Source organism: Delphinus delphis, chromosome 20 (genome assembly GCF_949987515.2).
Source record: "Delphinus delphis chromosome 20, mDelDel1.2, whole genome shotgun sequence".
Lineage (NCBI taxonomy): Eukaryota > Metazoa > Chordata > Mammalia > Artiodactyla > Delphinidae > Delphinus > Delphinus delphis.
Genome location: NC_082702.1, coordinates 24,121,913 through 24,249,137, shown reverse-complemented (window position 1 = coordinate 24,249,137; position 127,225 = coordinate 24,121,913). Strand labels below are relative to the sequence as shown.

General features: G+C 39.5%; 1 protein-coding gene across 1 annotated transcript; it reads right to left on the bottom strand.

Moving 5' to 3' along the window:
- Nucleotides 1-6,358: 6,358 nt before the first annotated feature.
- Nucleotides 6,359-102,050, bottom strand: LONP2 (lon peptidase 2, peroxisomal). Its single transcript, XM_059999832.1, has 15 exons — nt 101,694-102,050; nt 94,164-94,398; nt 90,814-90,945; nt 89,026-89,148; nt 86,248-86,411; nt 83,256-83,350; nt 78,174-78,432; nt 69,018-69,159; nt 43,035-43,185; nt 41,059-41,185; nt 36,988-37,121; nt 19,231-19,373; nt 10,808-11,015; nt 10,211-10,401; nt 6,359-6,781 (listed from the first exon to the last, which is right to left on the bottom strand). The coding sequence occupies exons 1-15, from the start codon at nt 101,924-101,926 to the stop codon at nt 6,560-6,562; spliced, it is 2,559 nt and encodes an 852-aa protein (XP_059855815.1). The 5' UTR covers nt 101,927-102,050; the 3' UTR covers nt 6,359-6,559.
- Between the last annotated feature and the right edge of the window lie 25,175 nt (nt 102,051-127,225).

The window sequence follows — 127,225 nt, the reverse complement described above, 5'->3', positions numbered from 1 at the left end:
TTGTGGTTAAGAGCCTGGCTTCTACAGCCAGACTTCAGGGGCTACATGCCTATGCTAGCTGTAACTCTCACTAATCAGCTGTGTGATCTTGGGTTCCAGTTTACTAGTGTAAACTGAAATGAGGTTAATTATGGTAGCTACATCCAAGGGTTAAATGGGATGGATACAAGTTACCTAGGACCGTGCTCTGTACCCCAACATGTTAGCTGCTATTAGTATACCTGTAACTAGCACCATATAGTTAACTGATGTGAGTTAGCCTGAAGCACCTAGCAAGATTCTGAAATTGCCTTCTGATTGGCCATAGATCATTTTATTTTGTGTGGTTTTTATGGGTACCTTAAACATAGGAAGTCAGTTAAAAATAATTTGGACTTCCCCTTAACCCCCCCCCACCACTGCCCCAATTCTGGATAACAAAATTTACTTCTGTTAACCATTTTCAGGAAAGAAGGTTGTGTAGGGGCCCTGGTGGTGCAGTGGTTGAGAGTCTGCCTGCTGATGCAGGGGACACGGGTTCGTGCCCCGGTCTGGGAAGATCCCACATGCCGCGGAGCGGCTGGGCCCATGAGCCATGGCCACTGAGCCTGCACTTCTGGAGCCTGTGCTCCACAACGGGAGAGGCCACAACTGAGAGGCCCGCGTACGGCAAAAAAAAAAAAAAAAAAAAGGTGGTTGTGTAGTTTCTTTCCTACATAGGCATTATTTTTTGAATTGGTTATAACTTGTGCTTGTGTGTAGCCATTTTTGTGGCGAAAGGGAACAGGGCACCACCAATGTATATCCAGGTCTATTCCTATTAGCATGTGTGTTTAGAAAAGCAGTTTTTCCTCCTTATTTAGTATATTGAATATTTTTGTGGAGTTATATCATTTGTATTTAAAATATTTTAAAATGTTTCTTTGATTATAAAACATTTCTTTGATATATGTGTTCAATATATAGACTTTGGCACACACAGTAGAGTCTGTAGTCTTATCCATTCAGACGACTACAAACATTTTTGTTTTTCTAGTTCTTTGTGTATTTACATGTGTTTACACACATTTATTTTGAAATCATGTAATTTGGGATTGTGTAACTATGTAACTCCCTCGCACCCCTACACATAACATGATCATCTAAGCATTTAATAATCTTGGAAAAACATCATTTGGGGTAATTTTTGTGAAGATTGACTGTAGTTTTAGCCAGGTCCCCAGTGTTGGATATTTGCTTTGCCCAGTTTTTCCAGGTAAATTTTTTCGGCTAATTATAAATAGCCTGTGAACATTTCTATGTTATCTGGTTATATTCTTGGGGTTTTTTATTTTCTTTAAAGGTCTTGATACTTTTTTCATTGCTTTCTGGAGAGGTTTCAGTGGAAACTTATGGTAGCAGTGTGAAGGATTTTGCCTTTCATTGTAACCTCATGTTTTGCCAATTTATGCTTAAGATAGTAAATTTTGTGTGTTTGATAGGTAATAAGGTTGATATTTTAATATTTGTTAACTATATTTATTTGTCTTCATATTTTTGGCCTATAGGGATGATGTGACCTAGAGCCGTATTTCTTGGTCCATTTGAGATTTATGAGATCTAACTCTTGTTCTTAAATCATCTATATTTATAATCAATATTCTACTTTTTCCTATTGATGCCCCCACCCCTTCTGGTGTCTTGGTGTTTTCTTTCAGGGGATTATATAGGGTAGGGGTAGGGGATATTTTTTGTTCTTTTACATTCTTAAACTTGAATTCATCCTGTTGAACTGAATCATGAACCAGTTTAATATGCTAACGATTGTTGGGGAATTTTTTCTTTTGCTTTGAGTGATTTTTATTATAATATGTATAACTTTCTAATTTAAAAGGCCCACAATTTTACAAACTTTAAACTTAAGCGAAGCAAATGGCTATAGATGTTTTTGGCTCACCAAAAAATCTTAGTCATGTTCCCTGCTCGCCCCCCCCAAGCTCAAGAGCTCTATATGCAGGAACATCTGCAATGATTCTACTAATGGAATTTTATTTCACTCAGGTTCCTGAGTGGAAAAATTGGTAAGTAACCCAAACTGAAAAGCAAAACACTGCATCAGACTTAAACATACCTGGGGGCCAGGCCAGGCTGTGACTGGTGCATTAGACTGGAGTAAGATTAGAACACACAGGGTGAATTGAGTGTATGACCTACCAACTAGTACTGTAGTCATTTATGTAAGTTAAATAAGAAAGGTACAGATGGAACGTTTTGAAAATCTATAGATTGAATGCACTGCTAGAACCTTAAGTCATTCCCTTCCCCACCTACCTATTGTGCATGTTCCAAACATAAGGATGATTTGGTGGCTTACTGCGTATGATCTTAAGCAAGTTGAGTCATTTACCAAAAGAAACTCACATTTTCCTAAAAACAGCATCATCCACCAAATTCAAGCATCTCCTAAAATGTAAAGTGTGGGCTGTAGGTTCTAACTGCCTGGGTTTGAATTCTGACCCTTTACCTACTAACTTTGACTTAACTTTGCTCGAAGTTCCTTCTCTGTAAAGGGTGTAGTTGTGTCTACCTCATAAGGGAATGAGGATGGCTAAGTGTGCTGTAAAGTGCTTATCCTTATGCCTGGCACTATAGCCTCATTGCTTGCCGAACCATTTTCCTTAACTTTATACAGCCTTAAGAATTTTCTTTGAAAATAATTTATTTTTCTTAGGCCTTTCTAAATTCTGAAAAGTAGAAACAATGGTTTGAAGGAATACTTGGTTTTATAATAAAGTCACATTTTGACAAGCTTGCACTGTCACGTCAAGATTAGGATTTAGCCTAAAGGGTTTTAGTTCCTATTGCCTAGAAATGTACTGACAATATGTCAGAGCTGAACTTAATTAAAAAATTTTTAATATGAAAGATTTTTTATGAGGTCCAAGAATGTTAAATACATTCTTTAGCTCATTGATAGTACCTACCATATAAGTGAATTTTCATAGCAAATAAAGCTTTTCCTACATTAAAAAAGAAACTTGATACAGCTGTTTAAAGACTTTTCAATAGCCATTCAGTGCACTTGCCTATTGTTTCCCTTCAGATCCTTTTAGTATTTCCTTCCTGTTCTGGTGCTTTAAAAATTTTTTTAGTAACTAATTTTCATTGCAGTATCCACTAAATGTTATTAAAACAAAAAAGCATAGCATTGGATCATAAATCATCAAACTGGATAATGACTGTACTTTTGTAGTCTTGACTTTTTAAGCTGCTGGATAAAGTTTTCATGAAGATGGGCACTCAAATACAGCGCATTTTAGCCAAAATAATGTGAGCTTGAACATGTTACACTTAATTAAAAAAACAAAAGTTCTTGATGTTTACATCTAATAAATAGTCCCAGACAAAATAAACTTTGGATTTGGAAGAATTGGCAAAATTAACATTCTTTGTGGCTTAGTGTCAAGTCCCCTTAATTATAGGAAGGTTTTTCTCATTTCAGTGGTCAATAAAAGGAAAATGCAAAGTCAGCCCACTCTGCCCTCAGCAGCTGGTTACCTCACAACATGGTAGACTTTGGTAAGGTTTAAATGTGGACCGGTCACCGAGTGCCGGGAGCTCCTCTTGGTAGACATGACTAGTCACTGTGTTCAGATGATGGGAATCAGAAACCTCTGCATTTCAAGCAGCCTCTGCAACTCAGATGGCACTGGAAATGGAAATGAATTTGCAACCCCGCTCTTCTTATGAAGAGGATCTGTGCTATGACCAGAATGCAAATCTTGACTGATGTCCCGGGAAGAAAAGGAGAGAAGGAAATTTTGTGTGTTTCACTCAGCACATAAATTTTACCTCCCCTTATTTAGAAAAATTCAGGTATGTTTAGTACACTTTAAATCCACTCATTTAGTCAGGAGACCTTAACAATGGTCCAAGATTTGTAGGCTGATGTTAAATAGGGTCACTCAACTCCGATGGCATCTTCCACTGTATACAGGTGATTAACAGCAGTAAATCTCTGACATGGTTTACAGTAAGGTTCAAACAGAAGGGGCAGAGCCAAGTGAAAACCACTGAAGGGGCAGAGCTAAGTAAACGTGTGCCTCAAGCAGTGTAAAATTTCTTGATTACCAAGGCACTTAAAGCTTTTCATAGTTTTAATACTTGAAGAGTTTTAAAAGCCCACATTAAAAGTGTGGAGAGCACTGGTTAAATACACAGATTCCCAAGCCCTCACCTATAGGCCTGCTGAATTGGAATTTTAAGTTAGTTAGCAGTTCCAAAAAACCTAGCTGACTGATAGATGAGGGGTCTTTGGGAAACACTTTTACGAACAGTGCTAGAAAAAGATACTCAACCATTAGTCATCAGGGAAATGTAAGTCAAAACCATGAGTTGCTTCTTTAATGGCCTTTTTAGGATGGCCATTATCAATAATGAAAATAAGTGTTGGCAAGAATGTGGAGAAATTGGAACCTTTGTGTATTGCTGGTGGGAATGTCAAATGGTGTAGCTGTGTGGTGGGAAACATGGGTGGTTCCTCAAGTGTATTTCCAAAAGAATGAAAAACAGACTCAAAGAGATGATAGTCGTACGCTCATGTTCACAGCACAACAGCCTAGAGGTAGAAACAACAGATAAATGAATATGTGGCATGTGCAGCAGTGGAATATTACTCAGTCTTAAAGAAAGGAAATTCTGATACATGCTGCAACATGGATAAATGATGACATGCTAAGTGAAACATGCCAGACACAGAAGGGCAGATATTCCACTTACATAAGGTACTTAGAATAGGCAAATTCATAGAGACAAGGTAAAATAGTGGCTACCAGGGTCTGGGGGATGGAGGAATGGGGAGTTACTTTTTATTGGATACAGAGTTTCAGTTTAAGATGATGAAAAGGTTTTGGATATAGCTAGTGGTGATGGTGGTACATTAGTGTAATTAACGACCCTGAATTACACACTTCTAAGTTAAAATGGTAAATTATTTTGCCACAAACTTAAAAAAACCAAAAAACAATGCTAGAGAAATGAAGGTCATACTGCTAATTTCATATATGTATGGGTTTTCTCAGTCAGCTCCTTTAGTAAGGAAAGGCATGCTCAAAGCCAGAGGGCCCAGAAGATGCCCTACTACTGTTCAGAGACCAGTACAAAACTGCATACTCAGGACTCTTGAGGAAGAATACAGGTAACTCCCACTCTTCAAATGTGTGCTATGTTGCCACTGCTGGGTGGGACACGGCAGAGCAAGGTGGGTATGGATTAACTCCCTCTGGTTGCTGAAAACAAATTAACATCATAGTTTCTTCTACCTTGTAAGACAATCGTGCAGAAATGATAAAATCACAGTAGTGATAAGATAGTCAATGAAATGTTTTCCAAGCTCCCGGTGCTTGCTCTCTCCCACTGGCCACGGCCCTAGGTCTGCACTTGTCCTCCCAGAACACATTCAGATTTTTACCACCAGGTCTGAGCACAGTATTAGGGTAATTTGTATATCTCATTCTTATCCAAGAAATTCCGAAGTATCTTTACATATCTGTTGTTATATTTTGTAATATAAGATTCTGAAGTCCATTACTGGCTGGAATAATGATTAGAAAATGTTCCGTGTTATTTTATGTTGCATTCTAACTGTATCTTCACAGTAACACTGATGAGTACAATTATTTGCACTTTAAAGGTAAGGAAAACTAAGATACAGAAAGTTCAAATGCTAGTAAATAGAAGAGCGTAACTTCATAGTTATCCATATCCTGGACTGAGTCACAGGAGAAGAGAGGCATGGAGAAAGGCTACCAGAACTGGGGATTGGCACAGGCAAACAAGCAACACAAGGGGAGGTGGCAGGAATCAGGATACCAAGTGTAGGGACCATCCCAGGATGGATGGCTGCCTCCCTCCGGGGACTGGACTTTTTTCTAAGATGACAGGCATTCAGGGCCAGTATGTTTCTGTCATGTAGGCCAACACATGCCACTCTGCTGCTTCCCTCAGCAAAGGAAGGGTAGGATGTGTAGACCTCATCACAGAGTTTGCTTCACTTGAATATTTTCCGTAAAGACTAATAGTTGGCTATTATTTTCACCTTTGCCCAGTTCCCCTTCTGATTGCTTTCAGGGGCCAATAAAATCTACAGGTGAATCTGCTAAGGTAATGGTCTATACCAATGGTTCCTGACCTTGACTACACATCAGAATCATCTGGGTGGCTTAGTAAAGCAGATTGGGTCCCACCCCCAGAGTCTGATTCAGAAGGTCTGCTGGTGGGTTTTGAGAATTTACATGTCTAATAAGTTCTCAGGTAATACAGATGCTTCTGTTTGGAACCACAGGAGAACCACTGTTCCATAACTTTCCAGGGACAGTAATGAGCCCATTCAAGACAAGAATTCAATTCCGATTTAATCAATTTATTAAATTAACATTTCTGTAATAAACACTAGCCACCACTTGAGTCAGGTTTGTTACTGTTGAGATTAGACTCGCAAATTAGGGACATTTTGCTTACCCCTGCTGGTGTGAATAAAATCATCCTGTCAGTACCTCTCGGCACTTTATAACTTAAAATTCTAAGAAGCTGAGATGTGGGCTTACAGTTTGCTATTTAAGAGGCCAGGTCTGGTGCTGACAGTAAAGCCACCATCAAAAGCTGCGTTAAGAACTTCATCCAGGCAGGTTGCTGTGACAAAAGTCAAATCCTGCCGGACATTGCCTGGGATTTCTTCAAGGTCTTTCTCATTCCTCTGAGGAATAATGACACGCTTCAGTCCCGCTCTGTGTGCTGCCAGCACTTTGTCTTTAATTCCACCTACCTGTAAGGAGAGAGGAACGTTATTAAGGTTTATGATCATCCTCAGGCTGTGGAAGAAACCCTGACCCACCTTTCTTTCACGCTATTTTAAAACATCCAAATCATCTTCCATTTTGCTAGAGCATGAGCTAGGAAAGCCACTAAAAAGGTTAACAGTAAATTCTTTACATTTCAATTAGTATTATATTAAATCCTTTTAATGGAAGATTCTAAATTTTTGACAGGTATGAGCACCTCTTCTGTCCGTGATTCTCTTTTATATTGTCAAGGTTAACATTTATATTCCTTTCTGTACTCACAACAATCTTGTTTATAGGCTGATTCTGAAAAAGTATTACATTATTTTGACCATAAATACCATTCCTACAGAGCTTAGTTGCATGCCAGGATTATTTTCTTCTGTACAGGTTTAAAGCAATGACCTCTGTGCCGTGTGATGAAGAAAACATCTAGGCTCTTGTGGTGGTTTTAAAATATGTCTGAAATGGTCCCTTCAGAAGGTGGAGTCTAATTCCCCTCCCTTGAATGTGTGCCAGGCTTAGCGATTTACTTGTAAGAGTGCGGTGGAAGTGATGCTGTGTGACTTTCAAGGTTAAGTCACAAAAAATAAGAGCTTCTGCCTGGATCTCTCTTGGATCTCTTGCCCTGCAGGTAGCTCAGGTAGCCCAGGTGTCTGAGGTCACCCCAGCAGTCCGGCCAACCAGGACCAATCTGCAGTCACGTGAGTGAACCACAACAGAAGCAGATGCCCCGCCCCAGTCAGCCTTCAGATGACTGACTGCATCCAGGCTGGTATATGACTACATGATGAGAGACCCTGGGCCACAAGAGCCCAGCTAAGCCTCTCTTGAGTTCCTGCCCCACAGAAACTAAGAATAATAACTGCCGTTTTGGGGTGGTGTGTATGAGTAATAGATAACAGACACAAGTCTCAGTCACACCACCCGGAACACGTGACCCCTGGAGACAGCCCTCAGAAGCCTGCTCCCACCTGTGGCACCAGACTGGCTGGGCTCTAGGCCTTTCTGCACAGCGGCCATCCTACCACACTGTCACTCTCTTGCCAGGCTTTTCCTTTATGCTGCTGAACTACACTTTCAATGTAACTTCTTCAGAAAGAGTGTGAGATAAACGGATTCCCTGCACGTATGGAAATGTCTATCTTGCATTCACATTTGGTTGACGGTAAGGCTGTGTAAACAAGACGATTTAAACCCATTTTCCCTCAGAGTCTTGAAGGTGCTGTGTATCTAGGGTCACGGATGAGAAAGCTTTTTCCTCCGTGATCTGAAAAGTCATGAGGATGCAATCCTTTTTCCTAGTTGGTACAGGCCCTTTCAATCTGAACATAGCCTTAAATTCTAGGAAATGCTCCATTATTTCCTTGACAATTTGTTCTCTTCCATTTTCTCTGTTTAGTTAGATGTTGGATTTGTCAGACTGTTTTTTCTATTATTTTTTTCTGAATAGTTCGTTGACCAATTCCTAAAACCGTTCTTTTAAATTCAAGAGCTCTGTCTTATCCTCTGTTCTTGAATTATGTTTTCTCCAGACTTAGCAGGTCTTTCTCTTAAATGCTGCTTTTCTCCATGTCTCCCATAATAGTTTAAAACTGAAGGCTTACTCAGAGCTGCTGTGGCTTCGCCTCTGCTGGGGGTAGGGAAGCCTTTTCCTGCGTGCAATTTGCACTGAGTGCAGGGGACCTAGTGGAAGAACCATTTGTTCTATGGAGATTTCAACGAATCCCCTGGTTTTCATTTCCCACCCCCTTCCTTTTCTAATGGTCTGAACCTTCTGGCTCTGAGCCAGTGCTTTTCAACAGATTCCTGCTGGGAAGACTGTCTCTACCTCCAATTCTGTTACATCAGCTGGGGACACTTCTATCTTCTAGAAGTTGGCTGAACTATCAGCTGATGGCTCCCCACTCATTTTTTTTTTAACATCTTTATTGGAGTGTAATTGCTTTACAATGGTGTGTCCCCCCTCATTTTTTTAAAAAATATTTTTCATTTATTTATTTTTGGCTGCGTTGGGTCTTCGTTGCTGTGCGCGGGCTTTGTCTAGTTGCAGCGAGCGGGGGCTGCTCTTCGTTGCGGTGCGCAGGCTTCTCATTGCAGTGGCTTCTCTTGTTGTGGAGCACGGGCTGTAGGTGTGCGGGCTTCAGTAGTTGTGGCATGCAGGCTCAGTAGTTGTGGCTCGCGGGCTCTAGAGCACAGGCTCAGTAGTTGTGGTGCACAGGCTTAGTTGCTCTGCGGCATGTGGGATCTTCCCAGACCAGGACTCAAACCCGTGTCCCCGTGCGTTGGCAGGCGGATTCCTAACCACTGCGCCACAGGGGAAGTCCTTCCCCCCTCATTTTTGACTGTTATAATTTATTCCCTTTATTCCTTGCTTAGCTTACCATTTTGAACTAGGAAACTAAAGAGTTTATGGTCAGTAAAGCACTTGCTCATTTCCTTTTAGCAGTACAGCTAGTATCAACCACTACTGTCACTAGAAATGCAGTAGTTCTGGGGTAAGGTAAAGAAAAGAGATCGACATTCCTATTGAGTATAGATATACCGTTATATCATAGTAAATAAGGTTTAGAATATGACTTTCTGGTTGAATTAAATTTAAAAAATCAGGGAACTGAGAGCATTTTTTGTGATCCTAATTGGTGATTCTATGACCTACTTTCACCATTACCTCATAAAATAAAGGCATTCTCATAATAAAGAACATTCCTTTTTTTTCTCATTTTGCTATTGAACCCACCAAAACTTTATTGTAGTCTGGTACTGCTAACTAATGACTTAAACCTCTAAATGATCTCTCAAGTTCTATGCATTTTTCAGTGTTTTTATAAGTAGTTATGATATAGGCTGGAGCCCTAAAGCCTCATATGTACAGAACTTTTTCAAAATTTAGCAATGAGGCATCGTTAGTCTTTACTACAATTTCCATTTTATACTACTTCTTTTCTATATATTTTTTTTATCAGTCTATCAATTACAGTAATCTAAGTTATCTATAGGCGGATAGGAGGTCTCACAGGAATTCCAAAAGGTGAGAATTGGGCTTAAAGTTTAAAAATAGCTACCATCCTATTTTACACACATGCCATATATTTAACAATTCATTAACTAGAATAAAGCCTCAAATCTTCACCTGAACAGCTGATATTTCTGGTGACCAGACTGATATTTTTTACTGTAAGCAAGTCTTCTTTTTTAGTAGAAGGGAAAACATGGGGAAAATTGTCAGTTTTTCCTTTATTTGATCAAAATTTAAAAATCTGAATTACAGATATAAAAATTTAATATGTTTAAAACTAAGCTATTCATAGGAAGAAGGCAAACCACTATTAATTTAGATTTTAAAATACTATTAATAAAAATTTTAAATTAAAAAATTTAAAAACCATATAAATAGGTTTCTTCATACATACTGGAAGAACAAGACCTCGCAGTGTGATTTCACCAGTCATGGCTACATCTGAACACACCAGCCGCCCACTAAAAAGTGAGGCGAGACAGGTTGCTATGGTAACTCCAGCAGATGGTCCATCTTTTGTGACAGCTCCAGCTGGGAAGTGCAGATGGATGTCTGTGTTCTCAAGAAGATCAAAACTTCCAGAAGCTTTAAAAAAGGAAAAAAGGATTTTGATGTAGAAAAATTAAACCTGTTTTTTCTCCGAAAAAAGAAAATCAAACAGATAAAAATGAATGTTTCGGGTAAACAGATCCTTCAAAATATTAACGGGCAGTATAAGTAAAGTGGGGGTCTGGAAGAACAGCTTCATTCTATTCCAAGTAGCAGTAAAAACAAAACAAACCCTTGGAGTCAGTTTCCAGCTCAGGTTCCAGTCAAACAGTCCTCAACTGGGAACTAGAATTTCCACGGGAATTCAAAAGCAAAGGTCTGTGCTTTAAGGGGTAACTGGATCTGTCTCTGAACTGTGGGATGCCTCCTGGGTCAGGATCCCAAGGCTCTCCTTTGCTGCAGCTGCACCCCCCGCCCCTACTCCCTGGGGTGGGTCGCTCACCATTGGTCAGATGGTATTTCTTGGCGTTGCTGCGGAGCCAGCTGATAGCCAGGTGGGCAGACTCCTTCATGACATCCCCCAACTGGCCGGTCAGAGTTAACTGGCCTTCGCCATCCATCCGACTCGCCTCCACAAACATGATTTCCCCACCTAAGGGAGTCCAAGCCAAACCGATCGCCACTCCTGGTTGACTGAGACGCTCAGACACCTTGAGAGAAAGAAGGAAAATGATCGGTAAGGCCAAAAAGAGCCGAATTCTTTTCAGGCTGACCTAATCACAAGCGCTGGCTCTTCCTCAGAGGGCTTAAGCTTAAGCTGCACCTCAAAGTACTTACTACTGCACATGACTTGGAGTCACATAGGGCTTTTTTGCCAAGACAGACTTTGGCATTTATCAGAAACAATTTTACCTTAAAGTATGTGTGAGCGACTTTTGATACTTAAGCACCACACCTAGTTACACATGCCCTAATTTTCAGGAACAAACGCAATCGTTTTATCTATCTCAATGCTTTTATTAGGCTGCATATTTAAAAACACTACAGCACCGAACTTCATTTTAGGCAATCATGAATTTGCTTCTGGAAGTAGAAACGCTCTTTTCAACGTACTTTTGAGAAGTGTTAGCTCCAGAGGCCAAGGTATATATTAAAACCCCTGGATCTTACTTCCCTGCCACTCATCTTTATTGCCGCAGAGACACTGTAAAATGCTACTTCACTATGTCCTGGATCCTTTCTGTGTGCTCGGAGGCCCACTGTGCTGCCTCACTTCCATATTAAACTGATTGTGTCACTCACTGGTGATTACAAGCCAAATAGGTTAACACATCCAGGTTATGAAAACATATCAAACGTAACAGCTGAAAAACAGTTATGTTAACTTTTATCGCACATTCTGAGCCTCCAAATTTCTTATCGTAATAGAAGTTATCCATGTTAGAGGAACTGGGCACAATATGTCAACCCAGCACTAATGCAATCATGAGATTTTTCCACCAAGAGGTAACTTTCTCACTACAGAGCAGTAGAGTCTATAGCCTGAGTTTCTGGTTAAAGGGCTGCGTGGCTGATGCTTACTTTTCCAAGGGGCTTAGATGCTGAAAATCCTGATTTTAAATGGATGTGTGACATCCATTGAAGCTACTGGGCACTTATTTTTAGTAGTAAACATAAAAGCCTATTTTAAAGTTGGTTTTATATTTAAAATTTTAATTTTATATTTAATGATGTTAGAGACTGGGAAGGCCAGGTTGCATCGCTGGCTGAGCTGACACTGTGCACCACGGATTTCACCTTCCCTCAGCTTTGCATCTGCCCTGTTTTGTATCTATTTGAGGAAAAAGACACAAAAGATCAATATGCAAAAGATCAGTACTATTTAAGGAAAACACAGAAACAACTATTTATAAAAGTGTTCACAAGGCTTGTTCTTGCTAATATAAAATCAATTCTCTATACCTGAACGACATCTACTTTGGGTGGGAACTTGTCAGGGGTTCCTGTTTTTACTGCATGGCTCTTTTCTAGGACTGACTGAACCAGTCCTAAAGAATTATCCTCAATATACTGAATCCTGTGCTAATTTAACAGAAAAAGCCATATAGCACAACTTCATTAGCTATAATGAGAACAATCCCTTTTAACAGCTAAATCCTCAAAACTCATTTTGTCAGAATAATACCAAACATGTCCCCAAAGAATCAGAAGTAGGATTCATGTTGATTACCACATTGCTTCAAAAAACCAAGCCAGTTTCCAACACTCTCCATCTGCCAGTGCTCTGGGTAAAAGTAACTGGTCCATTGTTCATTGAAAGGACAGGGGGTAGATAAGTACACGTGACCAAACCAAAACCATCCAGGCTCGTAACCACTTTATTCTAACTTGACGGTAAGTGCTGAAATATTAACCTGAAGATGGGACCAGTGACAAATCTGTGTAACTCAACAACAAAATACACGGGTGGGAGAACTGAGGGCAGGAGTTACTATCAAACCTAGAGTCTCATGATGAGGCTAATAGCAGTTATCTAAGAAGTAACGAATCTGTAATTCTTAGACTTGGAGTCATATTCTTCAAAGCCATGTGTTCTGAAATTGTAACAATTCTCTTAACAACCAAGCATCCAGTTTCTATGTATTTTTCCCTCGGAAATAATGAGTGCAAGTAAATATGAGTTTAAAAGATAAGATATATGCTCTTTCTTGCTCCCGCATGCAGTTTCCCAGCCATCTTAAACCCTTTACACAGAACAATTTGTATTTTATAGACTTCCCTAACAAGTGATTCAATACAATAATTTCAAAACTATGTGTATCTACTGGTACTTTTCTACCAGTTTCTAATTCCATTACTGGTTTGTGGAATCATCAATTGTATTAGCCAAGACAGGCCTAGGCTTGATGCTTAGAACGTTTTTCCCTCTAAATGTCAAAGTGGAGCAGGAGTTTCTCAAGTTCACTTCTGTCATTCAATTTCCCTTGAAACTGGTGCTTCAAGTTTCCTTTGTCTGTTAACTAAATCTTGTTCAAAGAAATGGTCATTTTCTTCTGTAATAATTCTATCAATCATGTAAATATGTAGACTGAGGAAGTGTTTAAAATATTTAATGAAAAACCTAATTAATAACAGGATATGTCTTATAAAGTATGACTGCATTCTGAACACTTCAATGATAGCAGTGCTTAAGGAGCATTTGAGCATCTAATCATTGCCTATTTCACACTGTTCTTTCCTCTCGATTAACTTAAAATAGTGATATTTAGTGATATTTGACTGAAATAGTAAATACGTACACTCTTTGTGACCCTTCCAAACCTAGATGAACACTTACAGTTTTAATACCTTGTTGTTTACTGCTGCAGCCATCAGAGGGACTAAGAGTTTTACCTTCATCCAATGGTGCTTTACTGGCACCGGGAGCCTGGCCCCATCATGGATCACAGGGATGTCAAGTGAAAACCTCAGAGCGGTGACAGACTACCTACCTAACCGCATCAGATAAGGGGCCGCTTACCCCCCAGCACGGGGAGTGCAACAAGACCATCTAGTCAGTGCCTGTATCTACAGAGAGCCCTGCAGAGGCAAGGGTCCATGTCTGCGGAGTTGGGACAGGTGTCACAGGAGAGACTGAGTGGTCTTAAAATCTGCTGGGCAGAAAAAGGCCAGGAAGCCTTTTCACAGCAGAGAGGCCAGCAGGTGCCAAGGACTCAAGACAGGAATAATATTGTGGGCCTTCTCGCCAGGGGCAGGCACAGTGCCTCGCAAAACCTGAGCTGTCAGATGGCTGCGGTATGTGTGCAGGTTCGTGCCTCAGTAACGCTTACACCACACGTTGGTTTGTTTTCTATAGCTTGCACAGCATTTTTTATGCTCCCGCCAGGGTTGCCACCACGGCGGCTCTCCATCTGCCAACTTCTTTAAAGTCTCTGTAGGAATATTTGATTTTTCCAGTTGTGAACTTGTTTGCTTTGGAGGAGTGCCGCGGTCAGCCACCGTCACCTCTGGAAGCTGCGCGACACGGCCCCGGTCTGGCGCAGCACCGGCGCCGCTGAGAGCCAGCTGCTTGCAGGCCCTTCCAGTAAGGCCTTTCCTTGGTACAACTCGCTGGTGGTGGGCCAGGCTGAGTGCAGCATCGCTGCTGTCCTAACAGGGGCGTGGGGCACAGCAGGTCTGAATGGAGAGGGACGAAGAAGGAATTTACTACCATGACTCTTTGGGCATTTCGTTAGTGTTTATACACTTTGCTCATTTCTAGCACCTGCTTTTATCTGTCTGCAAGGCAAGCACACTGATGGAATCTCCTGGAATTCACCGGTGGATGCATTCTATTCAGGACGTTCTTTAAAACCTGCATGTCTAGTCTCTTCTTCCCTTTATTACTATTTTTTCTAAGGGCAGTGACCTTCGCATAAGAACTTTTTGTCCACCACTGAGGCTTTCATACAAACTATGAATAGTGTCAGGAATACTCAGATGACACATTCTCAGGATTAGCAGACGACAAAACAGACGCTCGTGGCTTGGATGACTGGTTTTCTGAGGCTGAAAATCAAATTTATCCTGGAAAGACTAGTGTTTATGTGTTTTTCTGATTGTGTCACCACATTTGTAGTCTATGAGATTGATTGTTACCCTTTTTTTGGGGGGGTGTCAACTGCAGGATTGTATTATATTTATATAATGTATCTAATTATGTATATATATCTAATATGCAGATAATATATATGTGTGTGTGTATATATGTATCTCATAATGTGGAGGCTTCTCTTGGCTTCACTAGGATGAAAATGAAAATTATAAGATTCTCATCTCCCCCCAAAGAGGTTCATGTAATCAGTAAAAGTAACTGCAACCAAGTTTACCATTATTAATGGCAATCTCATAACTGACCAGATCAAATGAGACTCAATAGCTGCGTCCTTCCTAAGCCCTCCATGCCGGGACCCGGGCCTGCCTCTGAGGAGGTGTTCTGAGAAGCAGTCAGGGAGAATGAAGTCTCGGCTGCCCCAGACACCGGCACCTACCCCACCCTCTCCCACTCTCTCTCTCATAATGCAGGGAGATCTGTTATTTTTTAAAAGTGGGTGTTTAACTGATCTTGCTTCTTTAGGAAACTTTATTGTATTTGAAAAGGTGACTTATGATACTATTCCTAAATATGAAATCTAGACAAAGTTTCAGGAACTCATTTTTCAACCTGTTGAGAGAATTCTAAACGGATATAACACCAGTAAAAGTGTGCCTTCTTATCTTTCTTCCTGTTAGTTTGCTAGGTCAGTAACATTTTTGGTACTAATGTATTTTTGCAGACTCATCTTCAATGAAAATAAAGCACAGTAAGGGGTGGTATAGGTTATTAAAGCAAATATAAAATTAGGGTTATAATAAAAATAATAGGGACTTTTACTTTTGTGACTGGGCATAGGTCTATTTGTTTTAAGGGTGTATGGTGGCTGCAGGAACCAGTATTTGTTTTTTAGCATGTACCGGGCACTATGGTGGGTGCCTTATATACATTCACTCACCAAATTCTAAAAACTATCTAAACCCTATATATAATCCCCCCATGCATCGGATGACGCCAGCACGGCCGAGGAGGCGGGGTTCATCACGCTGAGTGGCGTGCCTCTTCCTCCTAACCCCTGCTTATGGCAGCCGGCTTCCCATCTTCATTCTCTGCTCACTGCCTTCTATAGTCAAACCCACTCTCTCCTTCCTGATCACCCTGAGTCCCTCCATCATCCTGGGTTTCTTCAGGGAGTACCTGAGACCCGTGCAAGCTGGCTTCTCTGTCTCTAAGCACACCCTTAACTCCAAAACCACGCTTCTCACCCTCACCCAGCCACCCTTTTCCCGGTCCTTATTGCCAACAGAAGCCATACGACCTTTGAAATCTGAATTTAACCACCCCCTTCCCTGACCGCCACTTTTTCATCCTTCTAGCTCACTTGTACTCAAGACCATCAACTCTACCTCCTTCACATTATACACCAGCTCTGTCCCAGCTTTACTGCTCTCCTTGTGTACGAATACTCCTCTGTTCCAGCGTTATCATCTTTTCCGTGTAATTACTCAACACTCTCAGCCCCCTTTCTCCATCATACCCGCCACAGGGGACCCTCATCACAGACCAGCTCTTCCTTCACACCAGGGACCCCACCGCGCCGCACTACCCCAAAGACTCTGCTCCTGTGGTACCACCTCTCTCTCCAGCAACCTCAGTCTGACTCTCTCTACTGCACTATTCTGACCAGCAAACAGGCTGCCATTTGTAGCCACTCTCCCTTTGACCTCCATCCTCCCTTCTAGCCACCTCACTTCTCTGCAGTCGTTCACAGCCAAGCTTCTGAAAGAGCTGCCTACAAACTACTTCTACTTCCCCACCTTCCACTCCCTCTTCAACACACTCCCATCACTCCTTGTGAACCCACTCTGTCAAGGTCACCTACAACCTCCATGCCGTAGAATCCGGTACACAGACAGCAAACACATCTGCATGTTCCCCCTTCTTGAGACAGTCTCTGCCTTTGTTTTCATGGCGGCACAACATCCTTGTTTTGCTCTTACCTGACTGCCTGTTTCTTCTTAGTTTCTCTCTGTCTGTTTTGAGGGCTCCTCTTCCCCACGTGACCCTAACTGTTCAGGGCCTGCTCCTAGGCTCCCTGCTCTTTACTCCGTATCCTTTTCCTTTGGTGATCTCAACATTCCCAGGACTTTAAAAATCCTCTGTTTTCTAACAACTCTATAATTTATATCTCCCATTCCAAAACAGAGTACTATAGTTGGTAAGAATGAAATCTGAGGTAGAGCAGGTATGCCTTTTTGTTAAACTGCTGTACTTCAAGCAATTCTCTTTTAGCAGGAAAGGGCAGGAATTAGCTTGGCTGCAGGGTACTATAGGAGAGTGGAAAGAATACCGGACTTGAGTTGGCTGATCTGAGTTTAAAGATTGGCCTCACTAATTGCAACTTATGTGAATTTGCATGATTCATTTAATTTCCTTAAGCTCTTTCCCTGTGTGTAAAATGGACGACCCCTGGCACAGTGATGGACCTTGTGGACAACAAAGAAATGTTCCATAAATCTTAATTTCATGGATGCAAAAAGCTGTGGTTATATAATTTGGGGCTGATGGTCATTAGACCACTAAAGGTAGAGAAAGGAACCCCTGGCTCCAGGGTAAAGTCTCTCAACTGTGGAAAATGTGAACAAAATGTTCCAAACTCCCAGATACCAGACCTTCTATTCTAAGATGCTATTTATAGAAGGGAAAATGGCTACTGGATTCATACTGGTCAAAGTGTTCATATGTAATAGCTCAGATGCTACAAAGAAAATAAAATAGTTTTTGCAGTGATATCAAACAGAGCTATTAAGCAGTGTTTATAAAATTTCTCTTTTCTGTCCTTGGGCTCTTTCTCTGCCAAAGCTCCAAGAATGTCAGCAATGCTTCCAAACCTAACAGGAGCAGTCATGGCCGGGAGTGAAGGGTCTACGCAACAGCAACACGCATCCATCTTTTGTTTTTATCAACTGCCCTGGTGTAAATTCCCAAAGAATGGCTGGCATGTACTGTTCTGGAAAGCCAAGAGAAAAGAGCCCGCCGGACATGCAGGAGCAGAACCTGTTTCTACTGTCACTCACAGAATCACTGGGTTCACTCGGAACAGGAAAGCAGCTTTGGCCTGCGTTCTCAACCAAAACAAGTTTTGCTCCACTTCTTTCAACACTTCAAAATTTAAATCCATCCACAGTATCTTAAGAATTCAAATAACCAAAATAATGTTTCTGATTCTATCGTTCAGGACCAGGTTTACTGCCAACAGTAAACGCGTTCTATTCTTGTAGCTGAGAGCTTTGCAGAATTAAATGACTAGCTCAGAGTTTAGGAAAATAAACAAGATGGGTTTGGGGGCTACTTCTCTTCTTCTTAGTTTTAAGACTTGAGGAAAATCATGTTTACTGGTAGTGATTTCAAATGCTGGATAGAGAGATTATCTTCTGCATAATTCACCAGATATTATCTTCTGAAAACCTTTTTTCCTTTACACAGACAAGGTGATAGTAAAGCTTGTGAAGAAAGATGCTAATAAGTTCAGTAGTAAAATACATACTCTTTCTAGTAAATGCCCCAGGAAAGCTCATATAAGCATCCTATAAAATATATCACAATACCTCAGCAGTCACAGCTTCCCTTGGTGATCTCAACATTCCCAGGACTTTAAAAATCCTCTATTTTCTAACAACCCTATAATTTATATCTCCCATTCCAAAACAGAGTACTATAGTTGGTAAGAATAGACCAACACCTATTTCTATCCAGCTCCCTTGACTCGGTCCTGCTCCCAAGGCCTTTATGGCTCCGCGTTCCGCTATGAGGGAGAATTACGGGAGAGAGATGGAAATAGGGCTGGGCTTGCATGTCGGTTTAACTCGAAAGGCACTAGTAATAACAATGAAAGAACAAATCCTGAAAGATGCCATCTGGTCTGCACTAGAGCAGCATGAAGCTAAAGCCAGGCTCATGTCTTCAGGTATTCTGTACTGGGTTGTTTCCCTCCCTCCTCCAAGTCTTTGATAGCACAAAGAAATACTTAATTAAAGCACATACAATAGGAATATATAGTTTCTAAGGAGGAAAGTCAGAGAAAGTCAGAGACACTGTTCTTAAAATGAAACTGGATGCAAAGAACAAGATCAGACTGGGTTTCCAAAAGAGGATCTGGCCAGGGTCTCTGGTGCTCTGCAAAAGCCACATTATCACATTAAGCACCCAAATTTAATACCATAGAGAACACAAGTTTCCAATCTAAGACAAAATTCAGCCTCCCCAAATACCCAAGTCTACTTCTCCCCCAATCTATTAGGGAACCAACAGAGTAAACTGGTGGGTATCAACAAAGGAACGAGAATGATCACCTCCATTTCATACATCGGGGGCCCAAGGATATCTTTCAGAGCGTGGAAGTCAATCAAAATTGGCATTTCAGGTGGTAGGGCCAAGTCGGTAGTGTCATTGATAGATTCGGGTTTTGTATCTTCTACAATGTGTTCTCTGTAACCTAAGAGAGAAAATTTTATTTAAGAATTCTCAGAGATTTGCAGGTATGAAAATTCATTAGCAGTAAATATCAAACAGAAGCTCAGTGGACTTCCAACCGTTCAGTCACCTTTATACCTTTATTAAGGCACAAAAATTCACCTTGTGTACCTGTGGTACGCAACAGAAGAATTAGTCTTTCAAGAGCCCCCGAGGGGTGACACAATGCATTGCCCTGTTCATTTACTTTCACTTGTTTGTCCTCCATCTTCCCCCATTAAAGTGTAAGCCCCAGGAGGGCAGCAACCTTGCCTGTCTTCTTTTCAACCATTATATTAAGCCAAGAGCAATGCCTGGCACTGTTCAACTGATGGCCTTTAGAGGCCAGATACTCAAGTGTCAGATGCAATAGATTACCTTGTACAATTCTCTGTGGAATCAACACAACTCAAACTGTTCAATTCCCTCCTCAGAGGAGTTGCATCAGGTGTCCCATTTCCTGACAGCCAACGTGAACTTGGAAATGACAGAACCCCTAGAAGCAATGCCTCTTGTGTAAACATATAGCTCAACTCCAAGGTTATTATTTTCCAATAAAAACGAATATAATTGTCATCACCAGGGTAAGATAATATGAAGCCTGGCTTGAAATCCCTATAATAATGGACTATTTTCTTTACCTGCCTAAGAGCCCTGGCTGCTGACATCTTGTCGAAGGACTGACTCATTCTGGTTGAGATCAGACAACCAGGGAGCAGGAACCAACTGCCCTAGGACCACCGTTTCTACTGGTCTTTGTAATTCCAATCTGAGTAAAGAAAAATGTTACTTCAGTCTATAGCCAGAAACCTAAAATAAGCAGAGGTTTAAAAATGTAAGAAAGGGCTTCCCTGATGGCTGAGTGGTTGAGAGTACGCCTGCCGATGCAGGGGACGCGGGTTCATGCCCCGGTCCGGGAAGATCCCACATGCCGCGGAGCGGCTGGGCCCGTGAGCCATGGCCGCTGAGCCTGCGCGTCCAGAGCCTGTGCTCCGCAATGGGAGAGGCCACAACAGTGAGAGGCCCGCGTACCGCAAAATAAATAAATAAATGTAGGAAATATCTGGCTCTATTCATCTTCATTCCCTGCTTTCCTTTTCTTTTTGTTTTACCATAATTCTTCTAGTTCTTGTACTACCTCACAAAGTGCTTTAAAATATTTTTCTTTTATTGCTTTCTTTCCATACACCCTTCCTTCTGGAAATGATTACTGTATATATTAATATACAACACATAATAATTACAAAGTCACCTAAACATTGTATATCCATCTATATTTATTCTAGCTTTGCTATGATTCTTCTATTCTGATATCATGAAGTTAAAGGAATTGCTTTTCACTAACTCCTTTCTTTTCCAAAGTGATTACTGAATATGTTAAATCATATTAGACCTTAATTTTAGATTCCAATGATAACTGGACACATCCTGGGGTGTCCCCAAATGATCCCCGTGTCTCACGGCCTTGCTGTGACCTTCAGGGAAAGGGCTCTCTTGGCCTACTCTCTTGCTGGGCCTTACAGGGCTCCTCTTCAAGACTGAATCACAAGTGAAAACAGACAACAGTTCAGACTTTTTGCCACTTGCTGGCTATTTGACTTTATGCAAAACATTAAACCTCTCACTACCTATCTCTGCAGGATTCTTGTGAGAATTAAAGAGAAAACCCTTTGCAGACTGCAAAGTGTAATACACACACTGTATCCTAAGTGTGGGTCTTGAGTTATACATAATCTCATAGTCATACCTCTGTAATGTCACTTGATCTTTCAAAGTTTGGCTCAACCAGATTCTAGGAAGTCTTCCCTGATCTCTGCAACTTCTTACAGCACTTACTTATCTGTTTCACTAAACTGAGCAATTCCTGGGTTACTCAGTCTGCAGCAATGTCAGTGACCAACGGCGGGGAGGCACTTAAACCATCAGTTTAGCTACACGTAGATCTCAGAGCGGAACAGAAAGTGACATTGCTTAATTAAAATTAATGCACAGAGAAAAAGCGCACTACTGTCTACGGTTACCGTACACTAAAAATGAAGGGCTCTGAAACTCTAGCCAATGCATAGAAGAGGCTGTGACTTTCTTTAGCCTGTTGTGTTTTGTGATGGGCTTTTCTGAGATCTAATTACTGTTGCCAGCCTGGAATTCACTATCACAGGAGGAAGTAAAGCTGGATGGGTGAGAGCCAATCCACAATTATGTAACCACTGTTTTGGGATATCCCATCCCTTTCCAAGTGGAGGAGTGAATTCAGTGCTTTGAGTACTGAGGGGCTGGGGGTGTGGAGAGCTACTTCTAATGCATCTAGACCTTACAATGCAAAAGATGGCCATTCACTCCAGGCTCTAGGCACAGCAGCTGGGTGATGAAAACTGCAATAAACTTAGAACTAATCTGTGCTTCAAAATGTTCCATCGTGGAGCACAAGCCTAGAGAACTAAAGCTCATGTCAAGAAAATGGTGCCAGCTAATCAGGAAAGACAGGCTGGCACTGGATTTTAAGAACCATCCACTGCACCTTGGGTAACACAAAGCGAGAGCAAGAGAATGCTGGATTTTCAGAGAATACACGCTCTGATTCCTCATTAAACATCATCTCGCCAACATGCCATTCAAGGAATGAGGCCCAGGTTAGAGCTGAACCCTGAGGCCTCACACAAGCTTTCAGTACTCAGCTCTAGTGCCACGTTCTCCGTAGTCAGAAGGGATTGGCACCAAGAGAAGATAGTGGCAGAATCTCTGGGCCTCATTACGGGCCTTGCCCCAGATCATAACATTCACGCCAGGTGGACTTTTTAAGGCAAGGCAAACAAAAACAATTAAAAAAAGTTCAACCTCCCTATAGGACATAGACCCTGTCCCACAAATCCTTCCTGTTGGAACTGTACAGTTAACATTCTTCTTCTATGCCCTTATCTTGGGCTAAAACAGTGGTTCTTAACAAATGGGTAATAGTCACATGAAAAAATGATTATTTCACTAAGAAGCAAAGAAGTTTAAATTATAAAAACAAGATACATTTTCTGGTTACAAAATTAAAGTAACCAGTAAAGAAGTTTTAAGAAATGACAAAGTACAATGGAAAAGAGAGTGGAGAGATCTTCTCAAATACTATTGCTTATGAAAATATAAATTGATTCAATCTTTCTGGAAAGCCATTTGTCAACATACTGAAAGCCTCCTAAACAGTCATAATCTCACACCCAGTGATTCTATTGGGTTGGCCAAAAAGTTCCTTCGGCTTTTAAGTAAAAATAAAAGACACATTTTTCATTTTCACCAAGAATTTTATTAAACGACGTATTCACCATTTTGTTCCACTACCTTCTGCCATTTTTCAGGCAACATCATAATTCCATCTTCCCAAAACATTTTATCTTTTTGAGCAAAGAACTGTTCCAGGTGCCTTTTACAGTCTTCCAGGGAACTGAAGTTTTTTCCATTACGAGGATTTTGTACAGACTGAAATAAATGGAAATCCGAAGGTGTTATGTCTGGTGAATATGGTGGATGAATCAGAACTTCCCAGCCAAGCAGTAACAGTTTTTGCCTGGTCATGAAAGAAACATGTGGTCTTGCGTTATCCTGATGGAAGATTATGCATTTTCTGTTGACTAAGTCCAGACACTTTTCTTCAAGTGCTGCTTTCAGTTGGTCTAACTGGGAGCAGTACTTGTTGGAATTAATCTTTTGGTTTTCTGGAAGGAGCTCATAATAGAGGACTCCCTTCCAATCCCACCATATACACAGCATCACCTTCTTTGAAGACCAGTCTTGGTGTGGTTGGTGGTGGCTCATTTCATTTGCCCCACGATCTCTTCCGTTCCACATTATTGTACAGTATCCACTTTTCATCACCCATCACAATTTGTTTTAAAAATGGAACTTTTCATTACATTTAAGTAGAGAATCGCATGAGGAAATACGGTCGAGAAGGTTTTTTTCGCTTAACTTACATGGAACCCAGACATCAAAGCAATTAACATAACCAAGCTGGTGCAATTGATTTTCAACACCTGATTTGGATATTTTGAGTATACTAGCTACCTCCCACGTGGTATAACATTGACTGCTCTCAATTAATGTCTTGATTTCATCACTATCAACTTGGTCTACCCGACCATGGAGCATCATCCAGTGAGAAATCTCCAGCACGGAACTTCACAAACCTCTTTTGATACGTTTGATCAGTCACAGCACCTTCTCCATACACTGCACAAATCTTTTTTTGCATTTCAGTTGTGTTTTTACCTTTCTTGAAATAATAAAGCATAATGTGCCAACACTGTTGCTTTTCTTCTTCCATTTTCAATATTAAAGTGGCTACACAAAAATTCACCAGTTTTGATAAGCTTTTTTTAAAAATGCACGCTGATATGACAGTTGTCACAATACAGTCTAACAAAATTGCTTTGAATGAAGTTAAAGACAACTCAGCGCTACTAGAAGCATCTTACAGAAAATACCAAATGAACTTTTTGGCCAATCCAATATTTTGAAGGAACCTATCCTTAAGGGCATAACCAAAAGTTTAGACAAATGTTTAGACCACAAATATACTCACTGAAGCACTATCTGTAACAGCAAAAATTAGATCCATTGTAAATACGCAACATTAGGCACATGATTATGTAAACTGTGGTACAGCCACACACCTAATAAAATACTACACAGTCACTAAAGCTGTTTCCTAAGTGTTTTTTAAGTGATGCGAGAAAATCCTTTTGAAACAAGATCAAACGGAGGAAAGGGGGGGAGTATAAAATTTCATGTGCCATGATTTTTACTAATATGATATAAATGTATATGAGAATGAATGAAATGATATAGTCTAAAATTTTAACACAAGCTATTCCCTGAGTTTATGAGGTTAAGATCAAACGATGAGATAGTCAATAGATAATAGTCTCCAATCCTGGCTCTGGCTTCCTGATTGGCCTTGAAAAAAGTTACTTTACCTCTTTGTATCTGGTTTGCCAATCAGTAAAATCGTAATAATTATAGTAACCCTCAGAGTTGCTGGGAGAATTTGATAATGCTGAAAGCCTTACTATGCATAAATGAGGAAATGAATTATGTAGTTAGAGTAGTATTTAACACAGACTTCTAAGACTCACATGTCTTACTCCATAGCCCCTTTCACTAGAAGAAAACAAAATGCCCTCTGCACCCCAATCCCACCCAGGGCTCCACAGACAGAGCTTTGACCACAAACACACAACTGCTGGGAATCACATAAATTAAACATATTTAAGAAAAAGAAAAAGATACCAAGACTCAAGACTCTGCCCCATGTTTCTCAATGGTATTATCAGCCCGTTCTGAGTCTAATTCAGGACACAGCCAGGGTGGTCAGGGCATAGCCAAGGATCTTAATGGCATGAAGGTAGCAGATAAGCAAATAGCACCAGAGGCAGAACCTGCAAGGCACTCGCTCTGCCAGCATGACAAATGTGGACCTTGGCAAAGCAGGGATGAAACTCCGGGGGTACTCCCCAAGGGCCAAACCAGGCTCTATAGCTGATGTTGCCATGACAAAAGCTATGACAAAAGGATATTCTATAGCTACAAACTCCTCAGGGGAAGGGTCTGGCTTTCCCAAAGCAGCTGTCATGAGGACATGATCACGTGATCTTTTCCAGCCACTTTTCCTCTGTCAGAAGAACATGATTTACATGAAAGCAGGCCCAAGAGCCAAAGAATCACTGTGGGAAGCCGGGAGAAAGGAAGATCCTAAGAAGGGAGGACAGGAGGAAGAACAGAGGGGTGTAATACCTCAGGAAACTCCAGTAGCTTTCTTGTTTAAAAAGAACATTTCTTACCGTTTGAACAAATCTTGCAGCAAATGGTGTCTTTGGGCAGGTGATCCAACCAAGGGAAAGTAGCAGAGGCCAGGAACAGGGTACTGACACCAAACATCTATTCCGCAGAATGTGGCAGAAACAAAAATCTCCCCAACCACGAACAGCCCCAGGTTATCTATAATCATCTTCACTCAGGACAGAACTTTTTAGGTATCACTTATTATTCTCTATATTCTACTTGACTTGAAACATATGCTACACTCTCTAGACCACTCTCATGAGCTCAAAAGCTACATTTCGTGGTACTGCCATAAAAGGAACCCCTTCTTCTAGATTATTAAAGACGTGTACATCTTCACGAATAACAGTTTCTTTTTTAACTCCTTCGGGGTAGGTTTGGAGGAGAGGATAGGGTGTACAATACTGTTAACTGCAGCCAGCAATCGAATAACAGGGCCCAGAAACAGGGGGTTAATTCTCCAAAGGAACAAATATAAATACTACCTGCCCCTCTCATACTAATACAATGTCCCTGAGAACGTCTCAGATCTCATTCTGAGGCTTTAGCAGAATTCAGGTAGCATCAGAAATTCAAGAATAGGATGGAACCATGATATATAAAAATATAAGAGCTAGGCAGAAAGTAAGAAATCTGGTCCAACCTTTCATTATTTCAATACTCAAGGAAACTTGAGACCCAGGAAGGTGAAGTGAATCGCCTGATGTCCACAGCAAATTACAGACAGTCTCAGGGTTCTGGACATCTGGCTAAGGGGACATTTTGTCCCACCTAAAGTCCAGTCTAGAAAAGCTGCCGGTAGCTCAGAAGTTCCTTGACAAGGCAGCCAGGTGGTAAATTTAGGGATTAGATTATTTTTTTCCTGACTGAAAATAATCAACACATCTGGCATTACATACACGGATTCCCTTCTATGACTGCTGTCAGAGAAAACTGTGCAAGACTTGGAAATGAGCAAAACATAGATTACTGGGTATTGCCCTTCCAGGCTGTCTGTGTCTCAGTGCCTTTCAGCTATTTTCCTGTAAGCTGTAGGAAACTAATAGTAATACAAGTGATTCTTGTCCATAGAAATGAAAATGAATTTTGTCCTCTCCCTTTCCCAAGAAGCTGGTTTTGCAAATTAATTTCAGCATTCCTCATTGCCTATATAGATGTCTGCTTTCTGAATTCTCCGTGGAACCAGATCTTACTGGTTCTCTCATTAATTAATGAGTTCATTAAAATCTTTAACACATGTTCATTTTATACCTGTATAGTAGTGATGATTTTGCCATTAAAAATTATTATCCTTTAATACTGAACAAAAACACTGTTTCTAAAAAGTGACAAATTCTCCCAGTAGCCAACTCTTAACCACTAAGAGTAGCTGAAATGTTTAGATTAAAAAGCTTTAGGGCCTCAGACAGATATCCAAATTGCTTTAGATACAAAAGCATGAAACTTCCCATTTTCAGTATTCCTGATTTTGGGTAGATCCTCAGAAATATCCAGGTGAGGTACAACTGATGCTCCTTATTTCCAAGAGGCCTTGGAGTCAGATGGCCTGGGTTTGTGGTCCATTTCTTACAAGCTTGTATGATTTGGGGAAATTTCCTTAACCTCTTTTTTTTGGTAACTCTTTTTATTATGGTAAATATTGATCATTTTAGCCGTTTGAATTGTACAATTCCGTGGCATTAAATACATTCACAATGTTGTTGTAACCTTCACCGCTATCTATACCCAAAACTTTTTTTTTTTTTTTTTGCGGTACGCGTGCCTCTCACTGTTGTGGCCTCTCCCGCTGTGGAGCACAGGCTCCGGACGCACAGGCTCAGTGGCCATGGCTCACGGACCCAGCCGCTCCGCGGCATGTGGGATCTTCCCGGACCGGGGCACGAACCCGTGTCCCCTGCATCAGCAGGCGGACTCTCAACCACTGTGCCACCAGGGAAGCCCTTGCATTCTTAAATCTTAATAACATCTATGGACAAATGACAAATCACCAAAACACTTAATCATTACTTTGATTTGCCAAGAAACTATCAGGTCTTTAATACTGGCTTTGTCAAGTAAATATAAAGATTTTTAATAAATGAAAATTAAGTATGTGACAAAATTATTACCGAATGATTAAAATTTTTTCTTGCAGGTTGAATCCAATCACACTGGGCTCCTGCATCTTGAAGAAGCAGCAAAATGAAACTTACAGATTGGTTGAACTATATTTGTGTGCAGGGCGTAGGACGTGTATTACTAGGTATATTAACAGGTAGTTGGCAGAGAGGTCGTGTATGAACCAATGAATGGGAATACTGTTTACATCTCAATTCCTCAGCATACATGGGTATGTAAACATGGATCCAGACCCCATTTAGGCATGAAGAGAGATTTGTATGGCTGCAGTTATAAAACTACTTTTTTTAAAAAAAAAAACCAAGTCTACTTTACAAATTTAGATGCGATGCTGAGATTATAAGTGGCTTTGTTATTTCTTACAAGATAATAGAAGTATGTGGCTCAAAGCTAAATTGACTATAGATAAAAAGCATTTGAGAGCCTTCTCTCAGGAAGGCAGAAAGGGGAAAACAAAATATCTAAAAACAAATCAGAGAAACCTGAATATTTTCAACTATATAATTTGTCTGTCAGTTTCAGGTTAATCTTTTCCAAAAAACCATCTTCCCAGCCAGAGGAAGTGTGCTACACGCAACTGAGATTCAAGTTACTGACCCTGGCTGCCAAAGCATTTGTGCCTGCATATTTTCAATCTGTTTTTCTTTCTTTCTTTCTTTCTTTTTTTTTTAAATGAACTAGTTGTAATGGGGAAATCTGTGGATCAAATGCCCAGAAAAACCTTCATGCTAGCAATAAAATATTTTAAGTCCTTTCTGTCAATATTTTCTTTAATATTTTGGGGACGATAATACAACCTTAACATTACCAAATACATTTTCTTTCAAGTTTTACCTACTAAACATTTCTATATAACAACTGTTGAGATACAGATGGACATTAGGATTGTGAACCATTTCTCAATTTTAGTAATAGTTATCTATTCATAAAAATAAAGAACATCAAAAAAGGTATCTGGAAAACATTTGTTTTTCCATCTATTTACCTATTCAAATCAATTCTGAGATGTAAATAAATGACCATTTTATCTCGATTTACTAAAAGCAACTTTTAAAAGCTACAATATTTATAACAAATAAAATGAAGCTTTCAATGATCAAGTCAATGCCTCTACAGCACTTTAAAAACCATCATTTATCCCACATCTAAAAATTATTTGTTTATATATCTATCTCCCCCCGTGGACTACATACTTGTTAGAAGTTCTCTTTCATCTCCTTCCCAGAATCCAATCTAGAACCCGGCATACCATAAGTATTCAGTGACTGTTAGCTGACTCACTTACTGAATAAATTAGTATTATACAAAGGTCCAAGACATAGGACCCTAACTTTATACCAGACAAGAGAGCTTGTACCGTCTCCCACGGGTTTTTTTTGCATTAATAAATCTCATTTCCTGTGTTAGAGATTCAGAAAATAGTCTTGGAGAATTACTTGGATTAGCAGTTAAGATGCAGACACCATCTGTAGTGTTGTTTTTTTTGTAGTATTTTTTAAAAGTATTGTTTTATCATCTTGTAACTTAAGGCTGGTTTTGATAATATATGTCAATGACACCCAAAGGCCACTGTATCTTCCTATATGATTCATTAAATGGAACAATGACTTTTTAGTTTTTAGACAATATTTGATTTTCCTGTTTCCAAATAGAGTTTAAATAACAAACGTTTGTCTCCTATCTTACGTAAGTAGGATTTTTCCTTTATTACAGCTTCCTTCCAGTCTACATAGGCAAACAAATCTCTTAAACCAGGCCAGTATTGAAGAGGGAACAAACAGTAAATCAGCATAAATGTAAGAACAGAATATCTTCATGATACCGGCAGTAGATACCAATATAACACTTTCATCTCAAACTTGAACACCACTTGATTTTAGATGTATGGACACAACATGCTGCCTAATATCCCTACAAATGCAAAGGATTTAGCATAGAAAGTCTTAAGCTAAATTTAATTAGATCTTGGTTTGCAAAATCCAATTAGCTGTAACAGAACCCTACAAACCCCCAAAGCTTTAGAATCAGCAAGCCAGGTAGGTGCCCTGGTACTAAAACTCTCTCTGAAGTCCATATTCCTTAACAGTTAACCTTAGTTGTTCCTTTGACTATTAGAAAATTTTATTTGTCCCGAGTCACTAATACAATCAAAGGAAAGATAAGCATGAACAGATGAAGCAAGACTTTAAATACTAAAAATGCAAAATGAATCAAAACTTGTTAGCCCTATCTGTGCAACCTGGGTCTTTAATAAGAACTCAGCTTAAGTTTGATGGATGGATACTCAACAGCACAAACTTAAATGCTGGCTTAGAAAAATCCTTCTGATAATAAAGCGTCTTAGATTGTGATGACTACTGAACTGCTACAAGCCTTTTAAATCAGTAAATTCTGTAAGGATGTGCAGAAATTCTCAAAGTTGCTGCTTAAAGATTAGGAAAATGTAGGCCAATTTAAATTCGGCCCCCATAACAACACTAAAACTGTGGCTCGTCACACTGTATTCAAAGACCTCTTAACATCAGACGTAGGCGTATCTTCAGAAACTAAAAATCTGACTTCTGAGTATTATTATAACAATTTAAAATAAACAGCCCAAGCATCTGGTCTGTGGTTTCTGGGTTCAGAGGCAAACATACAAATTACTCTCTCTTTTTTGTTCTAACTCTAGCCAGAAAGGAAGATATGGGATTTGGGTTAAAATGTTTGAGGATTTTTATATGTAACTGGAGCCAAGTAATAAGAAACGACTCAATTATCCTCACTTTATTAAAAACAGCTAACAAAGTTTTTATGTCCTCAAACAAAACAAAACAAGAACAATATCAACAAAATCCACATTAAAAGCTGACAAGTAAAGGTTGCTTCCATTGTTACTGAAGAATCATTCATTTGCTTGGGGGTCTTATTAAGCTTTTCTCCCCTGAAGGTCCAGCCAACAGAGTTATACAACTATTCTTAACTGTTCCTGCAGCACAGAAATTTCCACTCTCTGTTAACAACCCAAACCACAGGTCTTCTTTAAAACTCTAAACAAACTATTTCAATCTTCAGGAATGGGGGTTGTATTAATAGAAACGAAATGTATAATAACCTTCTTTAAAATAAGTAAAAAAAAAAAAATCTGTGAGAGCCAGCCTTCAAGATGGTCCCCAATGATCCCTGCTCCCATGGAGTGCCATCTCTCACAGGGTTGGTCTGTATGACGAACGGAATGTGGCAGAAGTGAGGATTATAAAAGCCTGCAGCTTCTGTCTTGGGCTCTCTGTTTCTCCCTTTTGCACAGCACACTCTCTGGGGAAGCCAACAGCCGTGTCCTGAGCCTAGGAAGAGGCCTAAGTGGAGAGAACCTCAACATCTGGCCAACAGTCAGCAAGGAACCTAGGTTGCTATGAGATATTGTGATTTTAAGAAGTGTTTCTCATCTGTATCTGCCCATCATCCAGGCTCACAGTTCCCAAAGCCTTTAGAGTATCCTAAGTGTTGACAGTGATAAAGCTGTCTTTTGTTATGTGAATGAGGTGACTTTTAGGGGCACCTAGGATGGGTGCTGGTTGCCAGGAGATTAGAGGGTTGAAACTTTCTGTCCCACCCACTGGTATCTGGGGAGGGGGGAAGGGTCTGAGGTTGAAGCAGTCGCCACTGGCCAACAATCTAGTCAATCATGACTAAGTAACAAAGCCTCCATAAAACCCCCAAAGGACAGCTTTTTGGTCCATTTTTGGAGAGCTTCCCTGTGCCAGGGTGCCAGGCCCCAGGCTCCACGACGATGTGGTCTCCTTTGTTCCGAACCTCACCCTATGAAGCTGATTCGTATCCTTTAATATCCTTTTATAATAAATTGGTAATCTAGTGGGTAAAAGGGGGCATCTCCTGAGTTTGGTGACACGTTCTAGCAAATTAAGCCCAAGGAGGGGATCGTGGGAAACTCCAATTTGAGCCAGTCAGTCCGAAGTACAGGGAATGACCCTGGTGTATGACCTGCCTCTAGCGGAGGGCAGTCTTGTGAGACTGAGTCCTTTGCCTGTGGAATCGGATGCTGTCTCTAGGTAGGTAAGTGTCAGAATTGAGTTGAATTCTTAGACACCCAGCTGGCATCCCAGAATTGCTTGCTGGTGTGGGGAAGCCTCCACATACACAGTGGAATTGGGTGGGTCTCGGAACCTTTTCAGCTAACAGCCATATCAGTGAGCCTGGAGGCAGATCCGCCCTGAGCTGAACCTCCAGTTGGCTGACAGCTTGACCAGAACCTCACAACTACCCAGCTAAACTGCTCCTGGATCCCTGACCCACAGACACAGTGAGATGATAAACGCTTGCTAACTGATTTACTAAGTTTTGGGGTAATCTGTTACACAGCATTGAATAATGTAAAATCCAATAGATAAAGGGAAGATCCTGCAACAGTTAGAAGACTGCTCCAAGAAGTCAAAGACAAAAGAATTTAGCAAAAAGTTACACAAAGCTCAGAGGTTACTTCCTGAAAACATTATATATAGTATTTTCCATTAAAATAAGAAATTCATGACATTAGACAAGAGAATGGATATGCTTCAGATTTGGCGATGACTAGTAGGAAAAAAAAAAAGAGCTGAAAGGATCAAAACCACTTGTTTCTCCTGCAGGAACAGCTTCCTGTTTTGGTTACAAAGGATTCATGCTTAAAATAACCATCGTAAAGCATGCTGAGGGTCTGAGAAGTCAATGGCAGGAAGCCACAACAAAGAGCCCTGAATGCAGCCCGACAGAAGATGATTCCTCCGGAGAAAGGACCCAAGAAAGGCTAAGGAAAAAGCTACCCTAGCAAATGAGTGGCATGTAAAGTGAGGAAGGCCCATCAGAATGCGGCTCTCCTCTCAGCATCTGCCCCCCGCCCCACTCCAGCAATGAGCAGACTTGCTAAAGTGGCAGGCAGGATACCTCTCCTCCAGCCGGCATACTCTTGCTGACAGCCAAGAGTGTGGTGACCCAGGAAAATTAAGCTAATGAAGGAGGAGAATAGTGCTGTAAACTTTGAATATTTTATTTTGATGCATTTTTAACTGTGAAGTCTGGAAAGGATACACCAAAAATTAAGGATATTATATCTGCCTGTTTCCACTATATTAGGTTGATTTCACTGTCCTACATAAGGCAAACATATCAGAGAAACAATACATGTTGAAATGCAATTCAGTCAAACTGGGACCCAGACTGAACTAGAGAAACTCCTAGAGTTAGATTTGTGGTCTAGCCAGCCCAATGTTTTGTGGCCAGTGGGGGCCCAGGGCATCTATCATGAGAGGATAGGCATGTTTTCACTGACATCAAATCCTAATGCTTGTGATTCATACCACCCAACCACTTAGCCCTTTTTCCAATCTACAGCTTCTATTTTCTTATGGACTGGGAAGTAGACAGCTAAGTTTATAAAGATGTGTCTGTTAACAGAGTCAAATAGGCAAGGCTTAGTGTTTATTGGGGAATTCTGTGAAGGGACTTATGAATCAAATCAGGGTCAAACCAGACAGCTGCTGAGAATCCTACTCAAGTAAGATTTTATAATAATCAAGTCACCCAAAGGTACGAAACAAAGGCTATAGAGACTGGTAATTCTTCACAGGCATTTTTTCTACCTCCTTTGTCTGTCGTCACTATTTCTATTCAACATCTTCCTGGAGGTCCCTGCTAGTTCATTAGGAAAGAACCGAAATAAAAGGTATAATGATCAGAAAGGAAAAAGTAAAAACTGACATTATTTGCATTTGTGATAACTGATGGTATGTGTAGAAAATCCAGAAGAGTCTACAGTAAGAATTAATAAGTCAATTTGGCAAGTTTGCTGGATACAAGTCAATGTAGTATTCCCATATACTAGCAACCAAAAAAACTAGAAAATTAAAAATACTATTTATAATGATACACACACATAACACACACATACAAGGATCAATTAACTAGGAATATATTCAATATCGAAAGAAAAATATGCAAAAGCTCACCACTGAAAACTATTAAAACACTTAAAAACATTTATTAAGACAAATAAATGAAGCTAGTCATGAACTTGAAGACTTGATAATATCAAATTGTCAATTCTCCCCAAACTAATTTACAGATTCAACGCAATCACAATCAAAATATCAGAAGGTGTTATTTATTTATTTACTTATTTATTGGTAGAGATTGACAAGCTGATTCTAAAATTAACACAGATATTTGACGGACCTACAATAGCCAAGGCAATCCTGGAGAAAAACAAACCTGGAGGATTTACACTATCAGGTATCAAGACTAAATGAGATGCAGTCGTTCTTGAAACCGTGTTTGATGCTGCCACTGGAAATTTCATCCAAAGTACCCACCCCCACTTACCATAAGTCAGCTAGTTTAATTCATTTTTCCTTTAAGTGTTTATCTAAGATCTCCATAACATAACCACATACATATTGCTTTAAGTGACATTTAAAAAGCTTATTCAAAATAACATCTAACACACTTCATGAATAACTGCTAAACCCGTTAATTTTGTCTCTTTCTTTCCTAAGCAATTTTTCAGGTGACTTCGATGACAACAGTTAAGAAACTAACATCTTGAGGTACATTAAGTTTAATGTAGCTTCTCCAATGAACACCGTATTTTTCAAAAATAATTGAGAGTGCTCCATATTCTAAGAAACTTTATAAAGATTGGTTATAAAGTGAATCTTTCTTTGCTGAGGATAATTTTTGATGAAAAAATCTCATTAGATATTAACTGGACATATATGGTACATGAGTGACTGAACAAATGGACATATGCCTAACGCTTTAGAGAGAAACATCCAAATCTGCAAAACTGAATACATGGAACATGTGTGTCCTTGGCTAAAGGCAGGCAAAAGCAGAATAAAACTTTAGCCGCAAACTTTTATCTTTCAACCTAATATCCCAGAAAGGAAAAGGGCAATTCAGAACACACTAATAACATACAGAAAAACATAGGCAGTGCTGCTTTTATGAAATAATTCCCATACTTTATAGGGAAGTGACTGAAACCATAAATATTCCTCCTCTAACACAAATCAATTGGAAATCTCACCCGCCTTCTAAACTCTGTTATTTGTTCTGACAGTTAAGACCCCACAAACACAAAGACAACTGTTCACAGACCAGTATTTCTGGGCCTACTCCAGAAAGTTTGTTCGATATGCTGAGGTTTCTGCCTGTCTTTAAAGCTTATGGCCTGAAATTACTTTTCTTCCTGGCAGCAACTCTAGGTCCAGCAATACTTTTAACATTAAAAATAGCTCCCTCACTGCACTACTTGAAATTTCTAAAACAACTTCTATTTTAGACTCTAATTTTATGTAATTCATTTCTTAATGAGCAACTTTCAGTTACTAAGCTAGCTGCATTTGAACTTTGTGGCATGAGAACCCAATAGAGACTTTTTTTTGGTAGAAATTTTCCTTTTGGCTTGGTTGAGGTCATAAACATCAATTCAGGATACCTTATAATTATTTTACTAAAATCTGGAAGAGAGTCACCTACATACTCCAGGGTATCTTACAATGTAAGACCCAGCTTGGAGTCCATGTATCTCTAATAAGAACTACAATCAAAATCATCCTCTCAAGAGACAAGTACTTGTCCTAATTAGTTATTCATATGGGTGTCCTAGGTAATATCTTAACCACCCAAGTCTGCTTAACTATGTTATCTTTTACGATTTGTTCTGTGAATCATGGATTTAAAAAAAAAAAAACAAATAAATGTTACCATGAAACACTGGATGTTCTCACACGGTTCACAAGCTGACCAAGTTCTTGAGTATTTCTGGGTTACCTTTAAATAGCTAATGTGGTCACAGACATTATTAGAAATATGCTAATGGATGTATATAAGCACTGTATAACTATGGAACGCTTCTCTTAACATCAAATCCCTCTGTATGTGTTATTATAAATTCCAAAATAAACTGTCTAAATCCTAAACACAATTTTCAAAATGTGTTAACCAGATAAACTCATTTCACTCTCTGCCTTTCTATTATATCACAGACAAGAACAAAAGGACACAGGCTCGGGTGCCAGAGGCCACAGCACGAAGGGAGGGTTCTAAGAATAAAAAGGGGAAACTCATGAGGATCTAGCCCTTATATTAGAAAGGGAAAAAAGATTAAAAAAACATTAGTTCTACACTGTCACTGTCAGCTACACCGAGTGACACAATTCTTAATAGGCTATCACTCACCTAGGGTACTTTTTAAAAATTCAGATTTCTGAAAATGGTGGTCTGAACATGTGTTTATCTTTAAACTTCCTCTCCAAATCCTATTAAAATGACAAGAAACAAACAAACAAAAAGAATAAACCCACAAGAACAAAAAGAGTAAGAAAGAAGAAAAGAGATGCTAACAACATTTTGGATAAGTGCAAGTAGATGGGCAAGAAGTAATAAACACTTAGCAGGCTAGAAAATGTGGAAACTTTAATGTCTGTGAGGGTGGGGGTGCAGTGGTTATCCACAAAGAATCAGGAATTTGAGGTACTCCTGAAAAGATGGGTGAGAAGTGGGACTAAAGACAACAAGTTTTTTCAGTCTCTGTAAGAAATAATTATGGGTTTAAGATCCCTCTCCTACTCCACATAACAAGGGCCCCCCCCCGCCCATTCAACAGAAGGTGGGAGGTTCACTCTCTGGAGAAATGAACCAGTGAGGTTCTAGGCACAGTGCGAGCAGGAGTGCAACACATGTGAGGAAGAGGAGGATTTGGGAAAGTCTACTCTTTGGATGATACTGTGGTTGAATGTACTGCGCTTAGCAATAGAAGGAGAAGCAGGGAAGATGTTTCACTGCATCTGTTCTACTGAGCTTACCACAAACTATATGGTTTGTGATTTGGTTCTTCAGCCATATTCATCAAAGTCCTTTCTAGAAAGACCTATGGAAATGGTAGAACATCTAATAAGTCTCTTTACTATGAAAGAGTAAAGAGATTCTCTACTGCTCAAGTCATGTGTGTGAAAGCAAATTTTGGCAACTACGCAGCAGCATGGCCTGGGGCAAGAAGTTAAGACATTTTAACTGGGCACCGAAGGAAATGTCCACATGTCATTAACTCGAGGAATAGACTCCTTCCCTTTTTTTCCTTGTCACCACCTCCACAATTCTTTTTCAAAGAAAAAATAGTTTAAATTACATCTTAAATGTGTATCTATCAAAGAAAATGTGTGAGAAAAATATTACACATGAAGCTATTCCAGAGAACAAAGATCTGCCCCTGCAGTACTTGGACAGCTTGGATTTTTTTTTTTCTCTTTTCTTTTTACTGTTGTAGCAACTTTCTATGCTATAAATATTGAATGACTTAACAATCTGGATCAGAAGGAAAAATGAGAACGCCAGAACCCAAACATAAAGTGTACCATCATTACAAAGCTGGAGAAAAAATATCCCTAAAGCATTAACACTAAGTATTATTCCTGCTCAAACTCTGTATTATTTGTAGAAAAGAATCCTCTTGATAAAATACATCAACCATTAAGTTTTACTTACTCACTGGATGCACTTACCAGTTGAGAAACATGTGCCATTGCTCCAAGGACCACCCCACACTATCCCTCCACATCCAACTTTTTTTGCCATTTACCCCTAGCCACCAAGCCTGTAGGCACCAGATCAAAGTCACAGACCTTCTCCCTCAGCCACATCAGGACGGTCCAATCTGGCCTCTCTGTGCTGTCCCTCTGCCACCTTCACAGCAACAGCTCGGCAAATGGCCCCCAGCTTCCTGTCCAGAGAGCGAACCCCTGCCTCTCTGGTGTACCTGTCATCAAAGAAAAATATTTTATTTTTGGCTAAACACCACCTGTAAAAATAGAAGTCATGTGATTAACAACTACCCTAAAGGAAGTGTACGTTTAAAAGTTTATTACAGTTTCTTGAGTACTAACTGCCTCACCTTTAAAAATTCCTCTGTATTCTTATTTCTTAAATATTCAGAGTATTTCCAGCTACAACTTTTCCTTTTATATAGAATATCTTGGACCATTACACTATACTTAAAAGTGAATTACTGGTTCTTCAATTTATAGCGCCAAAGTAAATTTAGCAGCACATAAAACATGATCTACTCCTTGATGATATGTGTAAGTGCTTTCTTAAAATCTGTCGATTTAAGAAAATTCTGATAAATTTATTATACATGAAACATTGCTGAAAGAATCAGAAAAATAATTTTTTTCCAAACTAAAGCAAAAATAATTGGAGACAGAAATCTAGTCTTTACCTGGAACTGTGCTAATTACCTCTATTTAGTGTCTTTTCATTGTAGAGACTTCTAAAGAAAGAAATATGCTAATGATGCAAGCATTGTGATATAGTGGAAAAGGTTCTAAATGTGGTTAAGCAGAGCTGTCTTAAAAAACATACACGTTAGACTCAAATTCCATAAGCCACTTCATCATCCTTTATACAGTACAACCATTTTTGGCCACCCAGCTCTGGATGAGTTTGAATGGACAGCATCAGCTAGAGAATGCAGTTTTATCTGAAAAACTGGATTTGATTAGGCAGTCAGACATATATTCAAGACTCTGGGGAAGCAGATTTTTTAAGTTCTGAGAAAAGACAAATAAAATTCTTGGCTAAACACTCTAAAGTAAAAAACTAATTTCAATCAAAGGAATAGGAAGATAAAGGAATAAAGTCCATATTATACAAATGCATGTAATTTCACTAAGAAAGAAAATAGGGAGGCACGTTAAAAATAAACAAACCAACATGTAAAAACAAAAACAAAAACCCAATGTAGCTTCCTAGACAACTATTTGATGAGCTCAGATGAAAGGGTTTGGACAAAAGATGAAAGAGAAGGTCCTGAAGATGCTTACAGAGCGATGGTCTGAACATGCAGAAATGGTACCAGGAAGTTCAGAATGAACTGGAGCTTGCCAAAAATAATAAGGACGTCAACAACAACAACAAAAAACTTTTTTTAGGTTTGGAACAATCATGGGCTAGGAACTAATGCAGACAGTATAATATTAACAGCGACTGGAGGAACGTAGACACAACTGCTGGTTTGGTTTAGTAATTTTAAACCAAAAAAGGAAGAATCACCAGTGTCAAATAAGAATTGGTTAATGTTTCCTAACCATGACTAGATGATCATGAAGACACTAATTTTCAGAGGACATAAAACTAACGTACTGGATGATAATCAAGATTAAAAAAAATCAATTTGCTGCAATGGTAGCTGAAACTAAAATGTATATTAAAATATACATAATTATAAACGTCTACATCTGGGCTTTAAAAAATTCAACCCTATAAAGATGGAATGAGATAGACCAAGTGCAGCAGAAATTCAAAGAACTAAAGGTGTTGGGTAACTATATGTGCAACAGGCAAGAGGATAACCTAAAAAAGCTAAGAATCTCGGGCTTCCCTGGTGGCACAGTGGTTGAGAGTCCGCCTGCCAATGCAGGGCACACGGGTTCGTGCCCCGGTCCGGGAAGATCCCACATGCCGCGGAGCGGCTGGGCCCGTAAGCCATGGCCGCTGAGCCTGCGCGTCTGGAGCCTGTGCTCCGCAACGGGAGAGGCCACAACAGTGAGAGGCCCACGTACCGCAAAAAAAAAAAAAAAAAAAAAAAAAAAACCAAAACCAACCAAAAAAAAGCTAAGAATCTTGAGACAGTCATAAAATAATACAGTCAGAATAAGAAAATCAGTGGTCTTCTTAACACCGTGAACTATTTAGGCTATGTCTGAAACACTGAGTTCTGCTCTGGGTGTTTATTTTAAAAGAGACATTGACATCACAGAAATCTTTCAGGAGAAGACTAATCAGGAAGGTGAAAAGTCTTGAAAGTGGGTCAAGAGGAATGGTAAAGAGAATAGGACAGGAGATCAGCTCAGTGCTTTGTGACCGCCTGGAGGGGTGGGATAGGGAGGGTGGGAGGGAGGGAGACACAAGAGGGAAGAGATATGGGAACATATGTATATGTATAACTGATTCACTTTGTTATAAAGCAGAAACTAACACACCATTGTAAAGCAATTATACCCCAATAAAGATGTAAAAAAAATTAAAAAAAAAAAGAGTAGGGATATTTAGCCTGAAGAAGAGAACATTTATGGGATGTGGACCTGACAGCATTTTTTTTTAATACCAGAAAGGCTGTACAAGGGAGGAATTAGATTCTAGGTGTACATATAGGGCAGAATGAGAAAACTATAGGGAGGTGAATACAAAAACTCTTTCATAACAATTATATTTACTCACCAAGGAGTGGTTTGCAGTAAGCACTGTAATTCAAGCAGTCTAGTTACCCTGGGAGGTAAGGAGGACTAGATGACTTCTAAGACTTCCTCCCCTCCTCCCAAACACTATGGGTCCATGACTACGACACAGGAAAAGATGAAAAACACACGAAAGATGAAAATCTATGTCCTAAGTTGGGTAACTCACTATATACCCAAAACTTGCCTGGAGTAGCAAATACCTGTGCTGTTTTTATAAAAATTAAAACTGCTCAGAGAAATTTCCTAATGTTCACAGCTTTTAATAGCTGATGTTTTGAGCTAACAAGTATATAAAAAAGAAATAATTCTCCAGGCAACAACTGGGAAATACAAATAGTGATTATTCTTTAAGTCATTAGTATTTAGCTCCAGATAAGCTATGAATGGATATTTTTCTCTATCACTCATATTTTACAGATGGGGAAGCTATCAAAAAGGTTAAGTGACTTGTTGAAAGTTACCCAAAGACATGAGAGGTATTATCTGGAATAATGATATTTTTGGAAGACTCTGGTGCAGAAATCACCTACTTTATTTCTCCTGGCATTATCCACACAATAAATCACAAGTTAAGAAAAGGAACTCCTAGGTCAGATTGAGTCTTACTTGTTTCATAAGTAAATTTAAACAGACTTCCAAACAGACTTCCTTAAGAAGGCTGGCTTAGATCAAAAAGCAGCCTGACTGGCCAAACTCTAAGTCAAAGTTCAAAACAGAGGGAGACTTCACTTCTTTTGAAAAAACAGTGGTTACTGGGAACGGGCTGCATGAGGAGTTCTGGCAGCCCGACACAATTTGCCAGATGATGCAACAGACCTGCAATACTGAGCCAGGAAAACTGTGAGAGGCTATTGTAGATAGAAGTTCTCAACAGGATATATTTTCCATTCAAACATGCAATCTATAAATCAGACTCAGCAATACTCAACTCAGATAATTTATGTGCTGCTTGCCATGGGCTTAACCACTTGGTAGCTAACTCAGGAAAATACCTTCTCTGTTGTTCTGGTGTTAATTCTGAAGATGAAAACACTAAGGATATTTTTAAAATCTCTCAAAGAGAAGAAAAGAAAATCTGAATAACTTAAAACTGATGTCTGAAAGTACCATCTCACTCTCAGGAGAATTCAAGTTTCAAGATCCTGGGACATAAAAGGTGTCTCAATATTTTCCATGTTTTTGGTTGTTAAATTTATCAAATTAATCCCTTATACTGCAACAGTGGAAAAGTTGAAATTCTGGCTCAACTGAAGTCCTTAGTTATCTATGAAGATACTCTAAATGCCTTCCCTGTGAATTTCTGCCTAATACAGAGCCCTGTGTAAATCAATAGTTATGGAAATGCTTGCTGGGAATCTGCTGGAGAGAGAAAAATGGATGCTGTGAGTTGCCAGTGAAATAGGAATCTCATTTTCAGATCTGAACATTATTGAAGCCTCAGGACGGCTGACTAACCTGGTGATGATGTCGAGAGTAGTAACCTGAGGGATCTGAATCTGCTGAGGAGTCAGCCCATGCTGTTCCAGTTGCTTTGGGATCAAGTGCCTGTGGGCAATCTCTATCTTTTCCTCTTGTGTATACCCTGGAAAAGAAGCGATTTTGCTTTGTGATTATTCACATTGCTTCCACAGTGCCATGCTTCATTAATAAATCCAACACAGATGCAATGGATCTTGGATTTAGAATGAATTTAAGTATGACTTCAACTAAGATTATAATCAGAATAAAGAAATTTAATCTCCAATCAATAATTGTTAAAATTTCCAACTTTTTCACAAACAAAATAAGCACTTACTAAGTAAGCACAGTGTTTGAAAAGTCTTCTGATTAATGATGTATCTCTCAAAGAAGAGAAAAAAATCTCAGTTTCATTAACTTAGAGATAATTACCTCCTTAACTCAAATGTGAGCTTTTATTATTTAATAGGAAAATAATACATCCCTTTTCTTTAGCATAATTTGACACATAATTGAAAAAACTGACAGCAGCAACAACAGAGACCTCAATTAAGACTTCAAGGGAAGAGCTGCAAAGGAGCTATTTCCTGAACTCCGACTATAAACTTTAGCAACAAACAAAACAGAAACTAAGACTTCCCTATAAAAGTTTTATTCCTTACATGTTGGAATTATACATATAATTTATATATTTAAAAGACTTCGTGGTCTTAGCTACTTAAAAGCCTCAACGAGTATAAATTTACTTTGTCTTTAAAACAAATGTCCCCCACAATAATTGCCCCTTTCCATTTAACAAGCAAAAATTAAAAAGATGAATTGACAAGGCATCTTTTGAGTAGAAAAAGGAAATTAAAAACATCAGAAATGCTAGAAGACAGGATAACCAAAACTGCAGAAGAAGGTGGCATCATATGTCCACCTCTGCAGCAGCTGCCCTGATTATTTCACTTCACGTTAGTAAATCTTATGGATTTTGATTTGGAGTTTCCAGGCAACTGGATCTCATTACTTATTTTAGTGTTATAAATAGGCACAAAGCAAGTTTAAAATTCTCCACCATATTTTAAAATTAAATACAGAGACCTGCAGGGTTCGCAAATAACTAAGAAATCCAATTATCATTTAGTGGAGGGTGAAAATATATTTCAGTTTAATATGAAATATATATTTAGATTATACTCTATTTTTATTTTAAAAAATACCCACTGACATTTGATCTCTTCTAGGGAAAAATAATTCTGAGCAATTTAAATAAGGTGAAAACACTGGGATTTATTTAGTGTTAGTAACTAAAGGACTTTTTTTTACACACTCCAGTGAAGGAGAAGACATGGTTAAAAAAAAAAAAAAAGTATATAACTACTTGGCAGATTCAACTATAAAGAAGAAGAATTTAAAAGCACCCTGTACTTTTATATAAAAATGAGGCCAGCTGTAATAAAGAGAAAGTTTTAGGACGTATTTCTTAACAAGAATAAATGATTACTTTCCAAGAGATGGTAAAAACTTCAAAATCTGATAGACAGGAAGCTACACTGGGTATGTAAAGACCTATTTTTGTGTTTTAGACACTGACTTTAAAAAAAAGAAATTATTTTTATCTGTAATTTTAGAAATTGCTTCAAAGAAGAATATCTTGTTTTGCATAAAAATGATCACTCTTTTATGCTAAGTTAAAACCGAAAGTATTATGCTGTATACAATGTACATACACTCTTGTCTGTCATGGTTAAAACAAACAAAATTTTGTAGACTTTGAATCTACAATATATAAAAGCTGGTTTATATGCCAGATTCAGAACTTTTGAAGATCATACACTGGCAAATCAACTTTTTATTCAAAACTTCACAGCTTGACCAGTTTTAAAGAGTGATGCTCAGAAAAGCAAGAAATAGCTTTTTATTGATCAAAATCATTATTTAACAATCATTATTTAACAAAATAATGATTTTGTTTACAAATCAAGTACCTGGCACCTGAATGATCTCCATTCTGTCCAACAAAGCAGGTGGAATAGTAGCAGTGGTGTTGGCAGTAGCTATAAAAAGAACTTGGGAAAGGTCAAAGGCCACATTTAGATAATGATCTGTGAAGTTATGGTTTTGTTCAGGATCCAACACCTGTGGGAGAACAATAAACATTTAAACAGATTCAGTAGTTCCAAAAGAAAGCTGTATAAATTAAAACATGATATTTCTGCTCAATACAGTTAGTTTGGGAAATATGGGGCTAACACTAAAACTAAAATTTTTTGAACATATGTAAGCACAAAGAAGCAAAAATTAGCCATTCAAGCTGTTCTCAAATCTACTAATGACTCACTGTGTGGCCATAAATAAGTTATCAATCCTGCAGAACAAGTTTCCCTCTTGGTAACACACCCTCTCTTACCTGCTATGGGAATATTAAGTAAATCTGTACAGCATCTTGAAATTCTTAGGTAACTGGTAAAATAATAATTAGTATATTCCTCCTCAAACATTATCAGAAAGTCTTTAACAGGTTTTTTTTTTCTTTTGGTTGCATCATGGCACGTGGGATCTTAAGTTTCCTGACCAGGGATCAAACCCACGCCCCCTGAAGTGAAAGCGCGGAGTCCTAACCACTGGACCGCCAGGAAATTCCCCTAACAGTTTTTAAAAAAGTAAAACCTTTCTGTTTATAATGAGCAAAATATTACTATCTCTTAAAAATATTTTAGTTGGATAAATGAGATAATTTACCAATTAGGTTCTTAAAATGTTGAACAATTGTATGTTAAGGAGAATATATCTTCTTAGATTACTGTTCAAATGCTCCAAGTCATAGGCACTCGCAGTGAAGAGGCCTACACTGGACTTAAAAGAAGGCAATGAGTGGCTTCCACATGTTCTAACCTTCAATATATTACCACTTTCACTTAGACTAGGTTAGTATAGATATAAATAGGGTTGACATGCACAAGCAAGAAGGAAGCAAAATGACTAAAATACTTACCACTCACAATTTTATTATATAACTATCTTTTCCTTGCTTCTGATTCCCTTTCTAAAGTTTTACTTGTTTTTAAATATATCCACAAGTTAATTCGAAGCCCTTTACTCTTGAATGTTTAACTTTTGTTAAACATTCATCGTTATTGGCAACTCAGTGTGTATCTAGAATACAATTCCTAGAAAGTTCTACTATTCATATTTTCACAAGACTTAATAATGTTTAATGTTATAAAAATGTTACTTTCAAGTCATCGAAGACAATTCTAATCATGTTCAGCATAAACTGGTTAAGTGTAATATTACTGTCTACCAACTACCTGAAAACTGTTTATCTATGTATGGCAATCTTAGTTAAACCCACTGTCTAGTTAAATAAAAATCTATCATTTAATGGCTATAATTAAATTTAATACATACATGTTGGATATGTTACTGTTCAAGTGAAGTAATTTTTTTTTTCCCTTAAAATTTTAAGACACTGAGGTTTTGGGACATCCCTGGTGGTGCAGTACTTAAGAATCTGCCTGCCAATGCAGGGGACACAGGTTCAAGCCCTGGTCCAGGAAGATCCCACAGGCCGTGGAGCAACTAAGCCCAGGGGCCACAACTACCAAGTGTGCGCTCTAGAGCCCGTGAGCCACAACTACTGAGCCTGCATGCCACAACTACTGAAGCCTGTGCACCTAGAGACTGTGCCCCGCAACAAAAGAAGCCACCTCAATAAGAAGCCCACGCACCGCAACGAAGAGTAGACCCCGCTCGCCACAGCTAGAGAAAGCTTGTGCACAGCAACAAAGACCCAACGCAGCCAAAAGTAAATAAATAAAAAATAAATGAATTCATTAAAAAAAGACACTGAGGTTTTAAAAAGTAGAAAAATTAATAAAGCAAGGTTCCTGAGTTATGACTGAGGTCTTTTAAAGTGTATTACAGGATACCTAGGTTATGAGGACAGAAAATCAGTGATGCTCAATTTGCCTACCTCCATCTTTTGTTTAGGAAAATACAAAAAGATACGTAGAGTTTAAACAACATCAGAAATACTAATCATTAGTCTGCCAGATAAAAAGCATTTCTAGGAACCACTACTCAGATGAAACCTTAAGGTAAACTGGTGAGTTCATGGAGGGACAAGAATTACAGTCAGAACCTTCTAGCCATCAAACCTCCACTTTTCCCCCAAACTTCAGAGTCAGGGCTTCCATGGCCTTCCAACTCACCCACATAAAAGAGCAGATTCCAAGAACGACCAGAGCTGTTTTTTCTCTTCTCCTGATTAAAAGGTATTTCTACATAAACCTGAAACTATAATTCCTACCTACGGAGTATGACTAGGAACGGAAACAGCTGTGATATGACATTTTATTCTTAGGGACGTGAAGTCAGAGGTGGGATAAACTCTGGGAAGAGGTGTACGCTGAGAATTTTTCTTCAGTAAGTTTCTGGCAAAAGAAGAACTACAGATGTTTGTAGGCAATCCAGGAATATACTCCACTTATTACACATGACGTGGCAACTGTCATCTTTAAGTATGATAGTATGGTGATACTTTTTAAAAGTCTATATCTTTTAGGGATAGATGCTAAAATATTTATGAAAAGATATGATGTCTGGAATTTGATTCAAAATAAATAGGAGTGGGATGAGGGAGAATGGGTAGGAATAGATGAAATAAGATTGGTCATGAGATGGTAATTGTTAAAGGTAGGTTATAAGTTTTATGGTTCATTATCCTATTTTATCAACTTTTGTTATGGTTGATATTTTCCACAACAAAAAGTAAAAATAAATAAATAAAGTAAAATAAAGTAACTAAAATCAACTCTGGAAGCCACATACAAATACTATAGAAATTAAATCAGTGATGATGACAAAGTTGAGAAAAATGTCCAGAGCATAGCAGAAAAAGGCAGTAAAGCTATGTAGGGGAAATATATGGAAAAAATAAAGATATCTAATTCACAGATAATTGATATAACTAAAGAAGAGGTCTCAGCAAGTGTAAAATCAGATATAATTAAAGAAATAACCAAGAAAATATTCTAGAAGACTCAACACTACAGATTGAAAAGCCTTAGACTCCTCGTGTGCAATAATAAATGACAGAATGTTAGGATAACAGCTACAGAATTTTCAAGCAAACTTATGACTACCTTAAAATGCTTTAAAAATATTTTATTACACAGAATACATGCCACAACACATAAGTTACAAAGGATAACAAAGTGAACATCTGTGAACCAACTACCCAATTGTGACTACATCTGTATTTTGTGTTTAGATCAGTGGTCACCAAAGTGGAATGTTTAGAATAACCCACCAAAGTGCAAGTAGAAAATATGAGTACATATATTCATCTTTATGTAACTATAAATACTAGAAAGAAATTGGTTTTTAAAATATTTAATATACAAAATGAAGTAATGCCCTTACTTGGAATACATGTTATACACATGAGATATTCATAGAGAAGAGTAGAAATCCTATAACATACCAGGCTGATGTGGGGCCCTCACTCATCTGCTTTAAATGTAATTATAGCACAACTGCAGTCCATGTGTGCCTGATTAACTGTTTTTACAGAATATAAATGGATGGATGAAGTGTTTAAAAAAATTCCTGCAAAGTATCATTAAAGATGTGAACAACAAGAAAATGATAAGAGTTGACACTTTTACTTCTGGAATAAGCTTTGATAGCCACATTATAAAGTAAAAACAATTATCTAATTAGAATACATTGTTTTCACTAAAAATAATTACTTTACTTTAAAAAATTTATTCTGTGTGTGTTGTACATATAAATATCTAACATTAGTACAATGGTACATTTATGTTATGTTTATATTACATATTTATCCTTTGTTATGGATTGAACTATGTCCCCTCAATGTGACTATATTTGGAAATAGGGCCTTTAAGGAGGTAATCAAGGTTAAAAGAGGCCATAAAGGTGGGGCCCTTGTCCAATATGACTGGTGTCCTTATAAGAAGAAAGAGAGAGACCAGGGATGCATAAGCACAGAGAAAAGGTCATGCGAGGACACACTGAGAAGGCAGCCATCTGCAAGCCAAGGAGGAGACCTCAGGAGAAATCAAACCTGCCAACAACTTGATCTTGGACTTCTAGCTTTCAGAACAGTGAGAAAATACATTTGTTTGTTTTTTTAAGCCACCCAGTCTGTGGTATTTTTGTTATGGCAGCCTTAGCATTCTAATACACCCTTATTATATATGTATTTATATCATAGAGAGAGATATTTTCAAAAATTTTAACTGATGGAATATGTGAACAAAACATATGGGGATTACTGGTGCAGACAACAAAGAGACATTAGCAAATATGAAGGGCCTCAAAACATAACCTATAAACAAATCCTTAAAAAAAAGTAACCTGAAGATATATTCCATCTGAACAACAAATATATCAAAATAAAAGGAACAGAAGCAATGAAATCATTTAAGCCCAGAATTCAAACTAAATGTATGAGTACGCACTTTTAGAACGAGGGACTAAGGAAGTCTGAAAATCTGCTCCTCCATAAAAGCAATGAGAACTGGCAAATGTTGTCAAAATCAACTTTTTCAGTATTCTAGAAATTAACTTGCAACAAGCTGTTTATTCAGACTGTGCCCCGCAACAAAAGAAACCACCTCAATAAGAAGCCCATGCACCGCAACGTTTTCTTATTCAAGAAAAACAACTGAATCTCAGTAAATATAACAAGCTTTATGGTCTATTAACTTGCTTTACTCCCTCCTCTTCTCCCAAGTTCATGGTAGCCTTGAAAACTAATAGCCTCACAACCACAATAGCTGTGAAAACCAGTTGCCTAGCAACCCCTATAAGGGGCAGAATAAGATTAGAGCTCCCCAGAAGCCACATCCCCAGAGAATGTCACCCACCTGTCTGAAAGTTCCTTGGAAAGGCTCAATTCTCAGGATTTATCTTTATTTGACCTGACTCAGAGAACACTCTGTGTGAACAGCCCTACACTCAGGGCATTTGTCAAAAACAACCGATAGCAATTGTTTAACACTGCAGCTGCCTGAGGCACCGCTACCAGTTGGGACTAACAAGAGGCTGATCAAAAAACTTAAAGAAAAAAATCTGGGTGATGAGATATTCATAGAGGCTTTTGAAAAGCTCTGAAATATTCCTAGGAATCTAGGTTATATATATGTATAGGACTCTAAGTATGATCAGGAAAAATCTGAGAAAGGCTTCAAAGTTCACCTCTGGCAGACACTGAAGCTGTATAAAAGCAGGAAGCAAAGGCTAAGGTAGAGTTATAAACTCTGCCCAAAAGTGAAGCACAGAGCCCCTTGGAAAAGAGTGGGAGACCTATTGATTCAGGCACTTAAGGAAATCTCTGTCCTACCATTAGCTGACCACTAAACAAGCAGCAACTTCAGTGGCCACCCATGACAAAGAATACAGACTTTACAGAAAGAGACCAGGAAAAACACTGAAACAAACCAAATAACAACAACAACAAACCAACAAATCCTTGAGGGAGGGGGAAATCTAATTATATATTTAAAAATTATAACATTATATATGTTCGGTTTCAACAAAGAAATTATGAGACACATGAAGAAATACAAAACTATGGCCTAGGGGCTTCCCTGGTGGCACAGTGGTTGGGAGTCCACCTGCCGATGCAGGGGACACGGGTTCATGCCCTGGTCCGGAAGGATCCCACATGCCGCGGAGTGGCTGGGCCCGTGCGCCATGGCCGCTGGGCCTGCGCGTCTGGAGCCTGTGCCCCGCAACGGGAGAGGCCACAACGGTGAGAGGCCCGCGTACCGCAAAAAAAACCCAAAAAACAAAACAAAATAAAACTATGGCCTAAAATCAGTAAAAGAAAAAAAAATAGTGAACAGAAATTGTCCCTGAAGAAGCCCAGATGTCAAACTTCTTAGACAAAGATTTAAAACCAGCTATTATATATATGTTCAAAAAAACTAATGCCACAACACGGATGAACTTTGAAGATATTATGCGAAGTGAAATAAACCAGTTACAAAAAGACAAGTACTGTATGATTCCACTTATATTAGATGAATAGATTAGTCAAACTTATAAAAACAGAAAGGAAAATGATAGTTGCCAGGCACTGAGGAAGGAAGAAATGGAGAGTTGCTGTTTCATGAGTATAGAGTTTTGTAAGACAGAAAAGTTCTAGAGATTGGTTACATAAAAATGTGAATAGGGCTTCCCTGGTGGCGCAGTGGTTGAGAGTCTGCCTGCCAATGCAGGGGACACGGGTTCGTGCCCCGGTCCGGGAGGATCCCACATGCCGTGGAGCGGCTAGGCTAGGCCCGTGAGCCATGGTCGCTGAGCCTGCGCTTCCAGAGCCTGTGCTCCGCAATGGGAGAGGCCACAGCAGTGAGAGGCCCGCGTAACGCAAAAAAAAAAAAAAATGTGAATATACCTAACACCACTGAACTGTACACTTAAAATTGGTTAAGAGGACAAATTTTATGTTAAGTGTATTTTACTACAATTAAAAAATAAAACTAAAGGAAACCACATCTGAAGAACTACAAGAAACTATGAAAACAATGTTCTAACAGATAGAAAATATCAATAAAGAGACAGGAATCATAAAAAAAGCAAATAGAAATTTTAATATTGAAAAATATAGTAACTTAAATGAAAAATTCACTAGATGGGCTAACTAGCAATTTTAGCTGGCAGAAGAAAGAATCAATGAACTTGAAGATAGGTCAATTGAGATTAATCAATCTGAGGAACAGAAAGGAAAAAGCAAAGAAATGAACAGTGCCACAGGGACCTACTGGACATTAGAAAACATTAATTGACACATCTAATAAGCTCAACAAACCCTAAGTAAACTCAGAGATTCATACCTACACTCATCATAGTCAAACTGTCAAAAGACAAAGACAAAGAATCTTAAAAGCAACAAGAGAAAATACTGTTTTCATTAAGTGCAAGGGACCCTCCATAAGATTAAGAACTGACTTTGCATTAGAAACCATGAGGATGGAAAGCAGTAAGAGGACATACTGAAAGAAAAAAAGACTCAACCAAGAACTGTATATCCAACAAAGCTATCTTTCAAAGATGAAGGAGAAATTAAGACATTCCCAGATTTAAAAAAAAGAAAAAACACTGAAACAATTTGTAGCTAGCAGACCACACTATAAGACATATTAAAAGCTGAAGTGAAAGGTCACTAAACTGTATCCAAATACACACAAAAAGAACACTAATGAAAGTAATTACATCAGTAAATATAAAAAACAGTATATGGGAAGGGGGAAGGGATAAATTGGGAGCTTGGGATTAACATACATACACTACTATATATAAAATAGATAACCAACAAGGACCTACTGTATAGCACAGGGAACCATATTCAATATTCTGCAATAACCTATATGGGAAAAGAATCTGAAAAAGAATGAATACATATACATGTATAATTGAATCACTATGCTGCACACCTGAAACACAACATTGTAAATCAACTATACCCCAATAAAATTTTTTAAAAAGACAATATAATGCATTTTTGTTTGTGACTTTTATGTTCTCTTATCTGATTCAAAAAACTTCATTAAACGATAATTACTGCTGACCCTCATTATTCATGGATTTTATATTTGCAAATTCACCTACTTGCTAGAATTTATTTGTAACTCCAAAATTAATACTTGTAGTGCTTCTGCAGTCGTTTGCAGACATGGTATAGCACATCACCCAAGGTGCATATTTCCAGCTGAGGTCAAACATGATGCTCTGCCTTATTTTAATTCTCATATTCTAAGCAAGGATCCTCCTTGCAGTCTATTTAGTTCCAGGTTTTCATTTTTGTGTTTTTTGTTAGTTATTCTGCTCTTTAAAAAGCCCGAAAGGCAGTGCTGAAGTGCTGTCTAGTGTTCCTGTGAGCAAGAAGGCCATGATGTGCCTTACGGAGAAAATACGTGTGTTAGATAGCTTCATTCAGGCGTGAGTTATAGGGTTATGGTCATGAGTTTAATGTTAATGAATCAACAATATATATTAAATATATAAATAAGGCAACTTTAAACAGAAACACAAATAAAACAAGGTTATGTACTGATTGATGACAAACTGGCTTGCAGGAAGCTAACCCTGTATTTCTTCAAGGAGCAATAATTCAGTATTTGCTACTTCAGTGTTTGCTGTAACTTTATAGAACATAACTACTGCAAATAATGAGAATCAACTATATACTACTGTGTTGATAAGCTTACAGTGTATAGAGATGTATTTTCTATGAGAAAAATGGTACAAAAGAGGGCTGAGGGAAGGAGGGCTTGTTGAAACTAAGTTTTTACATACTATTTGCAATCATTAATTTCATGTGTCAACTTGGAGAGTGTTTTGGATGAAATTAATATTTACATCAGTGAACCTTGGGTAAGTTTGCCTCCATAATGTGGGTGGGCTTCATCCAAACAGCTGAAGGTCTGAAGAGAACAAAAAGACTGGCCTCCTTGAGCAAGAGGAAATTCTCCAGCAAACTGCCTTCAAACTTCGTCTACACTATCAGCTCTCCTTGGGTCTCAAGCCTGCTGGCCCACACTACAGATTCTGGACTTCCCAGCCTCCATAACTACATGAGTTAATTCCTTACAATAAATCTCTTTACATGAGTATATCTAGATATCTATTATATCTATAGATATACATGGATAGAGATAATCTATATATTATAAATAAATATATCTATATGTTCAGTAACAGGTAAAACTGGGAAAAGATCAGCAAGGACATAGAAGACCTGAATAGTACTATCAACCAACTAGACATAACAAACACCTAGAGAGCAATCCATCCAACAGCAGCAGCAGTATACATATTCTTCACGAGTGCACATGCAAACATTCTCCAGGGTAGACCATAAGCAAGCCATTAAACAAATATCTATATTTCAAAAGCCTGAAATCATACAAAGTATAATCTTTGACCACCATGCAATAAAATTAGAAATGAATAATTTTTAAAAATTTGGAAATTCACAAAAATATGAAATTAACCCCTAAATTACAAGGGAAATCAAAACGAAATCACAAGGGAAATTGGAAAACATTCCGAGATGAATAAAAACAAAAATATAAGTTACTAAAACTTATGAGAGGCAGCTAAAGTAGTGCATATAAAGATATTGATAGCTGTAAATGCATATACTAAAGAAAATTCCAAATCAATAAACTAACCTTCCATCTTTAGAAAGTAGAAAAAGAACAAACTGAATACAAAGCAAGCAGAAGGAAGGATTAGAGAATAATCCTTAAATAAATGAAACTGTGACAAGAAAAACAATTGAGAAAAATCAACAAAAGAAAAGTTGGTTCTTTGAATAGTTCAATAAAATTGACAAACATTTAGCCATACTGAGTAAGGAAAACAAGGACATTCAACTTACTAAATCAGGAATGACACAGGTCACATTACTATCAACCTTACAGAAATAAAAAAGAAATAAGAGTATACTATAAACAAACTTGTATGCCAACAAATTTGATAATCTAAATGAAATGGGAAAATTTCTAGAAAGATATAAACTATTGAAAGTAATCTGTCAAAAAGTAATAGAAAATCTGAATAGATCTTGCCATTCCTATCCATCATTGTACTGGAGGTTCTAGCCAGGGCAATTGGGGGTCGGGGGGGAAGGCATCCAGACTGGAAAAAAGTAAAAGTATCTCTATTTGCATATGACATGATCTTGTACATGGGAAAACTCTAAGGAATCTACTAAAAAAACCATTAGAACTAATAAACAAGTTCTGAAAGGTTGCAGGATACAAGACTGATATACAAAAATCAATTTGTATTTCTTTACATAAGCAATGAACAATTTGAAAAAGAATTGAAGAAAATAATTCAATTTATTTTCTTCAATAGTATCAAAAAGAATAAAACACATTTAACAAAAGAATTGCAAGACATATACTCAAAAACCAAGTTGAAAGAAATTAAAGAAGATCTAAATAACAGAAGGACCCCCCGTTCATGGATTCAAAGAATTAATATTATTAATATGGCAATATTCCCCAAAGTGATCTACAGATTCAACAGAATCCCTATCAAAATTCTATTTAGCTTTTTTGTAGAAAGTGACAAAGCTGATCTTAAAACTTGTATGGAAGTAAAAAGGACCCAGAAGGGCTAGGCAATCTTGCAAAAGAAGAACAAATCAGGAGGATTCACACTTCCCAATTTCAATAATTTTTACAAAATTACAGTAATCAAGATTGTGTGGTACTGGCATAAGGATAGAAATATGGATCAGTGGTAGAGTTGGAAGTCCAGAAATAAACCCTTACACTTATAGTCAACTGATTTTCCACAAGGGCAACATTACATGGAAAAAGAAGTCAACAAATGGTGCTTGTGACAACTGGATATCCACAAGTGAAAGAATGAGGCGGATCCTGACATCTCACACCACATACAGACATTAATTCAAAATGGATTATAGATCTAAATATAAGAACTAAAACTGTGAAACTCTTATAAGAGAATGTAGGAGTAATCCTCATGACCTTGGATTAGGCAATGACTTCTTAGATATGACATTAAAACCAAAATAACAAAAGAAAAATACATATAAATTAGACTTTATCAAAATTAAAACCATTTTGTGCCTCAAAGAACACCATCAAAAAAGTGAAAAGAAAGCCCACAAAACTGGTGAAAACATTTGCAAATGATGTATCTCACAAGGGATTTACATCCAGAATATATAAGGAACTCAACAAGAAAAAGACAAATACCCAATTAAAAATGTGCAAATCATTTAAATAGATATTTCTATAAAGAAGATATACAAATAGCCAATAAACACATGAAACGATGCTCAACATTATTAGCAATTAGGGAAATGAAAATCAAACCACAATGAGCTATCACTTCACACATACTAAATCAAATGGATGGCTAAAATAAAAAAGACAGACAACAACAAGTGTTGATGAGGATGCGGAGAAACTGGAACCCTCATACACTGTTAGTGAGATAGTAAAATAGTGTAGCCGCTTTGGAAAATAGTTTGTAAGTTTCTCAAAATGTTAAATACAGAATTTTCATATGATCCAGCAATTCTACTCCTAGTCATACACTGAGAACTGAAAACCTATGTTTACACAGAAACTTGTACATGCATGATCACAGCAACATTATTCAGAATAACCAAAAGGTGGGAACCATCCGAACACCCATCAACCGCTCAATGATAAACAAAATATGGTATATATATTCATATAAGAGAATACTATTTAGCCATGAAAAGGAATGAAGTTCTGATGCACACAACATGGAGGAATCATGAAAACATTATGATAAGGGAAACAAGCTAGTCTCAAGAGGCCACATATTGTATGATTCTATTTATATGAAATATCCAAAACAGGCAAATCCACTGAGACAGAAAGATGAGTGGTTTCCAGGGGCTTCTGGTGGTGGTGGGGTATGGAGAGTGGCTGCTAATGGTACATGGGCAAAGACAATGTTCCAAAGTTAGATAATGTTCATGGCTGTACAACCTGTCAATATACTGAAAACCAGAGAATTGCGCATTTAAAGGGGTGAATCTTACGGTTTGTGAATTATATGTCAATAAATTTATTTAAAAAATAAAGGTGGGAAATATGTTTACAAAAAAGAATACAGAAACAAAACACTCTACACACTTATTAAAATGGCCAAAATCCAAAACACTGACAACACCAAATGGTGGTGAGGATGTGGAGAAACAAGAACTCTCATTCATTGCTGGTGGGAATGCAAAATGGTACAGACAACTTGGAAGACAGTTTGACAGTTTTTCACAAAACTAAACATGCTTTTACCTTATGACCCCAGCAATTGCACTCCCTAGTATTTACTCAAGTGAGCTGAAAACTTACGTCCACACAAAAACCTGCACACAAATGTTTACAGAGCTTTATTCATAATTGTCAAAACCTAGAAATAACTAAGATGTCCTTCAATAAAAGGATAAACAAACTGTTGTACATCCATACAGTAGAATGTTATTCAGTGATAAAAAGAAATGAACTATCAAGCCAGAAAAAGACATGGAAGAATCTTAAATGAATACTACTAAGTGAAAGAAGCCAACCTAAAAAGGCTATATACTGTGTAATTCCAACTATATGACATTCCTGGAACAGAAAAAAATATGGAGACAGATCAGTGATTGCCAGGGACTTGGCGAGAGGGAGGGAGGAATGAGTAAGTGGGGCACATGGGATTTTTAGGGCTATGAAACTATACTCTCTGATACTGTAATGGTGGATACATATCATTTACACAGTCATCAAAACCCATACAATGTACAACACAAAGTGAACCCGATGTAAAGTATGGACTTAAGTTAAAATAATGTATTAATACCGACTCATCAATTTTAAGGGGAAACTGGGGGAGGGAGGGTGAGAGGTTATATGGGACTCTGTACTTTCCACTCAAATTGTACTGTAAACCTAAAACTGCTTTTTTTTAAAAAAGCTATTAATTTAAAAAAAAGAAAGAATATAAAAGTTAAAAATAGTTTCTGATAAAGATTCATAATGTAAAAAAATTAAATCCTCTAAAGTAACTAGGTAGTGAGATGAGGAAGGGCTGATTACTGTGTATTAATTATTTCATTTTATACAAGGGAGGGACAATATATTTCATTTATGATGTTGATACTTAGAGAAACAGAGATGTGTGATTTGTAACTGAAAGGTATCACAAGTAGTATTAAAAAAACAGAATACATGCCTTCTGATCTAACAAACTGTCCATACAGTTAATGACATAATTCAAAGGAAAAATACTAGGACCCTTTTTTAAAAAGGGAACAGAAAACAACCAAACCACAGATGTCAAAAGTCCCAACATACCAGTTAGTACAATATTTGAAAAGCCTATTGAACATCCAGACTTCCAGGCAGAGTCAAAAGTAATCTAAAAACTGATTATATGAAATACTAATAAAACATAATGAAACAAGAAGGTTAAAAATTCAAAAAAAGCTGTACCTGGTATACGCTAATAAAAAGGAAGGATGAACTGCAAAAGTATTACCAGCCTAAGGAGAAACCAAGGTAAGAATGGAACAAAGAAAATGGCTGTACTAGATAGCAGGAAATGGACACAATGATGACATAACAAATAAATACTATTAAAATGTAATTAAAAAATTAGAAATTATAAAGTGAAACTGACAGAAAAAAACTGTCATGGCAAGTTTAATGCACTTCTGTATATCACAACATGCAGAAAAAATAAAGTTATAAACCTAGAGAATAGCAATCTCATAACACACATATATACTCTTGTTAAAATATTGCTGTATTCAGATATATATGTATACACACACACACAAACTATGTTTCCTAGAATCTATGAAATATGTATAAAAATGTTCCTCACTAAACTCCAAAATTAAGAAATTATTTAAATTACATACTTAGACAATACATAAGTGGTAGACAGTACATTAGAAATTATTTAAGTTATATACTTAAATACATAATAAACATCAAAATTATAATATAATTATTATAATACAAAAACAGTGAAAGTGGAAGTCAAAATTTTAACTACAGGCAGCTTAGAATAGTAGGTTTACAATACAGACTGCCCGACACCCTCTACCAGACGATACCACAGGACCCTTCTTTGAAAATAGCAACTGGTCTAAGAGATAAGATTTACAGATCCTGAAATTTGGGGAACCCCACCCCCAACTTATCATTATCTGATGAAGCCCACCAGGTATCAAGCCTCACACGTGCACACAAAATGTTCGATAATCTTAATGTCACACCTTATATATATATAAAGAGACATTGAAGAATCACCAAAGATTGGAGGAAAGCCCTAACATAAAACACAGGGGCCAAAACAAACAAAAAAGGTAGAGAGACAAGGTGATTAAAATTAATGAGTTTACTAGCAAAGTTGTAGGATACGAGGTTAATATACAAAATACAAATTGTACTCTTTCTTTATATTAGCAATTATCAAAAATTGAAATAAAAAATAGCATCAAGAAATAGGAAATAATTTGGGATAAATTTGACAGAGTGCAAGATCTGTATGCTGAGAGCGAAAAAACATTGCTGAGAAAGTTAGGAAGACCTAAAAAAACCCCAGAGATATATCTGTTCACAGATGAGAAGAAACAATATTTTTGAGAAGAAACAATATTTTTAAGATGACAATTCTCCCCAAATGATCTACAGGTTCAAATGAAATGCCAATTAAAATCCGAGCAGAATCCCAGCAGGCTGCTTTGGAGCAATTGACAAACAGATTCTAAAATTTTTATGGAAATGCGAAGAACCTAGAATAGCTGAAAAATTTTTAGACAAGAAAAGCAAAGCTGGACAACTAACACTAAATGATTTCAAGACCTATTATAAAGCAACGTGATCAACTCAGTGTGGTATTGGCATAAACATAAATTAATGGAACAGTATAGGGAACTCAGAAATATAAAACCCACATTTGACAAAGATGTCTATGGCAATTCAATGGAGAAAAGATACTTTTTTTGACAAATAGTATTGGAACAATTAAATATCTATATGCAAAAAGAAAAGGAACCTTGATCCCTTACTATGCATCATATACAAAAATTCACTCAGCATGAATCATAGACTCAAATGTTAGAGCTAAAACTATGAAACTTGTAGAAGAAAACATAGGAGAAAATCCATGTGACCTTGGTTTAGTAAAGATTTCTTAATTACAACTCAAAAGAAACCATTAACAAAACTTTTTAAATTGGACTTTATAAAAAAACAAAAACTTTTGCTCTTCAACAAACACTGTCAATAAAATATTTGAAGAAAATATCTGAAAAATATGTACCTGACAAAGGAAATCTACGTAGAACACATAAGGAATTCTTACAACTCAACAATGAAAAGACAGCTCAATTAAAAGCGAAAAGTAAAATTGGAATTTCACCAAAAGACACAAAGGATGGCCAATAATCACATGCAGAGATGCTCAACAAGTCATTAATTATTAGGGAAATGCAAACTAAAACCACAATGAGATGATACAACACACCCACCAGAATGACTAAAATTACAAAAACTTACCACATATCAATTATTGGCAATGATGTGGAGCAACTGGGACTCTTACACACTACTAGTAGAAATGGAAAACAGCATAACCATTTTGGAAAACAATCTGACAGTTCCTTAAAAAGTTAAATCTATACCTACCACTTTGCCCAAGCCATTCCACTCCTAGGTATTTATTTATCAAAAAGAAATAAAACTATATGTCCATACAAAGACTTGTATTAATACATGTGTATTCATAGCAGCTTTATTTGTAACAGCCAAAACTTGAAAAATCCAAACATCCATCAAAATATGAATGGATACACCATCTCTTGTTGCTTCCAAAGGTTTTTGTCTTTCAGCATTTTTACTACATTATGTATCTACAGATTTGTGTTTATCGTACATGAAATTCATTGAGCTTCCTGGTTGTGTAGATTTATGTTTTTCATCAAATTTGGGAAGTTTTCAACCATTATTTCTTTGAAAATTTTTTCTGCTCCCATCTCCCTCTCCTGTCCTCTTCTGCACATACTGGTGTGCTTCACAGTATCCCACATTTCCCCGATGCTCTGTTCATTTTATTCATTTTTTAAATCTGTTCTTCAGATTGTATAATCTCTATCAATCTATCTTCAAATTCACTGGTTCTTTCTTCTATGAGTTCAAGACGACTGCTGATTCTATGAATTTTTCATTTCAGAAGTGGAATCACTATGTTCACCATCTTGATTATTTGTATGGCTTCATAATTTATACATATGTCACAGTTTATCAAATTGTGCATTTTAAATATACTCACTTTACTATATGTCAATTATACCACACCCTAGAGCTGTAAAAAAATTAATCAATAAAATATCTTTAAATAACAATTTGTTAAAAGGGTGAGCTGCTTCGGTTTAATGAGTGGCAATCAGCTGACATCTCAATCTGAAAGCCCATCTCCATTTGTGAATTAAACTGCCCAAGGCTAAGCATACATTTTGTAGAACATTCAAATGTTTTCATTTATTTCTGGCAAAACAGAATCATTAATATAAAGGAGATTCCTATATAATTTTTAAATACTGTCTATTCCTTGTGTAAAAAATAGGAATACATAACTTGCTAAATACTGGTAAAATATTTCCCTAAATGGACAGGATATTTTGAAAAGTGCTTGCTCCTGGAAACCTGGGATGTAGACACTAAACCCAATGCATTATTTCTCAATTCATTAGTCAAATTTCTATTTCTCAACTTATTTTTTCTCAATTTACCATTTACTGTCTACTTCTCTCAAGTTTCTTTTTTTTTATTTTCCTTTTTTACTAGTGAATCCAGTGGGGGGGGGGGTCCTTGTAGAGAAAGATGACAAGAGCCAGGACTTGGGCCACACGTTGGTCTGCTGATTCCCTGATATAGCATCCCTGAGATTGGCAGCAGAGGAAAAGAAACGCTTGGAGACTATCCAGTCACAAATTCATACCAATAATTATCCCAACTCATTCAAGATTAGTTTTCATGTAAATTTAATCATGCAATCCAATCACCACCAAAGTCTAATACCAGGAATTTTAAATAGGATGGAAATGAGAAATAATAATTTTGGTTCAGAATATAGCTAAGGGCTGGAGGGCAGTGGATAGTCTGGTGGCAGCTGGTGCATGTATATGTGGGGGGTACGGTGGGTGGGTAATACAGGAAAGACAGAAAATGGAAGTGGGTATAAAAAGAAAAGAAAAAGGCTAACAAAGACATTAAGATATTTTTGTGTAATCTGCAACTATGCCTTGGGCACTGGTAAAAATGGTTGCTAGCATTGAAAAGTAACGATTAACAAGTCTTAAGCTTCCCTAATTTAGCTTAGTTCATCTTTCATTGCAGTCTTTCCCCTAATTAGAGACGGCAGAGAGAAAAAGAAAGCAGAAAAATGGGTATGGGTCTTCACCTACTCTTCTCTCATAACATCAGTATTTAAGGCATTTTTTACTCTGCTAGAGTTTCAGAATTTAAATTGTAAACATAGCATGTGATGAGATGAAAAATTAATATCATATCCTGGACTTCAAGTTTTTCATTTATAAAAGTTTAGAGCTGGATTTTCCTAAGTCTCTTTGACATTCTTTGACGATAGTTGTACATCTTAGAAGATAATATGTCTGTGGTATCTAAGTAGTAAATATACTACTTGATTTAATTACTAATTGGATCTAGTTTTTTTTTTTTAAACATTTTTATTGGAGTACAATTGCTTTACAATGATGTGTTAGTTTCTGCTTTATAACAAAGTGAATCAGCTATACATATATCCCCATATCTCCTCCCTCTTGCATCTCCCCCCCACCCTCACTATCCCACCCCTTTAAGTGGTCACAAAGCACCGAGCTGATCTCCCTGTGCTATGCAGCTGCTTCCCACTAGCTATCTATTACATTTGGTAGTGTATATATGTCCATGCCACTCTCTCACCCCCTCCCCATGTCCTCAAGTCCATTCTCTACATCTGCGTCTTTATTCCTGTCCTGCCCCTAGGTTCTTCAGAACTTTTTCTTTTTCTTTTAGATTCCATATATATGTGTTAGCGTAAGGTATTTGTTTTTCTGACTTACTTCACTCTGCATGACAGACTCTAGGTCCATCCACCTCACTACAAATAACTCAATTTCGTTTCATTTTATGGCTGAGTTAACATTCCCATATAAGTGCCACAGGTTCTTTACCCATTTATCTGTCGATGGACACTTAGGTTGCTTCCATGTCCTGGCTATTGTAAATAGAGCTGCAATGAACATTGTGGTACGTGACTCTTTTTGAATTATGGTTTTCTCAGGGTATATGCCCAGCAGTGGGACTGCTGGGTCATATGGTAGTTCTATTTTTAGTTTTTTAAGAAACCTCCATACTGTTTTCCATAGTGGCTGTATCAATTTACTCTCCGACCAACAGTACAAGAGGGTTCCCTTTTCTCCACACCCTTTCCGGCATTTATTGTTGTAGATTTTTTGATGATGGCCATTCTGACCGGTGTGAGATAATACCTCGTAGTTTTGGTTTGCATTTCTCTAATGATTAGTGATATTGAGCATTCTTTCATGTGTTTGTTAGCAATCTGTATATCTTCTTTGGAGAAATGTCTATTTAGGTCTTCTGCCCATTTTGGGGTTGGGTTGCTTGTTTTTTTGATATTGAGCTGTATGAACTGCTTGTAAATTTTGGAGATTAATCCTTTGTCAGTTGCTTCATTTGCAAATATTTTCTCCCATTCTGAGGGTTGTCTTTTCATCTGGTTTATGTTTTCCTTTGCTGTGCAAAAGCTTTTAAGTTTCATTAGGTCCCATTTTTTTTTTTTTTAATTCCATTTCTCTAGGAGGTGAGTCAAAAACAGAGTGTTCTGCCTATGTTTTCCTCTAAGAGTTTTATAGTGTCTGACCTTACATTTAGGTCTTTAATCCATTTTGAGATTATTTTTGTGTATGGTGTTAGGCAGTGTTCTAATTTCTTTTGTTCTTTTACATGTAGCTGTCCAGTTTTCCCAGCACCACTTATTGAAGAGGCTGTCTTTTCTCCATTGTATATTCTTGCCTCCTTTATCAAACATAGGTGACCATATGTGCGTGGGTTTATCTCTGGGTTTTCTATTCTGTTCCATTGATCTATATTTCTGTTTCTGTGCCAGTACCATACTGTCTTGATTACTGTAGCTTTGTAGTATAGTCTGAAGTCTGGGAGCTTGATTCCTCCAGCTCCATTTTTCTTTCCCAAGATTGCTTTGGCTATTTGGGGTCTTTTGTGTTTCCATACAAATTGTGAAATTTTTAGTTCTAGTTCTATTTTTTGCTCTAGTTTGTTTGGTCTGGTGGGTTTTTACCTTGCTCCTTCATCTGTGTGTTTTTCTGTCTTCTCATTTTGCTTAACTTACTATGTTTGGGGTCTTCTTTTCGCAGTTTGCAGGTTCATCGTTCCTGTTGTTTTTGGCGTCTGCCCCCAGTGGCTAAGGTTGGTTCAGTGGGTTGTGTAGGCTTCCTGGTGGAGGGGACTGTTGTCTGTGTTCTTGTGGATGAGGCTGTGTCTTTCTGGTGGGCAGGTCCACGTCAGGTGGTGTGTTTTGGGGTGTCTGTGGACTTATTATGATTTTAGGCAGCCTCTCTGCTAATGGGTGGGGTTGTGTTCCTGTCTTGCTAGTTGTTTGGCATAGGGTGTCCAGCACTGGAGCTTGCTGGTCGTTGAGTGGAGCTGGGTCTTAGCATTGAGATGGAGATCTCTGGGAGAGCTTTCACTGTTTTATATTACATGGAGCCGGGAGGTCTCTGGTGGACCAATGTCCTGAACTCAGCTCTCCCACCTCAGAAGCACAGGCCTGACACCCGGCCAGAGGATGAAGACCCTGTCAGCCACGCGGCTCAGAAGAAAGGGAGAAAGAAAGAAAGAAAAGAAAAGAAAAGAAAAGAAAAGAAAAGAAAAGAAAGGAAAAGAAAAGAAAAGGAAAGAAAAGAAAGAAAAGGAAAGAAAGTAAGAAAGGAAGGAAGGAAGGAAGGAAGGAAGGAAGGAAGGAAGGAAGAAAGAAAGAAAATAAAGTTTTTAAAATAAATTATTAAAATTAAAAAGTAATTAAAAAAAAGAAAGAAGAGAGCAACCAAACCCAACCCAAAAACAAAGCCACCAGTGATAACAACTAAAAACTATACTAATAAAAAAAAAGACAGAACCCTAGGACAAATGGTAAAAGCAAAGCTATACAGACAAAATCACACAAAGAAGCATACACACCCACAAAAAGAGAAAAGGGAAAAAATATATATATATCGATATATTAGAAAAAAAGAAGAGAGCAACCAAATCAATAAACAAATCTACCAATGATACTAAACTCTAAATACTAAGCTAAGATAAACATGAGACCAAAAACAAATTAGATGCAGAAAGCAAACCCCAAGTCTACAGTTGCTCCACAGTCCACCACCTCAATTTTGGGATGATTCGTTGTCTATTCATGTATTCCACAAATGCTGGGTACATCAAGTTGATTGTGGAGATTTAATCCGCTGCTCCTGAGGCTGCTGGGAGAGATTTCCCTTTCTCTTCTTTGTTCGCACAGCTCCTGGGGTTCAGCTTTGGATTTGGCCCCGCCTCTGCATGTAGGTCGCCTGAGGGTGTCTGTTTTTCACTCAGAGAGGACGGGGTTAAAGTAGCAGCTGATTCGTGGGTTCTGGTTCATTCAGGCAGGGGGAGGGAGGGGTAGGGAATGCGGGGCGAGGCCAGTGCAATGTTGCAACAGCCTGAGGCGTGCTGTGTGTTTGCCCGGGGACGTTGTCCCTGGATCACGGGACCCTGACAGTGGTGGGCCACAAGTGACCTGTGTTTTCACATGGGCTTCTTGGTGGCCGCAGCAGCAGCCTTAGTGTCTCATGCCCGTCTCTGGTGTCTGCGCTGATAGCCGCGGCTCGCGCCCGTCTCTGGAGCTCATTTAGGTGGTGCTCTGAATCCCCTCTCCTCACGCACCCTGAAACAATGTCCTCTTGCCTCTTAGACAGTTCCAGACTTTTTCCCGGACTCCCTCCTGGCTAGCTGTGGCGCACCAGACCCCTTCAGGCTGTGTTCACACAGCCAACCCCAGGCCTCTCCCTGGTATCTGACCTCCAAAGCCCGAGCCTCAGCTCCCAGCCTCGGCCCACCCCGGCAGGTGAGCAGACAAGCCTCTTGGGCTGGTTAGTGCTGGTTGGTACCGATCCTCTGTGTGGGAATCTCTCCGCTTTGCCCTCTGCACCCCTGTTGCTGCGCTCTCCTCCGTGGTTCCGAAGCTTCCCTGCCTCCACCCCCCATCTCCACCAGTGAAGAGGCTTCCTAGTGTGTGGAAACTTTTCCTCCTTCACAGCTCCCTCCCAGAGGTGTAGGTCCTGTCCCTATTCTTTTGTCTCTGTTTATTCTTTTTTCTTTTGCCCTACCCAGGTACGTGGGGAGTTTCTTGCCTTTTGGGAGGTCTGAGGTCTTCTGCCAGTGCTCAGTAAGTGTTCTGTAGGAGTTGTTCCACATGTAGATGTACTTCTGATGTATTTGTGGGGAGGAAGGTGAACTCCACACCTTACTCCTCCACCATCTTGAAGGACTCAACTGGATCTAATTCTAATTAAGAACTTCAGTTGTTTTTTTTCGTTTTTTAATAAATTTTATTTATTTATGGCTGCATTGGGTCATTGTTGCTGCATGTGTGCTTTCTGTAATTGCCACGAGCGGGGGCTACTCTTTGTTGCAGTGCGCGGGCTTCTCATCGCGGTGGCTTCTCTTGTTGCGGAGCACAGGCTCTAGGCACGCAGGCTTCAGTAGTTCTGGTGCATGGGCTCAGCAGTTGTGGCTCGCAATCTCTAGAGTGCAGGCTCAGTAGTTGTGGCACACGGGCTTAGCTGCTCCGCGCCATGTGGGATCTTCCTGAACCAGGGCTCGAACCCGTGTCCCCTGCATTGGCAGGTGGATTCCCAACCAGTGCGCCACCAGGGAAGTCCCCAACAACTTCAGTTTTAAATAAAGAAGTTTGGACTTCCCTGGTGGCTCAGTTCTAATATTAGAACTGTAATATTATTGCCTATATAGAAAATTTGGTGTAGTATCCATGTATTTTATTTGCCCATTCACACAAAAGTGTATTTCAGAAATGCACTTATATTTAACGAACAGTCTGAATCTTGAATTAATTATAAATATGATAATAATTTAGCTGATAAAACTTCCATAATTTTGAGTCTAATAATTACATAAAAGGACTTTCCTTGCATCTAATATTTTAACACTATTCAACAACAGACTTGCCTGAATTCTACTACCAACATTTGTTTATCAAGTAGTTAGATCTAGTTTTATATTCTTCCAATAAATTTTCAAAAGAGGTATCTAGGGGCTTCCCTCGTGGCGCAGTGGTTGACAGTCCGCCTGCCGATGCAGGGGACACGGGTTCGTGCCCCGGTCCGGGAAGATCCCACGTGCCGCAGAGCGGCTAGGCCTGTGAGCCATGGCCGCTGACCCTGCGTGTCCAGAACCTGTGCGTCCAGAGCCTGTGTTCCGCAACGGGAGAGGCCACAACAGTGAGAGGCCTGCGAACCGCGCCCCCCCGCCCCCAAAAAAAGAGGTATCTAAATTTTAAGGAAATATTTCTATGCTGACAACAGTATGCTGGAAATACATTCTGTTTTATATAAGCAACAATTCCATGGAAGCTCAAGGAAATCAGCATATTCTTCATGAGTAACATGAAGGCAAGAAGAATCTACAGGCAGAACAAGTTTATTTTCTAATTTATTCAGAGTAACCACTCTATATCTACTATTATGTTCTTCATATCCAGTACATATTCTCTTAATACAAGTTAGCTGTAAAATAAAAATAATCTTGTATGAGTAAATTTTATAAATAATGCCTAAACGTCAATTTTGAAAAAGTAGGTTTTCTATATGGAAAGATAAAAAACACATGCTCTTGAATATTCCAGACTCTCAGTAATATTCTACTTTAAATACAAGGTGTTGAGTAATTGAATTTATTCATTTTTTTCATTCAGGGGGATCTACTGGTATTGGAAAATTTGAAGTGGCTTTCAAAACAAACACAAAAGAAATGTCAGTGGATATTAAATTAAAATATTATCTGTAGAGTGATTTACAGTTTACAGAGTGCTTTTATATATATATTCTTATTTGCTTCAATAACCTGTGAGGTATGAGAGGTTTTTACCCAGGATTTGGGCAGGCAGGGAGAAGGAGGAGGTCAGGGACCAAGACACTCGGTTCTTCCAAATCTGCGTCTTGCTTCACAGATACCACAGTCTATAAGGAACTGATGCCATTCGTCACTAAACATCAGAGATAAGCATGTGGCCCAGGGTGGCATTTACTTTGAGGTATCATTTGAGGCTTTTGTACTTTTAGTTTGGAAATTGCCAGAAGAGTGAATACCAAGTTCTACGGCAGGTAAGAAAATATCAATATATCAGCTGCTTGTTATCAAAGATCAATTTAATTCAACAAATATTACTGAATCACCACAAAGCACTAGGTGAACATTTGAAATATACAGTCAAACAAACATACAGGGGGCTTAATCATCTTCTCCTACTACTTGTGAAGCTGTCTTTGGTGGACTTGTTTCAGGACTCCTACATATAGTCTGTTGGGAAATCTAACTATCAGGAAATTATTCTTCAGTTCTTTTCAACAGGGTAACAGTAAGTGTCTAACGGGAGAATCTGTCAGATTATCTGAAAAGTGCCCCAATTAAACTAAACTGCATGTCCAAAGTTAACAACTAAGAAACCACTAAAATCTTAAATAATGTTCACTATTTTATCATTCAGAGTACTGATTAGTAAACCAGTTACTGAGCCAGAAGAGAACTGTCTTCAAATAAAAACAAGCAAAACCAAACCAAATCGAACTCTTATCTCCAAGCCCTGGGGCTTTTAAAGTAGGGTAACTGTACTTTTTATTGTCCGAAGAGGACCCACTTCTAAGACTAAAAGAGAGTGCAATTAATAATTAGGCATAAACTGGGACTGTCCATGCAAAACAGAATGTATGGTCTCCCTATTCATAAGACACATGTCCCAGTCCATCCTGTTCTAAGAAGATTACAAAAACAGAAAAACAGGAAGCCAGAGGGAACTCAAAGCAAGGAAATAAACAAGAAAAAACCTTTTACAAAGCAAGTTTTCCCTCGGTTTTACAAATCAATTTGAATATTAATAATATTTTACTTAAACCAGGGTAAAGAGTGGGGGCAGAGGTGGCAAAATAAGGAGGACTGGTTAAAGTAAATTTATGAAGCAGTCAGGCACACCAGATCCCTTCCCCTATCCCAGCAAAGTACTGGGATTTTCTTAAGAACATAAAGCAGTGGTTCCCTGTGCAGGTGACACTGGGCACAGCTGAGTAGAGTACATACTATACTGAAAACAACAGTTCAGGTGAATGCATATATCCAGGATGCTGAATGCTTGGTTCCTAGAATGTTGGCAGCCAGGCCTTCATTCTCAAGCCAAGAGACTTGTAAAGAGTCTTCTCTGAGAAATCTGACCAGTCTCAACAGAAAGACCTAAAGTTATTGACACAGAAGGTTCCTCAATGAAATGTATTAGTCAGATAACCCTACTGTGAAAATTGTAATCAATAAGCCCCCTCTCATATGTTCATAGCTTCCAATCAGCTTTTTCATGTCTCACTATTAAATATGAACACACAAAAACTGCCAGACATCTAATGAAAGACTCTAATATAAAAGACAGAGGCCAGAAAAAATATATAACGAATAGATAAATGCAGTTTTGGAGCAAAGAAAGGAAAAAGAATTTTTTTTAATCTATTAGTATTTTTCTCACAGAGACAAAAGAACATTTTACAACTATGTAACAAGAGCAAGGTAGTATAAAAAGAACATGCAGAGAAGTTAAAAAAAAGGGGTTCTTTGAAATGACAAACTCATAGAAGGATTAAAAGATAAAGCTGAGGAACTCTTCACAGAAAGTAGAACAAAAAATAAAAAAGATGAGTAATAGGAGAGATAAGAAAATTAAAGATCTAACATCAAATTAATAGGAGTTCCCCAAAAATGGTGAAGAAATCATCAACAAAAGGATTCAAGAAAATTTTACAGAAATAAAAGGAGAGGATTTTCCAATACAAAGAACCTTCAAAGCATCAGCAAAAATGTAAAAAGACCCATGCCAGGGCAGATTATTGTAAATTTTCAGAACACTGGGATAAACAGGAGATCTGAAAAGTTTTCAGAGAGTAAAACAAGTCACAAAAGACTTAGTCTCATCAATAGCAACACTGAAAGCTGGAAAACAATGGAGAAATGTCTTTAAAATTTTGCAGGAAAATTATTTCCACCTGGAATTCTATACCCAGTCAAGCTACCAATCAAGTATGAGAGAAACATAAAGACATTTTCAGATATGCAAAGTTGAAGAACGTTTACATGCAAGCTTTCTCAGGAAGCTACTGGGAGACTAATACCAGGAAAATGAGAGAATAAACCAAGAAAGAGGAAGACGCGGAATACGGAAAACAGGAAACCCAATGTGGGGGGAGGTGAAGGGAGATCCTCAGACCACAGCTCTGTGCCTAGTGTGGGAACAACCAGTTCAGATTAGAGGCTTAGAGAAGACAAAACCAATAAAACACAAAGGGTCTGGAAGTCTCCCAATGAAAATTAGACAGTTGGTGAAAGTGAACAAAAGAAACAAGATGATTATTAACTCTAAAAACATGTTTAAAAACACAGAAAAACAAAAAGGACAGAAAAAGCAAAGTGATCATAGTTCACCACATGGCTCAGCTGTGAAAAGCACTTATATAACTATAATAGTATAAATACTCAACAATGACTTAACAAAATCAGGATAAAATTTATATTGGGAGATTGGGGATATAAAAATGATATAGTAGGGGTAGAAGGAAGCAAGCAAGCAAAATCATCTCCTATAGATAGGAATCTATAATGCCAAAAACTCTAAAATCAAGAAAGCAGTACAGCCATGATCTCTAGAAAATGGACTAATCAACTAAAAGCCAGAGGATCAAAGTGCAGAAGAGGAAATAAGGCACCCCAGGGAGGAGACGTGCTTGCTGTTTTTTGTAACAATCTTATAGAACAACTGGTCTCTAAACAATAAATATGCATAAAATTTTTCTTAAACTACTTGATAAAAACAAAGAAAGAAATGAGGGGAATTATTAGAAAAAGAAAAAAGAAAATCTCTATGACATTTTAATTTAAATATCAAATGGCTTCAGGTTTCAGTTTGTATCAAAGTGTTTTTCCCATGGTTAAACCCACATCAATGTATATGTTCCCTAAATATGACTATCTACTCTCACCCACCCATACTCTTCCAGTGTGATTACAGACAGGGAATTTCCTAAATCTTACCTCAAGCAGAGCTGCTGCAGGATCACCCTGTAGACTTTTTCCTAGTTTGTCCACCTCATCTAACAGGAACACTGGATTGTTCACCCCAACAGTCTTCAAGCCATTGATTATCCGGCCAGGCATGCTGCCAACATAGGTGCGTCTGCAGAAGGCGAATAGTAGATTAGCAACAGGGAGATGGCAGAGCAGTATCACTTAGAAATCGAAACTCTGGACTGGGAAACAGTCATTTAGTTATCACAGGAATATAGCAAAGAGATACTGTAAATTTTAAAAGCCCTGTGATATATCAAAGAGTTACGAGATTCAATTCTTATCTTATTTTCTATTGAATTCTGGCTGTAAATTACCCATGATATTAGAAACACTGTATCTAATTTTTGCCACTTAGTGAAACTGAAAAAAATTATCCTTAAATCACATAGTTATGATTCTTACTCTTTGAGATTCTAAAACTTCCAAAGAGTCCTATGAATTTAATTCCCACATTTTTCTTAGTTTTTCTGGGCACCTCCCTGGCACTTACCAAACCCCAACATAACTACCTTCTTACAAACTGAAATGGCTGACTCAGAACTGGCTAAAACATCATCACCATCTTCATAAAGGAAATCAGAATTGGTTCAAAGGACCACTCAAAATGTAGGCCTCTCCCCAAAAAAAGAAAGAAAAATTCCAACTTTTTTATATTCAGAAGGAATAATTTGTTATTCACTGTAGTAAGAGGACCTGGGGCCAACAGTATTTATATCAGAATTCCATTAATTCTGGCCTTTTGAATAAAACTGTGTTCACCCTATATACACTGATTGGCATAACCAAGCTCAGCCAGACATTAGGTCATGCATTCAAATGTTAGAGGCTGCTTTAACATATCTCAACAAGAATCATCTACATAATTGACAAATGCACAACGTGACATGAAATAAAAATATGCTTGTCAAACTGAAAAAAGTGCCTTTTCTACAAAGCCAGCAAAACTTTATTTTAAGCAGCAGTTTACTAATTTTAGTTACAACCTTGCTGCCTAAGCCATGAGCAAATCAAATGCTGTTTGTGAACAGGCATAAAAGGGTGAATGCCTGCAAGAAACAAACCAAGGGCAAGTGGAACAGCGGCCGTATCTCATGATCTGCACAAAGCCAGCTCACGGAGCAGTTCTGCCACATGACTGGTATAAAGTAGGACAGAGTAAACAGTGACCTTTGAAAAGACAAGAAAGCCTTAAAAATATCGTGGGAATGCCTTTCATCTTGGGGAGTGATCAAGGCCCTGGAACCAGATACAGTAAATACTGTCAACTTATAATAAGGAGTTAGCACACTTCAAGATTTCAGAACAGGATATAGGAACGACAAGACTCACGATTAATAAATTCTCTGAAATTCTCTCTCTAGAGAACTTACAGATTTGTCAGCCTTCTGTGAATAAGTAGGGAAGGGAAATTAAAAACAAAACAAAAAAACCTCAACGCCTCTAAGGGTCATTCCTTAAAAGAAAGGGCATTAATTTATTTTCCCTTACTGCTTTTGATAGGCAGATTTCAAAAACAGGTACTTGCAATTCTAGACCTAAAGTCATGGAGAGAAAATAATATTCTAGGCAGCTGCCCTTTCTAAAGAAGAAGCGGAAATCTAGGTACTAGTCACAGTATACAAACAACTCCTCCTAAACTTTCTACTGCTTCCCAGAATCTAGAGAATAAGGTCCAAATTCCTTTGTCTGGAATTCAAGGCTCTTCACAATCCAGTCCCCACCAGCTTTCCTAACTTGCTGCCCTTATGCTCTTGCTTCATCCACAATAAAGGTCCTATTAATAGCCCTTACGCTTTTTTATCTTTGTTAATATGGTGCCTTCCTGCCCTTAATACTCTCCCCACCTAGGTAAATCCCAGAAATTCTACCAAACTTTTCCTGACCACCCCTCACAAAGTGATCTTTCCAATACTGTAATGTCTGCAACATTTACTGGCCCTACAATTTGCCTGATTCATACTTACAACCTAGGTTTTATCCATGGGTACCAAGCATATTGCCTCCACTAAAGAGTCAGTGAGCATTCTGAGGACAGAAAGTAGGTCTAAATACAGATTAGATGCTACATATAGAGTTGTAAGATTGTTCCCCAAACAAAAGTTTGTTTCTCCTATTTGTTTAAGGACAACAGATCAACAATGATAGCACCCAAAGTATCTTTCTATCACCATTGTTAAGGTCATATAAGTCTCTGAGTACTGCTTTGCATAAATAACATGACCCAAGCCTCAGTTTCCTCATCTGCTAAAATGGGGATAGTAACAGTGCCAACCTGATGGATTATATGAGATCACGAGAGAACATAATAGGTAAAGCACAAAGCACAGTATGTGGCACATGGTAAGCTTTCAAAAGATGTTAATTATAATTGTTATTAGTAATAGCTACTTAAAGTCAACTTCTAATTTCCTAGAAAAAATACAAAAGCAGAAATCAATACACCTAAATTTGGATCCCATTTCAATCTCTGTCTCATGGAAGCAACTCTTTTTTTTTCAATTAATTTTTTTTTTTTTTTTGGCTGCGTTGGATCTTTGTTGCTGTGCGCCCGGCATTGCGGTGCGTGGGCTTCTCATTTTGCGGAGGATGGGCCCTAGGCACGCGGGCTTCAGTAGCTCAGTAGTTGTGGTGCACGGGCTTAGTTGCTCTGCTATGCATGTGGTATCTTCCCAGACCAGGGCTCGAACCCATGTCCCCTGCATTGGCAGACAGATTCTTAACTACTGCGCCACCAGGTAAGTTCCAGAAGCAACTCTTATAAATGTCTTTTCATAGTGAAACCAAGCCCCCCAAACCAAGTTCTCTTACCGAGTTTATGATTAATCTCTCTATCCAAAACTTTACTCCTTTTCTTATCCCCTCTGACCTCAATCCTGCCAACACTGGTCAACCAGAGTCGGATGACTGAAATTGCTGTTGTCAATAACATTGTTAATGTACTGAAATCACTGTTATAGATCTTATCATTAACATACAAACTCAGGTTATTTCTCCAGGGCAAGATGAGCCAGGGACTACCTGGCCAGAGAATTGTAAACCAGAGACATCCTGACTCCTGAAACTATGATTAGGAAATGTCACAAGATGATAATTAACCCCAGCCTTTTTGTTCTTTGCCTTTTAAAAAAACCCTCAGTCAAAGATCAACTGGAATTGGATCTGGGGTTTGTCTCCCATGCGTTTGCTTGGCGCCCTGCAATAAACCCTTCCTTTGCTACAAACCCACTGTCAGAGCTCAGCTTTCTGTGCTGTGAGCAAACGAGCCCTTTGCTCAGTTACAACAGCAACAAGTGTGCTCAATGCCTCCAGAGTTCCTTAATCACAGGTGACATCCTCAAATGTGTACCACTAGTCTAGATGTCAAACCAAGACAACTATTATCAGAGCCTGTAAGCTACTGAAAATATCTATAATGTGCTTGTCTTTTGCCACAAAGTATGCGTAACAGGCAATTCACTAACTGAAGTTACAGAATAAACTTTGAATAAATCTTTGGAATATGAATCCGACGGTGAAAAATGTAGCAACACACAAATGAAAATGTTCTCTTTCAACATCACTCAACAAACACAAACATTTAAAAGAACAAATTAGCATACCAAAATATCCTACTGAGAAACTACATTAAGTAGGAAATAAATGAAACTAGTATTCTTTTACAAACTATAACTTTTTTGAGGGCAAAATACTGTCTTTTCTATGTTCTTCCTTGTGATACAACATCTAGAAAGCAATGTAGCACAATATAGGAAAGTCTGCAAAGAATGTATCATTTTAATTACTTATTATTCAGCCTGAATACGTAATTACCTAGGAGTTTTTCTTAAAGTACACAAGTGAACTAAATAACATATGGATTCATAAGTATAATTATTACAGGCAGTTCACAGGTTTATCAGGACAATTCAACTAGTGTATAAGATACACAAAAACAAAAGTGTCTATACAGTTCAAAATTTTAATTTACAAGATCAGCATTTTTAATTTTCCAAAAAGTAGTCTGTGTTATACTTCAAAAAACAACTACACAAAATTACAATATCATCTATTTACAGCTCTATGGTAACCAACTATTTTACTACTCTGCATCATCCCTAGATATATTCAAATCTAATGTAATCCAAGAAGCTGGTCATTCTGTCACTGCCAAGGATATCAGGATAAATGTCAGGAATAAGGGGTGTTTTACTCACCTCTTTTCCAGCATGTAGAGAGGGAGAAAAGCAGGCATTTACCATCAATTTTTTCATGCCTATCCAATTAAGGAGCTCTTATGGGCTATAACACAAACTATTAAAGTGATATTTACAAACAATTTGTAATATAAAAAGTTTATGTTACAATGCTAAGTGGAAAGGGTAGGATAATTCTGTTGCTTTAAAAAAAATGGCAAAAGCTGCCCAATGAAAAGTTGGGCAGGAAATAAAATGTTAAAGGTGATTACCTTTGTATGGTAGAAAAACATGAGAATTTTTTTCCTTTTATTTTTCTAATTTTCTACCAAGGGTGTACATATATACCTCTCAAGTTGGCAAAAGCAATAAACCTAAAAGAGATCCTAATGATTTCTTTTTAAAAAAGAAAGTCTTTAAGGAACTAAAAATAGTCTTTAATATAGCATGTCTAAACAAATCAAATTGTTCTTACAGCAGTCATTCCTAAATCATTTGCATGGATGTGCTCATCTAAAGGACTGCATGACTTCCAACACGTTTTAATCCTACTTGAACTCACGCAGCACTTAGAGAGCACTTACCACGTTTGGCACTGTGCTTGGCAGCACAGACTGATACAGAGGAGTATAAGACATGTGAAAACGCCTACCCTACAGAGCTCCTACTTTTAATATATCTATGTTTTACCTCTATAGGAATATATTAGAAATGCCAGAGGCCTGTATTATTTGATCACTGAAGAGCACAATAGACAGTACGTAGTCAGTTCAGAGGAGAATAGGATCATCACTGACTGCACTTATCTTAATGGAGGAAGCCTTGGGCTGGGGCCTCAAGATAACCTGAAAGTTTTTCGGAGGCAAAGAAGAGCTGCAGGGCTTCCCTGGTGGCGCAGTGGTTGAGAGTCCGCCTGCCGATGCAGGGCACGCAGGTTCGTGCCCCGGTCCGGGAAGATCCCACATGCCGCGGAGCGGCTGGGCCCATGAGCCATGGCAGCTGAGCCTGCGCGTCCGGAGCCTGTGCTCCGCAACGGGAGAGGTCACGGCAGTGAGAGGCCCGCGTACCGCAAAAAAAAAAAAAAAGAAGAGCTGCATACAAATATAGGTTATAAAGGAGGCTAGTGAGCAAACCGTAACATGTCTGGCATACCATGCTAAAAATATTTTAAAGGCTTGCTGCTTCAGGTATTTTTCCCTAATAATGAAACAGCAAATTTATTTAAAACATCATTATTTCAGGTTACATATGAAAATTTATCAGTGTGGAAAGAAAAGTTCATTTTTCTTCTCATCTTGTTTAAGAATTGAGCCAAGAATTTCTTACAATGATAGAACTTTATCATCTGAACAAACAGCTGGTCAGTGACTTCCAGTTACTCTCAACAATAACTTGAGAAATATCGCAACAGTAGTATATTTCACTGAGGAACAGCTAATGAAAAAAGATCGTTATAGAAACATGATTTCAAAAAACTTCATCCTAAAAGAAGTCACTTTATACTTAATGTCTATGAACTGATTTAAATTATTTAAATATAATATTTAAATATAAAAATGTAAGTCATAAAAACTGATAGATGGGAAGAGAGATTCTATGGCTTATAAAAGTAGACAGAAAAATCCCAATGGAGATAATGAGAAACGTTAAATTGAAAAAAATGCATTAGTTAATATGGAGCATAAACATGACTATTCTTCCTCTAATCCACTTAAAATAATATGAACCAAAACAATGGGCCAATATTTAGTCAGATCACTATATTTTCCCAGTTTAAGATTTAAATGTAAACCAAGTCTTTTTTTTTCTTCCCCATCTTTCACCTCATTATCGTTTTAACTCTAAAAGACATATCTTAGGTTGTTTTAAAAATAAATTCCTAACTTATTAGCACCTTACTCCACATAAACAGGTACTTCTACCAAAAGGCTGGAGCTCCATGCATGGGAAAATGGGGAAAGTGAGTGACAGAATCGAGAATAAGCAAGGAAGATAACAGAACGCAGCTCTGTTTTTCCTTGGCTATTTTAAGGCTGCAGAACAGTGGTGCCTACTCACAAGCTGGGGAAAAACAAAACTCTGCATGAACTCTACTTGTGGGCATGTGACCGGTACTTAAATGCCAAGACCTGGGTGTTCCCAAATGCCCACACACTCCACCCCGTGGCTGTGCTATAATCCTCTGCCGTTCTCTCCCCTCCTATCACCTCCTCCAACCCACAACTCTGACACAAGCGCATACTCTGCTCTCAACCCCCTCCCCTAAACCACCACACCCCACGCTCCACCTGCTTCCAAACAGGTTTTCAAACAGAAATTTTCACCAGGCTTTGATAATTTAGTGGGTAGCTGGGTAGTAAGTCCCCAGTAGCACAAGGGCAGATGGCTCTAGTGTTTAGTGAAACATCTGGTACAGGGATGGCTAGTGAGTACATGCTTACCAGCAAGGTGTATCAAAAATCAGGCTTAGTAGAATGAGTCATAGACAAACCCACAAACCTTTTATTTGGCAACAATCATAACCTCAATTCGCACCACACATTTCTTTTTTTTTTTTTTTTTTGCGGTACGCGGGTCCCTCACTGTTGTGGCCTCTCCCGTTGCAGACCACAGGCTCCGGACGCGCAGGCTCAGCGGCTATGGCTCACGGGCCTAGTTGCTCCGTGTCATGTGGGATCTTCCTGGACCGGGGCATGAACCCGTGTCCCCTGCATCGGCAGGCGGACTCTCAACCACTGCGCCACCAGGGAAGCCCCACACATTTCTAAAAAGCTTATATTTACACATATTTTAGGAAAATACACAAGTTCCTTTCACAAAAGACTCATAAAGAAAATAAATTCTCATTTTCTTTAGGTTCAATCCTCTTAACAATAGTCACACACAGGAAAGGATACTCACTTGAAAAAAAGAGAACAAATTTTAGGTCTATCAGTTTCAGTAAAGATTGAAAACAGAGATCTGTTTAAACCCAACAATGCTCATAAGAAGTGGTGGGGATTATGACATTACATACTGCCTACCAGCAGGCATCATAAAAAAACATTTTCCACAATTCTGCCACATAAATTAAATAATAATGCCCAAAACAGGATATTTTAGGTACAATTTAAGAATCAGATTGAATTTTATAAAAAGTCATATTGAAGCTTATAAATCTAAACTTGTCCTCCTGAGAACTGAGAATTAAAATAATAATGAAAGCTAATTTTTATTGAATGCTCAGGGTGTGCTGGGCACTAAGCGCTCTCCAAGCCTTACTGAATAACCAATACCAATGTAGGAAGAAATAAGGACAAATACCTACATGTCATGTGCCCATGACATTAATTTCACATGACAGTAACTCCACAAACTCACTCTCTAAATTCCATCAAATATCACACAATACTGTGCCACAGATAATAAAAGGAAGAAATAAACTAAGACAACTCTGAGTGCAGGAATCAAGTCTCTTGCATGCAGAACACCTCCCTAAAGCTCTGTAGCATAAATCAGAAGATTTAGGTCCTAGATCTAGCTTCTCCAGGATGGGTCCACGATGCCAATTTCTTTACAAAAGCAAACTACAGCCTCTAGTGGCACATGTGAGAATAAGAAAGTCTAGGCAACAAAAACATGATTTGAAATTGCCAGAAAAACTGACCCAAATCAATTCCCTGACCTAATTTGCAGTCCTCATTGCTTATTTACTAAAATCTTGGAATGCTTTTTCTTCAATGCGTAAGAATTGTAAATAAGCAAATAAAAGAGAATAAAAAGAACCATTTTTCATGAAAAAGTTTCTGAAATAGTTTCCCATCCCTGCCTAAGGATTCCACGAATAAGGCAAATGGAAAATCAGATGTTATAAAAGCATCGTATTCTTTTCTTTTCCCCACAATCCAAGTTTAATCCATATTCACCAAACTGTAAATATGCATTTAAATTACCCTTGGCCACTGGCAGTTGTTCACTGCTTGCACTGGCCTGCCTGCCAAAGCCCCCACTTATAACCTGCAATGCTTTTACAACTTTAAGACTGAGTTTATGATCTTGAGGTTAGAAGTTTTATCTTCAGTTTAATTACTTTCTACTCAAAGTTACATGCCTTCTTTTAAAAAAATTGTTTTAACTGAGATATAACTGACATATTACATTATATTAGTCTCAGGTATACAACATCATATTCTTTTAATCAGTTCATAATTTCTACATTTTTAAATGTTCTACATTTTTAAATGTTCCTTAACACATAAGCTATAGGTATGTTTTCTCACAACTTGCAACTATGAAACAGAGGTTCATGCTTTCCCAAAGCATCTTCCGATATGAGCCACTGAGAACAAAACAACGAACATAACATGCAAATCTCATTCTAATAATGTCAGATTAATCAGAGACACAGTTCTTACAGTTTAATGTATTTTTATAGAAAGGGTATCAAAAATGCAAAGCCTTTATTATCTTTTCTCCTTATTATTCATACTCACACTGCAACCCAGCCTCCTTGAAAGAAAGTTTAAAATGCAAACATAATAAATTTGTTATCAAAGATTTCTTACCTCCTCCTACTTGCCTGCTATTGCACTTATTCCTTAAACTCTATGGGTCATTATTTATGAAATGCTATTGGGCCAAAATAAATATAAAAATATAATATTTAATTATAACTAATTTATAATTGCATTCAAATGAGATTCCAGGAAAGCTGAGGCACAGACACCACCCCAGCCCCACATCCACCGTCACACAGACATCAAAGTTAGTTTGGGTATACCCTGACGGTAGAGGCTTTAGACTAGCAGGTAAGTACCATAAATGTCCTTTCCATTCAAGGTAACACAAAGAGGCCTTTAAGAAAAAGATATACATTATGCCTTGGCTTTTGGTGGTGCTGGGGAGGCGGGGGTGGCTCTAGACAAATGAAAAGGAAGGAAATCAGAGATTAAACCGAGAAGTATTCTACCTATGTCCTCGAATGTCAGACTGATCACACACGCCTCCAAGTGCGATCCTGTGGAACTCTCGGCCCAGAGTCTTGGCCACTGATCTTCCCACGCTTGTTTTACCAACGCCAGGAGGGCCTACAAAGCACAGAATGGGGCCCTTCAGGTTGTTTTTCAGCTGTCTGACAGCCAAGTATTCCAGCACTCTTTTCTTCAATTTTTCCATGGCATAATGGTCATTATCCAGAAGAATCCGAGCTGCTCGAATGTCCAGACGGTCTGTCAAGCAACCCAACAGAAACAATCTGAGCATGTGGAATTTTTCAATGGGAGAACTCCTTTCCAGGCTGGTAAGAGTCAAAATAGTTTTTTGAAAAAAGATGTGACAAGAACAGGCTTGGTTTCTTCTAAATGAGTCTTCAGGGAGACCCGGACTTGGTTTTCTTGCTTAAAAAGATTTAGTACTTACAGAAATAGTAGACACTACATAATTAAAAACTCAAGGAGTTAATACTCATTTCATTTGGAATGATTTTCTAGATACACATTTCTATGGAGACATAATTTCTACATATTCTATTTGTGCTGGCATTTGTTCTTTTTTTTTAAGTGTTTTTTTCTTATTACAATTAGTTATATATGCTCATTCCAGAAAACCCTATGACACTAATAAAAGGAGAAGGAAATAGTCACCCATAATTTCATTTCTCCCCTAGAGAACATCACTACCTTCACTTCAGTACGTATTATTCCAGATTCTGTGTGTGAGGGGGTGAGTGTGTGTGTGGATGCGTGCACACACGCTTACATACCTATTTTTCAAACTAAGATTATATGGGTCTTCAAGTTTTGTAAAATGTTTTTTCACTTATTACAGACATCTTTCAGTGTCAAATGTATTGTTCAGTAACAGTTTAGTGGGTACATATTATTCCATTACTTAATTATCCACACTCATTTAACTAATTCCCTATTGCTGAGCATTTAGGTTATCCACAAATCTTTACAGTTATAAAGCATGCTTCACTGTGCATCCCTGTAACTAAATCTCCACATATATCTGTAATTATTTCCTTCAGCTAATCTTCTAAAACAGAAGGGCTGGGTCAAAAAGAAAATTAAGTCAAAAAAAAAATTAAGACATAAAGAACTGCCTAAGTTCTATCCATTAAAGTCTCACCAGAAATGTATGAATTAGGCCCTGTTTCTAGAGCCAAGCTTTCATTAGGTTTACTGATGTGCTTCAGGCTCTGAAATAATCACAGATTAAACACTAGGTCATGGAAGCCAAAAGGAATTCATCAGCTGGGTGGCAGCTAGAGGATAATCCACAGCCACAATACTGACAGTGAAGAAGAAAATGGAAGAGAGAAAAACACACACAAGTCCACTCTTTCAATCAGTTATTTGGAACCCGTTATACATTTTTCCTACAAGAAAAAAAAAAAATGCCTTAAATGGTAGTTTGGTTCCCAAGCTAGTCTACAAAAACCCAGGTAAGCTGTAATGTATGTAATTTAATTATAGTACTATTCATTTTAGTCAGAGTCCTGGCTGAGTGATTTGGAAAGGAAAGAATAAAATTTCTTTCCCTTTCCTGGCTTCAGAAGCCAACCAATGAATATATGAATAAATGAAATGTGGAAAGTTTCCTGTTTCATGATGCTAACCCTAACACTAAAACCTACCATAGTAAACAAACAAACAAAAACACTTCAGACCAATTCCATTTTGCACAGCTCTAAATATTAAAATGCTTGTAAATCAAATCTATTCAAAGAGTAATCTACTAAGTCCCAGTGGGATTTATTTTAGTTATGCAAAGATGGTTCAATATTCAGTTATCAACATATTTATTATATCATCATGTCCAAGGAGAAACACCTTCCATCAAAATGTCATTTTGTACCTAAAAAGGCACTTGTTGTATGCAACATCCATTCCTAATTAACATTTAGTAAACTAAGAATAGACTTCTATGTACTTTAGGAAAAAATGAAAATAGTGAAGGAATTTCTTCTAATATGCCACGTAAAGACAATTTTAAAAGTTCTTTCAAACTTTTAAGGAAAGATAATTTCCATGTTACGTACTGTTGTATATCTTTTCTATACAGGATGTATCTTTTCTGAATATTATTTTTAATGATTCAGAATGTGTGTTTCCTATTATGAATAATACCTGTGATTAAACATAAAAAATTTAAAACTTACATGAACATATATTTTTCTATTTACAATTAGAAGATTGAAATGGCATCTACTGGCTCCCTCCATTCAAGATGAAAAATCAACAAACTTATTTCCTCCAACTCGTTCCTCTCTGCTTTCCTTTCTGCTTTTGATAATCTCTACTTAGGTAAGCTTCCCTTTACAAGAATTATGAAAGACATTTTCACAGTTTTATGATCTTACTCATAACTATTTAGACCTAAGTCTATATAGTACTGGTTTAGAAGCTCAACATGACTACTTCTGTACCACAATTTACCCATCTTCAGTTCTCCACTGAAATGATGAACAATGAGAAGTGTTTTTGTGATGGGTACATGAGTGCTATGTGTCTCTAATGCTGACCACATCCAGTAGAAACTCTCTGAGCTGTAAAGGAAAAAAAAAAAAAGCTTTGCCTTGTTTTCATATTTTCTTGGCTATTTCAGTGAAGAATGGGAGCTAGCACTCTGCATTCAAATAAATATTTTGCCCTCAACTCTCCACAATTACATTGTATGAACCTGACAAAAATTCCCAGCTACTAATTAATTTCACTTTACAAATAGGACAAGTGGGAAGGGGAGGAAGCCAAGAGCAATTTACTAGGCTACTAATAGCAAATAATAAAACCTGCAATTTTAATATTCTCAGGCCATTATACTATATACACCCTGCATTTCTCTTAAGTCATTAGTTAAAATAAATCCTGAAGCACAGAAAAACATTACCAAAAGAACACCAAAATTTCAAAACAAGACCCCTGGTGTTACCAAGTTACCTAGATGTGCTGCTTCACATTGTGCGCTAGCCCTACTGTCAACAGAGAAAATAACAGGGTTTGGAAATTACCACCACTCCATCAATGACACAAAAAAATACCTATCAAACACACACCAAAATGGAAGATGTTTCATTTCACACAGATGAAATGAAATCAGAGCAGTTAAACATGTAAAGCTTACTTTTTTTTTTTTTTTGCTGTAGTAGGCCTCTCACTGTTGTGGCCCTCTCCCGTTGTGGAGCACAGGCTCCGGACGCGCAGGCTCAGCGGCCATGGCTCACAGGCCCAGCCGCTCCGCGGCACGTGGGATCTTCCCGGACCGGGGCACAAACCCGTGTCCCCTGCATCGGCAGGCGGACTCTCAACCACTGCGCCACCAGGGAAGCCCAAACATGTAAAGTTTAAATGTAACTTTCTTTCCCAGGTCTAAACTAACAGGGAGCAGGACCCTCTCCAAATCTCACAGAATAGGACCACTTCACTTAAAAGTAGGCAATGGAGAGTGAGGAGTTAACTGAAGACGATCTGAACCAAAATGTATTTCCTAACAGCCCAGCTAGATCCAGACAGACATCAGAACTCAAACTGACCAAGTGACAACTAGGGGCTAATTCAATGGGAATGCATGCTCCCCTGCATTTATCTTACTACGGCATTTCTAGAAAATTTTGAATTAAGAATGAAACTAAGAAATTCAGCTTCAGTTTTTCTGGTAAAACACCGTCAACTAGAGGGCAATATTCTGTCATGAATGTAAACATGAAATAAATTAAGAAATAAATTTACCAACATAGTCCACAGCAGCTGTATATACAGTTGCCAAAAACCTAGAAACAACCTACATGTCCAACAACAGGTAAATGGATAAATCAACTACTGATATATGCAGTAACATGGATGAGCTTTAAAATAATTATGCTGAGTGACGGAACCAATAAAAGGGGGGGGGCACATACTATATCATTCCATTTATATATAAAATTTTAGCCACACACATTAATGTGTTAAGTGAGCCTATCAAAAAAAAACTAATTAATATAGGGTTGTTTTAACCTTAACACTGCCCCAGCATAGTTAACTTAACACAAATATGCTTCATTCTGGGCCCTCTTTGAGACAAAAATAATTTTTTTGAATGCTCAATACCAGACAGCATGGTCCTCTGTAGATTAACCGAAAAGTATTTTTTTTTAGAAAAGTATTTTTTAATATTAAAAATTCAACATCCTGAAATCTAGTATGTATATCATATCTCATGTGGGGCATAAACGTGCTTTTTAGGGCTAATGCTTCAAAATTTCTAGCATTGTTTTAAATGTAAGAGTTTTATTAGCCAGGATAATATATCTGTTCAATTTTCAAAAGTCAACCATACAGCTATACTTATGCCAAAAGTAGTTCAGGCAATCAACCCCCTGCTGAACTCAACAAACCTTGTATGTAAACTTGACAAAAGAGTGTCCAATAACAGACATAAATTCAAATAAAATGATTCTGAAGATTCTGAAAGACGATTGAGTATATTTCTTACCCCAAGAGAAAATACATAACAAATACATAAGAAAACTGGTATAAAATGCTCCTGATAGGTAGAAAAATTCTACTGAAGGATAGAGAGATGAAAAGAATTTAAACTCTTTAAATAAGTTCTAGTGGGAGAAAAACAAACTTCCAAATGGTAAAACTGTTCCACTGTTATCCTGCCTTTATACGTAATTATTTCCTTTAGAAAACATAAAAGATGTACTGTCTCTAGTACTGAGTTGGCACTTACTGCCAACTGCCTCAAAACTGTTTTGTTTTCCTATGTTCCTGACAAAGAGCACATAAATATAAAAGTTTATTGTCTGACTATTGGTATTGAGAAACACATATTTCACCAATTACAGAAAATCTTACTTTCTCCAAAATTAGGCGAAAGGTACTTCCATGAAGCACCTTCTTTTCCTTTTCATCCTAAAACCTACATGACACAAGTTTGGTCTCTAAATAGTTTACATCATGAACTACTATAACAGGAAGTCAATGGGGAGTATTTCAACAGAATTTGCTTGAGCTTCCTGAGTGACAATCAGACCGCAAAAAAAGGTGTTACTTTGTTTGCTCACCAGTTGTACTTTTGTTCCAGGGAAGTTCCACCATAAGTTCTAAATAATTTCTAGTCAGAGCATATTCTGGCATCGACTGAGGCATTTTTTTGAGCCTGTGTGGAAAGAATACATAGCAAATCTGTTCAAGAACACAGAAAAATTCTGTAAAACAGAAAAACCAAGTATATCTCCCTTTCATGGCCAGATATATCATGCATTTTTGGCTAAACAAATCTGAAAAAAGTTTTAAAAATCTAGTTAATAAAATGATTATTTTGTTTTAAACAGATACTTGCAAACTGGTGGGGAACACTATATGTGATTCTATCCTTGAAATATGGCCTTATCAGTATCAGTATCTCACAGGGAGGGTCTAAGTCACACTTACCCATGATTTACTTAAGTGCCTAATCATGCATAATACAATAATTACATATTGTTTTGTATCAGAGATGAAGTCAGCTCACCAGATATTTAATAAAAAAATGCAACTTCCAAAATATATGCAGTGCGTAATAAGGTGTTCTGCACACAACAGATGTTCCGCATTTATTAACTAATATCAGAGTCGATATAAAATATGCCTCAACAACATTTATATTCTTAACTGTGAACCTCAGAAGTCAAACCTTCAATTACCGAGCAATCAGTTAGGTTGATTACAATTCACTCATAAAAGAAAATGCAATATAGTTACAACGTTTCAAGTATGGAAAGGAAAAATGGGTTTTCTATTTAACCCTGAGATTATCCAGAAAATGTAATCAATCCATGTACCCTATCCTGTCATCAAGGTTCCCCTGTACTTCATTTTGTACAAAGAGAAAGTGACAGTCCCTACCCTCTAGAGTTTATAATCTAAGGAAGAAAATAGTAACTGAATAAACATTATTTCTAAGAAAATATGGTCTTTGTTTTTGGCTGCATTGGGCCTTCATTGCTGCGCGTGGGCTTTCTCTAGTTGTGGTGAGCCGGGGCTACTCTTTGTTATGGTGCGGTGTGTGCGCTTCTCACTGTGGTGGCTTCTCTTGTTGCGGAGCACAGGCTCTAGGCGCACGGGCTTCAGCAGTTGTGGCTCACAGGCTCTAGAGCACAGGCTCAGTAGTTGTGGCGCACGGGCTTAGTTGCTCCGCGGCATGTGGGATCTTCCCAGACCAGGGCTCGGACCTGTGTCCCCTGCATTGGCAGGCGTATTCTTAACCACTGCGCCACCAGGGAAGCCCAAAATATGGTCTTAAGACTGTGAAAAGGAATACTACCTAACACCATACACAAAAATATACTCCAAATGGATTAAAGACTTAAATGTAAGACCAGACACTATAAAACTCTTACAGGAAAACAGGAAAAACACTCTTCGACATAAACCACAGCAAGATCTTTTTTGACTCACCTCCTAGAGTAACAGAAATAAAAACAGAAATAAACAAATGGGACATAAACTTAAAAGCTTTTGCACAGCAAAGGAAACTATAAACAAGACAAAAAGACAACCCTCAGAATGGGAGAAAATATTTCCAAATGAAACAGACAAAGGATTAATCTCCAAAATCTACAAACAGCTCATGGAGCTCAATATCAAAAAAACAAACAATCCAGTTAAAAAATGGGCAGAAGACCTAAATAGACATTTTACCAAAGAAGACACAGATGGCCAAGAGGCACATGAAAAGATGCTCAACATCACTAATTATTAGAGAAATGCAAATCAAAACTACAATGAGGTGTCACCTCACACCAGCCAGAATGGCCATCATCAAAAAATCTAGAAACAATAAATGCTGGAAAGGGTGTGGTGAAAAGGGAACCCTTCTGCACTGTTGGTGGGAGTGTAAACTGATACAACCACTATGGAAAACAGTATGGAGGTTCCTTAAAAAACTAAAAATAGAACTACCATATGACCCAGCAATCCCACTACTGGGCATATACCCTGAGAAAACCATAACTCAAAAAGACACATGTACCACAATATTCACTGCAGCACTATCTACAATAGCTAGGACATGGAACCAACCTAAATGTCCATCGACAGATGAATGGATAAAGAAGATGTGGCACATATATACAATGGAATATTACTCAGCCATAAAATGAAACAATAAAATTGAGTTATTTGTACTGAGATGGATGGACCTAGTGTCTATCATACGGAGTGAAGTAAGTGAGAAAGAGAAAAACAAATACCTTATGCTAACGCATATATATGAAATCTAAAAAAATGGTACTGATGAGCCTAGTTGCAGGGCAGGAATAAAGAGGTAGACATAGAGAATGGACCTGAGGACACAGGGTGGGAGAGGGAACCTGGGGTGAAGTGAGAGTAGCATCGACATACATACACTACCGAACGTAAAATAGTTGGCTGGTGGGAAGCAGCATCACAGCACAGGGAGATCAGCTCCGTGCTTTGTGATGACCTAGAGGGGTGGGATAGGGAGGATGGGAGGGGGGCTCAAGAGGGAGGGGATGGGGGGACTTGTGTATGCATATGGCTGATTCACTTTGTTGTACAACAGAAACTAACACAGTATTGTGAAGCAATTATACTCCAATAAGGATTTATTTAAAAAAAAGACTATGAAAAGGCAGTTGCAATAGTGGTCATGTTTGATAGCATACAGTAGGTGGAAGAGTTGTATCATTTATACTCAGCATTTGAGGAAAAGACTAGTGAAAGTGGTGTTGATTCAGGAGTATTAAGAACATTTTGAGAATCAGATTCTGGTGGAAGAATGAAGAGGAAAAAGCACGCCACAGATCACAGCTATAACCTGAGAATTAGGAAAGCCATAAAGATAAGAAATATAACAGTTGACAACGGAAAGGTAAGATGAATAGAGTGGTCCATGACTATACTAAACTTAAGAAAAGGAGAAAGATCAAAGAATATGAAACAAATGACTCAGCTTTGTAATGCAAATTGGCAGATTCATTTCCATGAGCAACAATTTTTAACGTTAATAAGCAAAATGAAAATACTAGTGAACGAACAGCTTCTACAATTTACCTTTTTATCTCTTTGACGCAGACTTTGTGGGCCTGGTCTGGCATACTGGATGTTCGTATTTTTTTCTCTAGCATGACAATGTCATCATTGTCTTCATCCTCATCCTCATCTTCTAAAGTACCTGGGATGTGTGTAATCCTCCTGATAGGGCGTATTGCTATAACCTAAAGCATAAAGTAGAGAAGTAAAACCACATGTCAAAATAAATTGGAAACGAAGTATCCAGCTAGACATATACATTTTTATGGCTAGAGTCTAAATCTTTAGGAACTAAAGTTCAGAAAAAGTAGGACGCACATGCACATATGGAGGGAGCAGGATTTAAAAAGCAGACCAAGATAAGGTGGACATGATTCTTCCATATATGCTAACACTACCAGCATGAGACAAAAAAAAAAAAAAAAGCAAGGAACTGGCTACTAGAAATAATTAAAACATCTAAGAATTGTCTTTTCTTGAGCTACTACTGCAGCCACTATTTTCTTGATAAACTTATGACCACTTAACCATTTGGCAACTGAATAAATTCCATTTTGCCCCCTACACTACAAAGTTTCTCTCTAACATCTTTAATCTTTCCACCATTGCTTCTATTCTGTTTGTCATCAACAGACAGAAAAGTCCTCCTCCTTTCAAAATATTTTATCTTACCTCCGGTCCCTTCCAGTTACACATTATTTAATTCCCTTGTGATATTCTGCTTTTCCAACAAGAGGCTTTAACCACCACTTCCCCCTTCCTACCAATTACTTAGTAATTTGTACTTTGTACTTTGGTTTTTGTCTCCATTGTGCTGAAATCGTTCTTTGAAATCCAACAACATTCTCCTTTGCCAAGTCAAATGGTCTTATTTAAGTTCTCTTTCTCCATGACTCTCTATCATATTTTAAAACTACCTGCTCTTTTGAAATTCTCAACTCATTAATATCATGAATCAACTCTAGCCATTACTGGAGCAAAATGGTATACTGGTATTGAATTTACACTTGATCTTAGCCAAAAGGCCGAGAAGCAATGGTATTGAATTTAAATGTCTCGGAATTTATTTTTTAACCTATGAAATTACCTATTTAATACATTCAAATATATAAAGTTAAAAACATAAAACAGTAAAAAAAAAGTTATTTTATAAAAACAGAAATATTAAATACATACTTTTATTCTCGCATTAAGTCATTAGCAAACAAAATTAATAAAATATTTTAAAGTATGAAAAGCTAAAAATAAAATATTTAAGTGAGATTTTATAAAAGCACATCAATTATTTCATTGCTGAGACAAAAGTACTGTTTTATGCAATTTTTCCCCAGCCGCTAAAAGAGAACTTTGAACTCTTCGGGGAATAGGCAAGGAGACAGTTTTAGGCAAACTCCAAAAATTGTCCTCTGATTCCTACATTTTCAAGTAACAGTTGCTTGTTTGATAATTTTCTGGAGCAACTTTCTTTTTAAGCAATGGTAATATTAGTTGCTAGCAAGCTGTAAGTTTTCTGTCTCCCAATGCAGAGTGTACACTGGCTTGTCCTTTTGCACAAAATAAATAACTGAGTTGATCTGATCTCAAGCAGATTTCTGGTGTTTGCTTTCAATGGCATGATATTCTAGAACACCAACCACCAGATGAGCTACTCCCATCTCTCTCATTCTCAGCCTACTTTCCTGCTCCTTCTTTAGTCCCACCAGGGAGGAATCCTTCCCGTCTGCTCTTCTGTCTCCACAATGTCTTCTCTTCAATGGAGGAACGCTTCTGTGCTGATGACCATCAAATCTGTAACATTATTCTCAACCTTCCACTGAATCTCCAACAGCCTTCTGGTTCTCCAACAGCTTTCTTAGAACCATCATCACTCTTGTCCACATCAAATATGTTTTCCTGATCCTAACTCTGCCCACACATAACAACAGTAAAACCAACAGCTCAAAGTAGTCTTCAGACAGATCGCATCTTCCATACAAATACACGAATCAATAGAGAAGTGAAGGATTATTTGATAATGGTGTTAGGTCAAATAAAAAGGGAAAAAATATAACTGCTATCGTTACCTTATTAACAGGGCAAAATAAAATACATATAGGTTAAAAAGTTAAATACTTTTTAAAAATCAACAAAAGGAAAACTAAAAGGAAAGTGGATATTATCAAATCCCGGGAGGATAGAGGACTCTAAGCTTAGAAGAAGGGAAAAGACTAACAGTTTATATATGAAAATTGAAACTTTTATAAGTTAAAACAAAAAACTTTTATAAGTTAAAAAAAAAAAGTCAGCCAAAAAACTTTAAAAAGTAAAAACAATTAAATTTTTAAGAAAGCCAAATTATGGCACAACACACTGACACAGTCCTTTTAGGAAACAATTCTGTGGTATGTTCTTAATACTGTATACAATGAAAAAAAGTCATACTCAAAGACACTCATCGTGGTTATTTGCCAATTTTTAAAATACTGAAAACATCACACAATGTTTGGCAGAAAGAAAAATGGCTTAGTAAACTATCCCTTTCAATGATTACCAAAACAAAAACAAAAAATGAGAAAATGTCTACATGCTTAAAAGGAAAAAAAAAAGATCCAGACAAGGAGAAGTAGCAGGGGGAAACAAACTAAAATTCAAAATTGTATCAGTAACTTGAGTGTAAGAGACAATGAACTTGTTTCTTCTTGTTCCTTTCTTTATTTATTCCCCCATGTATTTTCTTCAAAAAAAAAAAAAAAACCCTGAATCTCACATCACACAAAAACAACTAGGAACCTGAAGAAATGGATTAAAAGAAGCATTTACCCGCTTATCATCATCTTGCTTGTGTTTTCTGGTTTTCTGAAGTAATTTCAGGCCTTCGATTTGTCTGACAAGCAGTGGTATGGTCATCTTGAACCGTTCCTCCAGACTCACAGCATCTAAAATCTGAGGAAATGTATAGCATCTCTCTCTCAGAAACACATGCTCCAAAAACAAGGCAGTCAAGACTCATGACTTAAATTGAGTAGAAAAGACAATTCTATCAATATTCACAGCTACACTATGGTTAACACAACCAAATTATCAGCAAGGTAATCTGACACAAATATCAGAATCCTAAAAAAAACAAGAATAGGGCTTCCCTGGTGGCACAGTGGTTGAGAGTCCACCTGCCAATGCAGGGGAAACAGGTTCGTGCCCTGGTCCGGGAAGACCCCACATGCTGCGGAGCGGCTGGGCCCGTGAGCCATGGCCGCTGCGCCTGCGCGTCCGGAGCCTGTGCTCCTCGACGGGAGAGGCCACAGCAGTGAGAGGCCCGCGTACCGCAAAAAAAAAAAAAAAAAACAAAAAACACAAGAATAAAAATACCTTGAGTTTCCATTTAAAGATGAAGCCTTATGTATTGTTCCAAGAGCAAGAACAAAACACATTTTATGTCAACTCTTTCTGGGAATTATTCTCTTAAAGCCCAGTCTACATATTAGGTCTATACAAACTTTAGGTTCAAAATATTAAATTTTTACATACACAAGAGACTAGGAGCACTTTTAACCAACCTCCACTAACAATTTGTCTGAGTGACTAATACTCTCTGGTCCTTCAGTAAAATACCCTTGCTAAGCCTACAGCCAGGTCACTCTCTAGAGCTCCTGCCTTCTCTGCTCCTACCAGCTGAACCGAATTCTTGTGTTTAAACCCAGCCTGTCTGCATTAGTTGCACTTGCTAGTATAATTGTTAGACTGAAGTATTAAATAAACTGGGGATTTATTTAATAAATAAGGAGGGTTGTTTCAATGAAAACTAACTTTAATGTTCTACGAAGATTCAATAAAGCAGACTGCTTAAAAGTGCTACAAAAATAAATGTGCAAGAAAACTTTTATAGTTTGCAGGAAAGACATTCAAATCTAAGAGTCTGCACTTAGATTATTTTTCAAGTATCTTAGAAACTCATTTCACTTTAAATAAAAAAAACCTGAAAATCATAAAAAATCATAAATATCGCATCATAGGGGTGGTTAACGTAAGAAACCTGAAGAATTCTAAAAAAGCAAGCCTATACACAAGGGAAAGGTCACAGCTCCACACTTTTAAAAGTAGTGAGACATGGGCTTCCCTGGTGGCATAGTGGTTGAGAGTCCGCCTGCCGATGCAGGGGACACGGGTTTGTGCCCCAGTCTGGGAGGATCCCACATGCCGCGGAGAGGCTAGGCCCGTGAGCCATGGCCGCTGAGCCTGCGCGTCTGGAGCCTGTACTCCGCAACGGGAGAGGCCACAACAGTGAGAGGCCCGCGTACCGTAAAAAAAAAAAACAGTAGTGAGACAAAGCATATTTATATATTTAAGTTAAATTAAATATTTAGCTTTTTTATTATTCTAGCTTTAACTTTTTCCACAAATTGACAGACTACCAGTACTGATAATGCAAATACAAGAACTGCCTAAGTATACAAAAATGTAAAGCAATCACTGTAAAAGTCAACTTAAGCCTCGTAAAAGCATCTTAACTACTTGAGTCTCCAGTATCTTACCTGAAAGTCAAAACTTACTATCTAGATCTCAACAGGAAGTGACAAAGCAACGTGGCATTCCAGAGTGGAACACTGTTACCTGGAGCTTCTCTTTGTTGCTTGTTCGGATAATTGATGTCAGAATGTCTGGTAAAGCTTCCCTCGGAAGACTATCTAAAAGACGTCTCAATTTAGCAACTGCGGGGACAGACATATCCAACATTTCAACCAACTACAAGGGAAAAAAAAGTCTTTTTAATGAAATATGGCATTATTTGTGAATTTAAAAAATCAAATTGTCATAGAGGTTTAATGTTTTGGCCTCAGGGAAAGTCTTTGTTTCTGAAAAATCACTGATTATTAGTGTTCAGGCATTTTTACAGGACTCAGAGGAAAAGAGAAGTACTTTTAAAATGTCAATCAGAATGAAAAGCAAAAATGGTTCAGAAAGTGGATAAGGGCTTCCCTGATGGCGCAGTGGTTAAGAGTCCGCCTGCCAATGCCGGGGACACGGGTTCGTGCCCCGGTCCGGAAAGATCCCACATGCCGCGGAACGGCTGGGCCCGTGAGCCATGGCCGCTGAACCTGTGCGTCCAGAGCCTGTGCTCCGCAACGGGAGAGGCCACAACAGTGAGAGGCCCGCATACCGCAAAAAAAAAAAAAAAAAAAGAAAAAAGTGGATAATACTAATGTTTATAAAAGGCTTTGTAAATTTGTGATTTTATTTTACTTTGGAAAAAAATTAAAATTTATAGAAAAATTGCAATAGTACAAGAAACTCCTTCCCCTAATATCCTTCCCCTAAATTCACCAATTGTTAACATTTTGTTACATCTGCTTTCTCTCTCCCCAACTCTATACACACACACACACACACACACACACACACACACACACACACACACTATTACTGCTGAATGTTTTACAGTAAATCACAGACATCATGACCCTTGTTCTTAAGAACCAAGGCATTCTCTTACACAATCAGTGTAATTGTCAAATTCTGGAAATTTAACATGGTTGATGCTATTATATTAACCAATCGGTAGCTGAAATACTGTTTTTCAGAAGAACACTGGATTAACTAGAATCTGAGCACTGACTGAATGATTTTTTAAAAAACAACTTCCAGGGTATAGCCTGGAGTTAAGACAGATTAAGCTCAAGGCAACCTTTCAGTAACTGTCATAGTCACTGGGGCTACTGACAAAGTTTCCCTTTCCTTTTCACCTCATGGTAGGGCTGCTCTATCTCACCTTTGAATACAGATGTACATGGCTATGGGTCCTGCCTTGAACCATGAAACATGAGGGGAAGTGACAGTTCCTTCTGGGCAGAAGCATCAAAAGCCACTGAGAGCTCTGCCACATTTCCTTTTCCTTCCTCAGCAATAACGGAAGCACGTTTTGAAATGAATCTCCAACCCACTGGGGTCCCGAGGTGACTCTAATTGCTAGATCACCACACTCGCTGGTTTGGGGCATGAAGTGTGAGTGAGAAATACACCTTTGTCACGCTATGTGACTGAGATTTTGGAGTACTTAACACAGCAAAACTAACTTAACACCACACTGACTAACACAGATGATGTACCAAATCCTCATACAGTCACTCTAATGAGATTTCATATGCCAGAAATAAGCAAACCTCTCTAAAAGCACTGTAACTTTGGAACCTATCTGTTACCTGCCTAGAGTCAAAAGAATTAAAGCATAATTATGATGACGCTGTCCAGGTGGGAGAAGTAGATAATAAAATTGGAAAACTCTTTCTCCTAAAGTCATTCTAAGAAAATAAAACAGTATTTCAAGTACTGTTAAAACAGTACTTCATTCTCCAAGTACTTATTGAGTACAAACTATCTGTCAGACACAATAAAGGGCTCAGTGTAACATGGTTAAAGCAGGGATGAATTCAAGTTTGGTAGGGAAAAGAGACCTACAAGACAAATTTCAATACAGCGTGATAAGCATTATATTAAAAGGGATGTTTAAGCGATTGTGGATACGCATGCAAAGGAGCACTAACAGCCTATAGGAGTTGGGAAAGCATAAGTCAAGTCTGAAAATTCAGAGGAGAAGCACTCTTAGCAGACAGAACAGAAGGTAAAATCACAGAGACATGAAATAACAAGATGTGAAGCTCTCTGACATACAGTGTGGCTAGAACTCTGGGTATAAATGGAAGTAACTAGAGTTGCGAAGGGCCTTAACGTTATACCAAGAAATGTGAACTTTACCCTAGAGCCGTTAAAGTCTTCTACTCAGGGGAGAGGCATACCCAAAGCTTCTTTAGAAAGGATTAATGAATAGGTGGGTGACAAAGAGAAGCAGCTAGAAGGAAACCGAAAGCTCCTGAAGAAGTCTACTGCTGAGGGCTGTAGAAGAAGATGTAGAGGGGATGGAAGAAAAGCATTAGCTGGAAACAATCCTGATGTCTAAGAAGAGAAATGATAAAATTATGATATCCCAACTCAATGGAATTCATAAAAGTACTTAATACGAAAGTTAGATATAGATAAGAAAACAAAACATAAGACTGAATAGGAACCAAGACAAGAAGACAAGCAAAAATAAAATTGGATGCATGATGGCAGTAAATAGTGGTGATGTTTCTCTCTAAAAATCCCTTTAATGTCATTACAGAATCTTTACATATTTAAATTTTTGTTGTTGATTGATAGTGGAGAGAAGTAAAGAACAAGAGAAAGAAGCTATAAAGCTATGTCCAACATAAGAACGGAGACTCAGGGAGGATTACTCAGGAAAAGGAAGACAAATTCTATTTTCCACTCTATTTTCTTCACTCCTGAACAGTACATTCACTTACTCTGGTTCTCAAACTGAAGTCTCTTTCAGCCCCCACAGCAGCTGTAGTGCCAAATTTTCTATTTTTCTATTGTTGTTCACCACACTAGCAATGTGTAGCTTCAAATGCCACATCAGGTACAAATACCATAGGCTATGAACACCTGCCTATGCACGCCTAATGTGTGCTTCCCTCCCAGAATTCTAGAGGATCAAGGTTTCAGCCATACTTGAAACCATGGGCTTAATCTTCCATACCACTCACAGTGTGATCCTGACTTCTGAACCAACATAACATATAATTTGATGCCTAGATAGTCTAGTGACAAATAGCTTCTGTACAGTATTTTAATGTTTAAGATTATTTAGGTTTAATAACTACCTGGTTTGGAGACACTGGAAATTATAAGGAAAACTCTAGAAATACTCTTTGGAAAAAGTTTAGGAAGGGTTGGTTAGTATGTCCTAGAATGATTTAGGTACAATCCCAGACAAAAGCAGTTTGAAATCAATGTACTATAATATACTGAGAAATCATTTAAACATATACTGCCCGAAAACTTCACCACTCAACAAATTCATCACATCTTAGGGCAACAAAGAAACCGAAGAGGGTTTTAAGGAAAAACTAAAAGCAACTCACTTGTACTGCATATTTGTAAAACTGTTCCGATAGTTCTCCTAGCTCCTCCCTAGTCTTACAGGTGTTGGGAAACTCCTCCAGCCAGTCCAGCTGTTCCACTTTGGCAACAGGATATGGCTTCTCTTTTATGACCTGTACAATCTGGAAGCGGCACAGGCCCGTAATCAGCAAAGTATAGTGGGGCTTGGGCCAGTTACTGCCCACAACCTGGACCGCCAGTGCAGCTGTCCCAATCCTGAAAAACACAGAACATCAGTATTACAAATGCTCAATATGGTAGAAGAGAAACTTACCTCAAGAATAAAGACGCAGACGTAGAGAATAGACTTGAGGACACAGGGAGGGGGAAGGGTAAGCTGGGATGAAGTGAGAGAGTGAAAACGACATATATACACTACCAAATGTAAAATAGATAGCTAGTGGGAAGCAGCGGCACAGCACAGGGAGAACAGCTCGGTGCTTTGTGACCACCTAGAGGGGTGGGATAGGGAGGGTGGGAGGGAGACACAGAGGGAGGGGATATAGGGATATGTGTATACATATAGCTGATTCACTTTGTTGTACAGCAGAAACTAACACAACATTGTAAAGCAATTATACTTCAATAAAGATGTTAAAAAAAAAAAGAAACCTCAAAAGGGTTGCCTTTTCTGAGAAATTCATTAAAAACCAAAGAACGTCCCAAGTGCAAATGAATTATTTCTCTATTTAACTTAGCATCCAGTACAAGTCCCTACCATCTGATATGGGGCCATCTCATTCTAATTAGCCATTCAAAAATTAGGTAGAAATTCCTAAACATCTGGATTATTTAAGCATAAAAACATGAGTAAATGCAGCTGAGATTTATACAGGAATTAATTTTGCCCGCTGGGAATGAGGCAATCTTACACCAGAATATATATGAGCATTTTAGACAGATTTAAACAGCGTGATGTAAACCAATCTAAGAAATCCCCTTCTGATACCAGTTTTGCTACTAACACCAAGCCAGGTTTTTTACATAATCAATCTATAAAACTGCCATCAGATCTGGGAATTAACACGTATGTCCTTGAATTTTGAATTTCTCAATCTGGGGCTAAATATCAGAGGCCACACTTTCATGGACTGAGGAGAGTTAGTCACAGACCTACATCTCAGGAAGACGTCAACCTAGTTCTGTTTAAGTGGTAATCACCTCACCTAACACGAGCTGAAAATGTTATACTTTAAGTCTTAGCTCCATATCACGCAATTCTGACCAAGTCACATATAAACTAATTCACAGAAAGAAAGCTTCATCCAAACTAAGCTGAAGTGATACGAAACAGAAAGATCAATGTTCAGAGGACACTTCCAGATCCCAAACTACCATTATAGTTTCTCCCCTCAGGCACAGGAAAGCTTGTAATTTCAGAAAGAAACTAAAATCAAAGTGACCAGAGCTCTCAACACCCTGGGACCATGGTGACATTGGAATACTACACTTACCCGTCTCAAACATACTGATGGCACAGACAGTATGTGCATATTTTAGTGAGCTTGCTCACTTCTAGATGCAGTTAATTCTTGATTAGTTCCTCGTAAATGATTCATTCTGTAGATTGTCTGTACCTTCAGCTTCCCACCACCACTCAGTTTATTCTGAGCCATGCATATAATTTCCTGAACACCCTTCCAGGCATATCACGTGGATAAAACTCGATTTAAACAAGAACTTAAACCAAAAAATTAGGAAGATAATTTGGTGGAGAGAAAAAACATCATGTACTTTAAAAACCTGAAATGATCTGGCAATCATCTATTGAGTTATTTGTGTCGTGGCTGCTTTTCTTCAGTCACTAATCAAACAGTAGGTTCTATCTCCCATTCCCTTAAAACCAACTCCGACTGCCTGAAAGAGTTAGCCATACCTAAACTGATTAGAGACCAACGAAGACTATAATTCACTGCAGATGACAACCACCAATGCTTACACAGTGCAGAAGAGTTTACAGTTCTATATACAAGAAACATTAACAGACAAGAAACCAGGTTCCTGGTCTAAGGGGTTTACAAACCAGAAGCCAAGGAGAAACCAGAGAGAGATGAGACAAATCCAAACTTCCAGATTAGGAAACAAATTTAATTATTTGGGGTATGTCACTGATTAAAGGTAAGACTAAAAGTGAGTTTTCTAACAAAGCAAATAAAATAGTTTTCCTAACTGTGAAAGGAAGATGTTCCAAACTGGAAAGAGATTAAGTTGGATTTATACTATGCTTTTCCTCCTAATAAAAAAAATATATATAGGGCTTCCCTGGTGGCGCAGTAGTTGAGAGTCCGCCTGCCGATGCAGGGGACACGGGTTCGTGCCCCGGTCCAGGAAGATCCCACATGCCGCAGAGCGGCTGGGCCCGTGAGCCATGGCTGCTGAGCCTGCACGTCCGGAGCCTGTGCTCTGCAACGGGAGAGGCCACAACAGTGAGAGGGCCGCGTACCGGAAAAAAAAAAAAAAATATATATATATATATACACACACACATATATATATATAAAGGTTTTAAATATGTTAATTATTTCTTGCTTTAAATCACTTATAGTTGACAACATACCTAAAAAAATAAAAGGGTACATAAAAAGAATGTACCCTTTTTAAAGGAAAAAACAATGATGTGTGAAATAATTAGATGGCTAGAAACAAACTACCTAGTGAAAGACATTTGGGGTAAAAGCTCTGGAAAGAAAGACGACGTTTAATGTTATTTTAGACAAGTTGCATTGCATGTTGGGCTCTAGGTTTTACATATAAAAATAGGTAAACAAAATATTCAATTAATCTAATACTTTCCTTCTAACTATGATCCATATGATACAGAGGCTTTATATCAACTCAGTCATCTTTCAAAATATCCTAGTTCTTCTATTACCATGCACTTTATTAGGCATGACCAAAAGCAACAATTTGATTTTGCAACAGATCCGCATTTATTCGTACCCAAATGTGTAGTGTTTTTTCCATTTAGGTTGTAGCCCTGTAAATCTACACCTTAATTACTGTGGTATTTTACAGTTCAAAGAATTTCTGAAATTCCTGAGAACTACTCTCAGAGTTGTAAAATATTATTTTAACCCAAAGTCTGACAACAATGGATAAGATTTGTATAATTTGGAAACTGACTTAGATAATATAAGTTTTTGAGAACCATCAAACTACAGTGGTGGGAAAATCTAAAAGCAGCACTACTGCAAAAAGCAGTTTTCCAAGATGAGGATAGCTGTGGTCTATTTGCCAACCACTTGCTTTTTTCTTTTCTTTCGTTTTTTCTTTACTTTAAAGCCCTCCATTTTTCTTGGAATCCTTAATCTTCCAAATCTTTTTTCCAAATAATGCTACTTCAGTTCTGCCCATATTAAAAGAAAGAATATGGGGTCTTCCCACTCCTTCCCCCAACCTCCATTTGTGAAATCTACACTTAAAACTACCCATGTGGGCAATGGTAAAACCATTAACATACAGGGTTATCGCATTGCAGTTTACAGAAGGCTTTCATAGGTATTATTTCATAACACACCACCGTTCACCTCTGTGAGGAAGGTAGCACTTTATTAAAAATGAGTAATTCAGATTCAAAAAGGGTAAACAGGTTAGTTATCCATGGTTACAAGGATATTAAATAGCAATAGGGGAGCTGAATTAGGTTTTATGACAAATTATACTCTTTTCCCACCACAATGGACAACATGAATTTGTACTTATAAGAAGTATAAAAATAAACACTATTAACATAGCTTCTAAATAGCTGAGATACTGCAAGTCACAGCTATTATTTAATATCTAATGTTTACATCTTAACAACACTTAAGGAAGAGAAGTATTTCCACCAAAGCTCTGGAAGCAAAAGTTACACACTTCTGGGAAAGGACCACTGAAACATCTTTTTGGTTTTGACTTGGTATCACCCAACTTATCTTCCTGAATATCTGATGATTTTGAGCAAAATTTATCATCATTGTTAATAAAGATTTAGAAACAACGAAAGAGTCTATTAGGATAGTCCCAAATTCTACCAGAGATGAGGCTTCTGTGACTACAGGATTTTTGATTTTCACTCCTTTCTTGAAAGTTCATTTCTGAATTTAAGAAACGCAACTTGCAGACAGACCTTCCTTAAAAAGAGTAAATGCAGGGCTTCCCTGGTGGCGCAGTGGTTGAGAGTCCGCCTCCCGATGCAGGGGACATGGATTCGTGCCCCAGTCCGGGAAGATCCCACAAGCCGCGGAGCGGCTGGGCCCAGGAGCCATGGCCGCTGAGCCTGCACGTCCTCCACAACGGGAGAGTCCACAACAGTGAGAGGCCCACATACCACCAAAAAAAAAAAGTAAATGCAGACTTAGGAACATCTAAGTAGAGCTATTCATTACATACTTGCTAATATAAAAGACTAAATTTTAAAATCTTAGTGTTACCAGGTTTCTTGAATGCTGAAGAGTGCTAATAGATACAAATAACAGTAACACATGGAGAGAGGCTTGGCAAATTATGAAACTGTGTATCTGCTCTATATAAATCATTCATTTTTTTGTCAGACAAATGCCAATGAAACTAATCTGGGGTCCTAGAGATGAAGTACACAGAAAATGAAGAGGGACTGAGCATTCAGCACTATGAGGAAATGAAGGCAGGTGCCCTGAAGAATGGAAGGCTGGGAGAAGACTGCAGGGCAATCTTGAAATGCATGAAAGGACAGTGCACAAGGAATGCTAATTATCTACTTGCACTAAGAAAACAATGGGTCACTGAGGAGCCACTAAAAAGACAGTCCAGTGAAGCAGGGTGGCCTGAGGTGGCATGGGAACCAAATTCTAGACTGTGGGGATATTATCCAAAGCTCTTCCTGTGTTAGGCGACATGCCTGCACACTGACGTGCAGATAGGGACTGTGCCGTTCAAAATGGTAAAGGAATTGGTTCAGGTAAGTCAACACCTGGCCCTGCCACTTTGTATGACAAGGAACCCAGGGGAACAAATTACTTCTGCTGCTCCCTGAAGACTGAGGCATTGTCACCTGGATGGTCTAAAGGAAACTAGGGACAGAAAGAGAGCCCTCACCGTCCCTCTGAGGTCCTACTACCACCTGGAAAAGCAGGTAACTGGGGAAGGACAGATTTGCGTATCGCAACAGAAATAACATTATAGACAACGCAGTACTTGTACTATTAAAGCTCTTTTAGGGACTTCCCTGGTGGTCCAGTGGTTAAGACTCCGCGCTTCCACTGCAAGGGGGTGTGGGCCAAAATAAAATAAAATGGTTACTTTAAAAAAAGCTCTTTTAACTTTTTAAAGTAAGAGCATTTAAAGGTGATATTAGAGAAAAAAGACATTGGAACCTAATACTAAGGAATGCAATGCAAACTTTCTACAGACTTTTCAAGTAGCAAATAATATTTCTAGGATAACGAGATGGTCTGCTGGGTCCTCATAATGCTGAAGTTCTATGAAGAATTTTCTATGTATGTTTTCTAACTTAAATTATTAAATTTTAACACTGCTATTCATTTAAAACAAAGGCAGCAATATGAACAGCAAGGACCAGATTACCCATCATCCGATATTAGTGATTACTTCCAAGCAGAAGAATTTAGTTGTTTTGGAGGAATTTACATAAAAGAAATTAAAAACCCTCCAAAATCTTGCCAGAATCATACCAACAAATAGTCACTCAAACCTGAAACATGACTAATCTACTTTCGAAATTCACAGTGTACCCATGGGTAATCAGCAGAACTAAAACAAAACAGCTTATCTTGAGCACTCTTGCCTCAACAGGCAACTAAGTACCTGGGCACAGAAAGCAAAAAATTAGGGGAGAAATAAACAAAGGCTAAAGGAGTGGGGTCATATGTAGGGAAACCAAAATCCAACACAATTTGTCACAGTTTACTGAAACTTGAAAAGTACCCAATTTCACTCAAGCAAGAAGCAAAGTATATCAGATGGAAACCAAAATGTTTTCCATGCTTGAGAAAAGCGAGGCTTTTGCAATGTGGACCAACAATGGACTGCTATGGTTTTTTTGGTTTTGTTTTGTTCTGTAAGAGGAGGGGAGGAGAACCAAATCTCCTTTGAGAATTTTAACAAAGCTATGGACTCTCCTTTAAAAGGAGAGTATATAATCACAAGATTTTGGACAAAAATAAGACATTCCTAACTCTCCCCAAAACCATTGAGAGTCAGGCTACACCTTATTTTAAAAAAGGATAACTGTAGGTGAACGAGGGAGGGGCTCTAAGTTGAAAATACCTCAAGAAGAGTTAAGGAAAGGAGGCAGGGGCTTGGGAGGCTTGAAGATAATGGCATTTGTTGAGAGCATACTACGTACCAGTGCTGTCTGGTAGAAATATAACGTGAACCACATATGTAATTTTAGTAGCCACATTAGAAAATAAGACAAGTGAAATGCTAATATTTTACTTAATTCCAACATTTAATCTATATAAAATTTATCAACAACACATTTTTCATACTAAATTTTCAAAATCTAGTGTATAGTGTACACTTATAGCACATTTAGGGTGACCAACCACCCTGGTTTGTCTGCAACTAAGGGTTTTCCTGGGATATAGGACTTTCAGGGCTGAAACCAGGACAGTCCCTGGCAAACCGGGACAACTGGTCACTCTAATACTACCATCTCAATTTGGACAAGCCACATGTCAAGTGCTCTGTAGCTAGTGGCTACAGTACTGGACAGTGAGTGCAACCATTTATCCAGCCTGGCGCAAAACAGACCACACATGTGATTTCACTTCATCTTCATAACACACGTAAAAGACGGATGCTGCTAGTTTCCAAATTACAGGTGAAGAGAGAAATAAGCACAGGTTCAATCTGTCACCCAAAGTCACACAACTAGGGCCACGGTGTAGGGGAATCCAGTGGTAAGCTTGGGGCCTAAGAAACGTTAAGATATGAGAAGACATGAGAAGATAGGAAAGTTCTAGAAAGGGAGAAAAGGGACAATGTGAACAGGGAAGGCCCTTTAGGAAGGAAAACAGAAGCAGTGAGGGGAAGAGAGAAGGCAGGGGGCGGGGGAGGCAGGGAGTGTGTTAGACAGGCACCCCCAAATTAATAAGGAAATGGTGCAATTTAGGATGGGACGGGAAAAGAGAAAACGTGAAGCAGCCAAGTATCTCCGTTAAGAGGACAAAAGAGGTGGGAAAGAAGTTAAAGAATGAAGACAGGAGTGGGGGAAGGCAAGAGAGAAAGGAAAAGAAAGAGGGGGGCCTGGAAGGTTAAGAGCACCGGCCTAGGAGTCTGAAGACCCGGGGGGCGGGAAAGGAAATTCCCATCAGATGCTGAGCAGCTAATCGTGCAGCTTTCACGACTCCGTGAGTCATCTCATTTAACGGTCACGAGGCATTCCTCTGTCACCCCCGTCTGGTGCGTGAGTCGTCTGAAGAGGCGGAACACCGCCGCGGGGCCCCCCGAGCCCCACGCCCCGAGGCCGGGCCGGGTCTCGGGAGGAGGCCGCGCCGCCGCCGCTGCCGCTGAGCCGCCCAGCCTACCTGTGCAGCGGCGGCAGGTCCTGCGCGTCGCTGGCCGGGTCGGGAGTGTTGGGGATGACGCCCAGGATGGTGCTCTGCAGCGACGTGCCCTTGAGCAGGCGGCTCCGCACCAGCTGCAGGTTGCGGGCCGAGTCCACGCTGGTGCGCATGGTGGAGCCCGGCAGCAGCACGCCCTCGTGCGTGAGCAGAAGCGGGAGGCGGCTGGGGATCTGGATGGGGCTCAGGGATGACATGGCGACGGCCCTCCGCGCCGGGAGAGTACCCGGGAGGCCGACAGCCGGCTTTGCGCGGCCTACAAGGCAACTACCAACCCTCACACCCCTGCGCGCCGCCGCTTCCGGCTCCGCGCTCCCGCCGGCCCCCGGGCTCGGCCGCCGCCCCGCGCCGTACACACGCGAAGAGATGCGCACTCCACCCGCCGGGGCGACCCCTGCCTCCCGGCCCCGCTACTCCGCTTTCTGCAGAGGCTCCCACAGAGCAGAGCTGTATGCCCAAGAATGATCCCATGTAAATTGTGTCCACTTGAAATGTTTGCACCTTTCTATTCGAATTGATTTTAGATGTACAAAAATATAGTAGGGAGTTTTCATGTACCTGTCACCCAGCTTCCCCTGTAATCATGTTACACAATCATCCTTCAACTATTAAAAACCAGGCAACTAACACTCCTGTTATCTAATCTTTAGACTTCCACAAATTTTGCGTTTTCTCACAAATGTCCTTTTTTCTGGTCCACGATCCCACTTTTCATTTAGTTGTGCTGTCTCCTCAATCTTTCTTTTCTTTTTTTCTTCAAAGCTTTGCAACTTTTAAAACGTATTGATCCCTTAGTTTGTAGAATGTCCCTCAATTTGGGTTTATCTGATGTTCTCTCAAGATCAACATTATACATTTTTGTCAGGAAGACCACAGAAGTGATGTGCCTTAGTGATACATGATGGTGAAATGTCTTACCAATGATGATTTTGACAGTGATTCCTTGGTGAAGGTATAATAGTATCTGCTAGGTTTCTCCACTTTAAGGTACTATTTTTTTCATTATAAGTAGTAAGTATGTGTAGGGAGTTAAGTCTACATTTATTAATTGAAATCTGTAAGAAAAAGCTGCCCCATCTCGCTTCCCAATAATTTACTTTTTATGTTATTTTATGTTAGTATGGACTCGTGGGTATTCAGTTTTTTATGGGCTATCATGCAATAATATCATGTATATCATTGCTTGAATTTTTTCAGATTTGGCCCTTGGGAACTCCTTCACATTGGAATTTGACTTGGGTTTGGCTGTAGTTTGCAGACGGAATTTTTTCCCCAAATATGAAGTCCAGCAATGCTGTCAGAATCCAGGAGGGAATTGAAAGTCTAGTCAAGACAACATGCATTTGTTGAGGGCCTGCTGAGTGCAAGGCCCCGGTCTGATTGTGGAGGGTAGAGAGCGGAACAGAAGGCAAGGTCCTACCCTCAAACACCTCTTGGCCAGAGGGACAGACCCATAGACAGCTGAGTCTGATACAGTGCAGCAGGTAAGGGAAAGGAGAAGGCAGGTGTCCTAGCTGCTGTGCTGGAGACAGAAATTCAGGAACTCGGAGTCTCTGGCCTAAAGCTCTTTCTCTGACGTTATCCCACCTTTTATTCATTCTCTAAACAACCATTTATTGAATGCCTACTATGTACTGGATATTACTTTAGGTGCTGGGGATACATCAGTGAACACAACAGACAAGGTTCCTGCTTTCATGGAGCTAACATTCTAGGGGGAGAAGCAGAAAATAAGCAAGGAAAATCCTTTTAGATGGCAATACGCCCTTTACATGGTCAGAGCAGACCTCACTGAAGAGCTGAGCCCCATACTGCAGCCATGCAGAGGCCGTGGGGTGGGTGCCAAGGCGGGTGCTATTTCGGGCAGAAGCAGCAATGATTGCAAAGACTTTTGGCTGGAATGAATTTAGGATGTTTGAGGAGACTGCTCCTGGAATTTGCTGAGGTGGGGCCTGCTGAGGGAAGCAGGAGAGAAGAGGGAGGGGAGGCTATAGAGGACCTTATAAGGAGTGAAGAGTTGGGGTAAGGAGTCTGCTAAGGAGTTTGGGTCTTACTCTAAACCCTATGCAAGCCATAGGCAGTTTCAGGTTGTGGAATAATTTTTCAGGCTTATGTTTTCAAAAGGTCATATTGGCTGCTGTGTGGAGAATGGAATGCAAGGTTTTAAGGTCAGACACGGGGAGGCCAGTTAGGAGGTGGCTGAGATTGTCCAGGCAAGAGGTGATGAGGCTCAGACTAGAAGCAGTGGATTCAGGCCATGTTTGAATGTAGCTTCAACAGAGCACGCTGATGGATTGGACATGACGAGTGAAGGAGAAACAGTCATCAAGGATGTTCCCTAGACCAGGGCCCTAGCCGCTAGGGCCTAGAGAGCAGTTGGGCTGGTAGCAGGAGATCCTAGATCCAATCAGCAAGCTCTGGATCACCTCTCCTCACCCCCTGATAGACTCTAGGGGTAAAAAAAAATAAGATTAAAAAATGCATGGCCCAGCTCCCCAAGAGCTTACCTTTTCACCAAGACCTCCCCAAGGACAAGGGGGAAAGGCCCCATTTTTTGAAGAACTTCAAAAACCATCTTATAAACCTTGTGGTATATTTTTTGATCATGTTTAATGCTTTTAACATACACTCTCCCCAACAACAACAAGCAGTATGAGTGTCTAGTCACATAATAATAGCTGGATTTATTTTTAAATACAAATTCCTTCTGCACCGTAGAAGGTGTGGTATGGGACCGGGTCCACGTTTAAGTTGCTTGCTTTATGAACACCTTCTTTCTATCCCATCAGTCTATCTCTGTGATGGGGTGCCAGCCCACTTGGGAAAGCATCAAGAATCTAAGTGTGAGCTCTTAAGCAACTGTGTGGCTCTCCTGGTTCCTACTTTAACCAGCCCTACATCTACTTCCTTCATTGATCCACCAAATACTTATTCTGCATCTGCTACATGCTAGGCAGTAATCTAGATTCACGGATGCATCAGCGAAATAGGCAGACAAAGCCCCTGGTGTCAAAGGGCTTACATTCTAGTGAGGTAGGCAGAAAATAAGTAAGCCCCCAAAGAAATGACAATTTCAGAAAGTGATAAGTAAAGGAAATCTAATAGGAAAATCTGTAGAAGGTGCTAGAGACAGGAGGACAAGATGAGGGAGGGACGTCTGGGAAGGTGACCCTGCAGAAGTGGTGTTTGAGCTGAAACCTCCATGACAAGAAAGACCAGGCTCTGCAGGGATCTCGGAGGACAGTGTTCTCAGCAGAGGTTAGGACTCAGACAAAGACCAAGATGGGAAGGAGCTTCCCAGTTTCTGGAACAGAGAAGACCAGGCTCTGGGCTGTAGGGATTCAGCAGTCAACAAGACGGCCACGGCCAGCGAGGGGCTCCAGGAGCTCTGAGAACCAGCCCCTGGAAAGCTACCCAGCTACCCAGGGAAGGCAACGGATCCGTCTAATCATCTCAGCTTCTTCAGGCCTGGCTCTCCGGCCCTCTGCCCCTCGCCATGGGCACCTCCCCTACCCTCTGGTGCCCCTTCTGGCCTTGGACACTAGACCCTGCTGGGAAAGTGATAAGAACAATGAGGAAATAAATCAGCTCCTCCAAAAAAGTTACCTCTCTCCAAGGGCCCCCCTCCTGTACACAGGCTGTTTCCCCATATGCCAATGGCCCGTGTCTAAACTAATCATGACTTTGGCCCCCTGGGGATCAGGGAGCACAGGGCTGGAAGCATCTGTTTCCTCTCTGGTTTACTCCCAGTCCTGTCCTGGCCCCAGGCCTGACCACAGTGATGAGTTTGCCCCTAATTAGAATGAAGAAACATCAGCTCTGTCTTCTTGAGAGGAAGGTGGGAGGCCAGGGAACTTTTCTAGGATGCCAAAGAAAACTCTGGAGGGAATTCCCCCGGCCATTCAAGGAAGCGGAAGTGGGCCTCATAGACATGGAAGGCAGCTCAAGCCAATATGTGGCTGAGTTCCAGTTATGTTGAGATGAGCAATTTGTGTTCTGCAAGCATATCCATTGCACACATTTGCATTCCCTTCATTTTCATTTGCTTTACTTTTCCCTGTTGCTAGTTTCCTGGATGACTTCTGTATTTCTACAAGGACTCACGTCTTTAAAACTCTCATTGTATCTCTTTGCAGGTGTGTATAAATAAACCAGTTGGCAAATCATACTATAACTGAAAGGTGAGAAAAAAATCTAATTTCTGTATTTGTTCTCTAAGAATCTGGTCTTCCTCATGAGCCCCTACTTGCTGGTTAATTAGCAGAACATAAATGTTTAGGCTTACTATTTTAAGATGCTAGTTCATAAGAACAAACTGTCAAATTTTCAGGAATTTTGAGAACCCAGTTGTTAAACACAAATATTAAAATTAAATTATATAGACTTACAATTAATAATATCAAAGACAAAGGTAATACTCAAAAATCTTTAAATTATATAGACTTACAATTAATATCAAAGACAAAGGTAATACTCAAAAATCTATCATTTCCTAATTATCTCACTACATTTTACTATTTATACTTTTGAGGTTATTTACATCTACCGTACTTGTATCCTGGAGATAACCGTACAGTGATTTCGTGATGCGCCTCTCTTCCCAACATGTTGGTAGCTTGAAATCATCCAGGATGGGAATATTTGCACCACAAAAATCAGCAAAGGCTACAAATCTGGGCTTGTTTTATTATTTTATTGATTGTCTAGACTTAAGAAATAAATTCAGGAACTGTTAATAATGCAGATTAACAAGTGTGTGGTGCTTGTAGCCATTACATTTTGAAGAGCACAAAAAATGAGAAAATATTCTTTCAGTATTTGAAAACTCTTCAGCAAAGAGACTCATTAACACAAACCAAAATGTCAAGTAACAATTATGTTGGAACTACACCAATTGGAACCACAGGTTAGTTACAGATACACACGTTTACCAGCACACTACTGAGACCGAGGACACAGCCCCTTGCCAGGGTGCATGACTAGCAATCTAGAATTTGCTGCGTCCCCTTCCTCCTCCCCATTCCTCTACTGAGAACCTTTGTGTAGTGAATAAACTGCACACCAGTACACCATGGTCCTACCCCCAGGGCCTCCTTCCATTGAATCATGCCAATTTCGCTTTAATGTGTCTGTGTCCTAGGCTGGTTCATAGCAGCCAGAAACTGGACTCTTCCCACAGTCTTAAACAAGAACTATGTGACAGCCTCTTTTCCCTGACATCCCTCCTTTTCTTTTTAATTTTCCATCACCCCTGAAAGGTCCACTGCTACCATCACAGTTGTACAGTTGCCCCTCAGTTCAGAGGGGGAATTGGTTCCAGGCCCGCTGTGTATACAGAGATCCAAGGATGCTCAAGTTCCTTATATAAAATGGTGTAGTATTTGCATATAATCTAAGAACATCCTTCCATATATTTAAGTCATCTCTAGATTACCTATAATACCTAATAAAATGTAAATACTATGTAAATAGCTGTAAATGTAATGCTATGTAAATAGTTTCCTGTGCCAGTTGAAGTTTACCTTTTTGGAACATTCTGGTTTTTGGGGGTTGTTTTTTCCAAATGTTATCTATCGTCAGTTTGTTGAATCCCGATAGCGGAACATGTGGGTACAGAGGGCCAACTGTATACCTTATGGCCTGGTGCCATGGCTGGGGAGTCTATCTTTTTTTTTTTTGCGGTACACAGGCCTCTCACTGTTGTGGCCTCTCCCATTTCGGAGCACAGGCTCCGGACGGACGTGCAGGCTCAGCGGCCATGGCTCACGGGCCCAGCCGCTCCGCGGCATGTGGGATCTTCCCAGACCGGGGCATGAACCCGTGTCCCCTGCATTGGGAGGCGGACTCTCAACCACTGCGCCACCAGGGAAGCCCAGGAGTCTATCTTGTAGGCTCTATAGGAGAATTCCGGAAACTGAGTTCACCAGATTTGGGTGTGATTTGCTAAAAGGAAGTGAGATGGGAAGGAATGGAATAAAGGAATTTAGAGAATCTTCTCCCAAGAGAATAGGCTAGTCTTTAGGTCTGTTTACTTGAAGCAGAATCCAATACTTGAGTGTCAAAAGCTGTATCTGAACACCAGGACTGACTACATAATTTGCAGGACCCAGTACAAAATGAAATTGTGGGACTCCTTGTTCAAATTATGAAGAATTTCATGATGGTGACGGGCAGAGCATTAAACCAAGCCTGGAGCCCTTCTGAGTACGGGGCCCTGTGAGACACCCATCATACCCCACGATGCCAGCCCTGTTGTACATTTTCTTTCTCTTTCTATTCCTTCAGAAATATTACTAATTACCACCCTGCTCCTGGGAGTGAATCAGATATTCACAAAGGCAAAATGAAAAGCAAATTAATATATTTTTTAGTTATTTAAAATTCCTAAATTGTGCCCAGATCCACTCCCTTGAGTCTGTGAAAACCAAGTCAGAGAATGGCAAAATCACATTTCTTTCATTTATTTATTCATCCATTCACCACTTATTTATTGAGCGCATGCTTTCCTCCTAGGAAATCCCTAGGCCCCAGAGATTTAATAGCAAAGTAGACATGTCTCTGCCCTCGTGAGGATCTCTGTTTAGTGCAGGAAATGAACTCTAAAAAATCAGTGATTCACCTAAATGGACAATTACAAACTGGGATAAAAGAAGAAGCATGGTTTTAGGAGCAGGCCTTGAATATATTAAAGATTGACCTGGCCCAAGGATGTGGGTTGGGAATGGGTGGTTTGAGGTTTCCCTAGGTGATCTTGGGCTGAGACCCAAGTAGATGTTTAAAGAGAGGGACCCAAGCCCATTCCGAGCCGAAGGAAGAGCAGGTGCTGTGACAACAGCCCCCAGCATACTCGCTGCTGCGTGATAGCCCCCCTCTCCTGGCTGCTTAGGGCTCTATCTAATCTGCTCCTACCCGTTGCCTTTTCAGATTCTCTGATTCTGGGAAACAAAGAATTGACAGGACACCTGAAAATGACCAGAAGGAAGATATACTGGGTCCCCAGGTCTTCTGGTGACCTTGTGAATCTTGGCTTGGATATAGATGATGACATGGTTTCAGGACTTAAGCTATGTAAGTAGATCTCCTTTGCATCAAAACACCAGGAAACTGAGTTGACAGGATATTCTCAATGGTCATAAACTAGGTCAAAGAATTTTGTCCTATATTTATTCAACTTTGATTTTTTTTTTAATGGAACTCAGGCTTCCACAATTAGATGAATCATAATCCTTGGTCATGATACACATTCATGGCTCATACATCTGTCTGCCACTATCCCTCTCTATCTCTCTGTCTGTCTCTCTATCACACACCTATTTATCTATGTATTTACCTATAATAATATAATAAGTACCAATAAACTCATCACCAACTCACCAGCTCCTACCCTAACAATCACATCCAGCTACTGGTCTCCCACCCATCCCATTTCCCAACTCTCCCTGCCTGAAGTAACCACTATTCTGAATCTCTTCCCATAGATCCCTTGCTGTGCAAGAGAGTGTTATTTATTCTATATGAAGTCCTAGAAATGATATATCTTTTTCATTTTAGTTGTTTCCCACTTTGTGAAAAGGGTAACATGTAATGTCTTCAGATTAACTTTTTTACTTCTTGATTACTTTTTAGTAGTTTACCCTCAGAGGGTGACTTGGTCTTGCATTCTGTGGATGACTAAAAATAGCGCCCTTTCTTCTTGTCTACAGTGTTTATCGACAGATAAAAGCCCAGGGAGGTGGAGTGACACCCCCTCAGAGTCACCCAGCCGATGTGGAGCAGAGCCAGAGCTGGGACCTGGTTGTTCTAACTCTCAGCCCATTGCTTATTCCCTGCCTGGTAACCTTTCTTTTATTTATTTTTATTGAGATATAATTGGCATAAAACATCATATTAGTTTCAGAGGTACAACGTAATGATTTGCTGTTTGTATATATTATGAAAGGGTCACCACAGTATCCATCACCACACATAGTTCAAATATTTTTTTTCTTGTGAGGAATTTTAAGATCTACTCTCTTAGCAGCTTTCAAATGTGCAATGCTGTGTTATTAACTATAGTCACCACGCTGTGCATCACATCCCCATGACTTATAACTGGATGTTTGTACTTTTGACCACCTTCACCCATTTTGCCTATCCTCCCCGCCCCACCCCCCAGCTCTGGCACCCAGCAATCAGGCTTTTTGTTTCGCTGTTGGTTGGGTAGATGTTTTTTTATTCTACATATAAGTGAGATCATACAGTATTTGTCTTTCTCTATCTGACTCTGGCAGCCGTTCTCTAGAAGGCTGGCTGTGGAAAGATCCACCCTCCTTGGGTGGCTGGTCCCTCACTCCCTCAGGACAGTATTTGTGAAGTCTGAAACTGATGGCCTTTTGTTTTATCTTTCCCAAGAAAACTTTCTCTCTTGAAGACAGCCCCTGGAGCCAGCAGGTGAGGGAGCCTGAGGCACCAGAGATGGGGAAGTACGATGCTGCCTGGAGAACCATGATTCCTTTCCGTCCGAAGCCAAAGTGAGTCCTGAAGGGGGGCTGAGGGTTGGTACCCTCCAGGGCAGTGGTCCTCAGAGCCTCACACCTGGGCCCCTCCCAAAGGCTACATAATCATGTCCCAACACCGTCCTGTCACCCACCACAGCCAGACACCTCCTGAGAAGCCTGAGGCACATCAGGGAAGCACAGCCAGCACCTTCATTCATTCATTCAGTCAACAAGGATTCATTGAGCACCTACACATGCCAGGCACTGTGCCAGATGGTGGGGTGATAACAGTGAGCGAGACAGACAGGATCCTTGCCCGTCACCAACCTCATGTTGGGAAGAATGACAGTAAGCTCGTAGGCTCGAAGATAAACATGTGATTACAGCTGCTTGAGGAAGGTGCTGTGAAGAAATATGGGGCATGAGGGACAAGGGAACAGCGACAATGTGATGGGTTCCAAGTGATACTGAAGTTGAGACCTGGAGGATGAACAAGAATTTACTAGGCAAGAGTGAGGGAAGGATGACCTGGGCAGAGGGAACAGCACGTGCAAAGGCCCAGCCTTGCAGTGGAAGGAACACAGTGATGTATGTGTCCAGGAACTGAGAAGGAGGTCAGTGTCTCTAGAGAGTCCTGTGTGATAGTGGGTGTGGCACGAGATGGAGCTGCAGGCAGAGGGCAGGCACTGGGAGACCATGTGTACCCCACAGGCCACATTAAGTACATTTGTCTTCATTCTGAGAGAAATGGGCAGCCATTGAAAGGGCCGTTTAAGGGTAACATGCCCTATGATGTTACCCTTAAACTTGAGTTTAAGAAATTCATGGAGCCTTCTCTAACAAACCATAGTTTAAAGTAACCATCACCAAATGACTTTCTGATTTATACACCCATGGTTTCAGGACCCCCCACAGATTCACGCACACGTTCATTTATGCATCATATATCGACAGGACTATGATACTTCTAGTCTGATTCCTCAGCGTTTCATCACCAGGAGCCTGTTTCATATTTACAGATCCCTCTTCCCTCCCACATTTTAGCTGTCAAACAAACTGCACTGGTATTCCTATTTTTTAAATCTGAGCTTCTATCAATACTACCTAGGTTGTTACCCACCAAATGCATCTTATCTCCACCAGCACGAAGAACCTGGGCAGCCTTATCTTGGAGTGACAGTGTTTCTGCTGGGCCTTTGGAATATCGGCGCCAGCTCATCAGTTCTGGCCCTATTCTTGTGATCACAGATGGCCCCATACATCTGCTGCAATGTCTCATCTTCCCATCAGTCCTTCTCTCTCCAGCATCTCTGGCAAAGGCATGGCCAGCATTGCCCAGAATGTACAACCATGGCTACTGACGGGCTGGGAGGATGTAAAAGGCCAGAACATGGAGAAAAGAGGCCATAGCCAAAAACAAAGAACATCCCACGAGTTTCGCATTTTTGGCTTCATGTCTTTCTCCCCAAATGTTTTTTAAAATGTTGAATTTTCTTCATATTAAATTATTTAGCATTAAAGGCAATTTTGAAAAAAGAAGTAGAAATTGGCACTTCGCTGGTGGTCCAGCGGTTAAGACTCCACACTTCCAATGCAGGGGGTTTGGGTTGGATCCCTGCTCAGGGAACTAGATCCCACATGCCACAAGGTGCAGCCAAAAAAAAAAAAAAAAAAGTAGAAATTGCGCACGATCTCAACACCCTAATCCAATCATTATTTCTGTATTTGTGAATCATTCCCAGAGATTATGACCTTATCATTCTTATTTACTTTTCTTCATTTTTATTGTTTTTGTGGAAGTTATATAAGTAAAACAGAAAACTTAAAACAATGAGAATCTCTTTTCCTGTTTCTTTGCCAATTCTAATCCCTACTTCAAACACTATTAATGATTTGATTTAAATTGTCATACAATTTGACATATATTGTATGTAAAATAGATATATATATATTGTTTTGTCTGCCTTCCCTTATTTTTTCCTTTTTTATATAAGTAAAAACATACTAAATAAATGTCTTCATCTGCAAGTGGCTTTTTTTTCTTGCTTAATATTCTTAGAGCTCTTTCCATGTTCTACATGTAGATCATCTCTATTTTTAGGCCCTTCTGCATTGTTTTCTACGCTACGGTACAAGATGTACCATACTGGTTTTCTTTCTTTTTAAATCATTCCTCTATCGATGGGTGTTTTGTTGTTTCTAGTTTTTAACTATCACAAATAATAGTCATGAAAAAAAATCCTTTTTTGTACATCCAAATGACCACACTGTGGTTTTTACATAGTTACCACTCATCCCTTCCAAATCTTGCCCTTGACTTAATTGTCTACCTCTGGCGCCTACATCCTAGTGTGACCAGACCATTGCCTGTGACTTCTCTGCTAGGTTTCCTGCGCCCAAGCCCCTGGATGATGCTGGCCTGTTCTCTTACCTAACGCTGTCATGGCTCAGCTCAGTCATGATCCAAGGTTTACGGAAACGCTTAGATGAGAACACCAGCTGTCAGTACATGATGACAGTACATGGCCTCAGCTCAAAATGCCCAAAGGTAAAGTCATGTTGGCCAAGCCAGTGGGGTTGGTTAAAGACATGTCTTGGTGGATGGTGACCAGAGTTGCTTAAACGTGTGTGTTTAGGGGTGGTCCATCCCCAGACAGCCAAAATATATCAGTTCTTCCTTTGTAGCATGAGGCCGCACTCTAGTCTGGAGGTTCTTAATCTGGAGTTAAGAAATAATTTACATATTTTATATGTATGGGCTAGAGCTCTTTTTTTGGAACAAGAATTCACATCTTTTATCAGGTTTGCCTGGGGGCCCAGGACTCTGAGAAGTTAGAAATTACTGCTTCTTGTCCCTTTTGCCTTTTTTTTGTGGATCAAGCATTTAATTGTGTCACTGATGATTAAATTTTGGTGAGTGGCCTAGGTTCTTAATCCTTGAGCCACCACTAACTAGTTGTGGGATTAAATTTCCTGTACCACCCACCTTACAAGGTGATAGGAAGATCATATGGGGGAAAATGAGTGATTTGAAATGTCCTGTACTCCTGTTACTACCTCTAGCTGCTTATGAGATACCCCAGGTGTAGATGGCATTTTCCAAATGTGTTCCAGGAAATGGTGGTCCCCTCAGAGCCTCCCTGAAAAGAGCATTCAGTGGTCAGGGAGCTTGTGAACTGTTGCATGCTGTCTCCAGGTCTCAGAGATTTATAAAGAAAATCAGTGTAGTGAAGACACTGAGAATACAGAAACTGGTTAAACTTTGACCCATTGCTTCTCAGACTTACTCGGGGAAAAAAAAAAGAAAAGTTTCCAGGGAGCACCTTTTGGATAATGTCAGATACTGGTCGGAATCTCACCTTTTACCAGCTATGATGTCAGATGAGTTACTTACCCTCTCAGGGTCCTGTGTTTTTATATATAAAATAGTAAATTATAAAAAATTAAACTCACGGTCCTTCATAGGATTGTTGTAAGAATCAAGAGGTAATAGATTCAGTGTAAAGCACGTAGGAAAATGCCAGATGCATAACAGGCAATCAGTTAAATGTTAGCTTGCTTGTTCTTCCCTAACCATTGTGAGGACAAGATCTCCTGATTTTTTTTTTTTTTTTTTTGCGGTACGCGGGCCTGTCACTGTTGTGGCCTCTCCCGTTGCGGAGCACAGGCTCCCGACGCGCAGGTTCAGTGGCCATGGCTCACAGGCCCAGCCGCTCCGTGGCATGTGGGATCTTCCCAGACCGGGGCACGAACCCGCGTCCCCTGCATTGGCAGGCGGACTCTCAACCACTGCGCCACCAGGGAAGCCCGAGATCTCCTGATCTACTTTCCTTCACTTCCTGTTCACTGATGCTGCCTTTTGAATTCTATAACTCACAAGGCCTGACTGCCAACACTTTTGCAATCACTCCATTTTTTGGATGTTTCTTTGGAAAGGTAATTATCCATGCATTCACACCTTTAGAGGGGTTTCTTTCTATATGCTCTCCATTTAACAGGTGGTGTTCTGGGGTGTGTCTTCCCTAATCCTTCAAAAGGGCTTTGGATTCTATAAGGACATGCTGACAAACTGTCACCATCATCACTGCCACCGCTCTCGGCAGCATCACCATTAGCACCACCATCACCTTCATCCTTAGGACCCTCATGATTCTTCACATTTTTATTGTTCTACAATTACAGAGCATTTCCCCATCCATTGTCTTCTTTGACCATCACAATAGGGTTATGAAATAAGCAGGGCAGATATTATTTTCCCCAACTTACAAGTGAAGAACCAGGATGAAGAGAAATGAAATGATGTTCCCTGAATCACATAGCTAATGAATGGAGGAGGTGAAATTTGAAACCAAGTCTCTTGAATCTAAGTCTAATAATCATGGCCAGAAATTGATAGAGTTGCTAGGAGAGCTGTGGGCAGGCTACAGAAAACTTGGATTTGTTTAGTCAAAGTATCAATAGAAACAACTCTAGAGCTTGTTGTCTCTGTGGATTGTGTTATGTGTGGGGTTAGGGCTGGAATGAGGAGATGTGGCTCCACGGTCTGTCCTGAGTAATATCATCTACAAGCAATAGAAGCCTCCATCACAGACAGGTGTCCGGGGGGACATTTTTGCTTTGTTGAGCTAGGGCGCAGGCTGTTCAAGTTATCTGGTCCACATAGGTGGACATGGGATGGTGTAGTTTTCATTACTCAGGAAGAAAGAAGAGGCCTGGAGTTTTGATTGCAGGTGAAAGAAAGTAGGACAGAAAGATTTTCATGGTATTGGTTCCCTTCTGGTTTTAGGCTAGGCACGAGTATGCATGGCTGGAGGGTAAAGAGTAGAAAGGGCTAGAACTGCTTGCCATGAGAGACTTGGTGAGATTCTGGGCAGAGAATGAGACCCAGATGCTGACAGAGCTGTTTGAGAACATGCAAAAACAGTGCTGCTACCAGGCCCTGGCAGCAAAGGGTGGCCAAACAAGGGAGGCTGTTCTGTCCACCGTGCTCTCGCAGTCTAAGGAGTAGCACCTTCCGGGAGCATCTGGAGTCCCTTGGCGTAGTCCTTGATGTTCTCATCATGGGCAGTGGTGACCGCTTTCCAGACAGTGGAACCGGACATAGGGGCGCAGGAGCCAGGAAGTCCAAGGGCCGATGCCAGCACAGTGCCTGCAGCTGACAGATTGCAGTGCAGATGCATGGGAGGCATCCAAGGGCCAGATTAAGACGCTGGAAGCCTTGAATATCACAATGACTATTGTCCAGTCCCCTGTTCCTGCCTCAAATATAATTCAAAATAAAAAAGAAGTGTAAGAAAGTCAACATAATTTTAATTTTTTTCACGGTAAGTTCTTTGATGCTTTTCTGGAAAAAAATGAAATGTTTTGAAACCCAAATGAAATGTTCTTGGTGTTTCTGTTTGGCGGGTGTAGCAAAAACCTCCCAGGCATCATTAGCTTGGGATGTCAAAATAAGGATACACTTTTGGTTGGATGATCCAACACTGGGGCACCCTTTTGGGGACTTTGAAATAAATGAGGGCACTTTTTGGAGGTCAGAGTTCTGGGTTTTATGAATCTTAATTTGCGTATAAAATGGAAGAGTGACATTATTCAAAGCCTTAGGCGGTTTCCTCAACCTACTGTATTTCAGGGTAACAAAATAGTTGATGAGGGAAAGTTACTTTTTACAGAAGAAATTTGAGCTACTAAATAGAAAAGGAATGACAGAATTAGACAAATCACCATTTTGCCAGTGTTGTTGGAAGTGGATGTAGGCAACGATCATCAGTGATGGGGAACTGGGCAATGAATGAATCAGGCTGACACACCTTAACTCACTGATCAAGCTTAACATAACTAAAAGTGGGACAGCAGACGTTGTACGTCTTCTGATGTGATGCAAAAGGACATACACTACATCACCTGTTAAGTATTTTTGCCAGCTGACTTGAATTCTGAATTTTATTAAGCCTCTAGATCTAACTAGCAGTTTAATAGGAAATACAGGGAATAGAAATTTATGTTAGACAGACCCACAGGGATGCAATCAGTCAAATCCAGAATGTGGAAAACTCTACAGGATAAATAACTCAGTTTCTTTGACAAGTAAATGGCAGAAAATGCAGAGGAAGGGTAACTGTTACAGATTAAAGTGAGATGCAAGAGGCCTATCAGATTTGTCTTTTAACTGCGATGAGTGGACCCTATTTGGATCTTGATTTAGGCAAACCAACTGTAAGAACATATTTTTGAAATAATTAGAGAAAGTTGGATTAAATGCCATTAAGGAATTATTCTTACTATGTTATTAATATATAACTATTAATTAATAGTTACTAATAATGAATAGTTATTAATTCATAACTATTGTTATTATGGTTACTATGAGGTTTTTTAAGGCTTTATCTGGAAGAGATACACACTGAAGCATTTATAGATGAAATGATATCTCTTGGATTTGCTTAAAATATTCTAGCAAAAAAAGAAAACAGTGGAGGGGAGGAGAGATGAAATAAAAATGTCAAATGTTGATAATTCTTAAAGCTGGGGGAATGCATATCTGGGGAGATACCCTATACTGTTCTCTCTGTTTGTGTTATGTTTGATTATTTCTGTGACCAAGACCCTAGACTAGCAAGAACTAGGACAATTGGGTGACACATACAAAGAGATTTCATTTGCCTCAATTTTCCTCTTTTCAAGGCTTCGTCTCCTTTGGGAAGAAGAGGTCTCAAGGCATGGAATTGACAAAGCTTCAATGCTTCGAGTGATGCTGAGATTCCAGGACTGCTGCTTCTCTGCCGCGAGTGTTCTGGGGCCAGTAAGTGGCAGGCTTGGGGAGGTTTCGGGACTCCAGGCCTTGGAGGTTAGCATGTTGAAATCCATGCCAAGAATTGGGGATGCCTTTGTCTCTCAGCTGCTGCTCAGAAAATGAAGACTTTCTGGGGACAGTGGAGCTAGTAGTAGTTAGAAGTGTGAATTCTGCAGCCACTGCTTGGGTTCTAACCTTAGTTCTGCCACTTAATTTCTGGGTGACTTTGGGCAATTTGCTTACCTCCTCTGTGCCTTGGTTTCCTCGTGAACCCCATGACACTCTCAGCCGTAGTCCTCATAGAAACCCTCACATGTGAAATGGAGAGCCCGAAATTACCTGCCTCATAGGATGACATTAAATGAGTTAAGCATATAAAACACTTAGAACTCGGCCCGGCTCAGTATACACGAGCTACTTTGAGAAATGGCTGAGCAGCTCTGGGCATGTAGGTCTCCTCCATGTACCATGGTTGGGATGAATGGGCTCACTATTTCCTATCAGCTCCTCAGCCCAAGATTCTCACTGCAGACAGTGAGTCTGGCTGTCCCAGCTGGGGTCACGTGCTCACCTGTTGGCCAACAGTGGAGCATTTTGATTGACAATCCAGCCTAGACTGCGTGCATTGGGGCAGGCGAGAGTCTCCCCAGAAGAAAACTGAGGCGCTGTTATCAGCTCAGGGAAGGATGGAGGTAAGTTAGGAGGACGCAACAGCTGACACAGAGATAAGTGACTTGGGTGACAGTTAGTGTGCTGCATATTCTCCATTTGTCCCTCCAGATCCACTCTCCACCTTTCTCTGCACCGCCCTCTGCACCTTTATGGATCACATCAATGGGGTCCCCCTGCTTCTGGCTTCTGGTTGGATTGGACCAGTGGGAGATTCTAACGGGAGGCTGGAGGGAAGGAGAAAGTGAGGGCAAGATATTTATTGCTCTGACTGCCTCCCTTCCTGTCACTGGACGTTGGTGACCAGATCCGAAAATGAGGGGGCCTTTCTGTATGACCTTCTCCTTCTGGGTTTCAGTAACCTCACCCTGTCTCCTCCCCTTAGTTCCCTGCTGTTGCTAGCTCTAGGGTGCTTCTCCATCCCTGTTGAATTTCCTCAGTTCTGCCCACACCTTTGTAAATAGTCTTATTATTAACTCCTGAATTACCCCATTCTTTTTTGTCCTCTGTTTCCTGTCGGGACTGATGCTGAAACTGCCTCCGTGCACCAGTGCCGAATTGAATCTCGGAGACAGAATTTTGGGAGAAGTAGAAAAGAAGAGCTTTATTGCTTTGACAGGCAAAGGGGGACACAGTGGGCTAATGCCCTCAAAACTGGGTGTCCCTTTTGGGGGGGATTTGGTGAGGAGTTTTATAGCAATGGTTCAAGGGCGAGGTTGCTGACAAGGATCAGGGTACATGCAGGGCCTGCATTCCTTTAATCTGGCCTCAGCTGGTATCCTGATGAGCTCCTGTGGTTCTCAAGGTTGTCAAACTGTGACCATTTCTCTGGAATGAAGAATGCTTCATCAAGTAGTTAACATCTTCCATTTATTGGGGGTTTTAGTTCTGCAGAAGAGCTCAAAGATATTGTTGTGTGTATCCCTTGAGGCAGAACCAGGACCCTGCCCCAAGGCTGCACTATTGTTTCTTGGCTGTTCCTCCCTTGTCTCCACATCCCCTCCCTTCCCTGATTAGCAACTGTTTGAACTCGCCCTTTGGAACTCAGGGAAGGTCATGGAAGCTGAAGCCTATTTCCTACAAACAAGAAACGGGGGACACAGAAAGGCTTCTGTGTCCAGGAGTCCCACAGGATCCTGCTTGGTTTTAGGACCAGCTATGAGGTGGTGGAGCTGGGATTCTGATCTGGGTCAGTTGAACTCCTAAGCCTCCTCCGACTGGACTGCAACCTTCTGGAGTGCAGGATTAGGACTGAGTTAATTGTGATCGTTCAATAAGCCCCCTCCCTTGACTTGAGGACCTCACACATGGTGCATATTGGGTTGGTGTTGCCTGAAAGCAGGCTTGGGAAGTCTGAATGATCCAAACTCCTTTTTCCTTTTAGATGCTGCTTATACCAAAGATCCTGGAATATACTGAAGAACGGTTGGGGGACATTGCCTATGGAGTAGGGCTTTGCTTTGCCCTTTTTCTCACCGAGTGTCTGAAGTCTCTGAGCATGTGCTCATGCTGGGTCATCAACCAGCACACTGGCAACAGGTTTCGTACAGCTGTCTTCCCCTTTGCCTTTGAGAAGCTGATACAATTGAAGTCTTTAACACACATCACCATGGGAGAGGTAAGTGATGAGGCTGCACGTGGAGGTGAGTTGGTAGTTTCCTCCTTCTCCTGGAGACATCACTTTCCTGGAGGCCAAGGGAGGGAGAAGAGGGAGTTAGGAGAGAAGGAAGAAAGAGAAAGGAAATCATTCCCAGGGTGAATGTTGATAACCACCAACAATTGCCTCTGGGGTTGTAAGAGCAGTTCAACAACAACCCAGGGGGATGCCAGTTGTATTCAGAACCTTAGAGAGGATTTATCCATCCATTCAACAAATAGTTCCTGAGGCCTACTCTGGGCCAGGCCCTGTTCTAGGCCCTGGGGATACAGCAGTGAACCAAAAGGCACAAATCCTGAGTAGAGGCACAACATAAAGCATATCCCCTCAAGACAACCTGGGGAAGAAGGTATGGGAGGACTTGGTAGCTCAGGGAAATCTAGGGAAAAGCGAGCAGAGATAAACCCTCTCAGTATTAATTTTCTTATCTGCAGAGGAGGAATACTTACAGGCCTGGTTATTGTTATTGTCTGGGGCTCCCTTACAGCATAACACAGACAAACAATGGCAGAGATTGAAGGAAGATATGACCAACTGTGGCCCAGACTCATGGGGGGGATATTGGAATTTTCTATATTTAATTTTACTTTCCCTATTTTTCTTCTGCTTACCAATTTCCTTGAAGAGCATGGATTACTTTTATATTGAAACACACATTTTAATTTTCGGAAAACTCAGGACTGCTTTGGCTCTTTACCCTCAAGCCAAACTCCTTTGTGATCTGGCATCAGCAACTTTGCAGCCTCATCTCCTTCTGTGTCCCCTCCTCTAGTCCTAGGTTGGCTTCCACCCTCCCAGCCTGGTGGGGCTAAACCTACAGTCCCTAGATAGACCAGACATGTCCATCCCCTGGCAGCTTTGCTCACATCACTGCCCCTGCCCTTTTAAAGTTCTGTTCATCCTTCAAGGCCCAGCTGAGACGTCCTCTCCTTCATGATAGTGTCTCTAGATCCCACCCTCTGCCCCCACTCCCCACCAAGCACAAATCTGGCTGTTCCACTCAAATGAGCCCCCTTCAAAGACACGAACCATTTCAGATTCACTACTCTATCCCTGGAAAAGCCCAGAATCCAAATTACACAGGACAATGTCCAAAATAATGTCTGCTGTATTAACCATTGCCACCAAGTAGATGATTTTTCTAATTCAAATGCTTACAAATGTAAGATATTTATTGTTATCATCATTATTGTTATTCTTCACCATTTTATTAGTTCTGTGATCTTAGGCAACTTGTTCAGCCGCTCTGGAGCTGTGGGATAATAATAGGGCCAGTCTTATAGAATTGTTGTCTCATAGGATAAAATGAGTTAGTATTTACATGTAAAGTATGTGGAAGGGAGCCGGTGATTCATGTGTTAAATGGTATCATTAATTTCTGTTAGGGCTTAAGCAGGAGGCTGTCCTCCTGCACTTGACTGGAGTTAAAGGACTCACAGCAGCCCTTCTCCCTGTTCATCTCAGCAGAGTCATACAGAAACTGCTAACTTCCTCTGAGCCATTGTCCCAGGGGCTTTACTTAGCTCAGTTGGTCCTCTGACGACCCTCTTATGCGGTAGTTTCCTTTATTGTTCGCATTGTCACAGAGGTGGAAACTGAGGCCAGGAAAGGGTATGAAACTTGTACAAGTCACATGATTGGTAAGCAGCAGAGCCTGGCTGCAAATTCCAGGCTCTGAACCAGTGCCCTCACTTGCCTCGCTGAGGAGACTTTCTGCACCGAGGCCAACCCTGGCTCCTTTTCTGTTTGCCTCTGTTCTAGGTCCCTACTGTATGTGAGGCCCAATTTCCCCAAACATCTTCACAGAAGCAGAAAACAACATGACCCATTTGGAACTGGAGATGGAAGTAGTTGCTCATATGAGGATTTCTAGAGAGCTGCCCCCATAAATTTTTTTTTTTTTTGCAGTACGCGTGCCTCTCACTGCTGTGGCCTCTCCCATTGCGGAGCACAGGCTCCAGACGCGCAGGCTCAGCGGCCATGGCTCACAGGCCCAACTGCTCCGCGGCATGTGGGATCTTCCCAGACTAGGGCACGAACCCACATCCCCTGCATCGGCAGGCGGACTCTCAACCACTAAGCCACCAGGGAAGCCCTCCCATAAATTTTATATTAAAATTAATTTTGAAAACACCTGAATACATTCTTCTTGGAAAAAAAATAAAATAGTATAGATGACCCCCTACACCTCATCACCCCCCTTATGCCTGGAGGTGACTACCATCACCTTCCAAACTTTTTAAAGTACATTTAGGTACACATGCAAGTTACCCATAGAAAACATATTGTATTTGTGTGCGTGTTTTTCCATAAATGATACTGCATTTTACATAGTGTTCTGCAACCTGGTTTTACCAATAGAAAATGTAGAATATAGATTTTGGGGTGAGATTTTTACATCAATATTATCCAATACTTCTTGGACGCTTTAACCTTTCCCCAACAATGGACATTTAGGGTGTTTCTGGGTTTGCTGCGATAAGCAGTGCTGCAATGAACATCCTTGTATATGTGCTTCCTCCAGCACAGGAGAATGTTTCTCAACAGAGAAATGAAACTGGCAGGTCATGGGGTTTGTGCAATCATTAATTTTAAAAGATACTGTTAAATTGCCCTCCAGAGTGTCTCTACCAAGTTATGTCCCTCAACACTAACAGTTTTTTTTTTTATTTTGCGGTACGCGGGCCTCTCACTGTGGTGGCCTCTCCCGTTGCGGAGCACAGGCTCCGGACGCGCAGGCTCAGCGGCCATGGCTCACGGGCCCAGCCGCTCCGCGGCATGTGGGATCTTCCTGGACCTGGGCACAAACCCGTGTCCCCTGCATCAGCAGGTGGACTCTCAACCACTGCGCCACTGGGGAAGCCCCAGGTGTACATTTTAATTAACTTAATGCATGTGAGAACTTCACTGGTCACGCGGGTGTGCTGGTCGCTGACCTCAGATGCACGATTCTGTATCTTCACAACCTTTCTGGCCAGGAATATCTGCAGTCGGGATGCAGCAAGAGCATCTTTTATAAGGGCAGGAAAGTGTGGCCTGGCATTAGTGTGGCAACTAAGAGTACTTCCAAAGGTAAACTCCAGTTGTGGACTGAATACCTGGGTCTAATCCTGCACTGTTTGAACCCATTGTGACTCTCAGTTCCGGGTCTCTACTGAAGGGTTCCAATGGAAGCCTCTCCACGCCATCATGCCTTGGGCACCTGCCTCACACATCCTGGGGTGGGGGGTGGGAGGCGTTCTCTTCTGGGTCCCAAGCTAAGCCATGACTAACTAAACAGAAATATGACTCCTCTGCCTCTGGGAGCCCTAAACTCTCTACCAATTACAATCACCTTTTTTCAAAAAAATTTTATTGAAGTATAGTTGACTTACAATGCTGTGTTAATTTCTCTGCACAGCAAAGTGACTCAGTTATAGATATATATGTATATTCTTTTCCATTATGGTTTGTCATAGGATATTGAATATATAGTTCTCTGTGCTGTACAGGAGGACTACAATCACCTTTTGATCAGAATACCTGAGCTAAGGGAGGAAAACACTCCATTTCAATAATTCAGAGCACACAAATCCAAGAGTCACTTCCTGTTTTGCCCAACTTTATTTCAGCTGAATCGTGGGCAGCAAATTTGCTTCCTTTCCCCCATTATACTGTGGCAATGTTAAATGTTATCTGTTTTATTGTATCAGCACATTCTGGGTAGAAAAGAAGGAACCAAAATCTTACACAGAGGATGGCTACTGAGGAAAGTCTGTGAAGCAGATAACCATCACAGAAACCTACGAGGTAGACCTCACCTCGTAGTGATTCACCTCCATTTATGAGGCCAGCACTGTGGCCAGAGAACCATTTGAGGTAGGAATTGAAGCTGAATTTCACCTGCAGTGGAATGAGCAGTCAACAAGAGTCAACATTCCCACTGAGAAGTACCCTGGATTCCAGAGCCCTAGGAGTTCCAGGGAATGTCCAACATCAAATGGGTGGCAAAGGAAGACATTACCTCCAGTGGTAAACTCAGGACAGAGCAAAGCACGACAATGAGCGCTGTGGGTCCAAGAGTGAGGCAGGAGGTGATGCTGCAGGCTATCAGCTGTAAGCAGGTGAGCAAGGCCAGGGGCCCATAGTACACCCCTTCAAACAGGCAGTGTATGTCGCTGGTGAAGAAGCTGATGGCCTATAAGACAATAAGCCCATGGACACAGGTGTCACCTCTCCAGGCACCCAGAAGAGGCTACATGTGCATGTGGCAGGTGGGCTCGCCATGCCTTCTCCAGGCAGGAAGGCTTGAGGCAGGGTGGGAGAGTGGAGACAGACACACCAGGTTCACAGCTCTCCTGTTACTAGCTGTGTGACCCTGGACAAGTTACTTTGCCACTCTGAGCCTCAGCTTCTCCACCTGTAAAGCTGGAATGATTATACCTGCTTTATATGGTTGGTGTGACAATGTCAATAAATATCTGCACACATAGACTGTGCCCAATAAAAGTTATATTTTTCTATACTACTGCTACTACTACTAACAGCCACATTCCAGAGAGCAGCTTATAGTCTTCTATTCTAGTCTAGTCTATTCCATTCATTCTACTACTTCTAATACTACTAACTGCATTTCTTGGCAGGAGCTGAGGCTTTTTCTCCTCCTCCTTTCTCTTTTTTGCTATAGACTCTTTGGCCCACTCGCTACCTCCCCAACATATACTGCCTAGTTCGGTGTATAAAAGCTGACATTCCAAGTCACAAAAGTTTTGAGGAATCGATTCATTAATGTCTTTTGGAATTACCAACCTGAATCCCTAAGAAGTGATGTCCTTTTAACCTTAACCTGATGTCCTCCCAGTTCCCAGGATGTACCCCAGGCTGAGCCTTTAAAAACTGTTAGTGTTGGGCTTCCCTGGTGGTGCAGTGGTTGAGAGTCTGCCTGCCGATGCAGGGGACACAGGTTCGTGCCCCAGTCCGGGAGGATCCCACATGCCGCAGAGTGGCTGGGCCCGTAAGCCATGGCCGCTGAGCCTGCGCGTCAGGAGCCTGTGCTCCGCAACGGGAGAGGCCACAACAGTGAGAGGCCCGCGTACCACAAAAAAAAAACAACAAAAAACAGTCTTAAAAAAAAAAATCTTAAAAAAATAAATGTACACCTGGGAGAAACAATTTTAAAAAATCATTAAAGGTACAGAAACTCTGGCTTTCTGCTCAGAGCCTGGGAATGTCATGGCAGGCCAAGCCTCTCACCTTCTGGGGATTTCTTTCATGTTCCGGGGCTTGCTCTATGCTCTTGGGAGAATGTTCTTGTGATGAATTCCAGATCTCAGAAGAAAGGAAATGGAGCTCTTGGAGAAGTGTGGGTTTATCCTGAGCCTGACCACTATCACCTTGTTCACAGCCTCCTCCATGGCCTCAGTAGTGACGTTCCTCGTCCACACAGGCTTACGGCTGAAACTCACAGCTTCAGTAGTGAGTGTTTGGGGTACTTTGTTTCCTCCCCCATATTGACAGGGAGGTTTCTCATGTGTCCTTTTCTAGTCTAGGCCGCTGAAAGGTCTGAAGATTTTGCAAATGAATAATACAAATTGATCTTGATCTTCCAGACTTTTAGGGTCTCGAGCTTTCTTCCTTCTCAGTCCATCTGAGGAACTGATATCCCTTGCATAGCAGCTGTGGGGCAGGGGAAACAGTCATCTGGGGGTGCAGGGGAGGTGAAATTTGTGGTTAACATGAGGACGACACTGAGATTGAAAATCCTAAAGTGGGGAGTTCCTCTGATCCCAAAATAGGGAAATGAAAATGCATTTTAAATACAAAAGTCTAGCTTCTTCTGTCTTTTCTTTTGTGGTCTGACCCTGGCCTTGGGAAGCAGCAGCTGCCTTTCAAGGTTAGGAATCCAATTCTTTGAGAATAGGACAGAGTGCTGCTCTTAGAGAGGTTGGAAGCCAGCCAGGGAGGCCAGGAGACCACAACTGAAGTAAGGGGGGGAGCATTTGAGAGTCTGCCACCAAGGGCTCCTCTGCACTCCAGACGGCATTCACCTCTGCTAGGCCCCGGCACACACCAGGGAAACACCCCGGCGAGTTGGTGGGTGGACGGCAGGCTGTGTAAGGGAACTCAGTGGAACTTTAGGGTCACACTGCACTCACACCATGCCAGGCTAGACCAAAGCGTTCCTGCTCCATTGGAACTGAGATTAAGCTGGACCCAGAAGTGGGTGGAGATGGGCCATGAACGGCATGAATTGGAAGATCCCCAGGGTACCTCCAGGAGGTCACATTCTGGGATCCTGAGAGCCGAAGGTGGTTTGCCGTAGTCAGAGGAGGTCTCCTGAGAGGGTGAGGCATGGATTAGGCTTAATGCTTAGGAAGATTTTTTTTTTCTTTTTCTTTTAAAATTTTTACTGGAATGTAGTTGATTTACAATGTTGTGTTAGTTTCTGGTGTACAGCAAAGTGACTCAGATATAGATATAGATATCCATTTTTTTTCAGGTTCTTTTCCCATATAGGTTATTACAGAATATTGAGTAGAGTTCCCTGTGCTATACAGTTGGTCCTTGTTAGTTATCTGTTTTATACATAGCAGGGTGTATATGTTAATCCCAATCTCCTAATTTATCATTTCCCCCCTTGTTTCCCCTTTGGGGACCATAAGTTTGATTTCAAGATTGGTGAGTCTCTTTCTGCTTTGTAAATAAGTTCATTTGTATCATTTTTTATTAGATTCCACATATAAGTGATATCATATATTTGTCTTTCTCTGTCTGACTTACTTCACTTAGTATGATAATATCCATGTTCCTGCAAATGGCATTACTTCATTCTTTTTTATGACTGAGTAATATTCCATTGTATATATGTGCCATATCTCTTTATCCATTCATCTGTCGATGGACATTTAGGTTGCTTCCATGAACACTGGGGTGCATGTATCTTTTCGAATTATGATTTTCTCTGGATATATGCCCAGGAGTGGGATTGCTGGATCATATCATCGTTCTATATTTAGTTTTCTAAGGAGCCTCCATACTGTTCTCCATCATGGTTGTGCCAATTTACATTCCCACCAACAGTGTAGGAGGGTTACCTTTTCTCCACATCCTCTCCAGCATTTATTGTTTGTAGATTTTTTGATGACGGCCATTCTGACTGGTGATACCTCACTGTAGTTTTGATTTGCATTTCTCTAATAGTTAGTGATGCTGAGCATCTTTTCATGTGCTTTTTGTCCATCTGTATGTCTTCTTTGGAGAAATGTCTATTTAGATCTTCTGCCCATTTTTTGTTTGGGTTATTTGGTTTTTTGATATTGAGCTGCATGAGCTGTTTGTATATTTTGGAGATTAATCCCTTGTCAGTTGATTCATTTGCAAATATTTTCTCCCATTCTGTGGGTTGTCTTTTCATCTTGTTTATGGTTTCCATTGCTATGCAAAAGCTTTGAAGTTTCATTAGGTCCCATTTGTTTATTTTTGTTTTTATTTTCATTACTGTAGGAGGTGGATCAAAAAAGATAATGCTGGGATTTATGTCAAAGAGTGTTCTGCCTAAGTTTTCCTCTAAGAGTTCGATAGTGTCTGGCCTTACATTTAGGTCTTTAATCCATTTTGAGTTTATTTTTGTGTATGGTGTTAGAGTGTTCTAATTACGTATAGCTGTCCAATTTTCCCAGCACCACTTATTGAAAACTGTCTTTTCTCCATTGTATATTCTTGCCTCCTTTTTTATAGATTAGCTGACCGTAGGTGTGTGGGTTTATCTTTGGACTTTCTATCCTGTTCCATTGATCTACATTTCTGTTTTTTGCGTGGGGAGATTTTAAATATTAGAAAAGAAAAGAGCATCTAAGGCAAATAAGAATAGATACGATTTTAACAACAATAAGAGTACAAAGCTACGTCTCCAGTAGACAAA

Excerpts from the sequence above, each read along its gene's own strand:
- LONP2 (XM_059999832.1), bottom strand. The coding sequence starts at position 101,926 with ATGTCATCCCTGAGCCCCATCCAGATCCCCAGCCGCCTCCCGCTTCTG. Across the intron at positions 78,433-83,255 it reads CTGGAACAAAAGTACAACTG|ACCGTCTGGACATTCGAGCA; the intron begins GTGAGCAAACAA and ends GTTGCTTGACAG. Across the intron at positions 6,782-10,210 it reads TGCGAGGTCTTGTTCTTCCA|GTAGGTGGAATTAAAGACAA; the intron begins GTATGTATGAAG and ends CTCTCCTTACAG.